The sequence below is a fragment of the Chaetodon auriga genome, chromosome 1, assembly GCF_051107435.1.
Source record: "Chaetodon auriga isolate fChaAug3 chromosome 1, fChaAug3.hap1, whole genome shotgun sequence".
NCBI classification, from domain to species: domain Eukaryota; kingdom Metazoa; phylum Chordata; class Actinopteri; order Chaetodontiformes; family Chaetodontidae; genus Chaetodon; species Chaetodon auriga.
Window position 1 is genome coordinate 11732405 of NC_135074.1, and position 144179 is coordinate 11876583.

Genomic DNA, 144179 nt, shown 5'->3' on the forward strand with positions numbered 1-144179 from the left:
CTTCTCCTCTGACATAAGCTTGGATTTAGAGATATAGAGGATTTAATATCAAGCAGGGTCCTCAGAGATTACAGAGTCAATACTACTCTCACCGTTGACAACATAAGGGACCTAAATATGGTATAATAACAGCATTTCTGTACCATATGTGTGATGGCATTTCACACACCATTGAGTGTCTCCATGACAACTTCACATGATTTCTCACAGTAAGTTGTGGAAAAGATGAAGAAAGCGGCAGTTGTCAAGCTTCTGATGTATTCTAGGAATAAAAACAGTAAACAGCGTTTTCATGGTGTAATACACTCCGCTTCTGACTACACAGCTTACCAGCAACAGAAGTACATAAAAACAAGAGTAAACGGAAATCAATGCAAAACTATTCAACATTAAGGGGTAATGCTTGCTTTAAAATCCCACTATTTCTTCTGGGAAAGCACAACCATCTCTTTTTTTTTAATTTGCCAGAAAGGCAAATGACAGTTTTATTCACTGCTGTTTTGTTGAAGCTATGACACCGTTTCCTTCAGCACAGTTGAAATGCTTTATTTTTAAAATACCCTTGGAGGCAGTTGGAGGTGGAAATTGCCCGCAGGTGTGCATGCATATAAAATGGTAATGGGGACAGACGGACACAAAGCGCTGTTTGGGTGCTGTGCTCATGAAAGGGCAATCCGCTGATTGAGCTGTCACATTCACAGATGCAGTAATAAAACTAAGCAGGGCAATTACTGTAGATGGAGAACGGTAGGTAGCGGAGGGGGGCGCACAATATGTCCTCCCAAAATACCCTGATGGGAGACAGTGAGACAAAGCAAACGTAGCCCTCTGTAATAAGGCTCGGTGGGGGAGAGGAGGGGGCTCAGCTAACGGTAACAATGCTCTGACAATCACAGCAACATCTCAGTGGACGTGAATAAAGCCATCACATCGTCTGGGCAACTTTCTTTTTATGTTTCTGACTGTCAAAGCATATTGCCTCCTGTGAAAAATGGAGCAGCGACAAATGGAACAACCATTTCTCAACAGAGGGCAGATCAAGAACGAGGTTTTAAATTTAGGAAAGGAGGGAAGAGCAAAATATCAAGCAGTTTGTCTGCAAGATGACAATCAGTCATGGCTGGATAGAAGTAAACTACTTTATTGCCATCTAGTGTGCAGATGTATGTATTACATAGGCTGAGTAAACCAAATACAGTAGGGTTTTTACAGCACATTTTAAAACCTCAATACTTCATGTATATGACCTTAAAGTTGCACAAAAGCATTTCAGTAGAGAGTTCAATAGAGAATTCAGACTACACCAATGTGATATATGTATAGTCAGTGTCACCTTTTACATAACAGGAAGAATAGGAAGGCTCAGGAGTTGATGATGTAAACAGGATTACATTTATTTAAAGTCTGATCACATCCGTAAGAAAAAGCTGTCGTGACTCTTGTGGAGCTCAGTTGAAGTGATACTGTACGGAAATGGGCTTCATTTATCATTTCTGCAGCATGATGTGCTTTTTCCTGCTCTCTCCTCGGTACAAGCCTTCGTCTGTGGGGTTTGGGCTCAGAGTCCTGGGCCTCCAGCAAATATGAGCTCCAGGGCAGCCTGGATGTCACCATCTGTGGCCTGCAGCGCCCTCAGCATCAGCTCCTCATCCTGGATCCCCATGTCCCTGAGCTGCTGCATCTGGGACTGCCATCGGCCCTGGCAAAACAAAAACATATTCACTGCATAAGTCTTTCAACAAAAGACTCTAGAGTCTAAAGCACCAATCGCTCTCACTCCTGCCTCGTTTTAGCTCTGCACAAACAATGTTACAGCTGCAGTGTTCAACTTACACCACAGAAAAATCAAGATAAACAGGCCAGTTATTATTTCTTATTATATATTTGATATTTCATCGTATGTTTACTCCTGTGAATTGAAAATGTGGGATTTAGTGTGTGAGTCTGCAGCCTCACCTGCAGAGCAGACATGTTGGAGGCTTGCAGGGCTTGCTGTAGAGCCTGGCTGAAGAGATCGTTGCTGACTGGGGTCCCTGCTGGCATTGGGGCTACACTACTGGAGGGGTCCGCCTAAATCAAAGACACAATGACAGAAAAGAAAAACAAAGGATCAGTGCATTCATCTGCAGTAATGGAGCCAAGTTTTGAGGCAGATATGTTTTTAATACATAGAAATGTCTTTAAAGTGTCACATTTGAATCTTAAATTTATTCTACATCAGTTCAGTAGTTTTTCCAGGTGTAAATAAATCTCACCTGGCTTGAAGTGGTTGGAGTGACCGCACTGCTGTCAGGAGTGCTGGCGAGGGCCAAAGCCGTCGCCAGCTCGCTCTGTGTTATTGGTCGAGGGCCTGTCGCTCCGCTGTGGCTCAGAGAGACTGGACGCATTCCCGTCGAGCCTCCTGCTCTGCTGGACGGACCTGCTGGGCTCCCCTGTTACGCACATGTAGACAAAGAAATATATTAAAGCCTGTCATCGGTTTTCCTGTCCATGATATCTGATGTTGAGCATCAAGCAGAGTGACTCACAGACTGGATATCATCCTCATCGTCAGACATGCCCTCAAACATGAAGCCACCTGTCAGATAAAAGTAATTATTTGTACATTTGTGATGAAAAAACAACAAAAGCCGATTCATAAAAATGGATCTAAAACACGAGAAAGAACACGGAACAAGAAGTAAACGACAATATAAGTGAAACAGTTCACAGCATATGAAAGACTTTCCACCCTCCTGGCTCACCTGGCATGTCACTGTAAGAACTGGTAGAGACGTTGCGAGAAGAGCTGGCGCTGGACTGCGTGGGCATACTGCCCGCCACAGAGTGCAGGACCAGGATGATGGCATTGACGAGGGCTGGGTGCGAACTGATCAACCTATGAAGCACAGCGGAAAAGCATAGGTGTGAACTGAAATGATCACGTCATTTAAACACTTGTTTGGAGAAGAAAAGCCACACTCACACATCCAGCATGTTCGGGTCTGTGAACTGCACGAAGAGGTCTTTGTCTTGGAGCACCCCTGAATGAGAAAGGGTGTTGGGGAAATGTTACTAGTTGTATATTTGCATTGCTCGATGAGACGGCATGACAGTATTTCTTAGACTCAGCAGGTCTTACCTAAGGCCACTGGGTCTGACCTGAGCCCTGGTGTGGCCACAATGATCTGATCCAGAGACTCTTTATTTGTCAGCATTTTATACACCTAAGTACAGGGAAAAGACAGAGTCCTATTTGTTGATGCATACACACATGAATCAAACCTGAACCCCCAAACCATCATGTTTGAATCTGCTGCGTCTGTCTAAACATTCGTACAGAGCAAAAACCCCCAATGCGCTCCTGCATTCTGCGACCTTGTGACCTTTTGAAAGTGCTTAAGGCACGAGAAAGTTAACAAAGCCTAATAGAAGCAGCTTATTGCCTTTGCAGAAAGCAGTGGATGAAGGTCTGAGCATTGTGCTACTCGACATCGACTGAAAAGAACTGCAACAGCACTACAAAGTGTGTGTCTTCTACTCACTGAGTCTCTGTAGGCAGAGTTGAGAGAGTGAAGAGCAGCATGAAATACCCTGAACTCCCTGGCTGCAGCCGATCTGTTCACAGGCTCTAAAGGAGGAGAAGAAGAAGAAGAAGAAGAAGAAGAAGAAGAAGAAGAAGAAGAAGAAGAAGACACATTCAGATTCAGACTTTCAGCTTCAGCTGCAGCGTGTCAGTGAACATCACACAGACCTGGACAGCTCTCTGGCTCTGCCCATGTCTTTTTCAGGATGTGAACGGTGGATCCCGGCTGAATCCCGCAGGCATCCAGTGTTAGGTCATCCTTCAGCTTCCGCCCACAGTGGACCAGCTCTGATAGGAAACATGAACAGAGAACAAAGAAACAACCACAGCCTTTATTTACCTGCAGGACAGTGGAGGACAGACAGAAACATTTCATTCACAGCTAATTGATCATGGTCAAACGCCACAGCCGGAGCAGACCTATGAGTTCAGGGTCTGGGATGGAGTCTGGAAACTGCGCTGCCACGAGCTGCTTTAAAGTGGCGACCCTGTATCCTCCCGGTGAAACGTCCCCCGGCATCATCTCTGGGAAGTGGAAGATGGATTTGGGCTGATCCACCAGCTTCAAAGACAGCTGCCAATCCGAAGAAGCCATCTCTACCTTTTACACAGACGAAAACGCAGCCTTAACAAGGTGTTTGTTCCGTTCCCCATACTACATAAAATAAACGTTTTAGACGAATAACACAATAATTTTTTAGAGGACGGGTTCGGGACAAAACGCTGTAGCTTCATATTTGTCTTACTGACATGTAAAGTTACGTTAGCAAACCTGGTAGCCGGTTAGCGTTTGCTTAAAAAAAAAATCCCGATTTGCTGAACTAAACGTGAGTTATTCATATAGTATTACTGATTTAGAACAATCCATTGATAATATTAAAGAAATGTCAAACAGAAACGCCAGGACAAGTGCACTCTTTATGAAAAATACCGCACACTCACCATTTTATTGTTGACATTCGACTCACTTCCTGGTTTTAGTCACGTGGTGTAAGAGACGTTTAAGTCCGTGGCCAAACAAAGGAGCTTTTACTTCTCTGTGCCGTGTATTTCTTACCATTGGAAATCTTACAATTTGTCCCTCCTCTCTCTCATATCTCAAGACAAGTAAAATTCAAATCACTGCCTCATGTCTACACCACAAGCCTGTGTCCATACGCCTCGTTTGTTTTAAAAGTAAAAAAAATCCACGTTTGTCACATACTGCACATCACAGGTCCCCAATTGATTTTCCTGCTGCACATTTTCCAAAGCCGTGTCATGTCTTGGCCAAACGTGATTCCAGACAGCAACTCTATGGTCTGCATGTCTCATTTTCGGCCACATCAGTCACACATCTAAAGAAAGGTGTAACTATCAGGCGAATTTATTCTTTCAAAGTGTAGCCTATAAAGCCCACAAATACATGCCAATAACAGGCAACGGCATGAAAAAAAAGTGTTCTAATTTGCACCGACCTGTCCTAAACAGAACTTGTAAAATAGCTGCAAATACTATTATTTGAATATAAAGGAGTCATATGCTTGTGTGTATATTACAGATAAATGTGTTATCTACTGCGCAGGCTGCAGTGAGACGTTTAAGGACCATATGATAAATCAGTGCGTTACATCGATGAAAGTAATTGGCGTGCCCACAGACCAGGGCAGAGTGAGTAACACAGTCTACAGAGGGTGGTAAGAAAACGTAGACTCCGGTGAGTTCACAAATGGTTAATCTGGGGGTCGGGACTCTCGAGGCTCTTTCCCCCCTCGGCATGACATCACTGCTGGACAAAGCAGCAGCAAGGAGTGGTTTTCTGGAAGAGACCCGTCCCAAACCAATGGAACAAACCCACACTGTCTGAAAACCATACTGTAGCTTTATCCACCAAAACAAAGTGTCACCGCGTCGGCAGCAGACCCGCCAGTGCTTTTGTCTGTTAGAGGAATGAACTCTGGAAAATAACATCGGCTGAGCTGCTCAGAGAAAACAGTCCCCGCCGCTGGATGGTTGGTGTGTTTTAAGTTTCGTCCTCCTGACATGGTAAGCTTTAAGAAACTGCGTATGCGAGCAGAGCGCGAGCGGACAGACGTATGATGATACGTAGGCTAATGATAGAAAAAGATGTCTGTTAACTTTTATTTGTTGAGACGAGCAACAGCTGGCGGGGAGAGGGAGAAGCCCAGGGAACCAGGGCAGGGCAGCTGGCTCTCAGAGTTGGCTCTCCTTACTGGCATGTGTTCGTTTCTTTCTTTCTTCTTCTTCTTCTTCTTTTTTTTTTTAGTTTTAAGACAAGGCAGAGGCCTGCTAAGCTACAGTTTACTCTTTCATACATTGAGCGAGGACCACTTATGAATGAAACGGACTGCGCCCCCATCTGACAGAAAGGCAATACTGCATCCCTGCTTTTAATCAGTGACGGCAACTTCCATGACCCCAAAATACAGACCTAAAAGTAACAGCGTTTATATTTACAGACAGTTTCTGTCACTGAGATCAGGTGTCAGTCATTTCCTCTATATATCCTCACTCAATGCTCTAACTTATTCTGTTGTCCGTACAACTATATGTACTGTGTGTGTATGTATATAACTGAGGAATTGTGTTTTCATGTAGGGAAGTGTTGTTTCCTTATTCTGTCTGTCCTCTTTTTGTGGATGGAGCGAACTGTACCAGGATAGGCCAGGTCACAGGGGTTCCCAGCCTGAGGTTCGAGACCCAACAAGGGGTCATAAGACAAATCTGAGAGGTCAGGATGACAGAAAAGTGGAGGGAAAAACACTGTACTGCTCCACGTTTTCATTCTTTCCACAAATGTTTGTTTCCTTTTCCTCATGGATTACTGGAAAATCTGACCTCTGAAAGTTACGGAGAAAAGGGACAGAACTCTTTGGCTGAACTAGTCACAGCCAGAGGACAAATGAAACCAAGAACAAGGGGTTGCATGTAGGCATTCCTTGGTTTTTAAGGGGTCACCAGAGAGAAATGTAAAGAACCCTCAGACGAGCAGCTGTACTTGGGGCTGCGGTGAGGATGTTGCCTGGCCTCATTCAGCCCTTATCACATGATAGTTCAGCTGTGCTCTGCTGGCAGGTACAGCTTCCTGTGGGATGTAGGAGGATATGCTATGTTCCATTCTGACAACTTGTCTAGGAAATGATTTCTGATATGGTGGCGAGATAATGATGTTATTCGACATTGTGCAGGATTCTCTACTACATTTTTTTAGCCATGGATGTGGTTGCAGTTTGTTACAGCAGGCAGTTCATAATATTATTTCATCCCCATATTAATGCATATATGTGTCAAGCTGCTAAGATAAAGGTTACACTAAATTGGCTTCTGTTACAAAGGCAGGATGTTGGAGTACCTGTCACGTTGCATACTGATCCGGTACACTCTTCTGGTCTTGAGAAGACTCACGCCCTGTAGTTGTCACTGCCTCACTTGCTAATTATCAGTCAGATAAAAATATACAGTCTAGTTCTCTTGCCTATTATTGGATTTCTGTATAAGTCTAATGTAGGGCCTAGTGTGAACTGTAAATGAGAGTTTCAGTAATTATAGAGACAGCTGGCAAGTAAAACTTTCATACAACGTCTGAGCCATAAAACGTTCTTGAAGTTTATGGAGCTCTTCTTTATTCAGTTTGGCGAGCTAATGTGTAATTTGACTGAGTAATGCATTAATTGACTTGACTACTACAGGGAGCATTTCCCCGCTTGAAGTGGATCCAGTCATCCCCGAAGACGGCTTGCTAAATTCTCACCGCTGCTGCCATATAGATTTGAAAGGCTCGCTTTCATCCCATGATGCGGTCCTCGGTGGGACCGGTGTCTTCCAGGTTGGAAACGTCCCTATCATCAAGGGTTGAGCGGTTCCCAATGGTTTGAGGAGCTTGGCGGTGATACCAGCCATATGCCAACGAGACATTTGAGCCCAGAAGGTCAGTTAGGTTGACAGTATGAGAAGTGTTTCAGACCGGCCTTGTCGTCCAGGAGAAGAGTGGACTCAGAGAGCGGCGGTGTCAGTAAAAAGACAAACTGTGAGAGGTGTCACAGATTCCTTGAAAGAATACCGCAATGGTACAATGACTGTGGCAAAATTGTAAATCTTAATGTCCTGTGATACTTCAAGAATCATTTCCCTTTCCTTTGACCTCAGTGAGAAGCCTAATAACCCTTAGCGCCGTGTCAAAATGAAATACACTGGTGATTATTGCTCAAAAGCTGCCGACCGTTAAAAGAAATTCAAGACATTTAGACTGTCAAACAGTCTTTCAGTGACCATTTCTTTTCCATTTTAATGGCCTTCCTTTTAGAGAGCACCATTATTAGTTAATTCCATGAACAGCATTGAAATCTGAATAAAGAGTTGGTCATAGTTTTGATTCATTGGTGTAATATTCTGATGGATAACACAGCTTTTTTTTTTTTTGTAATACAGCCTTCTACGGTTAAAGTTTATTGTGCCATTATGTTCCCCAGGTTGCTACTTTAAAGTGTGGTCAGCTTGTTTTGGTGCCTGACGTTGAGATGAATCATTAAAGTTAAATTGTGAAAAGAAAGGAGGAAAAAAAGCGTTTGCATGCTGGCATGGGGTCACTTTAGTGCTTGAGTCATTCAGTAAAAAAAGCCTTTGATGGCTTCCTGGTGTCTGCACAACACAGACAGAGTCAGACTGTGGTTTGGTGTGTTGGCACATCTCTGTTCATGCTGTCCTCAGGAAAGCTAACAGATATGTTGACAGAAATCTTGCCCTTTTGGAGAGGGTGGCTGTGATGTGTCTGCTCTTTTCTTCGGTGGATATACATTCCCATTTCTGAGAGTGTGTGAGTGCATATTCCCCACCTCTGAGGGAGATTCACACAGTGTTCCAAGCGTCTCTTTTGAGTTGGCCTGTGGCTGACGAGTGCCTTCTGAAGGTCCAGAGAGCGAGTGGTGAGTGTGCTGCTGTTATGGAAAATTTGTGATGAAGCTGCACTCCTGCCCACATCCTCTCTGCTGAAACCATAAATGGAGCCTCATGGGAAAAGTTTTGGTGAAGCCATGAGGTGGAGCTACAGCTGACGGCGATATCAAAATCATTCATAGCAGAACACCATGAATGATCTGCTACCTGCCTCCATCCAATTTAAATGTATGTCTGTATGTCCAAAAGTCTGCTGAGCTTATAATTGTAGGTTATTATTAGAGTTTTCTTTTTCTTCTCCTTTCTCTCTGATTTGAAAACCTTAGTAAAGGTGGATGAATATTAAAAAGAAAGAAATCTCATCTTTCCTGGTGCAGCAGCAATCTGAAGAAGCCAACCATCTCTAGCTTTGCTCACATAATACAGGTGTTAATGTGTTTTTCTATTTAGCTTGTGAGACAGCTATGTTTAACACTGTCCACGCTCATGAACGCAGACACAGAAATAAACCCAACACATGTATTGTGTGATCTGCAAAGCTTAGAGGAGTGAAAATGGAACGTTATGCTGCCAAACTAAACTGATTAACCCGACATGCTGCAACTCGTTCGGCTGCACTCTTTAGACAGTGGTGGTGGTAATTCACCGTTTTGTTGTTGAAGGAACTAAAGGAGAGAGAGAAGAGGAGATTTGATCATTATGATGCTTCACTGTGGATGGAGTGGACAGACAAGATTTTCACTCGTAAGCAGCAGTTACACTTTATGACACTTTATTAGGTACACCTGTACAATGTAATGCAATCCAATACAACTGCTCCACCATAATACCTATATGATGTCTGTAATGTTTTTTTTTTTAGGCTGTCAGAGGAGATTTAGTGTGACATTGTTTCTTAGCAGAATATTAGAAACACCTCTTAATATAATGCAGTGCAGTACATTACCACCTTCAACTATGACCTCAATAATAAACATATAATTGAATTTCCACATTTCTGACCATGTCAACAAAAAACTGAACATTGCAATCTTTGTAAAGAGACACGTTATGACAGAGTTGTTGTATTGAACTGCATTAGGTTGTGCAGGTGTACCTAATAAAGTGGCCACTGGGTGTCTATACAAGCGAGTGTGCGGATGACTCATAAAGCACGGCCAGTTCTTTAATTGAAAGTGTCGCACTATGGGGAGCTGTTACTTGCGTTTTGTCACGTGTGCTGCTCATCTTTAATGCCAGCCTTAAAATAAGTCTGTTTAGCTTCGCTTGACTTCCCCATATTTGGGTATTTGTGGGAAAAGAGGAATAGAGAGAATGGGCAGATACGAGGACGTGGATAAATCACCATGAGGAAGTGAGTGTGAAGAAACAGGAAGCAGACCTGTGTGTCCTTTCCCTTGTGTACTAAGACATAATGCAAATGAAGAATCAGGAAATGACAGGAAGCAAAATGTTGTTTTGATTGTTGCTGTGGTTTTGCATTCATACCTGAAGACCTGCAACAAGCAAACATGGACACCGTGAGTCTGATGTAGTGAATGGTGCTGCACTGTTCTTCACATCAGTGGAAAAAATCGTACCTCTGCTTTTTTTTTCTAAACCGCAAAAACAAGAAGTTTGTCTCAACAAATACACATACAAATAGTGACCTCTGCCGATCTCTCTCAGATGTATATCTCATAAATATTTCATGCATGGTAGAGTGGAAGTGGATGGGGAGGGGATAGTTTTGTCTGTCTCTGTTCACTCCAAAAGTAGTGTTTTCCCTCTGGAAAGTAGAGAGAATGACTTGGCTGTTTCCTGTCAACTTTGGAAGTCCCCATTTGTCATCAGAGCTCCACTCCCTCCTCAAAGAGAAAAGCCTTGAGCAGGCCAGAGAAAAGACTGCAATAGTCACCTTCAGACATACTTTCAGATAAGTTTGTAGGTCACAAAAATGATTCTAGACTTTCAAATGGCCTTTATTTCATGAAATATGTTGGCTTGTGTCGAACTCCATCCACCTGCGAGACCAAACAAGCTAAAACAAAGACAAAGAAAAGACTTTGTGTCACTTTATAATCACCCTTCTGTCCACACGTCTTCTTATTTTGCTGTACTGCTGTGTTCTGTGTCATCATCCTCCTCCTCAGACATCTTGTGTTCTTTCCCCTGCAGCGCTGTGTCTGAAGAAGTTGACCTGCAGTTTGAATCCACCCTGGAAGACCATGCTGTCCATCCTGCTGCCCGCAATGCTGGCCGTCCAAGCTATAGGTGGGTGTCTCCCCTGCCTCTGCCCTGCCATTAGATCCGAGTCACCGCAGTGGGAAATGCCACTTTCTGTTAAACAATACGCCCTGCAGGCCCTATTAGTCTTTCCCCTTCAAAGGCTTCACTGAGCAAAACAACAGTTCAAATGAGGCTACTCCCAAAAAGTGATGTGCCAATAGCTGCAAAGTTATAAACCCTCCCTGTTTAAACTCTCATCCATCCAGACGAGCTGACAGAGAACATATTCTTATTTATACAGACATCCTACCTCAGGGAATAAAAAGACATTTTTCACAGGAATTCCCATAAGTTTTTACAGGGTTACAACTCTATGCTATGGGGGTGTTTCTTTTATATTTCTCTTATTAGTCAGCTTGTAAAGCAGAATGGCTTTGACCTTTTACAGACAGGTGAGGAGCAGAACTCGGGGCGAGGGTGAGGCCCTCCATGAAAATTGCTACGAGTGCAGTTTGTCTGCTGTGACTCAGGGAGTGTGGTGTGGAAGTCATCCTCTGATATTTATAACACATGGAAGCAGGGTGGTGGTTGATGTTGCAACTGAGGATTCATAACTCACGCACTCAAAAGTTTTACTTCACTGGAAATGGCGCTCCAAGAAAAACTTGTGTCATCATAAAAAAAGAGACAAATAGCTGGTGCAGGCTTGATAATGTCTCACGACACGGTAAATAAAAGAAGGGAGGTGAGCGTGTCGGAAGGGGGATCGACGTGCGTGTATTTGAACGCATCCTTTTCCCGGTCGGCGTGTGCGGCTGACATATAATGTAAATGAAATTTGCTAGTTTATGATGTTCCTTTATATGAATGTATAGCCTGAAGAAGAGGGAGGAAGGCAGCTCTGAACGGTTCCTCTGCGTGCTCAAAATGGGCTCGGCGTGCTTTGGCGAACCCGCAAAGTTCACAGAGAACTTTCATCGTCCAAAACGGCGTCTTTTACTGAGAGTTATTTTTCACCTTTCTGCTCTCTGGTTGAGCTGACACAACCTCCTATCGGCCATCAGTGGCACATTTCAGTCTTGACTCAGTGGACCTAAGTGTCTTCAGTGGTTCATTAGGGACCTATTCTCTCCCAGCATAAATGGGCCTGCGGCCTGCTCATTACTGGCTGTGTGGCATCCACTGCCTAACTCGCTCCTCTCACCAGGAGGGAAGAGGAGGAGGAGGTGTCGGGGACTGATGGAGCTCTTTAACTCACGGGTAATGGGCTATTGTAGCTCACACAATGATTCCGTTTCTCTCTGCTAACTGGAGCGCTAAGTGAATTAGTTGGAGTCTAGTTTGATGCTATACTGTCCACATGTAAGAGCGCGTGATGAGACAAAAACACTGCATGCTCCCTTTGTGCAGCTTGTTTGATTTAGTGTCATGTAATTCCAGCGGCTTCAAAGAGAGTTTCAGGTGCATTTCAGAAACACACGGACAAATTCAATCTTACTTATTTTTAATTCTCTGTTAATTAGGATATTGAGTGCAGTGGCATGTAGTTGATAACATTGTGGGATGACAAATTAATGCTCAGTCTTTCTATTTTTTACCAGTGGAGGACAACAGTAATTATCTGAGTAACTAATTAAAGGTCAGCTTGGTTGCCTTTGATTTCCTATAAAGAGCCATGTTTTGCTTCTATTGCCCACACAAGCAGAAACCCTACAGACTTGTGTAATTATACGAGCGGCTGTGTATGCGTGTATCCGTGTGCGTGTCTGTGTTGATATGATACAGGGTCCCCTCAGTCTCCAGGTCCCTTGCTGGGATTACTGGCTGTAATCTTCCTTGTATTCAGCCGTGTCATTGCTCGATAACTTCAGCAAGTGGCCATATCAGTAGACGCGATTACACCTTGTGGTCCCTGCCAACACACTTCCTATCACGAGAACAATATTTGTGGAAGAAAAACACAAGGACAAGCACATGACAGCACTGTCATCTCAACGCAGTAACATTGCCTCTGTAGCTCCCAGCTGTATCCTGACTCAGTAGTCAGATGATGGATCATTCTCTGTGAAACCTTTCCCTGATGTTACTCATACAGCACTGCACAGCTGTTGTGTCACTGCAGCCGTGAAGAGGCTTGTCTGTGCGAGGTTGTTGTTTTTGTGCTTAAATGCGCTATTGAGGAAGCAGAAGTGGGCAAAATTTGCTACACCATCCCAGTCTGGCGTTGACCCTCGACCTTACTGGTTGCTTGTAGTCGCTAAGGCTTGTTTTTACTGCGCTCATTATAACCCATCCTGGTTCTAAATGTCAGCAAAATGCATAAAATGTCAATGTATATGTACAGTAATGACTGAGGCACAACAGTAGCCGCGTACAGTAACATCCTTGGCTCACTCCAGCACAGCACACAGCAGTGTCAGCCAGTGGCAGAGCTAACAGGAGGCTGTCTAACTAATTGCTTGTTGTTGTCATACTCTCTGTTCAGTTAGCACAGCCACTAAGCTGCCAGACCTCGGCGAGTGCAGCTCTTAGCACCCAAACAATGAAAGAGAATTTTATTCATGCAAATGCAGAAATGGAAAGCTGACCCGATTTCACTCTCAGTGATGGGAGCTCCAAGGTAATTCAAATTAATTAGCATAATTGGATAGATTGCATCTATCGTAGTCGGCAGGCGCACATTATGGCAGGGCTCAGGAGCGTGAAAATAGCCCGCTCATGCCTGCATCTCTGGTGTACTTTTTAAAGGTCTGCTAACTATGAATGCCCTCTTCCTGTCCTCCTTTTCTCTTCACAGCAATTGATTCTGCAGAGAGGGGACACTTTAGCCTGTGCAGAAATTCAATTTAGGGTTATTACCCCATATCAGTGATGTTCTTGCTAATTTGATTGCGTCCAGTGAAGTATCCTTTTAAAAACAATCGAGGACAGGCTCAACAAAGATTGGTTTCGCCGCAATGCATACATAATGACCAGTCTCCGTTGGCCTGCCTCCGTCTCACCATTTCCCAGCTCGTCTTTTCTCACAGTGAGCTCGTTCAAACAGAGTGCATTACAAGCACCTCATGATTATTTCAACAAGTCCTAAAAATGCTGCCTTGTGGGATCGTTAAAAAATTGATATGGTTAATACGCCGAGATTGCAGTTCTGGAGGGGAAGAGGGGGCCTGGAGCCATATGTGGGTCTTCTGTGTGCCTAGTGGGCTGTGATGAATGGGTTGAACGGATGCTGATCTGTGCTTGGAAAGCATCACGGCGACTGACTTGCTGAGGAAGCAAACCAGCAGCTGACACGGGGAGACACCTACATAACCCCAGGGTGTTGTCTCCGTGAAGTGGCGGTGGTGATGTCAGACACTGGGGAGGGGGGGGGGGCTCTGTCATCAAGACAACGCGCAGCTGGCGACACACTGACCCTTGCTTAACCTTGCGTCACTCCTGGTGCATGAAACCATGAATCAGCAGAGGATATGAAACCTGTGAAAGAGCCAAAAAAAATTCATTTCATTTCATTTCACAGCAGATATAAAACACCTGCCTCATCAGAGGGATCAGACAGAAAAGCCTTTGTCTTTCTCATCAAGCCTTTATGCCTCTTCTGTAATGATGGCCAGAGTGAATGTACGCATCAGTGTAGCCTGCCATTTTTAGAAATTACCTGCACTCAAGCCAGATCTGACCCCGCGAGCCTCCTGTTACCTTGGGGTGCTTCCTCTTCCACCAGCCCTCTCCTTTCCATCCCCAGCCTCCTGCTCATCAAAAGCTCTCTGTCTCTGAGGCTTGTAAGGCAGAAGCCTGCCCTTATCTGCCCGCTGTTCTTCAGCCGGCACTATTATCTGACTGCCAGAGCCCATTAACAGGTTATTGACGGGATATGAGATGGCATACATCTATGAAGGAAGCAAGACAGAGGGAGCGGAGATAGGGGGCAAGAAAGAGGGCGAAAGAAGAGAAAATAGCACAATAGTGACTCCCATCTTGATTTATGACATTGCTGAAAATAAGCAAGCTTGTCTTGCCTATCTGCCATCACCTGTATCTCTGCCTGACTGAGGGCACTCACACTCCATGATGAGTTCCTGGAGCAAAAATGGGAAAGGAAGAGATTATGCTCAGAGCTTAATGTTGAAAGTGACCCCTTTACACCGCAGACGGCTTTAAGTCTCGCTTAATCTTATCCATATTGTGGCTCTTTCACTGAGGGGCCATTTGAAAAGTGCTGCTCAAGACACACACTCTTTTTTTTTTTTTTTTTTTCAGATTGCTAATTTCCAACCAAATCATGCTATGCACATACTGCTGCCTTAATGTTTTTCCAGATGCTAATTTTTTTTGAATGGACATCTACATCTGCTCCTGACAGCGTGAAATCAAAAGCTAGCTTTCCCCTCAGACTTTTACAGGGATTGGTTATATCATAAGAATAATCGGTATGAAAGGGCTCACAGATCCTTTGAGCAAAATCCTTTGATGTTCAGGTGGTGCAAAATGTCCAGAATGAAAATGTGTTGAGCTGCAGTTATGTTCAACAACAGAGGGGGGCAGCGTTGTAAAAGCATATTTCTCCTGCTTGTCTTCTTGCCCGACTAAACCCCACTGTCATTGCAGTCTGTTAGTATTGCACCTGTTTACTTTGCTGTGTCAATATTGCCCCCTCCAGTGCTGGTGCTTGATTGTCTTTATTTATGGAATCGTATGAATATTTTCTCCCGTGTCATATGTTTCAGCAGGGTTTTCACACAGATTGTGAGGTCCTGCTAATCTTTGCGTGGCTGGAGTTTGTATTGAACTGAGTCAAGCTGCATGAAGTGGCATTGCTTATTGAACTGAAAGGCCCTGAATTGGTATCAGTGTGTGAGTGCACGAGTGCTGGACGTCAACATATGAACCACATCGGAAGTCAGTGAATTGCGAAAGAAATCCTTGCAGTTAGCTGCAGAAAATACTGTCGGGAACAATAAGGCAACTCTGTGTGTGTGTGTGTGTGTGTGTGTGTGGATATGTATTACTCATGTTGTTGGGACATAAATCTGTTTACATAGTACATTGTGGGGACTCGTCCTCCTTTTGGGGACAAAACACAAGCCACCATAACATAATGCATAACATAAGGTGAAGACTTGGATTAAGGTTAAGTTTAGGTTAAGTTAAAAGAGAGGTGGTGCACATCCCGAGGGTGTAGCTCGTGGTGCATAGGTAAAATTATATAAAACTCCTCTAAATGTAAAATATTCTTCTAAAACTCTTAAAACGTACCATTATCATCCCCTCATCCTCCTCCTGGTGAGAAGTTCAGCTCATATTCCTCCGCTAACAAAGGCACTTTCATACCTGTTGTAGAAATGTGAATGCCAACGTTTTATTCCAGCTGCCTTTATGGGTGGGGGGAATAAAACAGTGATCCTAGCCTCTCCTCTTCACCATGCTGCAGGTCTACCAAGGATGGTGTTGTTGTATTGTTGCTAATGAGCTATTGGCCCCCTGCAATGGAGAATTGGGTTTGTAGACAGTAGACAGAGGGATCAGGTTGATGTGGGGTTTGGTATTTGGTGTGGAGGTGTTTAAGTCTATACTGAAGTTGGGTTAGGGTAAATCTCCAGGATATTAATATAAGTCAATGCAATGTCCTCTGTGTGTGTGTGTGTGGGCCTGACCACCTGTGCACTCGCGCTGTGTGTTTGTGTATGTGACTGTTGCTGGTCATGCTGATGGGAACCTCTCTGCTCCAGAGCAGCTTTGTAACAGTGTCTCCATTGTAGTGTCTCGTGTCCAATTTCTCAGACAGTGTGTTGCTGTGGAGCTGTCAGGAGTCATACAGGTGTGGAATATCAATGTGTACTCTGGCCTTTGGGTGTCTGTTTCTGCATGAAATTGTGTGTAGGAGGATGTGTATATGTGTGCGTACATGGATGCAGTTTGGATTTTATTGATACTGAGACCACAGATGCTGCTTATTAATACCAGTGCTGACTAATGCTTGTACCTGTTTCCTTTTCTGACGGCACAGTGGAAGACGGGTCCATTGTATGACATGTCTTCTAATCACCTCAATTAATAAGCTTCTACAGAAGATGTTTTGGTGCAGAACCATTCCCCTCTAGCGTAAGTATAATTAGTTTTTTGAAATGCGGTGCATTTTTGTCCCAGAAGAGACAGGCTGATAGAATTCTGCAATGATCAACAGATTGATACAGCTCACTGCTACTGGAGCATGCCGTGGCTCTAGCTGGGCTTGTGTCTATGGATATAAATTAAGGATGATCAAAAGGATGATTTCAGCCTCTGAGAAAGATATAGTTTTGCTGTTTCACACTTTTTCTCAACTTCTCACAATTAAATTGGTTTCATTTGAGTATCACACCCACAGCCCCTTTTTTAGGCTTGAAATGTGGCTGCAGAAAGTTTGATTTCATGTCAGTTCTTGGGTTCCAATTGTGACCAGTTTTCACAGTGGGGAAAAGGCAGCAAATGACCATAAAAAGTCTTGCAGCATAATCCACTTCTCTGTCGTCCATCTGTGTCCTCAGTATGTTCCAAATAGGCAGATTTTTGCCAAAATCCTCCTAAATGCACGATTTCCATCTCAGTCCTAACAAGTTGTATTTCATGACAATAGTCAAATAGTCCCCCCCCCCCACTTAACGTGCTGTTAAGCTCAATGTCTATTGGAATTGTTGGTGTGTTAATGCTGCACTGTAAGGAAATGTGAGGGAAAATATGTGACAGGTATTTTACATCTGACCAATCAGCAGCCAGTAGCTAATTTGGCACTGCTTCTCCAATATCATCCCTAGCTCTGTGCACACATGTGTGTTTATTTGAAACTGTGTGTGTGCCAAGGTCAGCCATTTGGTGACTCACTTTTCAGGCTGCAGGATAAGAAGTTAAAAAAAGAAAAAAAAAAAAAGATCAGCGTAAAATGAGTGAACAGGATGACGATTTCTGCACAGGCGGCTGTGCCACACGTGCACGTTTGTGAGTGACGGGACAAGTTTGCAGTTAACGTTCCACACTTGGTGTTTAGAAAGTTTTATTTGCATTATTGCACATTCATTGTGGCTGTATCAGTATTACTTCTGTGAGTTACTTTGTGGTCTGTAAATTCAGATTTTAGCTGGATGCTTACTTCTGTAGGGCACTTCATGCCATATATGAGCCCATTTTGGCTAGTTTTGCAGCTTTTCTATGCATTCATTTTTGTCTTGGTTTAGTACCTTTCAACACATGCTCCAGATGAATGCGATTGACTTCATTAATTTAGTGTCCCAGTAAGTCATGCTGCAAAACCTGAGGCCTGGAACTAGCATACTGTAGTGACATGTATTGATGTTATTTTCACAGTTTCCTTGAGGATACATTGTAATGTCTTGCATGAGAAAGGCCTGTTATAGCTTTACTGTTCTAAGTGTACTTAAAAAGACAACCGTCTCTCTGAAATGAACCTCACTTCACATAATGACTATTCAGTTTACGCTGACATTATAATCCTATGCATTTATATAGTAATGTAGAGAAAATCTCAAGTGCATCGTAACCTCTAATATCATCTGTTCAAAATAAATGTAAGCTTATTTAATAGTAAAACCAACACAGGTATGATCTGTTTTCTTTAAGGTGTGCACATTATTTAATTATATCTATAGATAGATAACGAGATAATCCCATTCCAGTTATCTGATTTCATGCATACACATACATACAGTACATACTGTCTTTTGAAGTGCATGTGGGTGCATGTATGTGCACTCACCTGCCTGTATCTGACTTCACTGGATGTTATTTACCAATAGCCTTGCTGTCACTGTGCAAGCACCCTCCCCATAAAAGCTGTGATCCTCCTATTTGCTGTTTGCTCGCATCCCACGCTGTCTCCGTCTCACACTCAGCCGCCATGCTCACCTCATGTGCCTAGCTAGCATCAGCTCAGTATACGAATAACACAGTCGAAATCAGCAGCACCCATGCCGTGCACACCTGAGGACAGCATGATGGAAGGAGGTGTTGATAGTGACAAGGTGGTGGGTAGTCTTCAAAGTACAGTGGAGAGCAGTGTGAAGATCACTTGCAGCCTTCTCCAGCCATCCCTGTGCCTCGCTGCTAAGCAGGGCCCGTTGCCAGCGCCGGGGAAGGCTGTAATGAGTTTATTTCATGTCGGCTGTGAAAGTGCCCGTCTCTGTCTCGCAGGCACTCAAACAGAGCTGAGGCCCATAAACACAAAGTGCAGTGTGTAAATCCCCACAGCCTGACGTCTCCCAGCCTGCCCTCTATGGCTTCTGAGCATCTCTTTATCGGGAGGGAGAAGGGAGAGGCAAGATCCCCACTTACCCTCTGAGAAAACACCACAGCTCTGGCTACAAGGTGCAGCCCAGCCCCCTCACCAAAGACCGCTTGTGTTATGATCTTCAACCTCTACTACTTACACTTGTCTCTCCAGAGAATGCATGTGTTTTCATGTCGAGAGCAGATCTGACGATCAAACAGCTACTGCTACTGTACAGACCATGCTGGTTGTTGTGAACAGCAGCAGATCAAAAACGGCCCAGTGCGCGGTGATTCGCTTTGGCTGGTGGTATTTCACCTCTGACAAATAGGACATTAGATGTGTGCTTTCCGTGACGTCAGCCAGCCTGTCCAATCCCCTCCGCTCGTTGCAATGCAAAATGCTCCCCTTGTATTCTCTTTCCAAGTGCGGGTCGGTGTCCCTACACAAGGTCCCTGTGTAGATCCGCGTCCTCCCAGGGCCTTGGAGCGAGTGGTAGGTCGCCGGTTAAAGAAGCAGCGAGTGAAAGGGGAGGAGGATGTAGAATGAGAAAGGGGAGTTTCTATCTCTCTCTCTCTCCGCTCTGACATGGCTTTGGTCCATGTTGAGGGATTAGTGTGCGAGGCTCCACCACAGCCTCTTCCTTGGCTTGTTTCCAGATATTATCTATAAGTGTGAGCTTGACGCCGGCCCCTCTTTCTCTCTGTTTGCCTGCCCCCCCCCCCCCCCCCCCCCCCCTTCCTGTATGGACTCAGTGGTGTGAGTCATCCCAGGCTGCTTGGGGAGTGATTTAATTGCTCTCTCTCCTCCTCCTTCAGCATGCACGTCTCCGAGAGGGCTGTCACTGACCCTCCACTCCTACAAAAAACACCAGCGACCTATTCATTACTGCAAAGGTTGGGCCACCTCCAAAGACAGCAAAAATGCACACTCCAGTAATTTGCTCAGTTATCCCTATTGATGGCGGCACAATACCGCCTGCTCCTGCCATGCTTTGCCCTGATAACTCTCTCTCTATTGTTTGCTGTGCTGTAGCCCAGCCGAGTGAATGTGGGCACAATATGGGGCGATAGAAAACCCCCACAGCACCAGAAGAGCTTTTGTAATCACAGTAAAGGGAAAAACCCTCTGCCGCTTTCACCACAGGGTTCAGAGAATTGTTGTGTGACTGGCACTCGGATGGCATGGAGGCTTTGATTTGCTCCAAGTCAAAATTATGGAGCAGCGTTTTCATTCAAGTCACAGCAATTCCAATGCATGAACCCGTGACACAGGTATGGTGGGCTGTGATAGCAAAGCAGACATTTTTTGCTTTCCAGTTTTATGATGTTTTCTGTTTCCGTTCTTGGTACAACATTAGAGGAAACACATGAAAAATGTATGTTTTGCTTTTATTTTTTATATCGGAATTGTTTAATGATTTAGGTCGAAAATAACATCTCGCAATGTGAGACCCCAACAGCCAGGTTTGATGGGGCATTTTCCTGTCCCATGTCTCTGCACGTGTGAGGCTAGGCAGTAGGTGGCAGTGTTCCTACAGATGAGCAGGTTGGTGGGGGTGTGCTGTGGGGAGGCTACCTTGCTGGGAATGGCTGAATGTGATTGAAAATAGGTCTGCCTTGACTTAACAACACCCAGCCATATATGAATCCTCTCAGATGAAAGACTTGTTTGTTGTTAATAGGGAAGTAATTATTTCACCTCTGCAGCAGTCAAAACTCCTTCATGGCAAAGTTATTCCACACTGACGTTGGCTGTGTGATAGACAGAGCTCAAAAAGGGTGAGGAGGCTAAAATGCCACTGTGATTATAACAATTAGAGAGGATGAGCATAAAGTAGAGTGTATTGCTCCGGGGGCCGACTGCCTTTTTTTCTCCCCTGTGATGCTGATGAGTGTCTCAAAGCTGTATAAAAGCAGACAGGGATCAATGGAGAATGCTGACTACTATGGATGTGCTCTAGACTGCCTGAGATGGCTACTAATCCAGAATGATTATGCAGTGTACTCTTTGCTCTTGGCCTAGTCTAGACAAACAATGCACACAGGCACACACACACACACACACAAATGCACACACACAGCCGCACAGCAAAATCAGCAGCCTTTGAGCTGAGGCATTTGGTAAGAAGTGGAGTCACTTTTCATTCCCACAAAAACACACACTTGAGAGTTTTGCTGCAGTTATACCCCCCTCTCCCCCCAACAGATTTTTTTTAGATTTAACTAACGATTTAACTAAAGCTATACAGATGTTGTTGCTTCCATCGCTGACTTTCAGCGTGCTGAGCCATCGCCGGCAGGCAAAGCCTATAGGAACACAAACAAAATCCTAATGCTTACCTCCAGATCCCTCCTCTTCTTTCTGCTCACCTTCATCCCATCTCACCCGCTCCGTGCTACCATGCTGCACAAACAAAGTGGATGTTTCTGAAGCAGTCACAGAATATATTTCAAAATGCTGCATTGATTTTTTTTCAAAGACATTCAAATTTGAGTAGGTGTCAGTCTGTCACACTTGAACACAGCACACTGAATTAATGCTGTGATTCAGCGAATACTGTATATTTATACTAGAACAGGGCCAAGTAGTATTTACTAATACTGATTATTTTCTATTTTCGACTACCTAGATGACAAACGGATGATGTTTGGCATGTAAGATTGACACAGTGAAGGCTGCAGAGTTGAGATGATTTTGTGTATTTGATATATATTTCTGTGGTTTTCTAACATTCGGCAAAACACACCCTTCTCTAAGTAGGTAAAAACACAGTATTGTCTATATTTTTCTATTCAGGGAGTTTTTTTTTTTTTTTAAATTAACATCACCCATGTCTCCTACCTCCTGTCTTGTAGCTGTGATGGAAGTGCACGTCCCGGAGCAGCCAGTGGTGGCGCTGCATGGCAGGGATGCCACACTCAACTGCTCCTTCAGCGTCACTGCCCCCTTCAACCTGTCTGATCTGACCGTCTTCTGGCAGCTGACAGACACCAAACGCAGTGTGCACGGGTACAGGGAGGGACACGACCAGCTGGCGGACCAGGCCGAGAGCTTCGCCAACCGTACCAGCCTGTTCCCCGCCCAGCTGGGCCTGGGCAACACTTCGCTCCTGTTGAGCAGGGTGATGGTGGCTGATGAAGGCAGCTATACCTGCTTCGTCAGGGTACAGGACTACGGCAGTGCTGCTTTGCTGCTGCAGGTGGCCGGTGAGTCAAGCTGTGATGTCCATGACACGTGTAGAAACAGATGAACACACACATGGACACTTAACACTAGTGGCACACACAGAGTAGACAGTGACATACACAGAAAACACGCTGCCCTAATCAGGGACAGGGCTGCAGAGTAGCCTCAGCCTATATTTATCCTATATACACTCTTTATTTAATACATTACATCTGCTGCATTGTTTTAACATTTTTCCATTTCTCGATTAATCATTTCATGGAGCAAAAATGTCACCAAAAAACACAACCTTAAGCTCACCAGTCGAGACTTTGTAGATTAATGATTAATTAAATAACACAGAAAAATAAGTGGGAGATAAACTGACAACACAATCAATAGTTTGTTGCAGCCCTAAATGTATGTATTCCTTCAGTTATTTCCCCTTTATGCCAGAGTAGAACAAGCAATTTAGTAAAGCACTTCCAGAGAGTTTGGGAATTCACAAGAGACAGGTTTAAAAATTTAAGCAGTGTAAAGAAACATGGGAAGAAGTTTGGTTATTGCCTGCCAGAGAATCAATGTGCAACAGATATAGGGAGATGCAATATAATATTTTACATAATGTCTACATATCTCCACATAGTTAAAGCAAGTATACAAGAGGAGCTTCTCAAATTCTCCCAGAGGCAAAATAATTGCTGGAATCAGACTACATTGTCTTTTGGAGTACAAAAAAAATTCAAGTATTATGGGAGACAGTATGTAAAGAAATTGATGTGTGATGGGCATCAACTGCTCCCTGGCCCACTTTTCTGCTTACTATGAGGTAATGTGGATTCTTTGATGGTACACACAGAAACAGTTCAATTTCTCTTGATGTGGGCGAGAAAGGCTATAATGATGAAAAGGGTTGGACATGATGTTCAACTGTGGAAATCTGATGTTGCCACTTTAGAGAGACAACGCCAACTCATTTTTTGTAAGAAAATGAGAGAAACCACTAAATCCTGTTAATTTAAAAAAAAAAGAAAAAAAGAAAAAAAAAACAGCATTTAAAAAATAAATTAAAGCTTTGAGGCCGGGATATCTTGACTTTTAGTCCCTGATTTGGGCAGTGCTTGAAAAACACTCCTGGGATCCTACATCTCCCATGATGCAAAATGCCAATATCCTTAAAACTCTACGTCCCCAGTGTGTAATGCAGGCTTTCTATAATTTGTCTGTAAGCAAGTTTGGATGACCCTGATGACATCATCAGGGTTAGATTTCTCAGCCTGGACATAAGTCCCCCAGAGCCACATAAAAAATTACTCACAAACACACACACGCGCACACACAGGTTTATCTTGTTAGAGTGCAGGATAATTATAAAGGTCTCAAGAACTAAACAGATGAAAATGAAATGTTGCTTTAAGGATTCATTCTTTGCAGTGTGTTCAATACATCGACTAGATCATGGATAAATGCTGTTTCATTAGCTAATGTTTGAGCCTTTGTTTTACTTTACACTTTGAATTAATTGTATTGAAAGTGATTTGACCTCAACACTTACACACACATATACACTAATAGTATGTAATAAAATGTATTATACGGTTACCAGTGGAGAAGGTGATTCATGATAATTTCTTCTCACAAGACGTAAACAGGTGATAAACTGTTTCCTCAGGGCTGCTGAGCAGCGTTTTTGGTCAATAAGCGCTGATTGTGGTCTCTGTCATGGTCAATATGTGCAGACTTTGATTATTAGCTGTTGTTATGGTCAATCAGCCACCGCTAACATCTTCTCTGCTGTGCGACTATATCGCCCACCTTCACAGCTGAGAGCCTTTTATTTATTTATAATGATCCTGTGTGTCTTTCCTTCCTTTTCCCATATCTATATCTGTTGTGAGATTGTTCCTCTATTCTCCAAGGATGGATGTGCATTAGGCGGTGTTAATGAATAACATTTTTTTCTCCTGGCTCGGCAGAGGGAAAACAATGTCTCCAACAGTGACAAATTGGTTTCATTTTATGTATTAGATTTATAGATGTTCTATTTTTAGCCAGCATTTACAGTTAACATTGTAGACTTCCGTCATGCTGCGCTGGAAGAAAATGAAAGGAGCCCTCGATGGAATTCTGCCTGTCAGTCAAATGGACAGCTGGGGAAGTTAGTGTGCGCCACGCTAAATCTGCCTTTGTGTTGAGGGTCCAAACTTCTTTCATCTCACCCTCAGCACCGCCCCACTGTTTGCTGTGCAATGATTGGTTCTGGGAATACAGCAGCGTCTTTCTCCGCCACCTCTGTACCCCTGTTTTAGCTCAAGGGATTGGAGAAACGTGATTTCAGCTGAGGCTGACGATGCACCCCTCACCTCCACCCCTCCAGGCTCTTTTTCATGCCATAGGCTGAGTCGTCCCAAATCTCTGAGCCTGCCAGTTTTCTCCTGGTGGGCCTGCCCACCTTCGCCTCCCGCCTTGCACCGTATTTCCTTTCTGGGAGTGGCTCAGTGCTTTGGCTCTCCAGAGAGTGCGGCGTTAGAGTGGAGGGATGCAGCATCAGGATGTGCCACAGATGCTGTCTGTGTCTGTGGGATCTTAAGCACTGTGTTATGCTAAGCTCCCTAAATATAATTAAGAATTTAATGGGAATCATGTCAAACAGTTCCCAGGGTGACTCTCACAGCAGAGAATCTAGCTAAAGTCAGTATGTGTCTGCTGCTCCCTTATCCTCTCCCCATCCTCACCCGCCTATACTTACCCCATACCTATTTTTCTCCTCCCTCCCACCCTGAATCCTCACCCCTCCCCTCCGCTGTTGCCATTTTTTCAGCCTCCTACTCCAAGCCTGTAGTGACTTTGGAGACTGAATCCAATCTGCGGCCAGGTGATGAGGTGGCCCTGACTTGTGTGGCCTATGGTGGTTATCCTCAAGCTGACGTGATATGGCAGGATGGGGGCGGACGCAACCTGACGGATAACATCACCAATTCATTGGTGGCCAATGAGGAGGGACTGTTCACTATGACCAGTGTGCTGACAGTCGTTCTGGAGCCCAATAGCACGTACAGCTGCCGACTGATCAATCCACTATTGGGCGAGGAGGGCCACGCCTTTGTCACAATCACAGGTGAGTGTGGGTCTTCATCTCTCATTAAGTAGCTACAGTATAAGTAGCTTTTCTTTCTTTCAGTCAATGTTGTCACCTCCATTCGTAAATAATTATTTTTAGGGCTTTTTAGCCTTTATGATAGAGACAGCTGAAGGTGCGATAGGAAAGGGGGCAGAGAAAGCCGCAGGTGGCAGTCGAACCTGCGGCCACTGCAGAGGACTGACAGCCTCAATACATGGGGTGCACACCCTACCAACTGAGCTATAGGGGCGCCCCTGTCACCTTCATTCTGGTGCAATGTAAACAAGCTAATATTCACTGGCTTCCTGCAGTGTTTGAATGTTACTGGCAAAGACTAATCTTGTTTTCAGTCATGCATGCGTGGTTTCTTATTAAAGTCTTGAATGCTTTCGTGAATCAATCCATCAAATTTTATGCTGCGGAGACTGAACTTTTTACTTTCTAAGTCTCTCCTGCTAAGAGTAACAGTTCAGCTCCAACAAAATGAATGAGAAATAATGAAATGGCCAATTATGGTTCGATAAGCATAACCCATCAGTTCCCGTGCATCATTAAATTAGATCAGTGTGTGATCGTTTCCTTGAGGATAGTCAAATAGCGATTCATTGCATATTTCAAAAGCCAATACAGTGATAAAAGATTGTGCGAGATGGAGTGATTGGTCTCCTTCCAGCTGTTTGCTGGAAATGTTTGCCAACCAGGAAATAGATTGATATGTTTGCCTTTCTCTGATTTTGCGATGTGTTTTTGAGCTGGGTGTGTGACAGTCCCTTTGTGATAGGTCTGATGGTCTGCTCAACCCGCCCACCACCACCCACAGCCCATGCCCCCCTGGTCCTGCTGGTGTACTTTATGTGTTAAGTGCAAGGAGAGTGCCGTGTAAGGTGGGCCAAGGCTGGGTCTCTAATGGGAGCAGCACTGTGTGAAATGGCTCATAAATAAGTAGATGTGGCCCGAGTCTGCTCTCTAGGCTGGAGCTGGTGCTGGAGCTTGGGCTGTTGAGGCGGAGGTCGAGGCAGAGGTCAGGGAGTGCTGCTCCACTGGGCTGGGAAATGACTGTGCTGTCTGGAAACAGGATGGCCGATTGGCAGTGCAGGCTTGCTGGACGGCTGAGGGAGGGTGGCCTTTCTAACAGTTTGGTTGGCCTTTTTCAAAACAGCAGATAACCAGTCAGAGGGACCATTGAGGGAGCGGAAAGGTATTAAACACATGGTGAGAATGAAATACGACTGTAAGGGAGCAGTGTTAAAGTAGTCTGTGGCTGCTATTGCCCTTTCACCTTTGCTGGATTGATGCACTATTTCAGGCGTGGTTGAAATAGACATGATAGTTTTATTACCTTTGATGCCAGTTTTTTTTTTTGTCCTCTAGTTCCTCTCAAAAAAATAAAAAAAATTGACTCATTTTGAGAAATTGCTGATTGAGTCATCTGTACTAGTAATTTAGATGGTCATGAGTGTTTGTCTTTTTTCAGGTGAGGTGAGTCAATGTGAAACAGTGACAGTGACATTTCCTATTTTTCTTTTACTTTGCTACAGTCCCATGGAGTTTGAAACCATTCATTTTAAGCGAAACCTTTTAACTCTACAGGTTGGTTCCCTGAAGGTGGAAATTTTGACATTTCAACATCAATGGGGTGTCCAGAAACACTCAGTCATATACCAAAGTTAAGTCATCTTACTAATAGATGGCTTCAGAGTGCAAGTGTAATGGATGCTTGGTCATCAGGGATCCAATTATGTCATCCCAGCCCAATGTCTGTGTCATCTCTCTTTGGATGAAAGTAGCAATAAACAGTTAAGGCTGCTTGTCAGCATTGATGCCCATGCTAGTGAGAGTGTGATAATTACTGTTAGTGGTTGAATCACTCTGTGAATGATGGATTGGCAGCATTCTCCTCAATCCTGTCTATGCGTGCAATACTACGTCTTTGATATCAAGTTTCCCAAGGAAGAGTTTGGTGTGAGCTGGCTGTAATGTGTGCAGCCTCAAGAACAAGTTCATGAGAGTACCCGAATCTGTTCCTCAGACAATGCACGTGTTGTAGCACTGTCAGAAACACACCTGGAGACTGTTTTTGATGAATGTGAGCTTGCTGTGGGAGGGTTCTATACCTTTATATAGAATAGATAGAAACGGATATGGTGGAGGAGTTGCATTTTATGTCCAGGAACACATTTTATTATGGATATTACGAGTATAATACTGAAAGCCTCTTCTAGTTTGTTGTTGTGACAGGCCGCCCAGTTATAATGTGAAGTATTTAGATAGAAACTCAAGACATCATGACAGATGAAAGTAAGGATATCTTCCTTCTTGGTGACCTGAATATTGACTGGTTTAAAATTGTCCATTTACGTAAGGAGTTCATTTCTATGGAGGATTTTTTTCTTAGCCAGGTTGTGACTCAGCCTACCAAGAAGAACCATGGATGGTGTCAATACTTCAGCCTCTATTGATGCTATTTTTCTAACATACATGAGTCGTGTCCATAGGCAGCATTGGTGGCAGTGGGATGCAGTGACCACAGTTTGATTGCCTTAACAAGAAAGATTTTTTACTGCCAGTCATATGAAAGACTCATTTGTGAATGATGTTAAAGATTTACAGCGATCTGATTTACTGTATGTCAGGAAACTGATATAAACAGTTCTTTGAACAATTTCATAGACAAATTGGTGAAGCCAGTGGATGAGCATGTTCAAAGGAGGTCTGTAAAATGCATTATGTCTCAGGGAAGAGCTGAGATCTTTAATGCTTCAAAGGGACAATGCCATGGTGGCAGTTCATTAATAATGTGCTTTTTAGATAGAAGCCTTTATTGTAAGTTGAGAAATAAGGTTGTGGATTTAACATCAAAAGAAAGAATGTTTTAAATAAAAAATGTAGCTCTAAATGTTCTGAAAAAAATATGGAACACTATGATGGAGCTAATTAGCAACGTCTTCACCAACTTAACATGCAGCCACAGTATTATAAGAGATGAAACCTTTTGTATTGATCAGGTTGAACACATTTGAGGAGATGTTGCCCTCCCTCTGTCTGTTAGCTGTATTAGCTCAGTCAGCTGTAAGCTATATTTACCTCCATTGGCTGTTAGCGCTATTAGCTCCATTAGCCAAACACTCCGCAGGACTCTGCTGCCCGCCGGCTGCTCAAAGTTAACGCTCACTGGAAGATTTCAATACGGATTTGATGTTCACAATGTAGCGTTATCAGAAAAATAACATGATTTTAACATGTCAGAGATGCAGGACGTGCATCTGGCAACATTAAACCAAAACATCTCAAAAAAATAACCACCATGGTGTGTGATACTAACTATAGTAACAGCATGAGAAGACTCATTCCGTTGTAATCAGGGCTCGGTTAAGTTAGTCATTTGCTAAGCAATAGTTTAGCAAATATCTGAATGTCTTTGGATTTTGAACAGTAGGTCAGATAAAACAAGATAGATGAAGATGCCACTTTGGTCTGTGGACATTTTTCACCAGTTTCCAACATTTTATAGACACCACTTAATTAGTTACATGCAGCCTAATTCAGCATTAGGGCACTTTTTATAAGCTTTGATTGTCACTTCCTTTAGTCAGCCTGTCACAGTCCTGCTGTTCCCCGAACTAAAAAAATAAAGGAAACTGCTTGAGCAGACCCAGTCAAAGAAAGTGCCCAAGAGCAAAACAGACTGACAAAAGAGAGGTCCAGCCAAGGAGCGCTGGAGTCATCGAAGTGTGAGGAATAAAGATTGAAGGAGGGATGGCAAAAGGAGCAACTGCTGTCCACAAATAAACTGGGGAAAACCCATCATTAAAATAACGGTGATTGCCTTTTCCAGCAGTTGGATGTAGATGAATAAGAGTCATTTCTCTGTAGGAACGCCAGCACAGCTTGATGATGGCCCAGGTTGTTAGTAAACACACTGGAGATGTACAGTATTCTGTGTGCCGTGATACAAGGGGGCTTGTTTGAAATGAAAATGTCTTTGCATTTGTTTACAACAGCTGGTGTGTGCTCAACAGCTTCTGTAATTAATTTTGACCCAGCAGAACTCTTGTGGTGGAGTGGCAGAGTGTGGAGCGTGCCGAGCTCGAGTTGATAGAACGCACACACTTGCTTGCTGTATACACTTACAAACACAGCACACTGCTGCAGCACTCAGGAAGTGGAGAATCCTATTATAAGAATGGGTGAAATCTGCTTAAAATTCTAAATGGACTGTGAGGGTGACTAAAAAAAAAAAAAAAAAAAAAAAAACAGAGCAAGAGAGAGACAGATGGGCGGAGGTAGAGAGTGAACAAGCATGTTAAAATTTCACACTCTCCTCAATCTCTGATTGAAAAATTGCAATAGTAATACAAATGTCCCCCAGGCAGAACTGGAGTTTGACAAGGTTAATTTTGAGAAAATGAACCCTTTACCCACACTGAGCAGAACACTGTGTGTGCTGGCACCAGCTACACAGTGAGAGTCTGTGTTAAGTCGTCCATGTTAATCTTACCACTTTCATAGTCACCACCATTTAACTACCTGACACCCAGACTGCCGGTAACATGCACACGGCGCTTGCACACTATCATCGGGCATCTCAGAGACAGTTATTTTTGTGGGGCGCTGGTCAGTTTTTAGGCAGGGTTCTGGAATAAGTGGTGTTTTTGTGTTGCTGGGATATCGATAGATTCTGCAGAGTGCAGCAGGGCTTAGTCGCGGGGAGACCTATAGGAGCAGCTGGTATTAATGAACAGTCGAATGATGGAAGGGAGCAGCTTCAGTCCTTAAATGAACCGTGGCCTGTCTGCTTGCCTGGCCAGCAAGCTTGTGTACCAATCCCACTCCTCCCTTTCCCCCCCTCCTCCACCCGTCTTGATGGCTTGCACTGTCTCATATCCTGACCACTTTGTTCTCCTCAAAAAAGAATAATGTTTTGGGACTTTTGGGGGATCAAGAGTCTATATCCTATCATTTTTTCACTGATCCTTTTCTGAATGTGGAGCTTTAGCTATGTATCCCATCGACTGGAGCTGCGTGATTGCTGCAGTGTGTTGTCTGATGGCTAGGTTTCAGGGCCTGTCACCGAACACCCCCCTCCAGCACCACCCCCACTCCGTCTGCTTGCTCTCTCAATAAGGATGGTGCCGTTTCCCCGGCATCACTCTGCTGGCACAGCATTTACAGTGAACAGTGTGCGGATGGAGACATATAGAGTGGGGAAAGGAAGGAGACAGAGAGATGAGGCAGGGAGATAGAGCTCGGGAGCTCGGGAGACAGGGTTAGGAGGGGTGAGGAGTGGATGACAGAGAGCAAGATGGAGACGCAAACGTTTGCTGAGCTCAGAGTTGTGGCACTACGGTCTGACAGGCGGAAGATGGACTCGCTGACAAGGAGAGAGATCACGCCACGTGATGCAGAATACTTTTTGCTGAATTTTACTATCCAGCCGGCATTTTCACTGACCAACACAGTGGCTCAGGGGTTAGCGCTGGTGCGTCACAGAGAGAGGATCCCAGATTTCCTTCCCAGCCTCAGTCCTGTCTCTGTGGTGTTGGCTTGCTTTTCCTCACATTGGTTAGGGTGGGTTTCCTTCCATCCCCTGGTTTCCTCACACATTCCAAAATTCCTATAATTTTTTTTTTTTCTTTTTTTTTTTTTTACATTTTCAGGGATACAGCTCTCAGTGACAATTGCTGTTTTGAATCCGAAGTAGGTCATTTGTGTGATTTGTGTAGATCCAATTTGGATCCATTATCTTTATGCTAAGAAAACAATAACAAGGCTAAAACTGTCAACACCACAACGTAATTAAACAATTTGCTTTGCTTTTGTTTCGGAACATCAGACTAAATCATGACACATGAATGTTGTCTCTCTCTCTCTCTCTCTGTCTCAAAATATACCAAAATACAACAGTTGTTGTGCATTTTATGTCTTTTGTATCACCCCCCTTGGGCATCTTTGTCACCGATGCCCCTGATGAGTTTGCATCTCTGTATTTCGTAGCCCAGAAAACAAAATGTTAAGATTTTATGCATTAATTCATGACTGTTTTCTAAATGTGTAGCTGACAGTGATCGTGCCCCCTACATCACTGTTCCCCGGCATGTGTGACCTTTTTGGTACAAACTGACAGTGTTGATACTGGTAATTTGACTGGTGCAATACCTGCGTGTCAGCCAGCTGTGGGGCTGATGTACTTAGCTGTTGCTTGACATTAGCCCCACCTGTGATCGCAGTGGAGTGTATTACTCATAGAGACTGCAGGACTGCCTGTTGCTGTGAGTTTTGACACTGTGTATGAACACAGCTCTAAGTAAGCAGGTACCTGAACCAAGTGCAACGTCTAATGGGCCTCAGTGCTCCGTCTGTCTGTCTGTCATAGAGCCTTACCAGCACGGCTTCGCTGCTAGTATCAATCTCCCCTGAGTCCACACTCTCTGAAGGTCTCAGTCAACTTACTGAAAGCCCTTGTGCAGGAATAAACATGGAATACATATGGTTGCTGAGAATTACACCACTTTTTGCCCGTGTCTTTTGAGAGCTCATTCTAACATTTCCTCAGTTTTCTGTCAGATCCTTCCAGTTTCCTTCAGACCTTCCAGTTTCTTCCAGAGAGCCTCATCTAATCTAACCTATTCTACTCCTGTACACTGCTTTCGTGTGCCACATTTCCCGAAGGAGAACGTTTGGTACTGTATGATTGTGAAGCACACACATGTAAACCGACCTTCACTGAATAAATCAAGGTTAAAAAAACATCCTAATTGCTATATAAAGATTGACCTTTACTGTGGAGATGGAATCTAACACACGCCTGCGTGAGAGCATTCAGCTCGTCATTACTCGTAGTTTCTTTTCTTCGTTAGGTGTGTGCCAGCTTGCCTCTTGCCACTTTTTCCTAACTGTGTTATTATGTCTTCAGAGCTTGATCCTGACATCACGTTGCCATCTCAATTGCTACCTGCCACACGTACTTACACTTGCCACACACACACATTCGTCTATTGTTTTGAAGAAGTCCCTCAACAAGTGTTTTCTTGGAATATTGTCATATACATTATTCTTTTCCCTCTGAAAACATGGTGTGGCATTTCAAACATTTTTATGTCTTAAATTGGAGTCAAAGCATTGCTGTGCTAGCATTGCCACAGGGCCAAACAGAGTGTGCAGTGATCTGCTGGTTCAAAGCTTCTCTCATTTGAGTAACTGTTGTGGTGAAATTGCAGTAATTGCGATTGTTCATGAAATATTTGACAAGCATGTTTTCGCCTTTCTCTGATAGGATCTTTTATCAAAAGCCCCGTCAATCAACTTTGGGGTAATATGTTGCCCAGAATCATGTTTTTGCTTCCAGCTTCTGTAACAAACCCCTGTGCTGGTCCTTGTTCTCTACTGAACAAGTGCTAATTTAAATGCAATTAACAGAGCCTTTGGAGAAGCAGAAAACAGTAGTATAAATGAATCTGTTGTCAGTAGAGCAGCAAACAGGCAACTTTCCCGATGGAGCACTGTATTAATTAGTGTCCAGTGCACAAATAGGCCTTCTCTCTCTTGCTGAACACAAGCTCTGTGTTATCAGGAACCCAGCCAGGGAAAACAACCGAATAGACAGATGAAGTAATGTAAGCAATCTAAAATAAATTCAGGTAGGCAGCAATGGCACCATTGTAAGCACATTAATTTCTATCAGGATTATTAACTAGGGCCACTTGCTGCTGTCAGTGCTCAAAGACATTTGAACGTCCTCTTCTGGGCCTTCAGTATAGGACATTTTATCCCTGTATTATGGCCCAGGCAATGTTATTTGTCATGCTCCCAGCCTCTCTGTTAGCGGCTCTGAGGGATTGTTGAGTTGGATTCAGTTGTGGGCAGTTTCTGGTCTCTGCACTGCTCTTTTAGAACGGTACAATCAGAAAGATAAAATGAGCTCCTCTCTTTTGTGCTGGGATTTATTTCCCCTTTATTCTAGTTTCCTCTCTGCCTTCTTAGCATGAAAGGGTTTTTTTTTGCATTGATTGGATGTCAATATGCTGTTCTTCTCACAATTAAAAGATATGTTGCCGTAGTGTTTCATCCACTTTTTGTTTGGCATTTGTTCTGTAAGAAAAGGTCACACTTTGAGTATATTCCTGTCTTCATGTCATGCATGTGGTCAAAAACAGGGTTCGTCTTTGCTCCGCGATCATCATATCATGAGAGTGTGATCATCTCCACTGCCAGCTTCTCACAAACAGCAGTCTGACATCTTTATGCACATCCCCAGCCTGGTGGAAACATGCCCCTCTCTGTCCTCCCTCGCTTTCCTTTTCAGGACACTGTATTTATGACGACAGTAAACGTACAAAAGCCCTCTTTTGTTATTGATCGGGTTCATTTTGATTTGGACTCACAGCAAGGACTATCATTGGGACCGGTGGGGCCCTGCAGTGTACATTTCACACAGCTCTCGCTAAATCCTGTAAGAGGGATTGGTTTCGGGAGGTCTGGCATCAGTCTTGGCTTCACGATATGAAATCATATTAGTTTCAGCTTTTCAGAGTCACTGGGAGAATAGCCACCAACAAACGGCTGGGCACACCTTCAAAGTTTGCTTATTTAGTTATTCAGCCCGTTTATTTGATGTTTAAACTCTGCACCTGATAACACCATGAATTATTGTCCTGCAAAGGATGTTTGCAACCTCAGTAAATTGCTTTGTTCTGTGCATGCAAACAGTCCAAATTAGTGGCTGGCTACACACAAAGAGCATTGTCTAGCAATATAATGTGTTTTCAATTAGGAGGCGTTGAGAGATTTAGCTTATTCTCAGGATAGGTAGGTCTTTTCTTCGATAGCTCTAGAGACCAGTAATTGATTACTGAGTGTGAAATGGAAGTTAAGAATGGACTGAGTGTGGCTGTGTCCCAGAGGAGACGAGTTTCGAGCGGGTGTGGTGCTCGACTCGCTCAACTCCCCCCCGAACTGACAGATTGACTTGAAAATACGTAAGCACCCACTGACTCACTGTGAGATAAGAAACACACCTATTACAGAGCCCGTTATTTCAACCTCAGTGTCAAATATCACAGTAATGACTGTGATTAAGCCATGCTGCGGCCGTGCTCCTTATGATACCAGTTTGAATGGACAGCAGCTCGTGATGACTCACATCCCCTTCAGGTTGCATTAATATCTTCCCACTGGCTTGGACTCTGTAGCCACGCCTGTCTCCCCAGAGCCTGCCAACTTGCAGCTCATTACAGACAAACTGTCCACAAGGAAACAAACTTGCTCCTCTTACCTTATTAATATTGTCAACTGTGTTTAATTGCACTTGCCCTCCGTGTGTGTGTTGCCACAGAAAGTGCAAGTCTCTGTCAACGGCGGAGACAGCTCGGTGACCCACACCGCAGGAGTCTGTCATATCTATAATGTATCTGTCTCAACGCTTAACTCTGCCAGATGAAGAGTGATGCCATTTGTGCTGTTGAGTCGTTTTCCTGATGTGGTTGTTAGAGGGGTGAACCAATCCAAACAGGGTTAAACTGCTGAGAGTGTTTCCGAGTACTGTGGCTGGGCTGTGGAACCAAGACATTCAGTTCAACAAAGCTGAAGACTGATGGTTAGAAATATGATTTCAAGGAATAGTCCGACACTTATGTGCTTATTCACTTTCTGGCGGAGAGTTAGTTGAGAAGACCACTCTCATATCTGTCCATTAAATATGCAGTAAGGCCACAGACAGCAGCCAGTTAGCTTAGCTTAGCACAAAGACTGGAGATAGGGAAACAGCAAGCCTGGCCCTGTCCAAAAATAATCTGCCTACCAGCATGAAATGTAACTTGGTAATTAGTATAATCTTTGGACAGAGCCCGTCTAGCTGTTTCCCCTGTTTCTAATCTTTGTGCTAAGCTAAGCTAACGGCTGTTGGCTCTAGCTTTATTATTATTATTACTTTTTTTTTTTTTTACCAGAGTGGTATTGATTTTTTCTGCCTAACTTTTCTCTAAATTCTGACTCTCAGCAAAAAAAGCAAACAAGCCTATTTACCAAAATGTCAAACTGTTTCTTTTGACACATCATGAATCATTGTTTTACATCCATATTCAGTGAAAGCTTGTTATAGAAAATGGAGATGGAGAAAACAGTCTGAATTTAACAAATGAAGCACACATGTATTTCACATTTTTTGAGCTATGTACTGTATACTCTGAAATGGGGTGCCCCGTTTTCAATGATATATCTTGTTTGGCATCCCATAAATTGAATGTGCTGTTGCAGGATGTGTAGACACCTGCTCAATGACACACGAGGCAGACAGACAACTGATGTCCTTGGATTTCAATATTTCACTGCATCTCGGTAAAGCCACGTGTCATAATGTGATGACATTGCGGACATGATGATGTAACTGCTTATAAGTTTGAAATATGCTGCTTCAGCAGAGTGATAACTTACACCCAGAGACCAAAGTAAGTGTGTCCTGTTTTGTATTGTGTACCATGAGAAGAATTAGTGCCGGTACTCCAAAAGCAGGAAAAGAAGCTGTCAAGGTTACGGAGTAAAATAGGATTCAAGCTGTAATCCTGCACATTGTAAATCTGCCATTGATTTATAAGAATGTCTTAAATAATGTGTCCGCCAGTATTTTCCTGTTATTTATCATACATTTTAAAGCAAGGGGGCAGACAGCTTCAAAGAAGGCAGCAGTGTGCATCATAATGGTGTCAAAATATGATTAAAAAAAGAAGCAAGGATAAGAGAGCAAACTCTTTTTTACATTTGCTTCAAGGTCTTCCTGTCATTTTGGAGCAGTGGGCCTATAGAGGTCTATTGTGTAACTAAAAAGAGAACAATACAGAGTGTCAGGAACTAATTGCTGGGAGAAGTAATGATCACCCACTCTGTGGCTGCTTTTAAGTTGGGTGTATAATATGCACTGCACACATTTGGACAAATTGGCCATCACATACTGTATAGTAAATGTGACTTACTTAATCACTTCTCAGTGTTTTGAAGTAGTTTGGACGGTGAATATACTGTAAAGTGTACTAATACATCTGCAAGCTCCTTATAACAGCCTGTTGGTCTACCCATAATTATAATCAAGGCCTGTACCAATGATAATGGCCTGTTTAAAACCACAGGCCGCTGTTTGAAAACTCCTGACTATGACTATGCATGCAACCATTGTTCTGTTGGAAGAAATTTGTCTCATAGTCATGCCCCGAGTAAAAGAGTCACTTTTGTTTTTATTTACTCGGAAAATGCTTGCTTAGCATGCATGCTGTTTATAGCAGTGTCCTGGATCACACACTCACACCTGGGAACAACCACAAACTCGTTCTGCCAATCACTGCGCTGCTCCACAGGAGACTTTTAGGGGTTAAGTGTCTGTTCGAGGACAGCTGAACATATTTATTTAATGAAAGCTTGCAGCCAGAAGGGCATAACAAGAGAAAAAAAGATTGAATTTTTTTTTGTCGGTGTAAATAACTTTTATTTATTTGTTGACCTTTTGTTTGTCATGCTGCTTAATGCTTAAAGGTTGATCAATGTGAGGTTTAATCTTTTGTTTTGTTTCTCTCTTGGATTATTTGAGAACCTACTTAAATTGCTCTAAGCCCTCAGTGTAGATATCGTATGATAAATGAGAGCATGGGCGTCCTTATTTGTGCATAAGCTAGCCTTGTTTTAGTCGTAATATATTGGTTTTGGGGAAGGGGTTACCCTTGTGGGACAGTGGTATGAACATATTGTCCCTGACTCCTTTCTCAGCCAGCGGGTGAGCATTTTCTCAGGCTAAATAACTTAGCTACACACGAGTTGTGAGACCGTGATTAGCTATGTTCCACTGAGAGAGAGATTTACAGAGTCATTTTTTCAGTCTGTCCAAGATATCATATTTTAAAAGTGCTGGGAGGAGACAAAGTATATTTAAGCAATAAGCCATGAGAAGCTGTACTTGACAGAGATTTTGGAACAGCTTAGAGGCATTGTTAGGGACTCTTCTAAAAGAACTGTCAAAGCACAGCCCCGAGTAGCTTTTTGCTTTTGTAAAATGGCTGCAATAAAAAAAGAATGGAAATGTGCCATAAATGTTACATTTTAATGTAATTTCTGCTATAAATAATGTTACTTTTGCTAAGTTGAGCAGTGATTTGGGGTTACAATGTGTTTTATAAGAACTTCAAACACACTCAGTCAAAAATAAGAAAAGAAACTGTTTTATGATTTCAACTCAATAAATGGATGAACTAGATTTTGAAAAAGGAGCTACATGTTTTGATCCAGCTGAGCCCTTAAAGGGTGTTGTAAAATGTTTCAGCGATTAAAAGGTTAAAATCTTTGAAATGTCTGTTTTTAATCATTTCATATCACACTGGATCTCAGTGTTAACTTCGAGACTGCAGTCATTTATTTAAGATGGCAGTGAGTTATGCAAAATATATGAAACAAAGCTCAGTTAAATCCTTCCTTATCTGTGGTTTCGGGCTTTGCTTTGTTTGAGCAGGTCAGGTTTATACCTGGCATTAACATGCATCTGTGATTGGATCTTAAGTGGACAGCTGTCAGTGCGTCAGTTCACACATGGCATTACGTCAATGCGTCAACACATGCGTCTCAACTGACTTGTGATCAGATCTCACTTCCCCGCTCTTTAAAATATGTACTTTCTGTCTGTCTGTTAGCAACGGCCAGTGCATTGTTGTTTTTAATCACCGGCCTGCAGTGGTGACCAACTGACGTGCACATCACTATTTCTTTGCACAGAAGAGTGACGATATGGAAAGAGTTGACAAATTTCCTCAAGTAAGATACTGCATCCCTGCTGGCAGTAAGGATGTAAGGGGCGTTATTTAATAGCTTAGCCAGACCTCTGACCTCCCTGAAAGCAACAATTGTGTGGTCTCAGCAGTGTTTGTAATTATTTGCATTCAAACTAAGTAAATTATGGTGTAATCATGTGAAGAGGTTTGGCTTTGTTCTGGAGATGAACGACGAACAGGAACGAGCTGACCTGCTCCAGAGTCTGAGGTCGGCTTAGCTCAAGTGCTTTGAGAATATTCATCTGTCTCTCCAGTAGCCACCAAAGACTGCAGCAGAGGAAAATGAGAAATGCTGTTTTATAATGAGAGCCCTAGGCAAAGACATACAGAGACATGTCTTTTAAAAAAATCTGTCATTATATATTCTCCCAGTAATACTGCAGAGGGAGAAGCATACTAAGAACTTGCACTCTTTGAAGAGGTCCAGGCAGTTCTTTAATGTTTTGGATAGAACTTGCTTTGCTTTGTGATATAGGGTAAAGCTCACATCCTGTCATTTTGCATTCAGCGATGTTATCATGCGAGCAGCAGCTGTTCCTGTGGATTTGAACAATGGCTTTGTTTCTTCATGAACAAACATTGATCCTTTAAATCAGATAGAATCAACAATAACCGTAAAAGTTTTGCAAGAGATCCGGCAGTTTCAGAACTAGAGCAACATGAGATACAAGGACTAAGTGCTGATGCTCTTTAGCTGTCCCATTACAGATTCATGGCATCTAAAGAGACACAAAACAAATGCGAAAGCCTCTTACAAAAGCTAGTGCAACGACTGGGTGTGTTCCTGACTTAAATGAACACTGGAATGGATGGTTCAATAAGTGTCATGTTAAAGTTCATATCCTGGATGATATTTCTCACCCACCTCACACTATACTGATGTAACACAGGAGTTGTTTCAGCAATAGGTGTGCACTTCACCGACTGTCTGCAGAGACTTTCACGCTGCACTTTGTTCTTGGTGCAATGAGCCATTGGAATGAAAACTATGGCTCATCCACCGTGTTAGCGTGGCTTTCCAGTAGTACAGAGACTGGATATTATTTACTGTTTGTCTCTGCCTGTCATTGAAGTATTCTGTGTGTAATGAGCCCTGTTTATGCTTTCATCTGTGCACTTCATCACTTACATAAAGTCATTTCCCACTAGCAGCATGTGACTGTGCACTGATCAGGATCAGAATCACAGTTTAAAGCTGCGCCAATCAGTGTTTTTATTTTAACAGTGTGTTAAATGCGTAAATGTAATGTGAAAGAAGCTGCTTCAGTAAAAAAACCCAAACAATTATCACCTGACGGAGCAGTTCCCACCGTCTCTACAGAGTGTTTAGCATCTTTCAGCTCATTGTTTTTGTTTTGCAGCCGACAGCTTTGCTCACTGGTGTCATTTCAGGAAGCTGTTTTCAGCGAGAAAGCTCTGCTAAACTCAATGTTCACTGCTTAGCTAGCACCAAATGACAGACTGAAACATCTGTGGCTAACTGGTGGACATAGTGGAGCATTTACTTGCTAAATAGCAAGATATTTCATTATAGAAGGAGTTGGTGGAGACAAAAACAGAGCTAAAAGGCATTTAATATTGGACTTACATTAGTATGGGGTGCAACAACCATAACTGCAAATGAATGCTAATATTGCTTTCATTTTACTGGATGTGCAATTGTTTGCCAACATGTTTGCATTAACACCTTGTTTAGATAATTATATGTCAATGTTTTGTTCACAGCTTATTGAATTGCCTCAAGTGACAAAAAAAAAATAATGAATAGTGATTTAAGTGGAAGCAGATGCAGCCCAGGTGAATAATTAAGTTTGGGTTTGTTTAGTAGGATCAATGCAGACACTTTGTTTCAAATGGCTGTTTAGTCCTTTCATATCTTTTTGTCCTTGTCTTTGCTATTAGCTCCTCTACCTGGCATTATCAACTAGCCAGACAGTCTGTCTTGTTACTGATGGCTGTCACTAGTGATTCTCTCCTACACATCCTCAGCATCTCACAGACAGCTCCTGTTTTAAAGCTAATTAAAAATGTAGACAACACAGCATAGTAAACTGAGTGTTTCACCCAAGTTCCGCCTGCATTGCGAAGATGGCCTAGTGAAGAGATGGAGCAACCACACGAAAAAAAAAGAAGAAAATCAATAGTCCACTCTGCCTCCAACATCTTAATGCCACTCTCAGTGGAGAGGGATGTGTGGAAGTGATGGAGTCTCTGTCAGTTACTAGACATCAGAGGAGTTTTTAATTGAGGCCCCAGTGGGGCTGGGAGGGACATGGGAGATGCTGAGAGAGAGCTGGCCTGGCCGGTGTTAGATGAGGTGGGCAGACCAGTTGTGAGGCAGTGTTGTTGCTCATTTTCATCCGTCTACCAGACGAGGGCTGGGCAGTGTGACGTGAAATTTCTATCAAAATGTATGTTGAATGTTGATGGTAATGACATGCTTTCATAATTCCAATCAAATGTGATTCAAACGCTGAAGACTCTGGGATCGTAATAATGTGTGTGTGTGTGTGTGTGTGTGTGTGTGTGTGTGTGTGTGTGTGTGTGTGTGTGTGTGTGGGTGTGTGGGTGTGTGTTCAGGATTGTGTTTTGGGTGAAAGGTTTGTGATTTTTTTTTTTTTTTATCTAGCATGAATCCTGTGTTTTCACCATGTCCTTCCACAGCTGACTTGTCTGATCATTAGGACAGGGACTCTGGATTGTGGTCTTTCTCTTTACACCAGTGCCAGTGCTACTTGTGTCAGAGCTGGAGCACATTTTCAAACATTCCTCATACTTGCTGACATGTTTCCTCACGGTTCGCTCCTGTCTCCATTGAGCTGTCTGACTCGATTTCTTCACCCGCCCTTTTCTTAGCATGCAAATGTGCGTTTGTTTTAGTGTAAAAGGGAAGCGTATGCTCACTGGTTAACATGCAGTGAGCTGATGCTCGCGGTGCACTTTGACTTGACATTTAAAATCCATTCTGTAACAGAACAAATGGTGTAGCGGCCAAATCCACATCAAGGCACGTATCTCTACCGGTGTGGAGTTTATTCTGGTTATACTGCCCACTGCCACCTCAGGCCATTGTTTATGTATTCCAGCACAGACCCATTGCACATTCTCGCGCCCTTTCTGCCTGTAACGTAGCCCCTGCTTTGCTAACATGACAGCCATGCAGTTGGCTCTGAGCTGTGTGTTCAGTTAATTAGCAAGTCTACAGGGCATGAGATTACCTTCAACTGTAAAGATGAGAAAATTCACTCTAACCTTGCCCCTGGCATATCTGAGTAAGACTTGAAATCGTGCTGTTGAATGTACCTGTAACTCGCACTGCTTTCCTCCCAGACAAATCAGTGACTGTCATACTGTTGGTTTGGTTGCAGAGTGTGACACAAAAAGCTTCCTGGTGAAAGTTGAGATCACTTCAGTGATTCAGTTTTACTCATTCATTTTTTTTTTTTTTTTTTTTTTTTGACACTGGCATTTTTGGAAAAAGAAAAAAAAAAGTGCCATCAAGAGATGTCCCATAGCACAAATTATAATCCCAGCCACATAAATCTGCATGTTGTAATATATAATATAGTATTGCTAAGTCACTAGTCGTGTATCGCACACAAAACCGATATGTTGATATCAATACTTACCTCATATCAACCTAGTAAGACCCACATATTTTTTAGTTTGTTCCATTTCCTGTATTGTCTCTCAACTTCTTGTCGTTCTTGCTGGCTAAACACAAGCCAAAAGTCACAAGATCAGTTCACACAGGCTACTGTAATATGTAAATATAAATAAGCTTGAGATCACTTGGCCACATTTTTGATGAGGCCATATGACCTGGCATCACCACGTAGCCCACACATATCGCACTGAACAAACACTCTTTGGTGTGAAGCTATGTTTGGCGATAACTAGCTTACCATGTGCAGCATGATGTTTCTGTGGTGAGAGCTCTGATGCTAACCTATCAGTATGATGCTTATTTGCATTGTTCACACAGAAAGAAAACAGAGGCGCTTCCACTGGTCTGGAATCTGATTTATCAGATAATATATAATGTAATTTGAAATAATTAGCTTGTTACACAATAATAAGCACATAACATGGATATTGGGTTGTGTATAATAGTGTAGCTAACCAAATATGTCTTCACTGTGTTTTGGATGGAGAAATAACAACACACTCTGATCAGTCACCATGACTGTTACAACAGTAACATGACCAGCTGATCCCGGCGCAGTGCAGGAGAACTGATCTAATAAGCGCTGCTAAGTAGAAGCTGATGTTTGTCAGTCTGCAGTGGAAGAAAGTCTTTCATTTTCCTCCGGCTCTGTCAGACCTGCACGCTACATATCTTTGTCAATTTCTTGTTACTTTATTTGCAACAAGCTGAAAACCTTGCGACACATAAGCCATATTGTGACTTTCAATTGGAGATTTTTGTCACAGCCAAGCTCTGGAAAGGTTTGGAATTCCTGGCTGAAACAATCCTGAAATGATGTTCAACAACCAGCGTCTGTGAAGTTCAACATCTTTTCATGCCGTTTTTTTATTCCTAGAAGACAGTCATTTTCTAACAAGCCCCATCATCTTGTTTTGTATGAGTAAACGACAATGATCCAAATCCATATCCTGCATTGACCTGCCAACTGCATCTCAAGCTCGGTCCATGTCTATGTCTCATTGTTACCTTTCTCAGTCGTGTGTGTCTGTTAAGCGGCAGTGAATATTCACATGTGCATCAATCAGATTGAAGTGTGGCTCATCTTATGGAGGAGGTGCCCTTACCACACCAACTCATCATTCTGAATCCATAGCACTGCACTATAGGCAGAGTATCTGTGGACTGTGAGCAAAGCTTCCACTGGAGAAAGGTCAGTAGCAGCATGACATGTCTGAGAGACAGCTTACGAGTTGAGTGTGGACTAATGCCGCAAAACCTCATTGTAAGTCCAGGCCAGCCCGGCACTCACACAGTTACCAGCTCAGTGCTTTCTTGCTTACAAACCTGCAAACTCGCTCAGCCTCTTGTTTTTTCACCTACTCGGGTCGTTCACCCGCTTACCCCATCCGTCCAACCTTCACTGCCCCACTAACTCATCCACCTTACACTCCCACTCAGCCTCCACCACTTCCCTCACCACCACCAGATGGCTTTTATAGTTCCCCTGCTGAGAAAAAAAAAAATAGGGCTGTTAGAAACTTTATTCCTATAAATGCAGAGCCATTACTCTGCTTTAATGTGCACGTCTGCACATCATACACTCGTGTTTGCCACGAACCCATGGCGTCAAGGGAAGGGCAATAATGTCAGACAAATTGTGTAAGTAAATGGGCGCTAGGTCGTCCTAGAGACGAGCGCATTGCCTCCCTGCATGCCAATAAGACAGTGAGGTAGCATCTCGGTGAAAAGCAATTTATTGAAATGCAAAAAGAGGAGAGAAGGCTCAGAGCAAAGATGCTGACAGGACAAAAACCTGTCGCCATCCATCTCAGTTTGCCAAGTTTTCCCTCTACAAGTGAGCTTCTCGTCCTCTCCCACAGAGGAGAGGTGTTCCCTAGAAATATTACAAGAACAGCTGGTGTGCCTGTGCGCTCACAAGCTTTTCATGCTGGGGTGGAATTCAGGGGAGGGTTCAGAGGTTTTGATGGACACCTTCGAGGGTGACGATAAAGGCTGCTAATTGAAATTGAAGCTGAAACAAATTCAAAGTCATTCGTTCAGTGTAATCCTAATATTCATGCTCATGTTTTTCATTCCGGCTAATCCGTGTTCTCTGACACAGAGGCCATCTCCTTTCCATTAGCACTGTTGTTATTGTTTCTGCCAATCTTTTCCCTGTGAGATCAGTGGTGCTGTAGAGAAAGTGAATAAAGAAGTTTAAATCGCGAGCCTGTTTGCACCAGCTGAGGTAGCATGCATCAATCACCTCACCAGTGTTGGGTGAATGTGATTTAAGTGTGAGCTCCTGTTTTGTCTCACTGAGTTTTATATATCATTCACTTTACTGTTTCTCCCCTACCTTACTGTGTTGCCTGAATGAATGTCTTTATCTCTGCCATGTGACTCATTTTTAGAGAGATATATAAGCCTGTTTCGAGTCCTGGGCCTTGCTGTTCCTCTCTGGTCTCCAGGGCTTCACAGGCCCTCCAGCAGGGCTAGGCCCTGCTGTTGCTCAACCCCTGGGCTAGGCCCTAGTCCGCCTTGCTCTTCTGTGATCAGTACTCCAACTCTTTAGGTCCCCCCTCTCTCTTCCTCTGTTTTTACACCCAGGCAGAATAAGGCCAGGTTGTTCATCCAGACAATGAAAGAAAAACCTAATTGACTCTTCCTCTCCTCTTCCTCATCCCTCCAGCTTGTCTACAATGAGCCTTGAGGCTCTTTTTAGCCTGAAGCCATCCTTCTGTCAAGGGACATTATTCTCCTTTGGTCACAGCTTAAAGGGCTAGGTTTCTTCTAGGCAGGTAAAACTGGGCTGACAGTTGGAGAGAAAGCAGCTTTGATCTCCACTGTCTTCATGTTGCAGAACCAAGATGACAGGCAAGGGAGTCTTAGGAGCACTTTATTCCACCAAAGGTGCTGGAGAGAAAACACTCAGGCTTGTAAAAATGCCTGCAAATCTTGGCTCTCACATTCACTGAAGCCCAAACAATACCTAAGCTGGCCCCTTGCGAGCCCCCTATAGTGTCTTCCAGAGACTGAGGGAGCCTCATTTCTCACTGGTGATGTGCTCTGTGTTAGAGGCTCCATATGGAGGTGGTGTTTTATCATACTCTCGCCTGCCCCCATTAAACATCTATTTTTACCTTAGCAGCCTGCTGTGGCCTCCTATGATACACAAAACACCTACAATGAAGCTCCACCTATAAGAAGTAACAGTCAAGGATATGCTCCACCTGTGGTCGATATAACCTATAAAAAAATGACGCAAACATTAATTGAAGGTACATTGGTAGCTGCACTTTCATTGTATATCATTTCCCAAGATTTTTGAAAGCGCTCAACAACAAAAAAGCTGCAAGGGATGGATGGACACAGTGACACTGCATTATGTGTACTTACAGTATAATAGGATATAATAAGAACAGCACCATTTTATAGCCTCTAAAACTGCCTTTGTTTGGACTGTTTCAATAAAATCTGTACATTTTAAGTCAGTTGTTATGTTGGATTTGCATTATATCATGCAGGTGCTGCTGTAAATAGGTCCACCCTTGCATCTATCAGTAGTGCGTGAGGCAGATGTGACCTCGACATGTTCAGACAGCTGTGGATTGTGGGCCTTCTTAGGGCCACAGTGACTGAGACCAGGACGTAGCACAAGAAGCTAATTCTTCACCAAATTTCAAAATAAGGGAGAATGCAGATGGCGGTGATCTGCCCCAATTTACTTGCTTCACTTTTGGTGTTTGCAAAATAATTAATTTGACATTTTACGTGACCAAAATACATACGATACGTATATGTAAATAATCATTGGTGATGTCAGTAAATCAGTGGGGAAGGATCATGGTAAACGTTGGCAGCTAACTCGGAGCTCTGCATGTGGCTACAGATAATAGCATGATCCAAACGTTACCAAGTGCAGCTTTACTGAGACACATCAAACATATCCAATCAAATAAAAACAAAATTCATGAAGGCCGCTTGCAGTTTAATTGTGCTGAAATGTGCAGAATTTCATCACGACTATGGCTTTCACGTGGTGCTAAAATATATGACAAAAAAAAGGAAAGATCGACTCTATCTATAGCCTCATTTTATGCACACTGACAAGGAACATAGTTCAGCTCCTATCCAGTTAATGTTTAGTAGTCAACTGACATTGAGTGTTGACATCAGCAGAAGTGGAAGGATGTAAATACAGACAGGAACCCTGGTGAGTGTTTGGCATTTAGGTCTGTTATTATGATTTGCTTGTTTCATTCTCTATCATATCATGTCAGCTCATTATAGACACACATTTTCAACTTTTTTTTCTGCTTATTTTTATGTGTGCTACACATTCACAGTATCAAGAAAGCGTCTAGTCTGCGAAGTGAAGTTTGCCCTGTTTGGTGCAGCTCTGAAGTCTGCAGACTCTAGGTAATGTGACAGTGCAGCCCAAAGCACTCCATCCTTACCCATGCACAGTGGGAATAGGGAAAAGGGGAAAGGGAGGATAGGTAAACAGAGCCATTAGAGACAAATCTATTTCTGAAGAAAACAAAATCACATCATCAAACAAGAGAAAAGAAAAATATGATCCTGCAGCCCTTTGGGCCCCGGCGTAGCAATGATAGCCGACTATGGCATTTGTCTTTATCAGTCTGCCTTGAGGGAGGGAGAGCGTGGTGGGAAGGTGTGAGAATAAAAAGAGAATGAGAAAGACAATGGAAACAAAGATCACCACGTCTTCTTTACTCGTCACAAAGAGCTACAGACACATTTGTTCCTTTTCTGCCTTTATGAGACGCGAACAGCTCGTGTATGATTATTCCTCTTTCAGACATGTTTTGTGGTTTCGCTGTTAGTACAAAGTGGCTCTCAGATGGTCATTCTTTAAATATAACAGAGTGAAGGGCTCGGTGGACAGCGAGCCACAGCATCATCAGTCATGACTTGCCTGGGGAGGCGTACGCAGCTTCATCAAAATGACAAGATTGACTTTCCAGATTTTATCCTTTCTCTGTGACATTTGGTTGTTTATCCTGCTTTGCAGTAGCTGTACCAGAGAGTCTCCGTAGTGCTGTGTGTATTGAGAGCCTTTTGAAATATATGTGCTCAAACAGACTATGGTGACCTTAAAATTAGATTAGAAATATATAACAAAATCTACAGTAACATCTGCCTCGGTAACAATTGACTGTATTATGTTGGCAGGAATCTGTTACTGCCACTTAACCGTAGATGGGTGTTAAGCCAAGCTTTGGGCTAAACGCTGATGTCATCGTGTTGACATGCTCACAATGTTAACATGCTGATTTTAAATCTGTATCATTACCCTTCATAGTGAAGTGTTTTAGCATGCTAACATTTGCTAATTAGCACTAAACACAACCCATTGCTGAGCAGCACAGCTGAGGCTGATGGGCGTGTTAGTTTTGAAAGTATTTGGATTAGACAAATGCTGACATGGTGATGACACGGTGATGAAAAGTGAAGTGATCACCAAGTTATTATGATTCAGTGTTGAGATATTTCTCTCAAAATGACAGATTTGAGCCTCATGGTAGAGCGAAAGTCAGGGGATCAGAGAAGTCAGGCTTTATCCTCTGGGGACCATGAATGTCTGTACCAAATTCCATGGATTAGATGGAATTTTGCTGTTGAGATCGATACCCACGGACCAACATTCCCATCCCTCGAGCTGTGCCAAGCAAGACTGGCTAAAAATAACAGCAGAATAAAGGCTGAGCAGATTCTTTTAAATGATGCCTTTCTATCATTGGCGAGTCCATGTCCCATGTCCTCCCCCTCTCTGAGGCCCTCTGTGGCCTTTCATTAACTCTGTTTTGTGGGAGTATCAGGTACATCTGATTCTCAGCATCAAATGGACTGGATTTCCATCTGAGAATTCATCTTCTCCAAAAGGATGCCTCTATTTTCCCTCCATCTTGGCTGTGCTGTATTATAGCCTGTCTGCCTGTCTTCATAGCTGATGCCAAGTCCTTACAGATGCTTCATCATTTCCTCTTTCCAATGCCAGTCATTTTTCAGTCTTTTTATTTATTTATTTTTTGTATTATTATTATCTGCCCAGAGCGGGCAGTCTCTGAAGGAGGCCTGTTTGTGCCACAGCCAGGCTCACAGCTATTTAGTGGCTCTGCTGTTTTCTTTTCTTCTCCCTGTGTTCAGTTTGAATACCCCAGGGAAATTTGGTTGTGTCTCTGATATCTTTGCTCTGTCCTGCTGACCAGTTTTTATTTCTCCTCATCACTGTGCTGTTTGCCAAGATGCTGTCACTCATTTTGATGCCTAATTGTCTCCAAAGTGTCTTTTACTGCTGTGCTGTCTGAAAGATATCTATGGCTATCGCTGCACTCATCAAAAAAATGTCTTTATGTAGAAATATGTGTCGCACATGTTTGGGGTTTTCTTTTTAACTTGTTCCTATTTAGAATATATTGCTTAATATTGCATTTCATTCCCATTCGGAGTGATGATTATGATATCTTAGACATGTTATAGAATATTAAAGCAAACGCATGAGAACCTCAGACATCTGAGCAATGTGTAGCAGAAGGCAGGGGGAGGGACAGTTAGTGGCAACATCCTCTTAAAGCTGTGCCAATGCTGTTTGAGTGAAACGACAACACAGTCTTGTGCGACTGGTGAGCTATCTGCCATCTGGACTCAGCTGAAAGACTCGAGTGTCTTAATTGGACACTAGTAAAAGAAACTCAGACTCTGGTCACAGAAAGCAAAGGTTTTCACTCGTTTCTCTTCCCTCTGACAGCCCCACTGAAAGTCAAACCTGATACAGAGATGATGCGACAACAGCGACGATGATGACGGAGATGGCGATGATGGCAGTAATCATCATCAGAGTCATTATGTTGTGCTTTAGTCGCTCTGCAGTCTGGATAATTCCAGATTTTTATGACAACAAACTCCAACAGCCAAAATTGTCAAATGGCGAAATAATGGTGATGGATACAGCTTTGACAGTATGGCTTCTTATTTTAGCTCTGCAAGAGTGAATAATGAGGCTCTCCCCCCTCTGCCCTTTGCTTCAGGTCAGAACATCGCGTTCCCCCCGGTGGCTCTGTGGGTAACTGTTGGCCTGGCCGTGTGTCTGCTGGTGCTGCTCATTGCCCTGGCTGCTGTCTGCCGCAGGAAGATCAAGGAGAGCTGCGAGGAGGCCAGAAGAGAAGGTAAAGGGAGTGGAGGAGCGGGAGGGAGAGAGGTGGCTCTCAACACCAGTTTTATATTCTCACAGGGAGGACAATTCATTGGTGATAACTCCATGTTTATCCCTCAAAGTTAAGTAAAAGCGTGTTTTGGGGCTGTGGTGCCTTCATTAGGGCCAATATGAGAAGTTAATCTCAGAAAAATGTCAACGTTGGAGCTAAATGCACAAAAAGATATAGTAATGAAATTAAATTCTGTTTTTCATGGACTGTGTTGGCATAGTGCGTGCACAGTTCAAGGGCTTGCTGAATAATGGATGCTAACCTATGATGCTCTCAGGCCCTTTCAACCCTTCACAGGGCCTTCATTAAAATGCAGAAGGACCCCTTAAAGTCTTCACATAGCGGGCTAGTAGATGATGATATACATAATTGCGACGTGTTGCCTATATCATATGGGAGGAACAACGAGAGCGAGGCAGAGCAGAAAGCAGTGATGAGACGTGAAGTGCTCAAGGACTTTGAGAATCCAGAGGGAGTTCTGCTTAATGCGTATAGGCAGGATCTCAGATGGTGGGACACATATCTTCAGCAAAGAGGAACATCATTACTCGGGACCAGTAATTAGCGTTGCGGAATAGTTGAAGATCCCCGCAAGTGCAAAGAGAAAAAGTTTTGAAATGAGATAGATAGTGCAGAGCCACCAGCTCTGCTGTAATGAGATCTGCTCAGAGTGGAGGAGACATTTAAATAAAGGTCAGCCAGTGTCTGCACCAGGGCCCAGAGGTTTGAAAATAAATATGGAAGTGACACAGACTCAGAGGAAAGAGTAAATAGCTCCATGGAACATATGAAATCAAATGAAATGGAAAGAGAAAAATATAATGCAGTTCCTCCCATGGGCAAAAGGCTCCTCGGGTTGTAGGGCCTTTTTCTTCAGTGGAGTGGATGAGGAACTGCGTTTCCCGCCTGCAGCTCTAACACCAAAGGAGGGATTGATTATGTGGTCATCCACTGTCCGCCTTATTGAAATGTTAAGTCTTATTCTGTCCCCTGCCAGCAATGCTTTTGCAGTCTTTGGTGTTTTTCCAAGCACGAACCTGAAGGGTGGGAACACTGACTTACTCACATATCATGCAGACTCTTCTACTCCTGATAGAATGATACTGTATGAATACAGATGTGGAGGGGCTTAAAATAGGATTGCTATGCACATATCCAGAGCTGTGGGGAGGGCAGGAAGCAAGGAAGTGCAGCCTAATTGTGGTTGTCTTATCTTTTAATGGCGTTCCCGGGTATGGCCAGATTGAAGTTGACTCTCTCTTCACCGTGTCTGGGTAGCGAGGGTGGAAGGGTCAGTAAAAGTGGAGAAGTGAGTAAGTCATTTTTCTTCCCTGTCATAACGTATGTGGAGAACCCGAATGTGTATGGTAACAGAGCAGAGCAGGTTGTGGCACTGCAGTGGGAAGTGAAAGCTCGATTCCAGGGGCGGCGTTGTATCTCAACACCAGCACGGCTCTGTTCTCTCTGAAAGGTTTCTCTTTTTTCTTTCATCCCTTTCTTCTGTCCTTCCTTACATAATGACTGTGACTATTTATTTAATATATACTTTCAGTGACCTGTCCAGGGCTACTGTTCCATTTCTCCAAAGCTCATTTTACATTTAGATAAGCATATGATTTAATCAGACCGACGCTTGGAGATCATGTGTAGGTGACAGGGGACAGATCTCCCTGGTGTGACGGATGAAAGTCATAAGGGAAGCAGTGTTTCCCAAGGGGTTTGTACCACGGGGATGCACATGTTTCACGGGGGGTTAACGCTCATGTTTGCCATGGACCAAATGTTGTGATTGATCGACTTTCCGTGCATGAGACTCACATGGAATAACAGACTCATAAAATAAATTCACTCCAAGTTTGTAGTATGTACAAAACGCTTGTAAAACCAGACATTTACAAAATCCTTGGCAAAACATTGGCAAACGAAAGCTGTTTTCATTTTTTTTTTTAAACAAACAAAATTGTTTCATTTTTGTCATCAATGGTTGATATTCAAAGGGAGAGGAAATGAATTAAAACCCACGCAGCACAAACACTGCTGTCATTAAGCCTTATGTCCTAATATGCACAAAGGATTTAAAAAGAAGAAGCTCCTGCTGTTTCTAGGGTGCAAGCATGAATTAATTAGGCCCACTAATCAGTGTATTTATAGTACTATAGGTTTACTAACTGGGGCCATTTCCTTTTGCCTACATTTGAAACACTCATGAAGTCACAGCAGTGCGAGAAGAGATTCAGCAGCCGTGCCACACCACTTCTGTGCAGAGGAAACATAGAGGCAGAAGGGAGGATGATGAGGAACTGTAACACTCCCCTGGCTTCACTGGCTAGCCGTTACTGTCCCCTGACTCTGTCCTCTTTTATGTGGTTTGTCCAGCTTTTGCACTTAAGCCATAACCACCCTTATTGCTCCCACACATTTGGGATGCAGCCAATAGGGGCATAAAATTGTAACATTCTCAATGTACAAGGGAAGCAGTTCTCACTCCCTGCCCTGTGGATGCCCTCGCCCTCACCCTGACTTTAAGGTGCCTTTAAATGAGCCTCGCTCTCCTATCAAAGCCATGCTCCCCAAGGTATTCCCACTGCTGCCACAGTGGTGAGACCGGTAGTCGATTTGAAGGTATTGAATGAAGCGGTGAAGGCACACCACAATTCTGAAGATGTGAAGTAGTGTATGTTGCTTTTTCCAAGGTGCTTTTACTCTCAAAGTATACACATTATTAACAGGTTAACTATTACTACTCTAGACATTTATTTCAAAGCTGTCAACAAATTATCATCTTAGCACCAGTCTGCAGAGGAAGAAAATCACCAAGCTGTGTAACCAACGCCACTTCTTAGACTGACTAATGATAATGCGTCATAATAATATGTGGGCACAGACTGAGAATATTACGGTGTGCTAATATGTAATTTTATACAATTTGATTTTAAAACACAGGAAGAGAAAGAAAGAAAGAAAGGAAGAGCTGTGGGTAGACTAATACATATACAGGCTGTTTGAATCTGGAAACTCAGCATGTTCTGCTGCTGAAATAATAAGGATTTTTGCTTAATTTCCCCGGAGGATTATAGTCTCTGCTGTCAAAGTCAAGGAAAATCAGGCAAACGTACAAGAATATAAACAAATGAATTGTGTTGCCTTGACATTCAATTTTGTACAATTATCAATTTCAATTCATGTGTCTGACACTGAATAGGGGATCTCAAGCCCCGTTGCGGTGGAAATGGTGTCACAGAATTAATATCAGCCGCTTGGATACTCTGTCTCAGGTCTATTTTTAGCTTGTATGTGTGTGTGCACATGCATGCCACGTGTGTATGTAAGTGTGACAGCCATCACTGAGTTGCCTCCTAACTCTGTTGACAGTGGGTTTTCAGAGAGCCAGCAGCTAAAGCCTAATGTGATTACTGTCTTTGTGAAAGGGCTGGATAAGAGGTTAAGGGTGTGTGTGAGTGTGGGTCTGTGTGTCTGTGTGTGGATGATATGTTGAGGGTACCATTGTGTGGCGCTTCGCCGTCATATAGCTCTCTCACTGCAGCTCGTCCTTTTAGCTGCAAAGGATCAGCTCACCATAGGCTTGTGATGAAGTGACTACATTGTGTGTCTGCCTTTGTACTGTGGCGCCCGCTGATAATGACTCCTCTGTCTTCCCACAGCTGAGGAGGCCAAGGAGCTGGAAGAAGAGGAGTCAAAGACAGGTCAGCCAATCCACACCTGGTCAAGCCTTAGCCTCTGTGTGCATCAGGGACCAGCTGTATGTTTTAGCTAGAGCTGCAGCTGTGCAGGTGCTTGTGGCAAATGCTGGTCAGGAAACAGCAGCAATCGAACATCCACTTAATAAAGTTTCACATCCCTCAGCTACGGCAGATTTTTAAATATTTAAGGAGGTTTAATGTTTTGCATTCAACAATGTGAGCTGTTTAATCAGGCAAGGCTGTAAACACCATCAGGAACAGGCAATCGTACATTTTATCCACAAAAGACGACTTGAAAAAAGAATTTGTGCTGCATCAAGTGGGCAGACCGACCAGACTGAGCCTGCAAACAAGCCAATTCATTCTTTACATAATGCAAAAAACACTTCAATCAAGAATTGTATTTTAACGTGTTATTTACTGTCTGCAAAGCATTGAAATTACAAAAATATCCAATAACACAAAAATCACCCACAGGTTAGTCTGTCTTCTTTAAAAAGAAGTCCAGGTGGCAAGATGGCACAGACCGAGCAGAACAAGTAACTGAATGTTAAGTTTGTTTACCGAAGTGTGAGTGAACGCAGATGAAGCATGAGTGCATGTGAGAAATGAGACCAGCTCCAGGCACCGAATCCATTCAACACAGCAACCCAGTGGCATAACTCTTCCACTATGTGCATGTGTGTAAGTGTTTGAGGCAGAGAGAGGGAGACGGGCACACTAATTTAGTGATGCCAACAAGCTGTTGTACATTATACGTTCCCCCAAAGCTACAGCTATAACAGTGGAATCTATCTTGTCTATAAATTTAATGGTAACAAGTTCCACAAGTTCCAAGTTGCACAAAATGCCAACAATTGAACCGCCGTGTCCTGCACTCAAATGATCCTGTTTACCGAGCCGAATTGATTTTGAGTCCTTGCTGAAAAGTGTTATGCATATTGTTGTCGCTGGGAAGAAGTTGCTTTGAATTTATATGATGAATAATCCAGCAAAATGGACAGACATCACCTGTGACAGTCCTCGCACCACTTCGTGCTGCACAGAATTTGGCAAGTCACTGTTCTTTCAGATCTAACCAGTTTAATTCACTCAACAAAAGCAATGCCCAGAGGGAGCTGTAGTCCACATTTAGAAATGTCCCCCCTCGGTGGAGAGACATTTCACAACTGTTCAAAGCCGAGCATTTAAACAAGGAAATAAAGATGAGCGAGACGAAGAGGCTGCAGCCACGCTAGTGGCTCTGTGAGGCCGTTTAAGGTCGAGTGCTGCTTTAAGCTAATTGTTAATGTCAGCATGCTAACGCTCACAATGGCAATGCTAACATTCTGATGTTTAGCAGGTGTAATGTTTCAGAATGCTAACACCAACATGCTAACATGCTCACAATGACAGTATTAACATGCTGATGTTTAGCACACTCACCAGCTTAGTCAAGTGTGTTAGTATTTAATATTTGCTAATTAGCATTCATTTGAAAGACGTTACAGGCTTTGCTCGGTAGTCATCTTTTTCTTTACAATAATGCCAGTGAACCAAAACACTTCCATACGTGCTCCTATTTCAGCAATGAGAGTGATGTGATATTTTGCTTAGTATGACCTTACGAGTCCAGAATTAATTTCGCCATTAGCAAGCAGAGCAAGCTTCTTCTGCCTGCCCAGCCTCAGTGCCTACCCCTCACAGTCCCGAGCAGTTCTCCCTCAAGCGTTAATGTCATTAGAGTTATTCATTTGACTCCTTCTTTAGTCTGATTGAATTATTTAGCCTTTCTGTGAACGGCAAAGTTAATACCATGTGATTTTAATAAGCTGAGAGGTGAAGGAGAGTCTCTGAGTGAAGGGGGACAATGACTTTTATTCTCTAATGCCTCTCTCATGAATGTTTCAGAGAGATCTGTGCAGCCAGGAGCGGGGTCAGCCATCCCACAACCAGTGAGACTTAATAGTTCAGCTTTAGCTAAAGGGGCAGGGCAAAGAAGAACAGGGCTGGGAGACAGTAGTATGCCTATTACTCCCGTGACAAGACAGCAACTTGCAGCCACCCTTGCTCTCGCTGCCTCTCGCCGTCATCCGTGCACCTGGCTGATCCAGGTGGACGTTGTGGGCGGTGAGCTGGTGAAGTCAAGCTAATGGCTCTGCCTTCTGAGATCACTCTGTAAGCACTTCAGACAGGCAGCTTTGTTTTGCCATCTGGCTCCAATTGCGCTGACAAAGGCAGAGGTTCCTGCATGAGACAAAGGAGCTGAAATGAGCCCCACTTTAATAAACCCGGGATGATGGGGAGCCACGTTTGTGTGTTATCTTAATGAGCTGTCCAAAGGAGAGCGTACCTCCCCTTTCAAAGCTAGCCTGATTTGAACAATAACCAGTGATAACTAGGGACCTGGGCTCATTCATTTGCAGTGGGGTAGGATCCCTTTGTTGCCTTTACTGCAGAGGCAAATAATGTTTAACAAACAGTGGAGCTCAAATTCTGGATTTATTTGCGAGTGCTAATGCCAACAGCAACCCCTTCACACACATAAACACACTCTCCCAGGCCTACACATGCACGCATTTGCACAGGGACACACACACCGCACATAGAAAGAAGCACCGTTATACTGCTAATCTACATCCACATGCAGAGATGTGCAATGTGTACAGTTCTTGCTGGCTTCATCCCTCACTTCCCCACCTCCTCCCTGAAATGTGTTCAGTAATCTGAGCATGATGTGCTGTTTAGAGGGGGCTGCAGTCACGCAAGTGCAGCTCCTCCTGTCAGAAGTTGGCTTTAGTTTGTGTGCACTAGCCCCTGTCTCCCTAAATCCTGGACTCCAAGGAGTCAGGCCTTAGCAACAAGGCCCTGGAAGAAAGTGTTAGTCAGTGACCTAGTTCTTTCATAGACAAAGAATTGTCGGAAAGAACAATTTGACACGCCCTCTGAAAAGGGAGCTTCATGTGAGAAACGGTTTTATTAACCCTTCTTAACCGAGGCGAAGTCCCTTTAAGGTGGAGGGAATATCAGGCCTTGTAGCGGTGATAGCAAAAGGAAGCCCCAACCTTCACCGCCACCACTGAAAGATGGATGACAGTTGCTAAAATCATATTAGAGCCTCAAGTCCAGTAGCTCATCACCCTAAATGTGTTAATTTTATGAAGGCTGCGTAAAGGTGACTCTTGAGGAGACAGACAGAAACAAGGACAGCTGTACCAGAGTCAAAGTCACCTCTGTGCCAATTATACCCCCACCCCCGTTGAGTTATTCACATCCCAATGAAAATACAACACCTTCATGCACAAAGAACATAGCATTCACCCTATGCTGCTCATGGGAATCAAACTGAAGCGTGTTTAATGGACGAATGAAGTGAAAGAGTATGGCTGCATGTTCCTTGGAAATACATATTTTTATTGCCTCTGGGAGTATAGTATCCATTATACAGTACAGTCAATTTGCTGAGATTTAGGAAATTGTTTTTACATGTCCATTTAAAACTGAAAACTGTTTTGTATGGAATTGGATATCTGAGAATAAGAGAAGAAATTAATGTAGCAAATTTGGTTCTGTAAAATCATGTTGTTCCCTCGTCTTGACTGATTGACTTTAAAGGTGCAGTGTGGAGTTTTTGACCACTGGAAGCACTATGGAGAGGTGTGGGTCCTGTTGTTCATTTGCAGATGACACGACTCCCACCCTGCAGTTGATCTATTCCACTCTTCCACAGTTAGTGGCAGTGATGCACTTAGAAATTGAGGCGCCAACAAAATCAGTGAAGAAGAGTACTGCTGGCAGGCAAACATGTAAACAATGCACTATTTAAAATATTTTTAAAAATCAGCCTTGCAAATCTTGTATGAGGAGGGAAATACACCCCGCTCGTTTGTAGGACCTCAAGGACACACACGATGCATTTTGGTGAGTAACACTGAATGCAAACACAACTTTTGTGTGTTAACAAAAAACTCCATAGCGCATCTTTAATTTAGTTTTCTTCTTTACTGTATTGACATGAATTTAAGAGCCCAGTGAAAGCACAGAGCTCAAAGGCAGTTGAGTTGTAGTGATGTACTGGAAAAATATGGAATGCATGGCATTACCGGGGTTGAGGCTTTTTAAAATACAGTGTCGTTATAACACAACCCAGTTTGACAGACCTGCAGGTTGTGAACATACCGTTCCATATTGCCACAGATGGAATTGAGGGCCCTGTAAAGCAGCCCCAGGCAGCTGTGCTTGACATGTCCTCTCTTTTCACTGGCAACACATACTCATCCACTGGGCTCTCCCAACGGTCACACATTACTGACTAAAGATATGTAAATAGAACATTCATGTTGCTTTCATTATTAGATGTGGGTCACAGGATAACTTCAAGAGCACTAATTAAAAGAGCTCCCCGCACACCATTGCTTAGTAGTTGCACACACATTATTCAAGTGCTGCACTCATGTTCCTTGCTGGTTCAGCACCATACAGTAAGCTACATGTTTACTCCTGTGTTTTCTCCAAGGGTGAGCCCTGAGAGATGCTGTTTTGGTGTTGAAGGCCAAATAACATAGAAGAGTAATAATGGATAATAATGGTAATAATTATAAACCCCCTATCACATGAATTATACAGGGTTCATACAACACAGAATTGTCAAATTATGTACACATAGTTATGTACACATTCCTGTGGTTGCTTCTTTCTATTGTTATTTCCATACATGTGATGAAACTCACCGAGGATGTGCTGCACACAGAGTTACTTTTGTAACCTCTCAGAGGTTATATGCTGGTCCGTAAGGAAAAGGCAAACTGATCAGTGTCAGAAGAGATAGAAGAAAAATAGCAGCTCCTAAATCATTTGGAATAATGAGTGTTGTCACAGTTAATAAAAGCAGTCAAACTGCTCTGTGCTGTGCATCACAACAACAGGCCAGTCCCGCTGCTGGCTGGCCTGCGTATTAGACAAAAGTAACAGTGTAAAGAGTGCTTTTGTGAGAGGACAGGAGTACTTTAGGAGTGAAGGCAATCCTTTTCCTTGGATGAATCCCCATGTACAGATGCCATTTACATCCTCCCGCAATCCAACCCCCACCCCCCATTCCCCCTTCTGTCATGTAATCTACGCTCCTCTGACAGCACAGCCAAGGCCCGGTGGGAGAGTGCCTATCCATCTCACTACCCCAATCTGCCTCCCCTGTTTGGTTCCACATGAGCACTCAGCTGCTGTGACTAATTAAATAAAGCGCTGTGCCCTCTGCTTCCTGTTAGCCATGGCAAGGTTGGTGCTCAGAGATGGAGCAGAGAAGGGTTGCTGAAGGAGGAGGGGAGACGATAACAGCTACCAAGCCTGTAATGATGCTTTGCTCCATGACACAACAGACACGAAAGCTACATTGATGCTGACATGACCACTTTACTGTCGTTGTATTGCTGACAGATATTTAAATGATACAATTTTTTGAGCTCAAGTGTTCATTCTCGTTTGTTTTCTTTCCTTCAGCCATGACACTGCTGAAAAGCTAAGGCCAAGCGAATAAAGGTGAGTATGTGTCATTAAGTGTTTGCCTTTTTTTTTTTTTCCTCCTTATCACAATTGCCTGGTATTCTCAGCAGTAATGCTCTGGAGGACACAGTGTCTCTGGAGGCTATGGGTAAGTGCTGCTGTAATGAGGCTAGACTGCATTAATTCTGCAGACAGTCAGGAATATGAGGAGTCTTGACATTTTGATTTCAGGAATCACAGGGTCACTCGCTGATGTGACAAATCTATTTCACTTTCACTCTGCCATGTAAACATAAATTTGCTGGCCTGCTCAAAGCCACTGTAAGAGTCTGATTAACGGTAAACATTAAAGGTGCCAGTCACACAGTCGGTCTTTCTTTTTCATTCCATCTGAAACTGTGCGTGTTCACCGTCATCCTCATGAAGTTCTGAATCTGCCAACTTGTTGTGAGGAGCCGCAGCAGACCTTTTTAGTCTTTGCAATAAGCTTTTTATGCTCACGATGGAATTATGTACAAGTGCTATGCTTGTTTTTTTTGTTTATTTTTATATTCCTCAGAGTAATAAGACAATGTATACTCTTTGCATCTATTGTGAGCAGACCTTCAGTACCAAGGACAGTTCTGCCTTTCACACAGTAGAAGATGGTGGTTGAGGGGCTTGATTTGAACTGTGGCCTGTTCAGGATTAGACGATGCCCCAGATGAACAACCGGGCAGGAAGAAGAGTGTTGATAAGTGGGAACACAAACAGATTAGTAACTGTAGGACATGTAAAGAATTTTTATGCAATCTGGGAAATGGTGTGACCAGACTGAGAGGAAATTCGTCGGTGCGGCTGCATTGCATGGAATCATAAAAGAATACACTGTGTACGGAAACATCTCTGGAATACCCGACCAGAGATGCCTCCATGTTTTCTCCAAACTCCTCTCCTCCTCCAAGACTGCATCTTGTTCTGCTGCATCTTACCATCTGCTGGTGCATGATTAGGTGGAGGTGGACCACTTTGCTGCGGTGGGGATCGACTCTAGCGTAGTGCAGACTGGTCAGTCCTCCTTCTTTTAGCTGCTGTTCGTCCAGATGTTCTTTTGAGACCAGGATATTTACTTTATACTTTATGCTTGAGCTTAATTCATTTATGCTCTCTTTCTGTCCTTGCAGGCATCGTAGTGCACCCAGTTGTGTTTGAGTATCATGAACAGCTGTGAGGTATCATTCTTGTGTTGACCTTCCTTTAGTGCTTCTTCAGTCTCCAGTTGTGAAAACAGCTTCTTGTGACTATGTTTGAATATTGGATAGCTAGCTGTATAAGGCTGAGTAATGGCTGTATTCCCTCTTTGGTAATGTCTCCTCTCTCGGAGCAGGCTGACCTGGAGCAGCGGTAATACAGTGGCAGGCAGGCAGGTATTACTGATAGTGATTGGAGCCAGGGTGCTGGCAGTGTTGGACCCTGTGGCCCTTGGGGAGAGAAATAGGACACTCCCAACAGCGGCCCCATGTTCACTCAACCATGGCCGGCCTGTGTTAGCCACTATATCCCTCCCTGGATACAGCACATAGACGTCTATAGGCCAGGAAAGCCCCAGACCTTGGAGCTATTTTGGTAAAGCTACAGGATTGTCACCAACAGAGGACAGGAGCTGTGAGGGTAGAAGATATTTTTGTGTTCAGAGCTTGCTTTTTTTTTTTTCTGAGGAAAACAATATTTTTTCATTTTGTTGAGACATAGATGTTTTGATATTAGATGCTGATATTTATAGAGGCAATCCATCAATTTTCATTTGACAGACGTTTGTTTTTTCCATGATGGTGCTGGAGTGATAACATGATGATGAAGCTGGTCTGTCTGATAAGCTTAGCCGTTAGTTGGTGAATGTTTCCTGCTGTTAAAGACAATTTAAAATAGATTCTGCTGAAATGGGAACATGTACTAGAAGCTCTCACATGCTTGGACTTCACAGCATCTTAGAAGCAGAACGCACTGTACTGTGGTTATTTGGTGTCCATGTCTGTGCATGTGCATCCACAGTATGGACATTTGTCTATTGCGAAGGAGGTCGAGAAAAATAACCTGGATGATACCGTTCAGACGCACCGCTGTCTATGAGTCACACTTACCCACATTAGCATACAGTGTGGACCTTCACTGTGCCTCGACTTTAATAACCAGCAGTTTGGTGTCAGTTGTGTGAATATTTTTTATTACAAGGTTGGACAGTTACAGCTTGTTTTTATTATACCCTGATTGGTCATTGCCATAAAGCCGCAGCATGCAGAGTGAGTCGAAGATGATGGAAGGTGCAGAAAGTAATTTCCTGTAACTAGCCAAAATAAAGTCTGGCCAGTAGGAGTCAAAGAGAGGACATTTGTCATTACTGTAGTATCCACTGACCTTCACCAAGACTGTTAATGCTGGGTAATATCCTACAAGCCCCTGGACCTCCGCGCTGCTGAATCATCCTGGATCAATTATTCTAATATTTGTGTGGCAGTTTTGCTATTGATTAATGCATTTATGCAGAGTTTGGCATACCTTATTTAATAAAGCAAGCATCTGCATTTAATTAAGTCATTTTTGGAGTCAGGCGGCACTTTGTTTTCATAAACCTTTGCCTTATCGATACGTGTGTTCATTCTTGACTTATGTTTATCTACTCAAACTTTTATTGTTTCATTACTAGCAGCCCAGCACACATAAGATAGTAAATGACTATCTGCAGCACACTCAATATTCTTTAGATTGTACTCACCACTTTGTTGCCATTTTTAGTGGCTGGGACTTGGTCTGTCATAAATACTACATACTGACCATTATGGCACCTTAGTACCCCTGGAAACACAGACAAAAGTAGAAGCAGCAGTGTTCAGTGTTTGGAATTGGCATTTTAGGCAAAGAAATGTTCTAAATCACTCAATACTGGTTGTCTTCTCCTTTTATTATTTATTTGTTCATAAATTATTTGTAAGTGACAATGCAAAAAACGTTGTGACAGGTTACAATAATATGACACGAATATGTTGCATGTAGAACTTTTAGCTCAATTTGCGATCCCTGTCCCTGGTTAGACTGTTCTACTTACAAGATACCAGACCAACAACAACATCTCTAAGCAGGCTTTAAAGGACATTCAACTGTTCCATAAATGTGGGTCAAAATCCACAATCGTCTGTAGTGCACACTCCAGCCATTTGCTGAAGCTAATGTGATGCTTCAGAAGACTGAGTGAGGCAACTGCTTATTTTCCAAAGTTATTGTCTTTTCAGTTTGAAATGCCTCCTTTGAATTTGCAAGTGGAAGGATACTCACTCATAGTTTCACAGTGTCTGAGTAATGCTGGTTCTGGCAACACTAGAAAAAACAATGCTGAATATCAGTGTTATTGTGCTTTGGGGACCGGAGTTAATGCATCACACTACACAACTGACTCATCTGACACCCAAAACAAAATATCTTAGAAGTAACATTGTCAAGAGAAACCTGTGAACTTTCCACTTTTTATGTGTAAAGTAAGAAATGGTATTGTGAGGAACATAGGCCGAGCCAGAGATAGCTGCAAATGAGGAGAATAAATATTCAAAGGCACACATGAAGGGAATAAAGAAAACTGAAATGAGGATCAGCGTGGCCGGTCCCAGTCATCTGCCTTTCGATGAATTCCAATGAGAGTGAAGATTACATTTTGATTACAGATTGGCCCTATAGGTGCAATTAGTGCTACATAATGGCCCTTCCCCTGTTCCTTCAGCAGAGTTGTGAAATATTGATTTAATTCACCCTTATATATTCACTTAAAACTCTGGACTGCCATACAAAGAATATATTTCATTGTTATACTTGTTATAGCTCAGGGTTTACTCTGCCATAGTTTTATAAGCACAGTCAGCGTATACAAGGCCCTTTTTCAAAGGATGGGGAAGAGATAAAAGGGGGTAAAATAGAGTGAAATTTGAAAGGAAAAATCCAGTCTAAATGCATTTTAAAAGCCCGGTGCAGCCAGGTGTATGAGATAGGATGTGAGCTCTCTGATGATCTGATTTTTTTAGTTGCTGAGAACAAGACTGAAGCAGTAAGAGAGACAGAGGGGAGCTCCTGCAGTTCCTCTCTGCTGTATGTGGCAGGTGAGGCCCGGCAGACACTGATGATGTCAGACAGGACACTTACGTTGGACTCTCTCCAGGGAGGTGTCTTGAAGTAGAGTTTGACTCACTATTCCAGTATCTCTGATCTCTGCATTATTTATGCTTTTGTCTCAGCCATTTATCAGCAATTTTATACCTCGTAGCCTCATTCTCCAGTACATCTCCTGTGATGGAATAGGCTGCAGCGATGATAGCCTCTGAGGGAAGCCAATAACCGAATATAGTAGCTCATATTGATATCAGAAAACTGTGGAATGGACAAGTGTGCTGTGTAGCAGTCTCTGCATACTTTTGAAAACCTTGGCAAACATCCATTCACATCAAAATGGTGCATTGAAAAATAAAATATAACGAGGAAAATGCTGTGCTGGCTCCACTTTCTTACCTTTATATTAATTTTTAGGACATGAAACTGGTAAAATGTGAGCTGTGGTTGGAGTTGCACAGCAACTGAATCACTGATCAATGACAGCTAATGAACGCGGCAGGAGTTCTGCTCTGTTTGCCTCTCGACAGAGAGCTGCCTTCTCCAGAGAGCTCTGTCTCTCCTGTTTTTGCCAGAAAAGCACAGGAGCCTTCATTGAAACCAACTGCCTCTGGGCTCAATTAACTACCATAGATTACTCATAATGCTGATGAGAGACTATGAGAGACTGTGTACAGGATCAGCGGTGTGGTGATGTTGAAGTGCATGCATGGATACAGACAACTGGGACCATGTGATGCTGAGATATGCCATGAAGGTATAGCTCCATAAAAAAGGGCCATAACAAGCAAAAAAATGTATTGGATCTCCTTCAGTAGACGTCATTATTCCAATAATGAAAATGAAAAGTATCTCCATACACAAACATTAATTCTGAGGCTATAAGGCTCTATACACCAAAGGTAGGACATCACATGGAGCAATGAAAACAATGATATATAAAAACAAAAGGCTGCACTGGATCTATAGTGTCCATGACGATCTATAAGGCTGTTAAATGTTGCATACATGCAGACTGAAGCACTGCCAGCAGCACCTGTGACCCCACAGCACAGAGTTAATGCAGCACATGTATGTCCTGTGTTGTCTAGAGCAACTGAGAGCTCCATGGTGATGATATGGTTTGCTTTGTGTGTGTTCACCAGGCCATGGCCTTTGTCATAATCTATTAGCATCGCTTGGTATCCCTCACTGAGGCCCTACCTACCCAACATGTCTGAGGAACCAACATATTCTGCATGAACAGTTGTCAGATTCAGCAACCTCTGTTATTTTGGCAACGTGATATTTGAGACGTAGGAACTTTTGCACCTTTGAAATCTTGTGTTCACTGCAGCCAATAGCAAAATAGTTTCTAAACCTGAATGAGTCTTGTCACACGTAGGAGCTGGTGTTTTTAAATGGATCCCAGTCTATTGTTTAAAACAGATACAACAATCTAAGACAATGTTCAGCACCGCAGAATCTACAGATGGCAAGGACCTAAATACTGAACAGTCCCCTCCCGCTGTGATGAGAATATGCTAAACATGTTGCTTATTGAATGGTAAGATGCCTCTTAAGTGTAGCTTTCTAAAGTGTGCACACATTATCTTGAAAGTGCAGGAGGAGCTGCACATGCTCAGACAGAGGGAACCTAAACGTGCTCATTTCTGCACACTAACTGCTCTTTTTACTGCACATGTAGATTAACTAATGAGATAAGGAGGACCACGATAAAACACTTGGAACAAATCTTTCAAATTCAAGTGCACAGAAGTGATGCTGTTTGAACAAACTTCATGGCACTGACTTGAGAATGTCTTTCTTTAGACTAATAACATAAGAACTGATTGTTTTATTGCATCTCATGCAGCTGATTAATGGTGTATTGGTGAATATTCAACCTGTCAATCAGCTATTCCTCTCATTTGCTATGGTTGGATATTCTTTCAAATTGCCTGTGTATTCAGGCCACTGTTCATCATGACTTTTTCAATTATTGTCTCCAGGCTGTGGTAATTTTTTTAAGCAGTTACCCGACTGTCTGTGTCATTTCCATCCCTCGATTTTACAGTCTGTGACATTGGCAACAACAAGGTGTACGGATGCAGCAGAGTATCAGCAATTGTGCATCAGGCAGCAATGCTTATTGCTATAATAATGGGTAATAAAACAAACAGCATCATATTCCACAGTATTAAAAATATTGATAGAAAAAACCCATAAAAAACATTGCAATTGAGGTTTGCGGTGTCACTGCAGCACTGACCTCTGTGCATGACCACGATGGACTGAAGTGTGCAACGAAATGGGGTTGAATGTAAATTCACTGACATGTCACAGTCCTTCAGCCGTCGCTCAGCTCAGCTCAGCTCAGCCTATAGGGTAACAGGCATCGTCATGCTGCATCAGGAAACAGCACAGGTGGAGGACGGTAGCTTGGCTTGTCCTCCTGGCTGACTCTTTATTATTCCCCCAGATTAACATACTGAGAATATAAGCCGTATAGGGTAAATGATTGACTTGCCTTTCGAGGTGCCCGGTGTGAGTGCAGAATAAACTGTGACGCTTTCTTTCCCCTCCTTCTACCTTTCTCCTGCTACCGAGTCACCTCGCCTTTGGGGCTTACCACCGGAGTCTCTTCAAACGATCCTTTACTGAAGTGAAGAATCAAGATTAATGCACTTCCACGTTGCACCCAGGCTCCGGGGGAAAAAGTCTTATAATTAACACCAGGGGGGCTGCAGGCTGCTTTTGGAGAGAGGTCGAGGGTGCGGTACCTCGACCGTAGAAAAAGAGCTGGTAAAGGTGGAAGATTTTTACTGGTGATGTATGCTGCTGCTTTGGAATAACAGTGGAGTGGTGACAGAATGACCTGTCACACACCTCACTCCGGCAAATTGTCATCGGGACTAAGTGGAGGGGCCTGTAGCAAGAGCTGCTGCATTACTGCATCATTCAGAGTGATCATTGTTATACATTATGATCTATGGAAATTATCAGACGTCTGCATTTATTTTTCCCAGTCCCACACTGGCCTGCTGCTGCGGAGACTTCTGCACATTTCTGTTCTCAGTTAAGTGACTGCCTGCCCCATCCTGCAGGGAAAAGGAGACACGTGTAATTCTAATTAAATGTGTTAATCTAAAGAAATGCGCGAGCTAACATTTAACAGAACAGTTTGGCATTTTCACAAATACAATTAGAGAGCTAGATGAGAAGATTGAGCGCATTCCCACGTCTGTGTGATAAATATGAAGCTAGAGGTCGAGCAACTGTTAGCTCACCTTAGCACAAAGCCTGGAAACTTATCTTATAATAATAGCTTTAGAGGACATGAGGTGAAAGTAAACAGTAATTGCCTTTTGAAGGTTTCTCTGATAGTAGTATAACTGTATGTCAGACATTAGCCTCAGCAACATCATACAAATCAAATTGTATTTATTGATCAGCTGTAAATTAGGATTGGCAATTTCTAATGACGCTGATGTTCATGTAACTGCCAACTTGGGGGAGCTGGAGAAAGGGAGAAACAGTGCAATACTTCAACTATTTGGAGGCATACACCACACAGTTTACTTGAAGGCTGTGTATTTACACGCACGGTTAAACCTACTAATAATAGCCTCTTATATTTCTTCCCACGCTGATGAAACTAACCGCTATTTAAGTATACATCACACCCCACCATTTGCGTCCTGCAGTTCCCAAGAGATTCTGTTTCCATTGAAGCCCTCGACTGGAAGGCATTTGTTGAAATGTAAATTTAGCTATTAAAGCAGATCTGTGTGTGAGTAGTATACATTATGCTTCATAATTATCCATTCTTGCGTGAAGAAATGGTCACGGTGTGTTTGATCATATGGTAATGATCTTTAAGTATGACCAAGGTTCAGCTGCTTCCTTGTTATCCCAAATACTTCTCCAAGGTTATTCCCAAACATTTACTTTCATAGTCCCGTGCTTGGTGTTCGTCTTTGATAGCTCCTCTGGTTGCTGTTTCTGTCGGTGTCCAAAAGCAGCAGGCTTGCTGTTTTTTAGGTGTGATGCTCCACAAGTATTGAAATAAAAAGGCAGGACCTTACAGAGGGGGAGAATGGAATATGGCACTTACATTTCAGTGTAAATGAGGAAAGAAATGGGCACAGTGTGGATTTACAATGGTTCATTAGATTGGATCCACCGTGCCGCTGTATCTTTCACGTGAACAATCTCCTATAGCTCGAGTAAATTAGTGTGCAATCTCGTGTACCTGCTGTAAATGAACCTGTCCATCAGCTCGTGTCTCAGGTGTTGGAGTGGAGGAATGGTTCTGCCCTGCCATAGCTGCTCTGGATTCTCAGGCAGAGAGAAGCTGTCCATTAAACACTTAAGTCCGAATTTACTTTTTGATTGCCAGAGTAAAGAAAAAAAAAATCTTTTCAAGGTGGTCGTTCCTGTTATTCTAAATTACTGTGCTGTAGATGTTCACCCAGTGTCTTTCATTTCACCTCTGACCTGTGGACTCAACGGCTAGCAGGCCTCCTCTTCCAGCGGCACGAAGAGGTAAATTTGAATCTGATGAGAAAATGGATGTGTGAAAATTGTGCTGTGTTCATTTGGGTGATGGATAAGTTGGCAAGTCGGATTACCCTCTGACACAGAGCAAATGGAAGCCAGCCTGCGTTTTCAAATGCAGCGCTGCTCTGTAAAACAGATTCCTCTGCGAGCTTTGCAATTTGCAAAGATTCCTGTCATTTGGAATGACAGACTGTATTACTATTTCAGTTTTTGCTTTGACATTTTGAAGCTGTTAGCGATGCCCTGAGGGTTTCATTTAGGTTTTATCCACATCACACCAACCTGTCATGTGGAAAATGTAATAAAGGGATGATAATGAGTGTCAATTAGGAGGTAGGAGAAGCTCACCAACAGAACTATTTTTGTATTTCCTGTGATGAAATATTAGGATAGACACAGTGAGTGCTTCAAACATGAGATTACACGTCCACAGAGTCAAAGCTGTTCAAGTTCCAGTATATCTAAATCAAAAGCAGCTTCGTGACAGGTTCAGACAACTGGAGCTAAGGTCTTAATGGAACACAGAGCATGAGCAGAATGAATGCCCTCCGCCATGAGAGTTTATTTGCTCCTCTCAGGGTATTTATGTTGGATAGCTCACCAGGAAACAGAAATTAAAAGATCCGTCCTGATGGGCAAGTCCGCTGTTTTCATTTCGAAGTCCAGTTGCATGCAGATACAGCTGACTGACTTGAATAATGTATCTAAAAACTGAACCTCCAAGCATGTAGGCAACTATATTGCTTTTAAAAGCTTCAAGTGGGAGAGCTTCATGTGTGACATAATTAAATTCCACCCAAGTTAATTCAAACTGTTTAATGATGCAGGGAGAACAATTTCTTTCGCTGTGCTAGCAGTGGGGTGGTCCACAGGGGCTACGAGTGAGGAGAGGCATTAGAGGTTCAGCACTTGTGATACAGAGAGGAGGATGTCTACATGGAGAGAGACATGAAGGTTGGAGCATCCCTGGAAACACAGCTTCCTTACGGTGTCATTATTTATTTGACGATGCCAAGCTCACTTGTTTTTTCATTTAGTTTTTCTCCATTTTTTTTTTTTTTTTTCTCACCACGTATTACTTTACTATTCCGAATAATAATGACGGTCCTGTGGCCAGCCTGTTTCATTATTTTGGAAAGCTAATAACCTCTCCCACGATGAACAGCCTGACATTATACACATGGTATTTTTGTGTCTTTTTTTAGGAGTCCAGGCCAGACGGCAGGTAGCAGATGAGTCTGGCGGGTAATCCCACTCCACCTATCCATCAACCTGGAGACTATTTCCAGCGTCCCCCTACAGAATGTCAAAGCCTCGCTGAGCAGAAGATGAGTCCATCAAATTCTTTCCAAGTCTTTCCCTCGAGTTTCCATCAAAACACAAAAACGTATCATGTGCCGTTATTTTCTATTGCGGCGGCGGTGGTGAGCGAGTGCAGTTCAGCGGGTTGTGTTGTAGGCTGTATGCAAAAGAGGAGCTCTGTTTGAAAACTACATGATGTGACAGGATCCTTTCTCTGTCGCTGACATCACTCCGTATGGGTTGTGATGGGGCATGTGCCAGAGATCTCCTGTCTAATAGGAAGTGAGACACTTAAAGAGATGACCCTGCCTCAGTTGCCATTACTGTCTCTCTGCCAGAGAGAGAGCTTGGCTCTCCTATTACTCTTGCACTTGCTAATTAGCGTCTGTCGCTGGAGTAACTTGTACCTGTCAGAGTGTGCCGCTCTCCTATATTCAGTAACTTGAGGGAATTGAAATTGAATGCCAGCTGAGCTCCAACAAACTGCAAATGGTGCATGGGATACACCCTGATTTTCTCACTGACCTGACAGCCTTATATGTAAGAAATTGTTTTTAATGAACACTCTCTCTCGGCTCCTTTCTACTCCTTGTGTGAAATGTTGTATCTCTTCCAGGCTCGGGGCTGTACAGGTTGTTTTACTGCATTTTTTTAGGTACTCGAGCAAGTCCCTGTGCCATATGTCCATGTATGAATGCCAAAGCCATTTGTGTCAGATAACCCAGTGCCTGTTTATATTAAAGAGACATGGTGAAACTGCCTGGTCATTGGTAATTATTGGTCCCATTCCCGGGGCCACTTTGTGCTCGTTCAAGCAGAACAAGGTCGAGTTTATTACAGACATTTCTTCACCCACAGGATTAGCCATGCTGCTCAAATTCATCCTTCCACTTTTCCATTAGTTGATTTATCTGCCGACTAGACTGTTCTACATAATGAGTAAAACATGAATTATGGTCAAAGTAATACAAATATTTCATTTACATGCAGATCAACAGTGACATGTTGAATTGTTCCCAGTTAGACGCAGTCCTATTTTAGGGCTAATCCCTCTCTGTTTGCAGATGCTCAGTCATCCCAAACATTTTACTTGTTTTGAATAATGGATTTTCTCTGTGATTGTTTGTTGCTGTCATATGCGAAATAGCTACCTTGCATCAAGTGTGACTTGTATAAGTAGTACAGAAATACCTCCCCAACGCAGCCACACACACACACACACAGGAGCACGAACACATACTGTGTCCTCTTCCTAAGCTGGATGAGAATGTTGATCAAACCCCAGGCTGTGCCCAAATGCGCAGATCTCTCTGTACAGTAGCCCTTGACCTTGCTGTGTGTCCTCATGGCCCAGACACCCGCCTGAAATTAAATTACAGATTAGTGGCTCCAGGCCCAAAGAGGGGTTTATTTGGTTGGCCCCTCTCTGAGAAGCGCTCATTCTCTCATTCAGGGACTGGGAAAAAAAAATGTCACGGGATTTAAGGAAGAAAATGCCAGTCTTGAAGACATTTTCTTTCTTCTGACTGTGAGCACTGGAGCCAGTGGTCCCCTCAAACTGAAATGTCTACAAAGACTTCTAAATCTTATATTTAGAAGATATAGGAATGTCGGACGAGGGGCCGGTGGGAATAGGTTTTGGGAGTTGTGAAAAATGGATGTTTGGAAGCTAAAATTCAAAACAAAAAAATCATGAAAGGGAAAGAAAAGTGGGACTGAAGGAACGCTGATGAAACCGCAGCTCAGTGCTTCTTTAAACCCTGCTGAATGTACACCGTGGAAATTAAAAAATCATTCTTGTGAGACAAAAGAAGCAAATGCCAAGCCCTCATTAATTTGGAAGTCTGTCAAGCCTTTCGCCATGCTTAAGCCCAAATTACATTCACTTCAACAACATTCAAATATGTGACCATCAAGTGTCAATCAAAAAGAAAAAAAATGAAAACTTCAATTACAGTTACTTAATAAGTTGATAAATACAACAATTTGTCACTATAAAGACTGACTTTGGCAGACAGCCACTCGATCCTGCTTAATCAGAATAATCAGAATACTGAGGCGTCATATTGGCTGAACTGTGGTTTACATTAAGACAGACTTGACTTATAAATTAGAAACACTGTCTGTAGAAGGCAACAGCTCACACTCAGATGTTGTTACATACTTAATACTAAAAAGATAAATTCAGTCTAAATTTGTCCAAATACATGGCAGCAGGAAGCACAAGCCTGCACCTGCTAACCACAGTTATTCACTTGCTTCACATGTGCAATTGATCACACTTAATGTCACCTTTCACAGACCCAGGCACAAGAGGATAAATGTTTAAGACACCAATGTCACATTTTCATTTATCTATCAAAATAAAGCACTTCTCCTCATAGCCAAGCCTCCGACGACACACTCACAGGAGGAAAGATTTAATGGATTATATTGTCTCAAATTCAAACTTGGACTGCAAGATTAGAAAATAATGGTGCATCACACAAAAAACGTTGGGTTCCCTGAGGGTCTCTGAGGTACAACCATAAACCAGCTCAACTCCTTTTGCCTTGAAAGCTAAATGGTAAGAGCCAAATCAGTTTTTTCTGGTACTTGGCCTTATTAACATGTATTGGTTGTTAATATTCTGTCTTTACCTCTGAAATTGGAATTTGCGATAAATTGTCCCTGAAAACTGAATGTGATTAGAGCAGCATAGCATATTGAATGTTGATCACAGTTCTGTTAATAAAATCGCTGTTTATTTTGATTCACGTGATTTCAGTCCTCTGTTTCAGTTGCTGAGACCAGTTTATGTGAGCGTCAGACGTTTCCAGTCCTGTTCCAAGCATTCTGTAATCACTGTGCTCTCAGGCTCTCTGGGTTTTCCACTTGCGGCCCCTCCCCCTTGCTCTCCACTCATGGTAAGAGAAAACAGTTTGTGCCACAGCAAATGAGGTGAGAGTTGTGTTATGTGGTGCCTGCATGTACAGGTACAACGCTCACTGAAAGCTAGAGGTGACACAAGTGCATGTGTGGAGAGACACACAGATAGAGGCAAACAAACAGAGATTTGTCCTCGGCAGCACAAACTCAGGCAAAGACGTGTGTGTGCTCGCGTTGGCAAAAAATTTGCAGATCTCCCAAATTGTGCGTTTCCACTCAAACAACTCAAGCTTCTGGTGAGTTTTGATCAGTTTAAACTGCCACACACACACATACACATAGGCACACTTCACACACTGAGTTAGCGAATGTTCTTATTGGAAACACATCTGTTGGCTATTTGTAGCTCAAAACACAGACTGAACAAACACTCCTGCAGTCAAATTCACTCAAATAAAGCGAGGCCAAAAATCTGCCATCAATGCAGATGGTATGAAATGGTGTCTTGGAGCGAGAGAGAACACCAGTGCTCTCATATTTCAAAAAGCTCACCGCACTCCAAGTCCTCACAGCTCACATTGCCTGGATCAGACTGTGGTCCAAACACGCAGAAGATTTATATTAGCACTTCTGCTACTGCGCATTTAACTTGATTTGAACATGAGGTCCTAGTAAAGTAGTCACTCAAATAGGGCCAGATGTGCTCCTTAAATTTTAGTACACAGTAATTGCTTAGTGTGCTCCTTAGTAAATATCCTCCTTTATTCTTTCCCCCTTTTGTTTAGCACATACTTCAATGTAAGCGTGTACCCTTCTCCTATCCTTTCACTACTACTTGAACAATTTCTTTCCCCTCTATTAAAAGTAATGAATAGGCAGCTGGCAGCTTGTCCCTTTCATACATGCTAGTGGTCCATATTCTGTTTGGTATGGGACACCTGAGGTCAGTGGCTCTCAGTCTAAGTACTCTGCACCCAGAGCTGTGCTGCTTTCATTCAGTCTAATCAGGGCTTGATTCACACCAGGGGCCCAAAATGAATGCAATTAAGTAGAGGGTAGTAAAGAAAACCAGCTACAGGACCAGGATTGAAGACCACTCTGTAATTGGTTCATTCATAGGATCGTGGGGTACTCTATCACAAGTTATCAAGGTGCATGGAAATAGCTTGGGCTATGGCCAGCAGTCAGTTACTCTGGATGTAAGCATAGTATGTAAACACTTGCTAAGAATTCTGCTCACTGTGAGCTTCCTTGCATCATTTTTACGAGCTGCTGGGTTTGTTCACCGCTTAAGGAGAAAACACTGCCAGCATTTTACGCTGTGTTTTATTTCTCCTGAGGAGGCTCGATAATGTATTTAGTATGCAGAGGCTGGAGCAAAACATAAAACAGGCAAATCAACTGCGATAGTGATCTACCAACGCGGGGCTCTGAAAGGCAATAGCGAGACTATTGTTGTTGGGAATATTTTTGGGCTGCGAAAAATCATACTGTTTTATGATGCTCAGTTCTTGTGTCTATTGAAATCCACAACAACAGCCTGCATATCAGCAACACACTTGTGGAATAAAATGAGCTTTCAGGTTAAGTGCTGTTTATGTTAATTCCCAGAAAATGTTTGATGTTACATACTTTATATATGAATTCCCACATAATTAAAATTCCAATTTCATTCTAAACATTGGGAAGCAATCAGCTATTGGCCTGTTTGCCTCTTTTCACACTGCATCTGCTGTTTTAGCTATGAAATAACTTGTATAATAAGCATGGGATTATTATGTGGTTTCTATAAAGGTTGTTAAAGGACTTCATAACCTCATTGACGAATACATCTGACCCTCTGAAAGACAGATTCTTCCCCTATCAACCTCTGAATTAATTGAACATGATTGTATAGATTTTAGGTTATTATATTAAAGTAATAGTGAGACATTTTGGGGAATTTGCTTTTTAAGTTTCTCAGTACCTTTCTGAGATTTAGATGAAAAAACTGATAGCACTCTCATATAGTCGCTGTTCATTAAATATGAAGGGACAGCTAGCTAACCTGGATTTGCTTTGTATAAAGATTGGAAACAGGGAGAAACAGCTAAGCTGTCCAACAGTAAAAGACAAATCTTTCAACCAACATCTCTAAAGCTCACTAATTATGATGATGACTAGACTCCAGGATATTTTTAGCTTTGGACAAAGCCATGCTAGCTATTTGCCGCCTGCTTCTAGTCTTTCAGAGCTGTGGGAGGTAGTAACATGAATAAATTATACACAGGGGACAAGAACATACAAATAGCCAAAGCATAATTGAACACATCCAAAAGGCTGTCAAGTATGCACACAGGAACGTATCTAAATATGCACCGCATGCAGTATTTGAAACGCACAAATACATTACATTACATTATTTAAAGCTCTTACCCTGTGACAGAACAAAGACATCAGGTGTGTATGGCATATGCACACACACACACACACACACACACACACACATACATACACATCATCATCAGCAAACTCAGTGAAGGCAGGAGAAGAAAGTATGCCAGCCTTGCAACGACCAGGCCGTATTGCTCACAGTGGACAAGAACAGCAATATTTTAACCAGACCAAAAGTCCAATTTGCTCAGGACACAACCAGATAACCAAATCCATTTTTTGCTGCAAGAGTATCAGCGTGATGATAATTTTAAACTGCTCGGCAACAGCTCATAATAAACCAAATGCTTTAATCTGAGCTGCGCTCTCCACCAACATTCCACTCAGGGGTTGAGAGGTAACGTCTGTCGACCGTGCTGCTCGCTGTTATTTTAATAATAAATAATTATTCACTATTCACGCTTTTTATTTCTCAAAATGCCCTCAAGCATCCGATTCTCAGGTGAATAAGAACAGAATATGTTTATTTTTTTCCATCTAGTAGAAAGTGCAGTGCGTGCCTACAGCTTGACCCTTTTCCAGCAGGGGGTGCTGCAGTATCCCCACTTTATGTTAGGCGAGTCTTTGTGCTAATCTACGCCTACTGGCAATTAGCAAATATAGAATAAAGAATATAGAATAAAGTGTAGGTCTTGTGTAGCACTGGTTCTTGAGTGAGAAAGCTTAATGTGTGACAGCAGCCCTGTGTGCACAAATTGGTCTAACACAAGCAGAACGTGTATTTGTTCTAATCCAACGTGGAGTATTGTGAGTTACCGTAGTATCAGTGTGAAAACCAGAGCAAATTCAGACAAATACACCTCCATGTTTCCTTAATCAGTGGTGAGATACAACATTTGAGCTGGAAATACTGCCCTTTAATTACACTGCCTTATTAGGCCAGTAAGTATTATTTGTAAGGGTAGCTGGAAAGAAAAGATGGTAAGATCTTTGAAAAAGCTTGTTTACATTGCACGTCTTTTAAAAAGCTGTACATCCACACTAGTGTATCTTCAAGGACAAAAGAGTTGGTTTCGAGGTGAGATCAAAATTCCTTGAGTGAATCATGATGTGAAAGTAAGAGAAGAAACAAAAAAAACTTGAAAGCACCTGAATTCATAACACGCCCATCCTCCGCTCTGAATAGCAAGCAGCCTTACTGGGCATGAGATGTTGATGTATGGATTTAAGAGAGTCAGAAAATGAAGGTTTCTGTTGGGAGGGCAGACATGCCAAGCTACAATAAAGAAAAAAGGACAATTGAGGTGCAAAGAAGTAAAGCCTCAATCCAGAATACCAGCTGTGAATAAATACACAGAATTCCTTGAAGGGATTTGTATAGCGTTCAGGTTGCACCGTCACGTCAGTCCTTTTGATATCTCTGCCGCTGGATGACTAATATTTACAGGAGCGAGATAGAGAAGAAGATCATGGATTGGTAGGGCAGTGATAATATGGTGGGCATTGTACCAGACTGTCGTGTTGAAGAGGGAGCTGAGCCTGGAAGAAAACCTCCATATTGAATGCTGTGTCCACGATGAACACATCTAGTGCTCCGGTGTCCACCATGAGCTCAGAGCTGCGACTGTACATCAAAGGTTGAGGTGATGTGGTCTGATCACGATGCTTCCTGGGTTCCTTCCTGTGGAGGTGTTCAGGGCCCATCCAGCTGGGAGGAGAACCCCTCAGCAGAGCAAGAGCACACTGGGCCGGGAAGCTCTTATGATCCTCCAGGCGCTGGAGAAAGTGAGTGGAGAGAAATCCACCTGGGGAAGCAGATCCAGGTGAGCATTGGAAAATGGATGAATGGAAAACTCACTTTTGGTTGTCCTGTAATTCCAGTTATTTTGTTACATAGTGAAAATATTACACAGCGGTAAACAGGGCAGTGCAAGTTTTTTGTTTTTTTTTTCCTGTTAATATCAACAGTAGTGATGCTAGGATTGACCTGAATTTTGCGTTGCAGCTGGATATGAACGATTTGTTTCCACCATCAGCAACTGCCGTCTGCACTCAAAAATGAAACAAACATGCATTCAGTGCGCATGAGCTCACAGATTTGCACAGATTGCCTGCATATTTAACAGGTACAAACTGTACCTGGCCTTATTTCATGTATGGTGCTTATTCTGCTGAAACCTTGGACACTGAAATAGGCACTGATCCAGCTTTTGGCTCCTGCAGAATGAAATAAAGTGGCTAAATCCCCCCTGCTAAACAGACTTGGCAAAACAGTTCATCAAAATAGCATGATTTGCCAAATGAATGAGTCACAGCAACATGCCCTCTATACCACCATGAGCCTGTGCTTTTTCAGCACAACGCCGTTTCAGCTAGCATTTATGTTCTCTGATCAGTGTCCTGTGAAAAATGCTAAGTGAAATGGTGCCATAGTTCCTGCTATATATGTTAGTTTCTCAAGAAACCAGGAGAAAAAAGGAAGAAAAGGTCAGCTGGTTGTGGTTTATTATTGAGAATCAACATCAAAGCCATGAAGGTGCCATGCGTACAAAAGGTAGTGGAGCTGCCCCCAGTGAGCACAGTGGGGTGAGCTCGTGTCGTGGTATATTGTATAATATGTTGGAAACTGTTGGCTGGAAATCCTTTGATACTCCAATAAACATCAAAGGAAATACCTTAATGATCAATGTCCGTGAAGTCAGAGATCCAACAAAGAGGGAAAGACCATGTGATGCAGATTCAACAGAGCCATGAGGTTATGTAAATTACAGAAATGTGAATGTCTTTTGTTCCAAACTACGAGATCCACTTTACAGTAGGCTCACAGTGAGTCTGCTGGTTTCTGGGGAATCTTTTTCAGTCTTTTCAGTTGCCATTTTTGTGCATATAGATCAAATTCAAAGCATTCACAATGTGTTTTTGACTTACACTTTTTCACTTCATTTGCAGACAATGACACTGCTATCACATGCCGGCCGCACACAGAACACACACATATTCTTCCAGAAGGATACTATGTGAATGAGTGCACACTGTCAGCTTTAAACGGCAGATACAGTGTAACCCTTCACAGCACTGAATGCATAGAAAAGCATGAGAGCGTGTGACACATGCTGTACCAGGAGTCCACTCCAAAGGTTTTATAGCTCAAATATGTGAACCTGAACTCTTTTGCACATTCAATGGTCAATATTTTGCACATTTCTTAACAAAACTGTGCAGCTCATTTATTTAAATAATAGTTACAGTGTACATATGGCTTTTGTTGTTTTTATAATGGTTTTTTATGTAATTGTCATTTTTCTATTCATGCTTCTTGACTTGCAGTACTGCCTTCATCTTTTTCATCTTCTGTTTAGTTTTCTTGGACTATGTTTATTATTATGCAGCAATCCAATAAGACAAATTACCTGTATGTGGAAACATACTCAGCAAAAAAACCTGATTCTGATACTCTGACTTCTGATACCAAATCCTAATCAATAAAAACTCAGCTCTATTCATGATTCAGTATTTTCCTACACCTACAACTTCTCATTGATATTTGAGATGGACATAAATGTGTTGGTTTAATTTACACCCATTATACATTCTACATCTTTGAATTCTAATTACATAAAAGCATTTTCCTGTAACGGCATTAAAGTTTAATCATCATGTGCCACATTGTGTTGGTTCATCTTCTCTTAATTTTTAACCCCGTCGATGTATATTACAGGGAGTAAATCTGAGGAAGGTATGCAGAGCCGCTGAGAGCAATATATAGTGGAGACAGTTAGCATTAGGAGCCCAAGGCTGAAGATTTTCCTCAGTTGCACAGAAAACAGAGGAGCTGCTGCTGCTTCATGTAAGCCTCAATTATTCCAGCATGTAGCCACATGTCTACTGTAAAATACTGTGTAAAGTTGGATCAGTACTCTACCACAGGGTGACCACCCAGATTGTTTTTCAATGCATCAGCTGTTTGTTGTGGTCATGCAAATAATGTCTGTTCTCTCTCAAAGGCATGACCTCACACCACCACCAAAAAAAACTCTGAAGGATGAAGATGAGGTGGAAGGTTGATCATATGAATTGTCTGACACTGGAAACTGTGGTTTTATTCCTCCTCCCACAACAGTAAGTATTGGTTTCTCATTAAATAGTTTTAGCAGCCTGACAGGTACCCGCCCTTCAACATGGAGGTCATAGATCAGAGTACGTGTGTGGATTGTTGTACACTCTGAAATTTCTGAGTATGAGGACTTTTTTAAATGAACAGTCTGCAACTGAGCAAAGAAAATGACAAAATCCATCTCTAAAACAATTTACACACATCTCAACATCCCACAGCCATGGGTTTGCTTAGCCACTGTGGACATTTGTGTGTGTTGTTTACTGTCCAACTAAAAATAAAAATAAAAATATTAAATAAAGTGCTAATAATAATAACAACAACAATAATAAAAATAAAACAGCCAATGCCATGAAACTCCACATATAAAGTGTGGCTCAGTTCATTTATTCCACAGTTAAAAAAAGCAAAGCTTCGCAATCCCTGCAATAACATATCAAATGCAAATGTTTTATCACAATAGTTTATTACTCTAAATTGCTGGGACTGATGCATTATGCCTCATTTTCGTTGATAAACCATGTTTGTTTTTTTTGGCATCTTTATCTAAAAACCTTTTGTTAATATTTTAGAATAAATGTACTTGGAGCAGAATTTTCCCTCCTGCATGTCCATGTACAGATTATTGAATATACGCAACTGCATCTCCAAACTGTGCTCTGTCTGCTACGAGTTTAAATATTTCATAAATAATGATCAATCACCAAGCGCACTGAAGAGCAAATAAGTAATGACATTCCTGGTTGGCCAATGAAAGCTGCAGCTTTTTTTTTTTCGACTCTGTGATTGCATATTTGATTTTTCTCCTAAATTCTATTTAGAATCTGGTTATCTTTAATCAGGATGAAGTGATCTCATGCTCGATTCTATTCCCCTCTCAGAACAACTTCTTCAGATGCGCTGAAGTAAATCACTGGCCCAAACTTGGGAAAACAAAAGACACTGCATAGGCAGAGGCTTATTTTAGCAACTGAAACATGTGCTTTGTCAGACTCATTCAGTTGTGCTGGGCTAGGCCGTCCCTAATTAAAGTGTTCTGCTCTACAGAGTCTGGTCCTGAGCATGCAGAAGCTGTCTTATTCTTTCCATCCATCACATCTACTGTAATTACTTTTGTTTACAGTGGAGGAAACGGCAGCTGTCTGATTAGAAGTTATTGAGGAGATAACTCATCGGTAATTTAGAAATGGCGCTCAGCTTCTCTCCTGGATGCAGATGAATCATTTCCTGTATGAAGTGTGGGGACGATGTAGAGACGCTCATGGAGAGCGACCCTGACAAATTACCACAGGGCTGTCAAATCTCCAAACCATTTTCCTCTACAGCAGTACGTTGTTGTTTTCTTCCAGTGTGATGATGGTTCCTCTTTTCCAGAGGCAGAATATAAAAAGTTTGGAAAACAGTGTAATTAGTTGCACACGTTTTTTTTCCTCATAAAGTGAAGGCATGTTTTTTTTATTATTTTGAAGGGCAATCTCAGTTCCTGAGTGTTTTATGATTTTAGTGAAGTAGATATGGTAATAGAGGATAACAATCTCTTCAAATTGTGGATCCAATGCAACAATCTGAGAGCCAACTAGTGTCGTGATTGGTCCTCGCTGCTCTATGACTCATGCACCACATTACTATGTATCATCACAGGATTATTTTCATTAAAAAAAAATACTTTTGTGGGAAATAGATACTGAGATGTTCATTACTGATATAGAAAATGGATGTGCAATATCAAAATGGCAAATCGATACTGCAATATCAACTTCCAATATGGGAAATGGATCCTGCAGCAGCAATGTGATATTGGATTTTTTTTTTTTGAGATCCACAGAAGATTTAGAAAATACTGCCGATATTGCCCCAGCAGTTACCTGTATTTCTATTGCTTTGGGTTTAATGGGTTGCACGTGTCACATAATTTCTATATGTGGTTCATCACAGTCAGTGTTATTATCCCAAAATAACAACTCAGTGATGTTATATAATGAATCAGCATGTTTTTTAACTTTCTGTCCCACTTTTTGTCCCACTGGGATCATAGATCTCTTTTGTGAAGGAGACCTGGCCAAGAACAGCAGCAACACAGATTTGACTGTATATATACGCATATCACCACAATGTATGAAAACTGCTCCTACCAGCATGGAAACTTTTTAGATGACATCACTGTATTCCATGATTATTCAATATATTCATGTTAATTAAACACATGCAGTGTCATTTATTTTGATATTCCTTAAAACACAATTTTGCCATAGTTTCTGTCATCTATCTCACCTACAAGCAACAGTCTCTGGGCTTTTCTCTCTGAGCTGTTGCAAACTGGCATCAGTTATCATAAGGGACAGTACCATCTGATATAATTTCAATCACTATAGACACAAATCATTTTGTTAAAGCTGCATGATTTTGGTTTTCTGGCCACTTGGATGGAAGAACTCCCCAGCAAGCTGAAACCACATAGCTTCTTCTGCAAAATTAGCATTCATCTGCTCACATTTCTGGCCATTTAATATTCACTTTTTGCTCTTCTTTACTGGTCTCCAACAGTTTGCAAGAAAAATGTTTGGGGCTGTGACATGTTTTGCTGCTGAGGCGGTAGCAGCAGGTTTATCAGCACCTTTTTGTTATTACAAACAGCTTGCTGCTGCTGGAAACAGGGCTTATGACGGTGGAATCTGCAGATTGTACAACCAGAACAAGGAGCTTAAATACGCTTAAAAGCTCTGCAAAGTTGGGTGACATTTCTGTATAAAAACTGCCATTTGATTGAATTGTTATTTCTATAAACCACACCAAAGCTGGCAGTGGTTAAAGACAGTGAATTCAGATCTTTGTGGTCGTCGAGAGTCTCCTATTGTCCTTGAGAGCTGAGTGGGTTCACTCAATTAATGGCTGTAATTGGACTGTTTGGAATATCAGCACAGCTAATGTTACTTTGACAGTGATTTAATTTGACATGTTAATCAATCATCAACATAGCTAGAGCACACACTAATATGTTAACAAGGGATATAAATAGCATTTATATTGTACGCAGACAAAGGTGCCGCATGCCAGGCATTGTGTATGATCATAATATATTTGCACTTTGTTTATTGATTTATTTTGCTCTTTCATCTTTAGCCATTGTGCCAGGGGTGTTTTGCACGGCAATGGACCCAGAAAATAAAAGTAAACGTCAAAAAAATAAATAGTATCTGATAAACTATTATGTGGTGAATGTGTCATGAGTCCTTTCAGTTCTTTATACTGCCTCACTTTAGTCCTTGCTTGCACCATTAATTTGTTATTCAGTGCCTCTTCATGTGTAAATATTATAGTTCAAAACCAGTTTCAATGAACTTGCTGTTTGTACAACAGATCCCCTCCCTTGCCAAAGTGTTAGATTAATTACTTTGCTTTAATGGGCCCCACTACTGGGTACTAGTAATTAAAAGATAATGATTGGCCCCTTTGAATGTTACAAATAAAGATGCACGAACTCATTTGTGTTATTCAGGTTGTTCAATAAAAGATTAGGCCCTGTGTGGGGGTGGGGTTAGGGGTGGGGTGTTGGGGCTACTTTCTGCCAAATTATCCATGCTTGTGTCTCTGCTCTCAGAAATCCATATCAGATCAACTTTGGATTATCACACTGGATAAGAATGATTAATAAACACAGTTGTTCATTGTCATTCACCTCCATGACCTCCCTCCTCCATGAATAGCTGAAGAAAAATAAAGTGAAGCCATTTAAGTTTTATACTGAGGACTGTATCTCGGCTCCCTACTTTTTATTGGATATTGACAGCTGTGTTTGAGGATGAAATTAGTCCAGTCCCTCTCTGTGGGGGCTGGTGAAACACCTCATGAGCCCCCTTCACATATACTTTAGATATACATATATATAAATGCTAAATGAAAGGCTATGGTGTACCTCTGTTCACCTTCCATAAAACAAATTTCTATTGATGTCAAACTAAAACAAACCTCTTTTTAACAGATATAAGTGCAGCAGACAAACACTCCAGCTACAATAGTGTTGGGATTTGGGGAGGTCTCTGTAATTCAGTAAGTAGTCCTTAGTTTGTGATCCCTCAACACAGCTGCATTTATCAGGGAATCCTTTATTTTGAGAGATGTACCCCAGTGGCCGTCCTGATGAACTTGTTGTACTGTAGCACCGCTACAGGAGAAGCTCTACGTCCAGTGGCTGTTCTGCAAAACAAAAAAGCCTGTAAAACAATTACCTTGTGCTGTTGCCTCAGTCACACAGCATGGCATCCTTTTACACACCAGTTAGTATGACAAACTCATTTGATTATACCTGGTATCTTGAGCAGGAGGCGCTTTTCTGTGAGCACTGTTCTTCCAACAGAAAATCCACAATTTAACTTCAACAGATCCAACAGAGTGTGGATTAGAGGTGGATAGCCAACTTTTTTTTTTTATGACTTTAGGAATGAGCCAGGCTAGCTGCTTCCCACTGTTTGTCTTTATGCTAAGATAATCTTACCAGCTGCTGAATTTAGCTTCATATTAAAGATGAAGGCATAAGAGTTACATTGATCTTCTCATCTAAATCACAGCAAGAAGCAAAAAAGCATATTTCCAAAATGTTGAGCTATTCTTTTAAAGGTCTATAGCATGCCAGTATTACAACACAGTATACAGTGGATGACAGAGGCTGTTACATCAGATGCATCATTTTCCACTGAGCCACTGTAGGACATTCAATAGCCAGACACTAGCACAATGGCCAGTGCTTTAATTATGCCTATAATAATCCTGAATTACCCTCCAGAACTATTTGGATGATTTAATACCACAGGTCTGCTCTTGTCATCCACAGTTATTATGGTGAAGTTAGATCATGCAGTCAGCCGAGCTGTGGTTTGCCCTCCGGTCATAAAAGGCAACCTATTTACTCCTAATTGACATGCATGTTGACTGAATTAGATCTGGCATGTCAGCTAGTAATCAAGTGAAAAAAAGTCACATTTGATTTTCAAATCACATTTGATTTGCAGCATTTTAATGCAATATGTATGATGTTGTGTACTTCAAATGACAAAAGCGGGAAATGTGATTTCTTGCCCATGGAGCTCATGTGTTACTCCCATTATGCTGACTGCAACAAACCACTGACAGATGGCCAAATATGCCATTTGTGATCAGGTCAGGTCACGTGACCTGCAGCTTCTTGGCAACCGACTGGGGAATTCTGAAAAAGGAAGGAAGTATCGCTCACATCTGATCGGGCCTCATTCACTGTCAGGAGAAACAAAAAGCAAGAAGCTTTGCAGGGATTCAGTAGCAAAACAAATAATTAACGCGTGGCAGTTGATGCACATGACAGACAATGTGTTACGGGAAATCTCAGCACCCACACACGCAGTTGCATCTCTGCAGGAGAAGAGGCACGAGGCAAAGGAAAGCACTGCTGCATTCAATCCTTCTTCCTACTGTTTGCAATCACTGGACACACTAGGGGCCTAAAAGAAATGCTTCTCAGCCATATGACAGCCTCCAGCTCTGTGATGTAGAAATATGTTCATGAATCCTAATTTTTCCTCCAATAGATCTAGCCAAATCATTTTATTATTTATTTTAACTTCAACAGAAATGTTTTCCTTACAGCCAAATGTAAGGATAAAGTCAAAGAAGATTTTTAATGAGGCTTCTGACATTAAAAGAAACTTCTATCCTTGGGTACGTTTATACAGCTAAATCATCAGTCTGTGATGTTGCTGATGTTCCACATACTTGTGATGAATCATGCTGTTCAGTGAAGGTAGCACTGCAGATGCGAGCACACAGTAAACTTGACATTTAAGTGTTTTAAGTGTCCATATAGGCAGTTGTAAGATCACTTGTTTGTTTTTAAATAATGGTTAATGCTTTTGATTTTCAATATCATGCTGAGGAACAGAAAAAGAAAAAAAAAACAGCATTTTGTAAAACAAACGTATCTCAGTATAACTTGAGAAACTTCGAATGGTTAGAAAAAATTGGGCAGTTGTGATATTGAGAAAACCACACTGGGTTATTCACATTGACTCCTTTCTATTATAGTAATACATACATTTTCATAAAGGGATTACAAAATATGTTAACAGTAAGCCTAACCCGCATTTGTACTTTTTATGCACAAATACACACTCTTGAAGGGTTTATCTCAAGTGCAAAGCCTCTTGTGATGAAGAATAAGAAAAGTTATTTTTGCACTGATAATACATGTTGGAGAACAAAAAACCTCATAATGATTGTATGTCCGCACAAAAGGACATGTATAAGTCTCACATATTCATATAACTTATCTATCAGTCTCCTCTTGTATTGACAAACTCTCATTAAAACAGTATTTTGCACTTCTCAAGATGAGTAGGCTTAAAATCCATACCTTAAACCACTAATTAAACTGACGTTTATGGCAAATCAAAGACAGAGGTTGTGGTAACCCATGAGTGGGCAGTGTCAATTGACCTTTGACCTTTAAATGCAAAAGAGAAACATGCAGGTTCCAGAAGACATTAATAAACATCATGTCTAATAATGACTGACTGAAGCATTCCTAACTGGTTCAGTTAAAGGTACAATAATTAAGAATATGATCCATTTACATCTATCAATCACATGTATATCAATTGCATAACCAACATGTGAGTGGACTTGAAAAAATGAGACCCTCCCCAACTTTCTTGGTTGCCCAAAACAAGCCGTGGATTGATTTCTATGTTAAGGACTGGCAATGGTATGTAGGTAAAGTAACTTAAGTATGTTCAAAAAGTTTACTTGGATACACAAGTAAAAATAAGTCAGTGTTGACTTTTGGTTTCAAGCGAGACATGAACCCCCAGTCTCCTGAGTGAAGAGATGCTGAGGGGTGTGACAAAACGGCAGTATTTGACAACCTGCAGATGAGAGTCTGCAGCAACAGTGTGCAACACTGTTAGCTTAGAACTGTCATCTATTTTCCAGCATCCATTGCTCACTTGTGCATTCAGCGGTCTCGTGTATGTCACATCACTGTTTTGGCTGATGCTCACCATGATGCCTGCTCACGCCTTTGGTGTCTAAGCACAAGTAATTGGATGGTTGTTCAACAGTGTTGCCTTACAATAAGCTCTATATTTACAGGGGGAGCAAGTCTTCTTCCATGGAGTCTGCCATATTTCTACAAGAGCTCAGACCAGACAAACCAAACACTGCCTTTAAAAAGTACCTTTTGGATTTTTTGCAAGGTTCACAGTCACCATAGGTTCTACTACACACTTGGAAAAGGAAGCAGTGGCATAAGGACTATTCGGTTAGAGCATTAATTTGCCCCTACTTTATATATATATATATTTTATTACATATTTCTTATTTTTCTACTTTTTTCCCAGATACATTGTATATATTCTTCTCCTGATTGTGAGCAATTGTTGCATGACACAGTTTCTTCTAGGAGATCAATAAAGTATTCTTGATTCTGAAAAGCTTATTTTCTATCGCACACAGATAAAACATGGGTTACCAGCAAGGACATTCTGTCAGGATTTGGCAGCATCTTTCTGCCTGTTTCCCTGTGTTTCCCCTGTGTCCCTTCCTTAATGTGTCACATGTGTTTTCTCTCTCTCTCCCACTGTTGTCTTTGTCTGAGCTGAGCTGGGTGTGGTCACCTGAGGCCTTTCTCAATATGCGTTCTTCTCTGTACTTGTGTTCTTGTGTACTTGAGAAACGTCATCAGTCTGAGCCCAAGAACTGTTCCAATTAAAAAGTCCGCATCTCGCCAAGTACAGTCAAATACCCGGATGTGTTCTTGCCCCTCCCATTTTATCGAGGATGCATCGGGTGGTGACTTGTGTGGACTTGGGGCAGCCACGTATCCCAGAATGCATTTCGTAGCAACGATCGCGGAGGAGAGGACTCACAACTGTAAAGTTACAAGTTTCAAAATACTACTGTATTAGTAGTACGGAATGTGGTTTTAAGATTATTTTATGTGAGAAAGTGGATGTTAAAACTTAAAATCTGTGGTCTATTCATCACGATAGCGCGTAGTTTAAAATTTGCTCCAAAGTTTTCGGAGATAACCGGCAGACGAGCCGCGATGGTGACGTCATCAGGTACGCTGCCGTCCCTATTGCAGAATGACCATCCTGCGTCCTCCCGTCCTGGAGAGACTGTACTCCCAGGTCGAACTTGCTAAGTCCGAGCTGCCAAGTTCGTAAGTCCGAACTTGGCGTACTTGGTATTGAGAAACGACCCTGGCCTTCCTGCTGCCAACCCACCTGCACACCTGTCGCTCATCACTAATCACCTGCACAATATAAAAACCCTGGTTCTTCACTCCAGTCCACTAGATCATCAGTTGTCCTCTGTGGTATTTCAGCCAGTATTTTGACTCATGCGCTTTCTTGCCCTGTCTTGGAAAACCCAGAGGCAGACAGTTGTTATGCTTTTGGGTCCTGCAAAACTCTCCATTATGACAGAACATGGTGGCCACATGGATCTAGTACTTCCAGGACAGGAATTGGTTCAACACGCAATTTCCATTCAAGGAAAACTCCTGGGACAACATGACCAGATGCTCAAGGGGTGCGTTTGATCATCCAGACAATGTGTGAACGGCGTCCAGGCGTTTACCTAATCTGAGACAGGGATCACACAGTGTAGCAGAGTTTTCCGTGGAGTTCTGCACTTTAGTGGTGGAATGAGGCTGTTTTTTGTAAAATTTTCTGTAATCCGTCATCTGACTCACTTAAAGATGGATTAGCTACTTGTGATGACCCAGCTGACTTAGATACCTTGATCTTCACAGTCATCCAAATACTGGAGCGACACTCGGTGAAGGTGGGTCCGTCTTCCTCAGTCACCAGTGCTCATGCCTGTACTTCTCCACTATTCCGGACTCACAGCATTTTGCTGAACACACACCATCTCTGCTTGACACCTCACCTGGAACCCATGCAGCTGGGGAGGAAGCGCCTGACACCAACAGAACGACAACGCAGACTTTGGGTTGGTGAGTGCTTATATTGTGGGGGAACAGGACATATCAGCTACAGCAAAAAGACTGGGCTCACCAGTAGCAGTGGGGATTTTGGCGAGCTGGTCAACACCCCCAGTTCTTTAGCCTCTCAGCCTTAACTCCCAGCCATCTTGCTTTTCCAACAGGTATCATGTCCATTCCAAGGACTTCAGAAGAACTTTATTGGCGAGGAATTAGCAAAAAACAAGTTAACACTGAACTCATGTTCAGCTACTTCACTCACTGCCAGTCCTCTGGATGGCCGGCTATTAGTACAAATCACTCATCAAACTACCCCCTTGACACTGATCCTGTCCAGAACTCACTGCGAAATCATAGGTTTCCATGCTATCATCTGACCCAGTATGCCCATTATTTTCCGTCACCTGTGGTTAACGCTACATAACCCAGGTATCGACTGGGCTGCGTAGAAATTGATTAGCTGGAGCTGTTAATGCCATGACAACTGCCTTGGAATACCACAAATTAGAAGTTTTCCTGAAAGATTTAGCCCTGTTTTGTTTTTGTCTATGTCAACCATATCTTGATATTCTCCTCTCTCTCTGAGCTTATCTCCCATGCACGCCAGGTGCTGCAAAGACTACTAACAAACAAACTGTTTGTCAAGCAGAAAAACGTCCGGTCCATGTCCAGTCAGTCAACTTTCTGGGCTACATCATTGAGCTGGGCCAGGTGAAGGCAGACCAAAACAAGGCAAAAGCAGTAGCAGAGTGGCCAAGACCAGAGACCAAGAAGTAGTTGCAGTGGTTTTGGGGTTTCAAAATTACAGTAACCTAGAAAAAGCATCACATGCTTGTACACATTTGGCTTGCAACTCCCAGAGGTGACATTCATGCAAACCATCCCATGTGAATAGCTAACATCTGGCATTGTAGCTTACACGCATTTACACCTGGTATTAAAATGGGATCTGTCTCGAGATATGGTATCTGTTTAATCGGCCTAAATTATCTCATCTTGCCTTTGTGGTTACACGTATTTTGAGTGCATTCTTGTTATTCTCATCAGATCGGTTCTCTGTCCTCCAGAGCAGACTCCCTTAAAAAAACATAGGCTTTTGTGAGTTGTTGAGTTAGGGATAACTTTATAAAACCTTGTGATATACTGTCTACAACAAATTCATATTATTTGTTTCATCTTATAAATTCACCAAATGGAATACATTAAGGTATTCCTTTGTATGAAAAAGCATGGTGTCAGCTTGTCCGGACATGTTGTAGTAGGCTGCTGTGGCTAGATGAATTATATGCCTTGTTAACAGCAGATCAGCTGCACAGATTAGTGCAAGGCACACTGTCACACACAGTGTATTTCTTACTGTATATCATTCATTTCCCACCTGTATTGCATTCATTTTTCACACAGTACTGTTGAATAGCACATCTCTTGACACTTTCTTGGCACAGAATAGGTGTGTAGTCAGTAATTAGAGGTGTTTTTCTTCTGCTGTGTATGGATGCCAGCACATTGTATGGATCGGCTGTGTTTACACCTACCCAAGATCTGAACACAATGGGAGCCAGACTACCACCACACGTGGTCAGTCTGATCAAATCACATTCCAACGGCGACACATTTACACCTTGCATCAACGTGCGTTTTTCTTTGTCCAAATAATGGATACAAATGTATGCCTTTTTTGTTTTATAGCTGGGGGTAAGTTTATTGCCTAGCAAAATAAAAGGAAGAGAAGGAATAAAGAAATGCAGATTTTAGTTAACAGTACTTATATATCCTAAATGTAATATGTTCAAATGGACACTTCACTTTCACTTCAACATTTCATTCTATTTATTTGCCATGGAGAGCACTTAATTTGACTGGCCATGAGCGCTGTAAGTACGCCCGTAATCATCTTTGGATATCACAGTTATTGTAGACCAACAGCAAATACAGGATGGAGGGTCATTTGGTAGATAGTATTTCATCAAAGGTCATACAACCTAGATATGGTGGGTGTTTCGCCATGGATCTCCCATAGGCTTCAACTGAAATGGCACCAAAGTATGGCAGTTAGCAGAGCATGAGAACGCTGGAATTATGACAGAATGACCATTCCCTCTTTTATACTTTCCTTGGCACTATTATGTATATTTTGAAGTAACATTGATTCTGTCATGAGTGAGATACGTAGAACCATGGTGGATGCTAGAAAAATGTATTTTTGTAGTATATATGTGAGGATACTAGATCTCCAAGCATCGGGATATCATCAACATACTTTTAATTTAAAATACTGTGTGATGAAAATATGGTAGGAGAGCAGTTTTTATGTGAACCACAGGAACAGCTAATTGTAGAAAGCACTCCCAAGAGTCTCTATAAGTGCTTTTTGATTTCAATACCAGGCAAAATAACAGGAGCTATCCATTAACAGCATTTGCCAAATCAACATCTTGAGGTGATTATGAACATGTTTGCAAAAGCAAATGCTGTCATGGTGGCTAGACGGAGTGTGTTGATAATTACATAGTGGATAATGGATGGAGGGTAGTGGCACATTGCAGGAGGTGCTGGACCCAATGGGCCATGATAATTAACCAAAGTCTTAATGACACTGGGCAAAATGATTCCCCCCCTGACTCATATATGATAAATATTTAATGTTTCATTATAATAATGATGGGAATGCAAAATGCCAAACCACTAACTGTCAAACTTTTGCTGCTGTTGTTTTGTAATTAGAGGAAGCCTGAACTGTCTCTCACTGTCTAATTTCCCAGTGCAGCCTCTGCCAGCATTTAGCACTCTCATGAAAGAGTGGTGATGGGGGAGGGGGGGTTATTGAAGTTTACCAGTAGGTTAATTCAGCACTTGATATACGTTGAACCATCGAGTGTGAATGTTTTATCCTTTTGACTTTTTTTTCCCCAATAAATCATCTATGTGTAAAACAATGAAATGTTTCCTCTGTTTGGAAGTTATTTGAACACGATATTACCCCAAAGAAAAAAGACAAAAATTTAAAAAAGGGCCAGATTATACTTAAATGTAATTTAATAATAATAATAATAATAATAATAATAATAATAAGTTATTATTATTATTATTATTATTATTATTATTATTATTATTATTATTATTATTATTTATTTATTTTTTCCTTTTCCTAAAAATATTGAAACAACCGCAACAAGAGGACAACAGCACAGGGAAGCATTTTACTTTATTTAAAAATACAGTTTTTCCTTCTTCAATTCCATTACAAAAAGTGGAACACCCTTTTCAGCGCAGGTTACTGATCAGAGATCCACGTGTGGAGGGGATTCAAGTCTGTAACTTAAACTAGTATTGATCACACTTACAGCCACTATAAAATTATGTAAAAGTGTTATTTAAAAGATTTAAAGAGAAATTAAAAAAAGGAGCAGGAAAATAAAACAACAAAGCTATTTCTGCTCTAACCCTAGGTTACTGACTCATACATTGATGTGAATAATGGGAAAAACTTTGCAGCGACAATGAGAGTGTATTTCAGAAATGTATATTGTCTATCCTTGTATCTCTTTGATTTCTTTTACCTGTCCCTCGTTAGTCTTCCCTCCCAGTGTATTTAAGTCTTTGGCAGTTTGGCCTTGTACGTGTTGTGTCAAGAGTTCCAGCCTTTTCCAGAGTTTCCCAGTGTTTTCTGTGTTTCCTATACGTTTGGACTTTAGTCCATTTTGTCCCCTGGACATTGCTTGTTTTTGTATTTTTGGGCTTTTCCTTTATCTTTGGATTTTGTTTACTTGTTGGACTGATTACTCTGGTTTTGACCCTCACTGGCCTTACCCTCCCATAAGTCTTTTTTAGTTGCCATTGTATTTTAATACATTTATTCAGCTGCTCTTGCTCTACCGTTTTATTTGGTCTGCATTTGGGTTCTATTCCTTGTTTCTTGCGGGACACATGAGAACATAAACTTGCTGGGAATACTGAGACAATGAGGCTTTGGCAAAAAGCACTGTCACATGTTCTGCTCAGAGGAGTGTTGTCTTTTTCTTTTGTCACTTCTTGTCTTGTTTTTGGACAAAGGAAAGGTGTGTAAACATTAAAACATCAGTTGTCCAGATGCCTGATCCCCCTCTCACAGTGCATTGCTCCTATGGCAATCAAAGGGGTTGTAATCACTTCATTCAGTCTCACAATGTGGATGTCTATAGACTAACTAGTGCATCTCAAAAAAGCCCTCATGTAGGCTTTTTTTTTTTTTTTTTTTTTTTTGCAAAATCATAGATAAATCAGAAGGATAAGACTGATTCATGAAGGGTTTTAAAATATTCAGCTTTCACCTGGTGTCTAATTTATTTTACTGAAATTGTGACAGTACTGTACACTATACAAATGCAATGTACTGCATTAGACAGGTTTATGATTGGTTTCTGGATAGAGACTTCTTGCGGAACACCATTAATATTATGTTAGTCAGAGGCTGTTTCATTGTAATAAATCTAAGAGCAAGTGTAAGAATACGCAGGAAATCTGCTTCATCTCAGTGAGGCGCAGGTCTTCAGACCAGGACTCAAAGCCTGTGGCCACCATGTAGTCTACCCATGTCAGGATCTGCATTATCTCCAGCTGCTTGTCAAATTCGTTGAGGGCATTGCAGAGCACTTGGACAAACCAGGAGTTTTATCCAGGGTTCCTCTGTGAGTACTACCCAGACACAGTGAGGGTAGGCAAATATGAAAATTGCCTCTACAGGCATCTTATATCTTGGATTAGCAACTGTCACCAGGGTATTGTTTAGCAGACCTGAACCTGTGTGTATATCATTATCAAACTGAGAACCCTGAACCCTGAAGTCCAAATGAAGAAAAGTTTTGGCTTTCCGACAAAGTTTTTGCACTCCCAAACAGTAGAAACCTTCTCTGTGGTCAGGTTTGTCTGCAGTCAGCTTCCCTTCATTTCCAAGTTCATTTGGCTCAGCAGGTTCTCCAGCCATACTCTGTTATTTCTGTATGACTGTATGCTACGTCATCTTAGCTGTTGCACAACAGTTGACTTTAGGATTGGATTTGGGTTGTATTTTTTTCTCTCTCTCTGAAGTTTTCAGGGACTTTCTGTTCTGTAAAGTCAGAATACAATAAAGCTAAATTACATCTGCATACCAATTTAATTATAGCGTCAGTTAATTTAAGTTAAATTCAGTTCCATTCAAATTTCAAATAATTGAGTTACAAATTCATTTCAGTTTAAGAGTTGCAAATCATAGATCTAGTTACTAGTCCCTAGTACTTATGTTTCCAGAAAAGTTGTCTTCTCCAAGCCAAAGGTAGCTTTTCCCCTGGAAAGAAAACACTTTTATGTAACAAGAACAATCTATTACCAAAAACTCCATACGATTGACTTTGTTCTTGCAGCTGTGGCCAGATAGACAAATGAGTGGGCATCTTGTAGAAATGACAAAGTGAACCACAGTGGTCTTACACACAAACATATTAGTCTAGTTATTTTGACCATGTCACCTCTGTGTAAGCTTGCTCTCCACAGTTTAGAAATCCCAGTTCACTTTCTTTCCTGGCTGCTTTAACCCACATAGACACCTGAGGGAGCAGTGATCAATATACTGTATTTGGGCATCATTATCAAGACTTATATCCCCTTCAGCTCAGAGCCCATTAAATCAGAAGACCACAGTCTTCCTGCCCAGTGTCTAAAACAAGACTCTTGAGTCACATTAAGGTCTGATTTACGTGTCTTTGATGATAGGCCACCCTTAATTAGCTGATGGTGCAAAAACACAGCTACTGCTGAAAAGGATGACCAACCAAAGCTCAGGATGATGTTTGCTTCAGGCCATTCTCAATCTGTCATCCATATCAGGCTGCGCTCACATTGCAAAATAGCTTCCTCTCATGGCTATGGCAGTACCTCATATGTTGAAAGATGCCAGAGGCAATAATAAATCCTTGTTGAGATGCCTGATACCTTGCATAAATTCAGGGCAGCAGTTACATGAAGCTTTTGGTCTGTGCCAAGGTCTGTAACTTCTCTCATTTTCACACATGCACTGCAACCCTGAACTTATCTAGATATTACCAGGAGGAGCTGTACGTGAGAACACAAATGTCCAAATCAGCTGGACAGGACATCAACTGGACTTTACCCTGCCAGCTCCCTAATACAAAGTCCATGTAGTGTCTGACTGAGCCCCTTTTTCTGTATACCTGTATATTGCTTTCCACTCTTTCATTGATATTGCAGATACATCAAAATACATGTAGTGTTGATATCAACACACTATCCTTGAAGCTTTTTGTGTCATGTCACGTCTCCTGCATGCTCAACCCAGACGCTATCCCTAGCCTAAACCAAACAGAGAATTTCCAGTAGGTGAGACTACATTTGACATGGACAATTCTGCTGTTGTGTGCTGCATGTGTGAAAGGGCAACTCCGGACAATGCCGGGAACCTGATTCATATGAGTTCATAAACGGCTCTGAAGTATTCGCTGTCAAACAATGTGCTCCGATGACACCTTCCTCCCTTGTTTTGGTCACAGTCCATTGGTTCCAGCCTGAGAGACTTGCTATATCATTAGCAAAAAAAATAATTTGGTTAGTTTAATGGAGTGACTTAGACTAACAAGTTGTTGCAACAAGAATACCCTGAAGTGACTTGAGATGTATTACCACAGTAGTAGCGGCTGCTCATTAGCTCCTTGCAGTGTTATTGCAGTTAGGCTCATAAGAAACCTGCATAATATCCATGCACGGCTGTAAAAGAGAGACGGCTGATAAATTGCATAATAACCAGATTAGCAATATGTCACACTAAGCCTCTGGCAAACGGCAAGGGAATTGGGAAGATTCTGCCCTCCCTGTGAGATGAGAAAGATATAAATAGAAACCTTGAAGCACAATTTGTCAAGTTACATGAGCAGAAATACATTCCCTCTCTCCACCCCACCCCACATATGTAAGGGTCTTTTGAAGCAGATTTCATCGAGTCATTATGAAGATGGTGATGCAACTGTGAAAGCATTGACAAACATCCAGTTTAAATGTCACATTAATTTGAAAACCTCTAGTTTAGGATCTTCATTTCATAGTGTGCGATTGCAAATATAGAGCAGAGCATGACAGTCAGACAAATTTTGACAATTGCAACTTTATGACGTATTCTATTAGGACAAAATTAAATCTGGCTGTTTAAAATGACCATGTTGACTGTTCGGAAGTTAGAATTGAAATTGAATTGTGCACTTTTGTCAAGGTCAATGTCCAGGCTGAACACTTTGGGCAGCAAAAAGTTGCAACAGTCATGACAATCCCACCAAACACATCATTTTACTTATTTCCTATTTATGACACATTATTCCTTGAACACAATATGTTTGCTGATTGAAAATGTATAAAATGAATCCCATTTTTTTCACATTACAATGCTGACACATCATGTGTTTTGGCAGCAACTCCCCAAACCAGTCCGTCCTCACCAGAAAAAAAGACTGCATAGGTCGTCCGTCCAAGACGGTAATCATGGCTTACATGTACATTTATTGTTTGGCGGCATCCTTTTGTGTGACAGGAACAAAGAAGGAAGTCAGGTGACGTAGCATAAAGAGCAAAAATGTCTGGATATGGAGGAAGGTGGGGTCGATGCATGGGACAGCAAACAAAAGAGCTTCACCCAGGAAATCGCAGTTTGTGTCCCATGTGAAACCAAAAATCATCATTGACCTAGTTTAACATACCTGTGATGTTCTCCTTCTCCTAACCAAGTCCTTTTGGAAACTAAATTTAAATTCAAATTTGACATTCACAGAGCTGCTAACACACTAGTAAAAATCTTTAAATAAGATAGTCAACAGGGTAATAACTTTTCTGTTCTCTTCTGTCATTTAGTCTCTTTTACATATATATATATATATATACACACACGCACATACCTACACTTGTTCTATGTTCTACAGTGGAGAAAGAATGGTAGATGGTAGGCTAGCTGTGGTCGTTTTCACTGTTGGTTGTGTAATTTGGTAATGAAGCTCACTGCAGGTTGGTTCTCAGAGGAGGCCATGAAATGTTTTTATTTGTAAATCACTGTTTTCTTAGTACGCTTCCAGTATTCTTCACCTGTTTACTCTGTCGTAGTGGCAAAGATTGTTTGGTCCTCTTCCTGGTGTCAGTGGAGCTACAGCGTCTCTGTTCTCTACAGGGCAGCAAATGAAAAAACGTGTGTGTTCCAGTGACGTTGCAAACAAGCCAAGCCATGAATTTAGAACAGGATATTGGCTTGAGGGGAGCTGTTTGGAAAGTAATTACATCAAAGGCTGTTGTGGGAATATTTGCCACACAAAAATTGCTGCTGATGATAAGCAAGGCCCCACAAGGCAGTAATTAGGGACTCCTGCCTTATGGCATGGCATTGTGGCTCTTTTTCATGCTAAATAATTCTTCTTACATTGATGAACCTGCCAATGTATAGGAGCTACAGTGAGTGCTGAAATCTGCCTGCCTGCCACACCTCTGACTGCATACATCTCACTCACTGATGCTCTGCAACACAAGTTTTGTCGACTTAAATTTTCAGAGAAGCAGGGTGACATTCCATCATCACCATTTTTCAGCATCCTCTGTTTGCCCATACACATCATTCATGTGATTATGTGCTGAGGCAGCACACTCCTGGCAGGAAGTGATGACATTTAAAAAATTTAGCTAAGACAAATACCCAGCATGCAAGTTGTATTTTATTCCACAAAAGAAAAATGTGGATGAAGACTGTCAGATTTGCATGAATTTTGCAACAGTTAGCAATTGCACTGCAGCACTGAGGGCTTCAGCAATGGCCAATCTCCTGTTCTCCAAGGAGAAAACTGTTGTTGTGTGGGAGATACCAAAGTCTCAAAGCACAAATACTGTGTTTTGCAGCACTTAAAATATAAATGAGCAGCACCTCAAACATGTTACACAGGACAATGATGTCCCTTTTTGTTCATTTATGCTTTAGGCAACACTGAAATTTAAGTAGTGATGCACAGGAGACAATGATATCTGTGCACCATCTGAAAGTAAAATGTCTATATTTTTGTTTAAAGTCAAAACATATGCTAATTAATTGGTCATATTTGGGTATGTTCACCTTAATACTGTAAGAAAACGAGCCCTTTTGTTCAAGGCATTTATATTCCATTATTACATTAACTGAAAGGCCTCCATAAAAATCCCATTTGCACAACATATAGTATGTTTTGACAATCCAGAGAAAATGGTGTTTTGAGTTTTTCTTCAGTGCTGTGAGATATTTTAGGGGGCTCAGTGTGCATTGATCCTTATATAATCTGACTGAGAGTGATTTCAGTGTATAAACTTGAAATCTGAATGGAATAGCCAAACAGTTCAACGTGCAGAAAAGCACAGGGGGTCATTTAGTTATTCTAGCAGAACTTTTTGCAGGCTGAAGATTTAATTGAGGCTCCTATGCTGTCTGAGTTGTGATTGGGAAATGAGCAGGACAACCTTCAAATTAGACAGTGGAGATGCAGTGCACATATTATACCTGCTTTAACCAATTGAAAATGACGACCGTTAATACATCTTCCAGGAAGTTGTGAAGAAGTGATTATCAGTATCCCTGGCTGGGACACCCGAGGCACCTGAGGTATGAAGATGTCTTCAAAACCAATAACTGAATTAGCAAGCATATCTGTGAAAAATATCAAGTATGTGACAAATCAGAAGGAAGGCAAAACGTATTTTTGTGAGATCACCATATTAAGCAGGACAGTGATAATGGTTTACTCAGTCAAACTGACAAACAGTTATCTGAATTTATGCAGATATGATAGAATACATAGACAAAATGTGTCCATTTGTGTCATTTTAAAACTGTTGGTGAGAACCAGCAGATAAGTATAAGCCAGTACAGACTCTTTGATGTATTTGAAAATTTATATCAAAGTGAAGTGCTTTATGTAATCTTAGAGAGGTCTTTTTATGCCTATTTCAGCTAAAGACTCTACAGAAAATTTGCTCTGTGCAGAGCTTTTCTAGAAAGAGAATATGTGCATGGACAGTAACACAAGCACCAGTTCACTGCAAAGTTGGTACCCAAACACCATGGTGTCACCTTAGACCAAACCTGCACTGCAAACTCCACCCACCTTAGCTGAGAAATGACGTCCTCTGAAGAAACCACTGAGGTGGCCTTCATGGCGATACAGGCTGTGCAAGATTCAACTCTTTCTGTATTTATTGGTGATTACACATGTGGCTTTGGGCTTGCACAAAAATAGACCCCATTATGTCCACCTATGGTAGCAGCCTGTTTTCTCAGGTACAACTTTTTATACGTTTAAGTTGGAAGCTAAATTTGATCTGTAAATTATTGTTAAGATGGGAAGGTTAAGGGATTTTAAGGCTTGTTCTGTTCATTGCTTCATCAGTGTTTTAACATGATGAAATTTGACCAAACTATTCTGAACAACCCCTCGATGAGAAGCCAACCAGATCTAACAATGTGTGTCTAACTTTTCTTATTCAGGGTCTGAATTAGAATTGCTGCAGCACATCTTTAGATATAGACCTTGGGCGTAACCTGTGATCCTCACAGTGTTCATGCCAGTTGTCCATCTGCGTGCAAATTGGCTTATTTTGTCTGTCTGTGTTGCAGTGGCAGTTTAGGTCATTAGCTTAACCATTAGGCTAGATAATAGTTTATGGAGTGGGCAACAGGACATGGAGAATATGAATACATTTTGATATGTAAAGATGGGTGATTATCCAATCCAACATTCATTAATTAAAATATTTATCTATTTATTATTTTATTTACATATAAGCCAACTTTGGAAAAATGACTTATTCCCACATCTCTAAGAGCATCTGTAAACAGATAAGCAGTAGGTGGAAGGTGCCTTATGTGTTGTAATTATTGCCATTGTGATGATTAATTGTATTCAATATTTAAAATTTTCTTCAACATGAAGCTTAATGTAGCATGATTTTACTAAGACTCACTCACACATCAAAGTCAAAATTACATTGAATTTTATTGTTTCATTGTCAATTTGTATGAAAATAGAAAGAAAAGCGAGATTAAATTACAGTTATTGTTTTGGGTCTTTTTGAAGTAAATTTTAATTTCATGGTTGGTGAGCATAAGGAAAACAGCAACAGAGATATGCATGACAGTAATATTTTGATGTGAAAGAAGGAAATTAAGATGTGCTATATTATTTAACAAAAACACGTCTTTTATTTTTTTTTTGTGCATTACTCTGTGTGTTTATAGGGTATGTCTGTGTGTGTGTGTGTGTGTGTGTGTGTGTGTGTGTGTGTGTATGTGTATGTGTGCGTGTGTGTGTGTATGTGTGCGTGTGTGTACCAGAATAATACACATGTACACAGTATGTGGGAGTAGAATTGGGATCTGTGTACAAAAGCAGATGTTTTCTCAGGGGGTGTGTGGCGCGCTCAGCAGTGTTTGGAAAAGGACGCATGCTGTGCTCATTGTAATTGGTGCATGTGTTAAAGCCAATCCTTGCTGAGGTCCCTTGTGCAGTTTGTTATCCTGCGTCCCCACTTTCTTCCCAGTGGATTGGAATCCAGGTCGTTGCACTGCAGACACTGAAATTTGCCTACAGTGACTGATACAGAGAGATAGATTACACTCAAAGACAGTGATTTCACCAAAGGAATCGCTCCTTTTGAGTTCACCATCTACTGCCTCTGCTTATGTTGATCACATTGGTGTTTGATTGTTGAGCCCTTGAGCTAAGTCGTGGAAATGATCTAGCGAGAGCTTCATGACTGTTTTTCTTGAACAAACTAAAGTGAGTACACATTCACTCACTGCCTCTGACTTCGACCTTCACAGCTGACTTGGACTCAGTTTGGTGACTCTGGAACAGAGGAGCTGCGAAATTATCGCTGGTTAAAGCTCGTTACATCGCACATTACTGTAATGCATCAAGTTATCAAACATCACGTTGGTATGTGGACAAATGTTTCTGTTACATTTACTTTTCCTCATGTAAAAACCGTTGGCTATTTTTGGCCCATAAAAGAACAGCAGTTTATGCTTGATTGACAATGTCAATCTTTAACATGCTTGTATAGATGATTGATAGAGTGAGTACAGCTTAGGGCCTCAGCATTTAACTTGCAGATCGGAAAATGTGTTTCCAGACCAGCTGCAGTTGCTAACTTAAAATAGTGTAATAATTTAAATTCAGATTCATGAACAGGCTGTGCAGAATTCACAAAAACAGTCTCTTAGCCAAAGAGCTATCTATGAATGGTGATTGGATGAAAATATCGCATATTGACAGTTGGTTTTTGATTTTGTTTCTTTTTGTGTGTGTGTGTGTGTGTGTGTGTGTGTATGTAGGGGATTTTTGAAGACTGAAGACTAACCAAGATGATTTTGGTGAGTTTTATTTTGTTTTTGTTGAGTATGAATGATGTGTTATAGTGCATTAACAAAGCAATTAAGCTAATCTCAGTTCAGTTAAAGAGAGAAACTTGGATTCAGAAGATGTAAGTTGTATTTTTCTGTTAAATAAGGAAAATATTTCTGACCAGAAGAGTTGCTAATGAGTAAGTTGCCTTGTGGCAAGTGAAAGAAAAAAGCCAAGTTACTTAAAAGAACGGGTCTACTCATCGCTAGTGTAGCGAGTGGAGACCCCTGTGTGTGCTGCCCACACACCTGCATCGATATATTGGCCATCACCATTTGGGCTGATGGTAGCTGGTTGGAAAATTTTAAGCTATCTTTATTTGCCTATTTGGACCTTCCACCTGTGTGCACTCCTGCAATTCAAAGATCCATGTTAGGTGGACAGAAGGCTGTAAAATTGGCCCCTTGAGATGGAAACGAGAGTGTGACTGTGTCAATAGAGTGGTGATCTGTCCAGGATGAATGGATGGACTGTTTCAACTTCAGAATTGTATTATTGATAACACTACTTGACCTTAACACAAACTCTGAAAAACCATCTTTTTGAAAACCTCACAGTAATAAGATTGTTATCAGTGACAATAAACACACACACACACACACACACACACACACACACACACTTAAACAGACTATAATGAGCAGATGTACAGTAGATAAAGTCCTTGCAGTTGCTTTACAAAGTGCATTATTGTATAGGCTGCAGATCTACTAATGAATATGACTATGGACAATGTAATGACAAAGAAAGAGATTTGAACAAAGAATGGGGCCATAGTGTGAATATAATTGAACAAAGCATAAAACATTGTATACTGCAAAGTCCAACAGGCAAAAACAGCCTTCTTACTGAAAATCAACAGCAATGGGAACTCAAAAAATTCTGCCTTTTTGTTCAGATCCCAAAACTCTTCTATTCTCACTGCATGAATGTACCACACTAAACACCCAATTAATGTGAATGAAACCTTCTTCTTGGGTGAAAAAGGATGAAACAATCAACACCATGTGCAGTCATATATGGTACAGCATGTACAATATGTTTTATGTTTTAAGTGCTTATGATCAACAAGAAATCTTTCATAACAGCGACTGATATTTCACAGGAGACATAAGTGGAGGGACGTGAGGGGTTTGAGAGATCATTCCAGTGAGGATAATTTGAAAAACGGAAATGGTTGAATCACGTTAAAGGAACGGACTCTGTTCTTTGCTTTATCTGCAGTGACAGTTTGCTTGTTAAGGGAGGACTTTGCAACTGGGAGAAGCAAAAGAAAAATTAGCTCAACACGAGTTAATAGACCTGCATTCTGATTCACTGCATGCCTGAACTATGTTCGAAGCACCTCCAATAAGTGCCATGCTCTCAGAAGTATCAGCTCGGCATCAAAATACTGCCAGGATAGGTTGGAATGTTTATTTAGATCTATTAAATTCCTGGGCAGACAAGGGATGCCAGTCAGAGGACACAGTCATCGTGATGGCGTCCTTTGGCATTCATGTTGGAGAGAACACCCTCACTACCAAAAGCTGGGGAATGGCTTTTACTAAGAGACAATTGGATGTCAGATACAATCCAAAACAAAATACTTGAAATGTTCGCTCATGCTATACAGCAAGAGATAGCTCTGAAACTCAACACTGCTCTTTCTTGGAATCAGCAGATGGAATGACAGACATTAGTGCATGTGAGCAATTGTCATGCTGTCTGCAGTTTGTGGATTCAAATTTGACAGAACACGACATGTTTCTTGGATTTTACAATGTATGTGACTCATCAGTAGAAACTCTGTTTTCATGCATCAAGGACATTTTTCTCTGTTTAAACTTACCTCTAGAATGGCTGCAAGGATTTTGACAGCACATCAAACATGTCTGGATGTTTGAATGGTATCCAAGCGAAACTAAAAGCAGAGTGTCAAGACTCTCTTCACATCTGTCGCAGTAACCATGCATTGGATCTTGTTCTGCAAGAGGTAGGGAAGGAAGTGAGACTGATTGCAGACACATTACATTTTGTTCATTAAGTTTCGCTTGTCATCAGAGAATCGTCCAAATGCAAAACATTGTTCTAGTCCATTTTTGGCTCAGAAGAGGATGCGTGCAGCTTGCTGGGGCTACGCCTGACTCGATTGTGCATGAGTCATTGCTGCACGTGGCACTTCTGGAGACCTTGAAAACACTGGAGCAAGATAAGACAATTCAGGGTGAGAGGAAGGCCAAGACTTCTAGGTTGTATATGTAAGCCAAACAAATGAGGACATATTTTGGCCTGGTGTTCAGAGAGACTCTTTTCAGGCCTTCCGAAGCAGTGGGTCCAACCCTGCAAAGGAAAATCATCACTGTTCGCGCAGCCCTTGGAGTCCTTCAGCAATGCATGTAAATACTAAGGGATAATAATTTGGTAATGCAGTTTGTGGACAAAGTCAATACTTGTGTAGCCCACAACAGTCTTGGTATGTCCATTCCCTCTAGGATGAGCAGAACCCCAGCTCTGCAGCACCACAAAACCTGAACCTCTGCTGTCGGGGGGGGGGGGGGGGGGGGGGGTGCTGTTTGAAGCCCCGGAGTCCTTAGTTGAAACAGAGCTAAGTGGAAGATTTGGTTGAGAGGGAATGAGAGTGGCTGTCAAAAGAGAAAGCACTCTCATTAATGCTGCCAACCAAAACTTGTTGGGACTGAATAACATTGAACTCCCCCCAAACATGGCCATTTCATGCCTACAAATGCAGCTGACTTTACGGAATGACTTGTCAAAGGACAGAACCTTCAGCTCTGCCTAAGAGGTTGCTCAGTTTCTTTCAGGGTTGCAGCCACAAACCAGGAGACTGCTGAAGGAGACTGAGACATTTGCTGAGCTTTGTTTGTCTATCTGTGTCAGCTGCCTCATCAGAAAGATCATTCTCTACCCTCAGATGACTGAAAATCTGGCTGCAAAGCACCATGAGCCAGAAGAGGCTGACACATCTGGCAACTGGCATGTAGCAATATTCTGTACAACTGGATATACCAGCCCTTGTTAGGAGTTTTATATGCAACACATCTGAGTGCAAGGCCATATTTGGTGCCCTGTAAATCCAAGTAAGATATGATTTTATGAATAACACTGCCTAACAGCACTGCTGCTGTGCATTTACTCAAGCATTTATTTATTTAAGTCGCTTGTGTGTGAGTGTGTGCGTGCTCACCTTGCATAATGTACACCAGGCTGTAAAATAGATTCTCATCAAAGCTATAATGGAGTGGAAAATGTTTAATTTTTTATTTATTTATTTATTTATTTTAAATCAGTTGTCAGTTGTTGAGAAGGCTTTGTGTTGGGGAATTACAGGTTATAGGCACAAAATAATTGTTGCTTAGTTTGAGCTGTGATAGTTGTTGTAGGAGTAGCTGCAGTAGTTTGTCATAAAGCTATCTTGTATTTTTTAAATTCAGATATGTAAAGACCCATGATGATCTATCAGCGGACCTGAAAAATAACATTGACCTTAGAGCCTTGACGTTCTTTGTTTGAACGTTTACTTAAATGAGTAAGGGGAACATTTTCAGCACCAAGGACGGTGCAGAAGCTATTTTCACTCTTACCACAGGCTGTTAACGGATCTTTTAATGTACACCACAGAAGTATCTTCTCAGGCAATGAGTTTGTGTGTATAAAATGTGGTAATTAAATTCGGATTTGTTAGTGCTGCTTCATGTGTTGTTTAAGTTGGTTGGTTGTTGCAATGGTCAGTAGTGGTCAGCTTATGTGGCACAGGGCGGCTGGGTTGCGGGGCATTAATCAGTTCAACCCAGGAAAATTCAACAATGCCACCCTGAGAACCTCACCCAAAGAATATTATTTGCTTCAGACCAGTACCAATAACCCAGAAAAAGCATTCAGGTTTGTTACTCCAACAAAGCAGGAAATGTGACTCCATTCAACAATACCATATTTATCAATTGTCATACTAAATAAAAGAACCAATAATTAACACACGCATATGCACCAAAACTTACCAGTGGAGAGGTGGGCTAGTGGGGACAGTGAGAGCAACGCTCTTGTTCATTTCAATAATGAATCATGCTGATGAAAGCAAAGTTAGGCATACTATCCCATCTTTACACTTGTTAGTGAACAATCTTTTATCTTATTTCTAAGCTTACTTGTTAGCATAACCTACCAAGTTAGTAAAATAAGTCATTGCAGTAGCTCATATAGCTACAGCTCTAGGTAGGTTCCAGACTTTAAAGATGAAAAATATGTGACTTAAAGACATGCAGTTAAGGATTTTGTTCAGTTTTACAGAGGATTTTGTTCCATTGTCCTGACTTCAGTTTGAAAGATCTAGTTTACCTCTGGCAAAGCACAGGGGGATTTTTAAAGAAGCACAGGAGCAGCACACTGCCAATGTCAGAGGGCTGTGATTGGTTGATTCCTGACCAATATTGGTCCAGGAATGCAATGTGGGATGTTGATCCAGGAACACCTCCTACCTGGCCAAATCATGTTGTGCACTGTGCTACAGTAATAACATTACAGTAACATCACTGTAATATAATTTCCATGGAAACTTCAGATTTAACTATAGAAAATGTATATAACATCTGTCAGTGATTAATTCGAAACATTAATATTCATGTGCGTAAGCTGTTGCATGCATGCGTGTATCCAGGGCAGGCCCCCACTGAAAATATGTTCTCGAATGCATGACAGCAGATTTATGATATAATGCCCATATTCCGTACGTTTTTCAGTGAGGCTCTGGCAGCTTACTGGTCATGATGCTTCCTCTGTGCTTGTCAGATTACAGGCAGCCTAGACCCTGAAACCAGACTATTTTTAGATGGCTAATAAGAATTCATTTAAGGCGGCGCCTTCAGTTGAAACAATATGTTCAGGGAACAACACTGTCAAGCCAGAGAAAAGTGAACAAAATGATTAATTACCCACAAGTCTTTGTTGACTAAGTATATAAATATTACGAGAATGATAAAAAAAAAAAGTGCCCAGTTCATCTTTTACTCGTAACCACATGTGAAACATTAATTGCTTGCTGTGGTTTTCAATCACACTTGAACTCCAGCAACTGTTTCTATTGCATTAAATAAATATTTCAAGCTTTAACATGATAAGTCCCTCTTCCTCTGTGTCGCTTCTCCACGGCACCTCTTTGATTCTAGATTCCTCTTTGCTTGGAGACGTCGTGAGCTGTTTCCAACCTAAAAGCTCCATAGATGGACGGCAGTTTCACACACTGTGGCCAGCTGTCATATGTCTTCCAATAAAACACATGAAACATGCAAGATTTTTCACAATACCCACAAAGGTGCTTCCACAGACACAACTCTTGAAAACTGCTCTCCTGCTTTCACAATAAACTGCCAACATTTGTAACAGACCTTGCTATACATTGATGAAGAACTTCTTCTTCAGCTAATTCAACTAGTATTTAATTCTACCTAAACAGATTCAGTCTGAAGTAGGTAAGAAAGCAACATTTTCGTGATTGACATGAAGTGAAGTAGCTTTAGCATTGTAGCTAGAGCACAGAGCCAACAAAAATGACAAAATGCACTATTCTTGCATATTTATTTTGCTTTAAACTGACTTTCTATGCTTGAAAGCCTAAATATCAAACCATAACTGTAACTGTTTAATCTGCAGTGATTATTACTCCCTTTAAAACAGCTTTGTCTGTGACTACATGAAGAAATCAGAATCAGTAAAGGATGACTCAAATGAAATTGTAAGTACCATCCCTGCTTCAATATTGCATTGTAGATTGGGACATAATTTGTTTAATGAAAATCCCTGTGGAGCATTTTCTCTTTGCGGTAGGAAATGTACCAGGTGGTGCGAGCATTCAGTTCCCTCTACATTGTAAATGAAAACTATGAGAACAACAGTACAATTTAAAATGACCATAAATATAGGCTTATGATAGTCAACTGTAAAACAGCCAGTGAGAAGTAGTATTTAATTGCCTCAAAGCAATGGTTGTGCAGTATCACCTGTGAAAGTAGAAAATGTTTGTTCCTTTCGTATATCTCATCTACGTCATTGTTCAAATGGCACAGTGAACCCTGCACAATAAACATGCTGGACTACAACACTAGGTCAGGGAGCCAGCGCCCCTCAAAATGTCAGTTAGCATGTCTCTGTATGGTAACACCCAGGGAAATTAGCCTACTGACTCAGTTATGTCCTCTTCCTTTTGACATTATTATTCCTGAAAAAGAGTCCTCATACCTGATGAGAAAATAGGTTGTTTGTCCAGCACCCATATGAGCATTTTGCTGATCTAGCACCCATATTACTAGGGCAAAGGCAAACAAGCAGTGCTGTTGAAAGGCCCTGAAAACCATATCTTAATCACCTTCTTACAGTCAGAGATGAGGCCTTACAAGAACACAACTATGTTCAACAAGTTCAAACAGTTTTGATAAACTCACAGAAAGATTTCTCTATTTGTGCTTCTCCGTGTGCTGTTCTCACTGCTGATGTTACCATTTTCTGTTGGATAAAGGTTCCATCACGTGTTTTTATGCACCAATTAGAATTTAGAAACTTTAGAATCCGAGTTTGAGACAGTAGTTGGATGTTTGCTCATGTTGCTAACCACTGTCAGTCAGTACTGTAATATCCCACCTACACAGTCCTGATGAAACAGATAAGCTCTGTTTTTGAGAGTTTAACTCTCACTAAAGTGTGAGAGAACGACTCCTCCCATAGTCCCAGAGTTGAATCCACTCAGTAAAGAGTCTGTTATGTTTCCCCCAAAACAGTTCAGTCCAATCCAGTTCATAAGAAAGATAACTCAAAAGTCCACTCTGGGTTTCACCGTGAATCCACTAAGTCCAGCAATACCTTGAAAAACTCCAACTGGAAAATGGGCTCCACACATCCACCAAATTATTCCTCTTGATCTTGACAAAGGTTGTATATTGTATATCGCAATGTATATCACAATAATAATCTGTGCTTGTCACAAAATCCCACAGCACACCTAGTTTTGTCTCACAGCACATCAGTGTGCCATGGCAAGCCGTTTAGGAAGTGCCGTTCTAGAGAAACATTTGAGATTTTCAGATTATTAAATAAAATGTACTACTTTGGTTAACAAAAGCTGGTGTTGACTGTTGGATCCACAGCGCTGTTTGAATAAATGACCAATGCTGTCAAAACAATGAATGCTTGCCTGCGGTTTTTAGAATACTGAAGTTAACACAGTTGTCATTGTTGGTTATTTTAATATTAAAGGTTACAAGGGCTGAGGTGTCAGCAGCTGTTAAGTTACAAGTTCAAAGCTTGTCATCATGTCAGTTTAACTGTCATGTGTGGCTTGATCAGGGAGTGCCAGATATAGCAACACTAAGGCACTCAGACCATGAAAAGAAGAAAATTCATTAACTGAGTCAAGGAGATACAGTAGATGAGTCAAAAAGGATGTGGATATGAAGAATAAGGTAGTGAGAAGAATAAGATAGTGATTGCCATAAAAATGTGGTATGGTACATACCTCATCATGGTGTATACAGAGACAATGATACTGAAATAAAGAGGCACTTGAGCTATTAGACAAGAACATTGACTGTATATAGGAAACATATGGACAACATGCTTCCACTTCCTCCCACTGTAAATAAATGAAACCAAAATATCCCAGATACAGGCTCAGCCATCCTGCACTGGTAACATCAAAGTCTGTGCAGTAATGATTTGGGGGGGGGGGGGGGGGATTAAAGTTACATCTCCATCTCCTCTTGACGTTCTTACTCTACATACAATTCCTGAAAAGAAGTCTGCAGGAACCTCGGTGACTGCTTTGCACAGAGCAGCTGTCAATCATGATATCATAACCCCTTATTATAGCAGCGAATACCTAATTAAAACCAGACTGATCGGGGAAATGTAATATTAATATAATATTTGGGGAAAATGCATTTCTTTTTTGTTTTGTTTTTTTGTTTTTTAGTTTGGCCCATGATTCAGCCACTTATATGGAGGGGCCAATATTTATTACTAAAACTGCAAGCAGTCACCATGGGGAGATCGAAGGATTTTGGGTAGCTATCATATTGCCCATCTTTATTTGCAGCCAGTAAGTTTAAGTTTAAGTTCTACTTAAGTGTATTAAAATGAATATACTCATTAGCATTATTATATTACTATCCATATGCTCATGAATCATGATTTTCACTGGTTTACTTAAAGTTTGCAAAAAGCTGTGCCAATTTAATATTTACAATGTACATTTCAATTATACTCAAGTATTATTCAATTGGTACTCAAGGACACTTAAGTATACTTGAAGGCAACAAAAATAGGACAAGGTGCACTTAGTACATTCTTCAAAAAGTATAATTTAAGTATAATTTTTTTTTTTTTTTTTTACCAGTTTTTTTTTAAGTGCAGTGCTAGTGTGGGAGCCCAAAGAGGACAACCATGTGGCTTGCTGACACAATGCCCAACAGATGCATCACAGACAGCACCATCACCACTCTGTGGGTCTCTGCTCTGTGACAGCAGAATTTAGTGCATCCAACCTGGCTGGGGACAACTTTGTTCTCACGACGGAGCTGTTCATTTCCATTTTAATGATTGGGTGAGAAGCACAGAGCTCTTTTGCCAGTTTATGGAGAAACAAAGTGTTTGCAATGTACGACTTCCAATGTGTAGAGTACAGCTTTCTCTTGGGAAGGTGCCTTAATGATCAGGTCGTTCCTGATGGGAGACTGGCCAACTGGAGCATGCAGCCCCTTGAAAGTAGCAGTGACATGCTTTGCCACACTGGGCAGTGCTCTGTAAGCAGGTGCATGCAGGTCTGTGGAGAATCTGTTGGTATAATTTGCAGCCAGCTCAAAGCCTTCTCTGTTGCTATGTGAAACGATTGTTCATTCTACATGTGTTCAAACCCTGAGATTGAAACAGGTCATGGTGAGATATCGCCACAAACTCGCCCTGAATGGTAGGGGATTGGTGATAATTCTTTATGGTCAGTAATACACATTGCAAGAGAGGATTTATTACTCATGGATATGTAACAATGTTAACGGGCTATGCCTGGCACATTGTGTATATGGTGGTGACCCTCTGTAGTGTATGGGTACTGTGTGTCTGTGTGATTGAAGCTGCAAAATGCTCAGTAGGAGAATAAGCAGACTAGACTTTTATTTCCTTTGCTCAGCTGGGTTGAGATACACATTCCTCACATCATTTCCACTGATGCCGACTTTTTGCTGGGGCAGTGCAGAGCCTGCTGAGCTGTGGCCACCAATGGCCACTATGGCGTGGGAGGACATAAAGCTGTAGCAGGGCATCTCTTCCTGGAGTGAGTTCCTCAGCACTGTTGACAAGATTGAGGTGCGGCTCTGTCCCATTGAGGTATGCCTCCTCACCGTCTCCTTAACTTTTCCTCAGCTACTTCATGCACTTGAGGTGCTTTGAAAGAGTGTTCCAACAACCCACCATAGGGTATGGGACCATCTTGCAGCCCCTGTCTGATGAGTGAGGGAAGCTGAGACATGTGCAGCCAAATATTTTTCTGCATCATAGTCTGCCTTGCAATAAGTCAGGATGCAGCAATCATTGCCACTGTAGTGATAGTCAGGACAGTCATCGTAGCCCTCCTGATGTCAGTAGCTAGCTCTGGGGATGTCACAGTGCCTTTCAGTCTCTTACCTGCTGCCATTTCCTTTCACCTGTTCACCTGCTCAGCTCTCCCACACTCACTCATTGCCAGATTGTTCTTAGTATCCACGCAAGACTCCCCAGCATTCACTATTGGACTGACCTCTTGTTACTGAACTAGTCTTTGACTATGTCTGATGTCCTGTTCCCTGGTAAATACTTCAGCCTTCTGTCTCTGACTACGAGTCTTGAACTGCCCTTCCTGGTTTATTGTCTGCCAGTCTCTTTCAGTGTTTTACCAAACACTGAACGAGACTCTAAAATTTGGTGTTTTGCACTTCCTGGATCTTTGTCTGCCTGTGACTATTTGGTGTTTGGTTCACCAGTAAGTTTCCTCTGCCTCTTCTGTCCTTCTTTTGTGCTTTGCCGCATCAAATATATTGAGAGACTGTAGTTCAGAAATGAACACTGTACTACATTGCTGCTTATCTGCCTCTGCCAAGCCTAAGATTGAAGTCAGTAAAAGCTATCTCCTTGTACTGGTGGTAGTGTCCTAATCACCCCTGTTAGAGGGGAAAGAGACCCATCTGGTTTTGTGGCCATACCGAAGACAGCTAGAGACAATAGAGCTATGTTGTTCTGAGCTGCAGCAATCTGAGCAGCACACTGGTGTGCAGTCAGAGGAGCGTGCGTAATCTTCATCTTGAGGACTCTGTGGTGATGACTTGTGCTTGTCGAAGACGGTTGCCTTGGGAAGAAAATAATACCATGAAGGCGTCCATTTGCAGCTGAAGCTCCTCCTCAGCACCAAGGCAAGCCTTGCCCTGGGGGTAAAGGTCTGCCATCACAATGTAGCTGGTGAGACAGGCGGGGGACAAGTGGAAAGCTTTGAAATGGCTGAACATCTTCATCTCATCACTTCTCCTCTTTTCGTGTTGGCTGCTCAACTGCCTCAGTAAGATTCCTTTCAGTTCCAGCATCAGCATGGAGGCATTTCATGGAGTATTGTAAATTCTTTAATTCCTTGTCTGAAATTATGCTACATATAGATGTTAGCATGCGATAGATCATGTTATCGCTATGAGGATGGAGGTGGAATAATTATATCATTATAATATATTCATGATTTAAAACCACAACAATATAATCTGATTAGTTTCACTCCTTTGTTCTTAATATAATGACAATCTGGGATGCTGAGGTTGAGTGCTAAGGCTGTTGGCATATCTCATAAATAAACAGCAGCTACTGAAAACAATGACGAAGATACAATGACCATTACCACATCTCAGAAAATAGCTTCAGTGCATTGTGGTAATTCACTAATGAGATCGATTTTAAAATGATCAGAACACAGCTGTCCTGAGTCTTGTTTTTGATGTTGGATGGCTTAATGTCATGCTTGGAAACAGGAAATGTAGCTGAGGAGAAAAAATATCTATGAGGGGTTGTGAGGAGTTGTGAGCGGTTGCCATGGTGATGTAGTGGGGGCTGGATGTTGGTTTCTATGAGCCACGGGAGGTCAGACTGGGTGTGTAGTAGCCAGGCCTGTAATGAGCATTGTAAGGTGTGTCAATGTGCCACCTGATGGGCCTTGGTACTACACCTGAGCCTGGGAATTTATACGGAACTTCCATCCCTTAACACCCTTACATACAGTAGGCCTGTTCAAAATGCACTCCACAGGATTGCAGTCACAGAGTACAGATTCTGCTGGCTGCTCTTCATATGCAGATGAGTGTGTTTAATTGTTGCAGCGCCTAATTCCTAATGTATGAGAGGAAAGAGGAAATGCATCTGAAGATGTGTATTCAAATGAAATATTCAGCGATTCTAATGAAATATTCTGTCAGTTTGGAGTTTCTATGGGCGACTCTGCCAGTGGAGCTGCTTTTAAGAAAAGAGGCAGGCTGCTTTAATGAGGCTCTGGGCAGCCTCAGCCAACCTTTTACACTCTGCCTGTTTATTTAGTCGCCTTTATGCTTTGTGTGGTGTGGACTTTTCATTGCAGGATGATGGACCAGAAATTGCATTAATAGCTTGATGAAATCCTTTGTGCCCCATTTCTGTCCGGACAATACGCAGGTATTATCTGACATTTTTAGAATCAGCATCCCAGTCTTGTTCTGTGTACCTGGTGCTCAATCATGAGGATCTCTTGTGGCCATAGAATGTGTTGCATTTTATCTCTGAAACATATTTTGAATTAACAAGCAGATAGAAATTGATACCACATCAAATTTGCTGGAAAAAAAAGGCTTATGATATTCGTGCAGTATTTAATTTTTTTACATGTTACTAATGGGCATATCCAGATTGCTTAATTAGAGAGACACTGGATATGTTAATTATGCTGAGAGGAAAGGAGCTGAAGTGTTAAATTACTTCACAATGCAGTGGCTCATCCACTAAAAACAAGAGGCATTTTAAGGGTTTGATATGTAATTACAAGGGTACAAACAGAATTTAAATAAAATTGGCCTTGATTATGTCCTGAGGTGAAACTGCAGAGAGGCAGTCAGCTATTTTATTATGGTGTCCAGGGCCCCTTTGGTTCCCCTTCGTGGCGCCCCTGGCCATACTGAATTACTGAACACAAAAATTACACTAACCTCTGTGATGGCTGGAACTGCTTCTCTCTGGCGAGGCGTCTGATCAAATTGTAACGATGATGATGAAGCTACTCACAGCTGGTTTTCCAGGTTTGGCTCTGTCAGTCTTGAGCAGAAATGAATCTTTGCAAGGGTCAGTTTTGAAAACAGCTGCTCTCAGTAGGAGCTTGTTGCTTTGCAGCTCAATGATTTTGTCATGTAGGTTGTTGGGAATATCAGCTGGTTCCACATTAAATAGCAAATATGCTCAGTTCCTTTCATTTACCTTTCATGTCTTGACTCGTCTTTCCAAATGCAAATGTTTTCACACTCACCAGCATATTCAGATGTCATAGCAGGCTTTAGTTCTTGTGGAACAGGAAAATGCACATTGGTTCCTCTTTCCAGTTGCCACAGTTTTAATTTAGCTTCAGATTATTTCACATTTGAAAGCAGAGAGCTGTTAAGATGGCTGGAACTTGAGGTTCAACTCTCCTACAAAGCAGTGTTTGTCCTGCTTGCTCCCTGCTTTGCTTTGATATTCTTATTTTTCTCTGCCAAAAGTTTTAGAAAACTGATCCTGGATACATGACAGAGACTTAAATTAATGAAAGAAACAGAAGGCTGTCACCGTATTTTTTATCACTTTTTGTCTCTGTGACTGGAAACCTGCTATCAGGACGGAGAGAATATGGCAAAACCTGTGAGCTGCACAGACTGTGAGCGACTGACTGGACTGACAGAGAGAATTGCACAGCTTGAAAAGAAGATTGAAACACTCCATCAAAGAGCAGCCTTTATACCTGTCACTGCAAACAGACAGACTTCTTTACATGGGATTACTTCAGCTGTGGAGCATCCTGGCACAGATTTGGCTAACGCACTGCCCTGGACGTGTCCTAATGCCACTGGATCAGCTGTTGAGGCTCCTCCTCTAGCCTCACCTAATGACGCTTCTTACTGACACAGCACTGGTGCCAGACTGAGAGCATCCACTCCAGCCAGGACTTGGTCTGACGTCATCTACCGCAAAGGCAAACCCAGCAAGAAATGAAATAAGAGGGCACCAATGCTCACTCCACCACTTGGCAGGTGAAAAGCTCATCTAGTTTAGCATGTTTCAAACTGTAATGATGCTCGAGGTTAGCCTTTTTCATCACTGTGAGCGTGTTCCCACAAACTAACTTAAACATACTGGCTGGCTGTCTACTTCAACAAAATATAATCATTTGTCCATTTCTCTTGGAAAGCACAACACTCTGCATCTACTTAACATTTTGTTGATGGTCGGCATGATGCATTGACGTGATATCAACAATACAACATCTCTTGTTGACATTTAAAATTATTTTTAATAGATGTACTCATGAAGAAACTGAACTTTTGATCAGGCAATGCAATCAAAACTAAAAAATAAACTCATACTCTGAGCAATTACATACAGTAAATCAGCACCTAATCACCGATTTACTCGTTTTTACTCTGTTAAATTATCAGCACTTTTTTTCTGAACATCACATGTGCCAATGAGGCTGCAGGAATCTCAACTTTTGTCCCTGTGAGTTCTGCAGGGGGTTAATCAGAAAACAAAAATGCATGTTGCATTCATAGCCACTAAATACTTAATATAGGTTTTAAAAATCTTAGAGAAGAGTTTGGGTTGGAGCTGAGAATAATGCGTAACTGTGGGTGAATAACTTAAAATTTGACACCCTCTGACAATTTCAGCTGTGATTTGCTGTTGTTGCTTACGGTGTTGCTTTTTAAAAACAGTAAATAGTATAGAGAGGGTATTTGTTTTTAATACTTAAGTTCCTGAAACATCGCACACAATCTTGAATTAGTATGGGCAGGCATCACAAAACTGACAAATGAACAGTCACATATGAGATGAGTGCTGGAGATGGGCAGTCGAAAGAGCTAAAGAAAGGTGAGACAGAAACTTCCTCAGTCCTGTGTGTTTGTTCCTGTCTGGAGCTCAACGCCAATGGCTACTGACAGTTTGTATTAAATATTAGTGCTGCTGCATGGTGTCATACTGAACCACAGGAGTTTATCCAGACAGGTTCAGTCTGGGAATTTAAAACAGTTTTGAAATGTTGTTGGATTGTTGACCCTCACTATTGCTGACAGTAAAAAGGATATCTGTGGAAATAACAGTCAGTAAATTTAGCAAAAAGTCTTGCAACAAGATTTCATTGTGATTTGCATGACATCAGGTGTTCTAGTTGTGAACTAGCAGTACTGTCAAACTAGCCATGCAAAATTAATAGAATTAAATTATCATTGATTGCTTATTGAAAGCAAGAGGTACCTTCATCATCTTACTACATTAGAAGAGGTAATTTAACAGATTTTGTGCAGCTCCCTTTGCTGCCACAAAAGGCTGTATGCGACTTTTTATGCCCTGCACCACCAACAGCTGCAGCCAGAGTCAATAGGTTTTCAGGTTGTTGTTCTCTCCATCCATCCATCCATCCCTCTGTCCACCCCATTCTCAAGAATGCCAATCTCAGAAATACCTTGAGGGATTTTTTTTCAAATTTGGCTTAAATGTCCACTTGGACTCAAGGATGATCTGATCTGATTAGAATATGGTGGTCAAAGTTCAAAATCACTGTGACCACATGTCCATCCCATTCATGTGGAGTGGTACCTCAGTCACACCTGGAGGAAATTTCATTACATCTGGAACAAACGTCCATTTGGACTCATGGGTGATCTGATTAGCATCGTCAAAAAGGTCATTCTGTCAAAGGTCATTCAAACGTCAAGGTCATGCTAATGCTATGCTAATTATGATAGAATTTCACACAAATGTCTCAGAGGATAAAATTATGAAGTGATGACATTTTCTATATTAAAGTTCAAAGGCCATCTTCTCTGGGACGTGGTCATTATTCAACACCATCACTCAGGAACAGAAGGATTATCACTGTCTAGGTTGAATTTTTGAACAATATCCATGATTGCTGGTGTGTTTTGAGGAGACAGTTGACACCTAGAAAATACATGGAAGGATGAATAGAAAAACATTTAGACTCCCTTCAGTGACCATACTCCAGATCTCACAATCCTTTGCTCAAAGTTCTCTGGCCTAATTTTTCTTAGTTTGCTTGAAAAAACAAACAAATAAACCATACAATTCAACAGTAATCTGCTATGTGGTTTCTTTCATGTTCACTTGTTTGGAGTCTAAACATGTCTGAATCTGTAATACAATATTGTTTCTATGGAGCAACACAGAACCTAATTAATCACTGTAGAAAATAATCTATTTCTATTTATAATGCACTGTAATTAGTCTGCATGCATAGAATGAAATTAGGGATACTTAACATTGGCTGTTTAGTGATTAAAATGATTTATTGGAACTACTGAAAGAATGAAAATTAAACCAATAACTAATGCAATGCACACTCTCCTTTAATCCTAAGAATGTTGAAAGTTATCCCAAAGACGGTTGAATTTCACAACTAAGGAAAAGGGGGAAAAGTTTAAATGTGACATGCAGTCAAACTTCTCTCACAGAAAGCAAACATAGGCAGTTGTAATAAGATTTTAACTGGAATACTTATCATTTTGTCCCACAGAGCTACCAGCTCAAGTATAAAAATCACATATCAACGTCACTATGCCATGTGTCTTGTTTCATTGTACTGCTGTGTCCTTGCCAATGTAAGACAACACTGGGAGCTCAGATGTTGCAATAGTTGTTTGAGACTGATGCACAATGTTGCCTTATTTATTTGTGGATATAGAGTCTCTCCCTTGTGTTCTTCTCCATCTTTGAGGTTTAACTGTTCCGCTCCAATATTCAAGCCCTCCTTCTTTGCCTTAATAGGACCAGTGGTGTAGCAGATGGAGCTTTACAATAAAGCGTGTGTGGAAAATTAATAGTCCTGTGGTGCAGAGTGTTGCATGATGCTTTAATAAGTTAACAAATATTTAATGTGTCCTTCTGAGGAGAGAAAAGGCATGAATAATGCATATATCCAAACTAGTGTGTTATGCTAGCTGGATAGTTAAAGTATAACTGCTGTCAGTTACAATGTCAAACCTTCTCCCATCAGACTTACATCTGTTTGTGTGAAAATAAGTGAGGTTATCAACAACATGCTGAGTAATGTGTGTGTGTGTGTGTGTGTGTGTGTGTGTGTGTGTGTGTGTGTGTGTGTGTCCTGCATATGTATGTGTGTGTAGAGTCTGCATGAAGATCAAATCTCTGAGATAGGCTGAGATGGTAAGTGCGCTTAAGGTGGTGTTACAAACTATAATTATGCTACTTCTGTGACCACTAGTATTACTGTATTGTTTGAGTAATTTTGTTACTGCACACTCAAATTTTAGCACCTCATCAGTGTAACCACAATAATATTTTATTTTCTTAAAATTCAAGAATCATAAGTCAAGTAAGTTGTTGTTGTGTAACCAAGCCACACAAAGCTGTCGAAGTCATAGCAGTAGTTAAAATCTGTAGTAGTTCAAAGTTATTCCGTATTTCCATATTTTAAGGACTAGGTTGGTTATACTGGGCAATTTCTGATAACCAAATCATAAAGGTGTTCCCTGTCACATAACTATCAGAATAGAGAAAAATGAATAACATAGACAAAAAAAAAAAAAAAAAGTAAAATATGAGTTACCTGAGTCCTTCCTTGTGAAAGTATTGTGATTGGAGAGCGATTTCAGTTACTGCTCTGTGTACCTCCCCATTCCTCTGCCTTGGTGGACATTGATTTCAACTGGAATTTGCCTGAATCCTTAACTCACTTTCTGAGATAGAGCTCAGTCCACAGTTATGAACTTGCAGATCTAAAAAAGAAACATGAATATGTGAAATTCAGCATGATTACTATATCTCTAAATATAACACACAATCCTCTACAATTTTGTCGAGATAGTAGGAATGTTTTATTTCTTGCATGACCCCCTATTCTTTCATTTTACTCAGTGCTTTGTGTATCTCGGGTGCACCTACTTCAGCATCCCAGCAGAGAAGACATAGATGCTGCATTGGAATGAAGACTTCTATTTGACATTGATGCACTTTTGTGGTATTATATGCAAATTGCCTGGGATGAAGGCGGAGGCTGTTTGATGTGCAAATGATGATTTTGGGGCACTGCAAATGTGCACACCACTGCTTTTCTGTTAATTGCCTTCCCTGTGGAGTCAAGAAACTTTATTAGACAAAGAATGAATGTGAGCCTAAAGAGAACGGCTTTCAGCTTACATGGTTTGAATCAACGGAGTACGTAGTGGTTTCAGCATCACAATACTGTATAAAATCATAGGCTATGATTTTCCTGCTCTACATTTGTATGGCAAGCAGAGTCTAAGTCTTGCTGTGACAGAGGGATTGGCACTCAAATGGAAACAGAAGTGCAAATTGCACGGGCCTCTCTGAAAGAAGAAGGAAACAGTTACAATGAATAAAGCCAGGGTTAAAAGAAATGCAACACGTCTGTGGCAGTAATCTTCATTGCACTGCTCTGTGCTGCAATCTGTGTGTCAGGATCAGATACAGGCTACCTCACTTTTATTGATTCTGTGTGTGCACCCACTAAAACTGTAATAACTGGATGTTATTACACTCTATGGCCTTATCAAACATCACCGTGGCCTAGTATCTTACACCACACCAAAAAAAAGGTCAGCCAGGACAGAAAGTTTACAGTAACTACATGTCAGTGTAAGCTGCTACCTTGCATTAGCCGGCATCACTCTGAGTTCTTTACTACTTCATAACTGCAACCTAGCATCATGTCAATGAGCAAGTAAGCTGGGTGAAAATGGATTACTTTGTCAAATGTATTCACTTTGAATTTGTGAATGACCCTTTGATCAGCTTCAGATGGTGTCTAATTAAAGACAGAGTTTATATCTCTTGTATTATGCATTACTTGTTGTAGGCATCTAGCTGTCAAAGACCTTGCATTGCAAAGAGGCCGACACATCCCAAGTGTGCACCAAGCTCAGCTTTACAGGCAAGCATTCAGAGTAGGGATGGGCATTTCAAGCAAAAGTAGTATTCGATACTCACTGGGAACTATTCGACCGGACAACTTGTCAGGCTCAGTGATGTTGGAGCTCAGGGGGGTAAAATTAGTTGAGGCATGTATGAAAATGCTGGCAATGGTAACGGTTGACAGCATTGTCATCCAAAATAACCAGACCGAGGAGTTTTGTTGCCTAAACCTAAACCCAAACACAGGCAGTTCGCAATGTTAACCTTATGTTTGTTATTGTTCTCAGCAAGCTTTATTTTGAAAGTCTGACTAGATGTTGCTCACCTGATGTTGTATAGTTTTTATTGCTAACTTGAGCTACACATTGAAAGATCATACTAAAAGGGTACACGGTGCCTGAAAAAGTGATTCCAAGGGGTCCTGACCAAGCATCCATGTGCGACAAGTTGGGAGTGAGAATATGTTTTTGGTCAAGTTATGTCTTAACTTGCAGGTCATTGCAACAGACATTTTTCAAACAGGAGAAAATCATGTGCTTGTCAGGGGGCTATTTTCACAAGTCAATGAATGAACATTTAATCGTCCCACTTATCTTACAATCTTAAAACTCAGGATCAGCGTTAACTACATTGTGGCATCTTTTTCTGTTTTGTGCACAACATTGGAAGTCTGTGTCACAGAAAATAAGATATATCAGCCTTTTGCTACACACCACTTCAATAGAATACATTTCTAGCCATTCTTGTCATTTCAGGAATTGCATGTTAGCATTTTTTAAATACTTGTGAGTTGTATATGAAAAGAGCACCATGACTTTACGTTCAGCAAGAGTAGTCATGTTGTATCCATTGTGCAATATAGTAGTCCTCAAAAGGCCATGATGTGTTTTGACTGTGACTGCACCAGCAGCAGATTGTCTAATAGGAACACAGCCAACTTGTGAATTCTCAGTGGCTTGTTGTGTTCTCGCAATGTGCTGCTGGTCAGACGCTCCCCCACCACCACAGCCTTCCACTTTCTCACTGTAGGCTGACTGTTGTTTGCTTGCTTCTTCAAAAACATTTGCATGTTGCTTATTAGTCAGAACTGGTGACAAATTCAGGGATTGTCTCTACATGAAAAACAAACTTATTGATCTGCAACAACAGGGTTTATTGTAGTTAACTTCAATGACAGGGTTTCCACCAGTGTACTGCAAGTCTGGCGGCCACTTGGTTTGAAACATAGATGGGCCAGCAGCATCTGTTGATTAAAACATGAATCTATTACAGGAAAACAGAAGGTCTGAGATCAGTGTGCGAAGAGAGGTGGTCAGCACTAGACACTACAAACTATCACAAGCTAACATTACCTAGCAACCTTAACTAGCTCGCTAAATGTACTTCCTTTGCCAAAATTAGGGATAATGTCAAGGAGGAAAGGTAAAAGCCAAACAAATGTAGACAGTTTTTTTTTTTTAGGCAGCCAAATAGTGGAGTTGAACAACATTAGCCCAGCCTTAGGTCGACAGAGCGCAGGTGGCAAGCACCTCGTCCTTGGTGCAGCCGAGCACACAGCAGACACTTGCCACAGGGCGTAACAACTTTTCGGGGTAAACCCTGAATGAGCTTTCAGTCTGTCAGTCTGTTAATATTCTAGATATAATTTGCATTATGGTGGAATAATTTGAATATGGCTATTCTCAAAATGAGAGTCGACCGTTTCCTGAATACTGAGAAATCCAATGCATCACTGGCCAAGTTGTGCTGTACTGAGAAACAAAATCATTTGCTCTCTTAGCACGCTCACAGTTGCCTGTAGATAAGGCTTTGTCTTGTGTTTAAGCAGATATTTGACGCAAAGATGGGTGTTTTCTGTGCCTTGGAGGAGTGAGCAGTAAAAGGAGTGCAGTAAAAATTGCCAAGGTTGACTAAGGACAGATAAGAGCCACAAATTTATTATAATTAAGCAAGCTGCCCCTGCCTCTCAAGCTGTTGTACTATCTTCTTCCATTAAAAAAACAGACCAGAAGAGCAAAGGAAGGCAGGGAATAATAAATAAATATTGGTCAATTATTCAGAGTTAATTTAAGGTAGGGAAGTTAGAAACATATCAGGGATAAGCATCACAGTTGCCATCACATTAATAACTTTAGAAATTACCTTGTAATATCATGGAAAGATTTGAGGATGCTTCATATGACTGGACTTTTCTATCACTTTGTTTTCTGGCCTGATTTCTTTGTCAAATGTTAATTTACTGTTCATTGGTCACAGGTCATGCAATGTCTTTTTAGTTTGTTCCTCCAAATCAGGGCATACTTCTTTTCTTAGGGCTTTTCCAGTTGGCAGAGAAAGAAACAGTTACAGTCTTCCTCAACTGACCATTTGCAAAGTGATGCCCTGCATAGTTACAGTTGTTATCCTGAAGAATATGAAATTGTCTCAGCTTAACACTGATGGCCCCTTCACAGGCTGTCAGAGTCCCACTGTATTTTCCAGTTTATAAGACCCAGATAAAGTCATCTGCAGGCATCTATTGCAGAAAAAAAAAAAAAAAAAAAAAGTTCAGGCAGAAATAAAAACCTTCTACTTCAGTGTACTCAGACTTCTATTACTCTTTGTCAGTAACACTCACAGTGATTCTGACTGCTGAGGATGAAACATAAGAGCAATATGTCTCAAACCGTGCATGTGCATCAAATGGTTTGAGAACAGCTTTCAGTTTACTTTGGGTATGACTTGAATCGACATTGTAGGCTAATTTTACACAAATTGACAGGAATCGGAATGCATCAGAAAATGACACATCACCTACTTTAATGAATTTTGTTTGTCTAAGAATTGTCAAATATCACTTCCATGAGGCTGCTCTCAGCTGACAGACAGGCACTGACCCGGCGTTTCATATTCTGTGCTGCCGGAGCGAAGTTCATATCATGTTCGTTCTAATGTTGTTTAACATAAGTGCCATTTTGCTTTAATACTTATAAATACCTCAAATAATACACTGGTGCAGGCAGAATGGGATTATACAATGTCAGTAGTTTATTCCGGCGACTGGGCCAAAAGTTTGCTGCTTAACTAGCAGATTAAAAACACTGTTAATCCATTCCTTCTTTACATTTTTGTTCTATTTTTGGTTTTATAAAGGCTAAAAAAAGATACTGAACTCTTAGATAGTGATAATGCTCTCATTAGAACCACATACACATTGTTTTGGCATGTGGAAAAATCCAAAGATTGACAGGCCTGCCATGCTTTTGTACAGTTGCTAAGCTATGACTGAACCATCATGCTACATGCTTGATGTAGGAGAAACTATTCTCTGTTCATGTTTCCTGAGATACATTTTTTCCATGAGACTGCTTGTAGACTTCCTTAATGTATGCTCTGTATGTGTGATAAATTGTTTATTATGACTTCAGTTTGAGCAGGCTATCCACGGTAAACAAGGGAGACCCTGAAACAAGCCCAACTCCCATCACCTAAAATAGATAAAGGTGCAAGAATGGCCCTCCAAGTTGTGTGTGCACACTTGCAACTGTGTTTAGGCGAGTGCATTTGGGGTGTAGGTATGTATACACATGCAGTGACAACCCAACCACTCCCACAAAGAGAGGTTTCTGAGGCCTGGCCCTGCAGTATCGTGGGCTTGGTGATTAATGGGGGGGCAGTACGGGAGGGCTGCAGAATGATTAATTGAGCTCAGGACCTCATCTGCAATGTTTTGATGAAAATGAAGGGTTGTGCTGGAGTGGTCGGGGTATGTGTGTGTGTGTGCGTGTGTGTGTGTGTGTGTGTGTGTGTGTGTGTGTGTGTGTGTGCGTGTGTGTGCGTGTGTGTGTGTGTGTGTGTGTGTGTGTGTGTGTTATGGGAAAGGGAAGACAGCAAGGTGCCTTAATGAAGCTTTTGTGTTGGTTTACAGCAGGTGTGCCTGTGTGGACGTTTTGTGTGGTTATGTGTGACGACTCTCTCTCTCTCTCTCCTCGCTGCGCCTACCTCTCCTTTCTTTCTAGAATTAAAGCTCAACATTGACAAAACCCAGACGGATCCAAACGTCTTCTCTTCACAAATGCACAAATCATTTAACCTTGCCGAGCACAAAACTACAGTTTACAGTTGGGCTTTTGATGAAGTTTAATTTAACCTTGCCTGAGGGGAATGACATTGTGCTCCAGTAACTTTATCTTATTCTGTTCAACTACTTCCTCAAGTCATCAAGTCATGCACAGTTAAGAAACAGATCCAAAATTTGGAGGGTGGGGTGGGGTGGGGGGGGTGGGGGGATTTGGAAGATACACCTTGAGAGGGAGCATGAAGACAGCCTTTTCAGATGAGCTGCAATTATCCCTCAGCATGTGAAGGGCTGAATTGTGCTCAAGAGGAAAGTCACTCTACTGTGTTTGCCTGATTGAAAATCAGTTCTCATAAACACCGCAATCACCTTTATAGTCTCCCCCAGACAGTTTGATCCTCGGGGGCTGTAATAAACACCCAGGGGAACACGAGGTGACATGCAGTTGGCGTTTTTGTGATAAGAGAGAAGTGAAAGCCTACTTGTCATGAAATGTATTTCCTTCAAATGACATTAAAGACTGAAGGATCTAATTAGTATGGAAGGTGCAGTGTGTAGGTTGGTCTACAGCATATCAAAACAGATTTTTCAAACAGGCAGAATTTTCTGCTCCTTCAACCACTAAATTGGTCTTTTAAACAGCGGTCAGTGCATGTTACATACTTTTATTAGCACTGAGTTTGCAGCAAAATGAGATGTGCTGTGCACTAATTTCTTCCTTCTTTTTCAGAAATTACTGCCTGTTTCCGACTCATCTCAATCATTTTCTCCACCCCAGTTCTGAGCTGGAGCTCAACCTGAGATCTTCAGGCAGTGCTCAGTTGAGCTAGGTCCACTGCAGTCCCGACAGGCTCTGGGGAACCTTTTCCCATGAATTCGGTAGGCCATTTCCATTATCTTTATGCAATTACAGACTTTTTATTCTGCTTTTAAAGGCCTATCTTCTTCTTTCACTCCTGCAATAGTTGATAGCATAATCTGCTGTTTTATCCTACTGCAAACCAACCAACTGCAAAAAGTGAGATCAGGAAATCTGCAGCTGCACACCAGGGTCAACAGCTACTTTGTGATATTCCATTCAGTTGATTATTAGTGGCCATCGCATAAAACACCAGGGCCATGGCATTGGAAGAGCTGAATGAAATGTAGCCATTATTGATGTTATTAGCTACACCTTAATTACAAGGATTTGTATTGAAATGTATTTGCTTGAAAAGCAACCAAAACAAAACATTTGCGCTCTATCAGGGGACAACACTTCAAGATGCTTTGCTGAAAAATAACATGCTGGCATGCTAACAAATTAGCCTCAATATCAATGATACATACAATGTATTCCCTGTGGGTTTTCACACTCCAGGCGACAGCATGATTCCCCATGTGGACTCTTTTAACTTGAAGCAGCAGCATTAGTAAATTATGGGTTTGAATTAGCAATAAAAAAATCCTACTCTGGTACAGAGAAGTGGAGGGTGGTCAGCACACAGGGAGGCTCCTGTCTAATGCGATAAAATTACAGTAACATGGAGTATGTGGATGCATTTTTTTATTCTTTGTATCTTCTCTATAGAGAGGTCATCACAGAATCCATATACGATGATGAAAATCTAAACATCATAACATAAAGATGCTTCAGTTTATGCTTTCATCAGTTGAGTCACTTCTTTTCAGGAATTGAAAGCAGTTGCGTGCACTTCATTTTATTCATTGATGAAGAGTTAAATACAGTATAAGGCTTCACTTAAACTTCCCACTTATCAGGCTTGGCTGAAAGCATAGCTTACCATTGTAATTCGACCTCCATCTATGCAGACTTTTTTTTGTAAAACACTTGAAATACCTCTCCGGAGAAGCAATTAATGCTGAAAATAGAACTCGCGCAGTATATGCAGTGCCTTGTATTATGCTGTCATATCCGTCAACATTCTTTAGGTCTGCTCACGACAGAGGTGTGTTTCCTTTCTGGTAAAAAAAGAGAGAAAGAATTAAACAAAAAGAAAAATAGACGCTGATATAATTATTCAGATTTCGAGTGACATGTTGCATCTGCTCAGTCCAACTGAATGTGACAGGACCAACTTCAATGCTGTTTTTCCTTGGGCCAGTCTTGCAAAAGAGATGTAGAGTGAGAGGGAAGGATGAATTCTGTTCCTAGGGTTGTTCTGACTGTATATCTCAAAGAAGCGGACTTTAAACCCCCTAAAATGGATCCAATTATGAAGAGGGCTTTTTGGTGACGCTTGCAGAACTGTGTGTAATTGTGTAACCCTAATTTTCCTGGCACGGAGGCTCTGACAGAGGCCTGTCATCTCCCCTAAGCCTCTTCTCTCAGGCACGATGCTGAAATGAGATCTCGTCTTAGCCGCAGAAATGCTGAAAGTAATATAACGGACACCAAGAGAACAAAATCACCTTCTCGCAGAGAAATCCCTTAGAAAAAGGCTTTAGCTTCCATATCTACGCTGGCCTCACAGCTGACATGATGCAGTGAAGAGGGCTGTGTGATATCTACTCACGGTACGTTGTGGCAGATGAGAGTAAGCAGAGAAAGCGTTTCATGTCTCAGGATATTGTGTAATTCAATCTCAGTGTATGATTTTTATTTAACCGGATACTTGTTAATTCACATGTAGGCTTATATGTGTAAATATTCCTTTGAGAAAAAAAGGCTGGAATAACACTGAAAACAGGCGCTTCTGTGACTAGCTAAATTGACCCGGTGTGCATCCCTGCCCCCCCCCCCCACCCACCCCTCCCCGGTCCCTCTCAGACCTCATCAGCAGCAGCCGCATCCTCTGGCATGACAGTCTAATGGCTCATAAATGTTCTATAGCAGTGCATGATAGTGCAGTGACATCTAGCTATTCCGTGTCTACCTTGACTATCGCCTCAGAGGAGCTCACACTGCAATGAAAAGATGTATGTTGTCCTTTTGGCTTCAGTCAAATCGCTGAAAAAAGAAGAGAATTAATATGAAGACTGTTCTGCCGTATAATGTGAAATACGACATTAAACTGCCCGTTTATTTTTTCCTATCACCTCAGTGGAAAAAAGGAGCCATGAAGTCATTTATGTGAACTTTAGCAATGGGATTTTTTTGACGTGAACGTGAAACGTTTTGAATGTTTGCTGTAAGAAAAATAGATTAAGGGGGGGGTGAGTGTATATACAAGCCCTGAAATTACTGCAGATAGTAGCAAATCTTTAGCCTTTGATCTTTGCAACCATCAAAGAGATCCGTCCTCCCAGAATCAGACACTCAGCTACATACGCTGCTTTGAGCACCTCATATGCATTTCATATGCTTTGAGAGAACGTCAAACTGCATCTCTTCATTTCTCTCTCACTGGCTGTGATCTCCACACAGAGAGATTGTTGCTGCCTCGATCACATCCTGCCATCCACTAGCACATAGTTAGCACAATAGCAAACGTAAAAAGTAAAGCACTGCCTGTAGCTCTCAGTGTATGAATGACAAAAGACAGGAAATAGAAGCATTGTTTGGCTTTTTCTGGTACGTCTGACAATCAATCAAATGGTAAATTTAACAGCATTAGCATGAACAGCATTAAACAGAAATGGACCGCTCACTCCAGACTTTGTGCTTTGAGGCTCTACGCTCATTCTACGGCTCTTCATGCTTTTCTCATGAGTTCCTGCGCATTGCAGACTTTACATAAGGGTGATATCATGTAAATGAAAATAGCTTTTATAAGCTCTGGGAAAGTTTAAAAAATTATGAAACCGACATGGATGAAGAATTCTAAATATGAAGAATAATAATTTACACTGATTGCAGCTGGAGGTGTCCTGTCACCATGCTTTGTGGACATGGGGGATTTTTTTTTCATTGTGGTACCATGAGTGGTGTGCAGCAAAGCAGCACCCTATCCATCTCAACACTTTATGACAAATTCCAGTTGGATTTGTTTTTTGACCGTATTTTTTAATCAATTCAGTTCCACTGTGTGAAGATTTTGACCAGTGGGTCAGTGTTTTGTCAGGCCTGAACCACACACACACAATGCATTTTGGTCAGTTTGTTTCAAAGAAAACTCCACAAGGCTTCTTTTTTTTCATAAATAAAAACACACCAAACCTTGCAGAATGGCAATGCCTCCATTACAACTACCTATCTTTACTGTAGCCTGATGGTGCCTGCAGCAATAATAAAGCTAAAGTATATACAATTATTCTTGTTGTGTCACAGTGGCAACAGCATTTAAACCTCTTTCTTTTTCTGTTTTTTTTCTGTACCTTAGCAGATTTTTTTTTCTTACATGTTCATTTCAGGGTCTGAGCAGTATTTACAGTTGTGTCATCAGGGTGGTGTTAATCTGTAGCTTTCACTCCCTGCTGCTGAAATGACTCCCTCTTTCCTACAATCACTCCAGGAAATTATGCATATTTAAATGTTTCCCATACTGTGATTTACTCAGAGGAAAAAACTGTAAACCTAAATGACATTATACCGCAAATACTGTGGGTGTGATTTTTCTGACTTCTTCTCAAATTGTCTCCACAGTACGCAGCTTATTTGACGTGACGTTGAAATTCTCGATAAGTGAAGGTTTCACGAGGACCTTGAAGAGGCAGCGTGAAATTAATCTTCGCCTGCCACGTTCCATCCCTTATGTCACTCTTCATCTAGGTGAATCCAGCCATTTCTGCCAATCACTGAAATTTTAATGACAAAAAGCCACTCATCAGCCCGACCAGTATACAGTGATTTGTTATTTACCACCGTGAAGTTCAGCATCAACAATATAGTCTCACTGCACCCACGACAACCATCGAACCATGTTCCATTTGTGGGATTTATGCAGATGTTGTTTTGCAGCTTTCTCGAGATATCGGCCAAAGCCTGCTAGTAGTGGTCCACTGTACGAGGTGCAGACAGTGATTGCTTGTTTTTTCCATAATGGAGGAGACGACTAAGTGAAGAGACATTTAAAATTGATCTGTTTGCTGAGCAATGGAAATCCAATCTACTGCAGGATTCAATTGGTGGACCTCTTTAAGGTGATGATAGCTCAAGCCAAACGTTTCCGTGGAGCTTCTGTGTAAACAAACCAAAGTTATGTTCGCCTTCGGTGTTGCTCACCAAAACACATTGTGTGTGTCCTTGACGTTTAACAAATGCACTGAAAGCATTTCCTACCCATAATTTCTTTTTTTAATATTTAAATGTATTCCTTATTGCCATGTTTACAAGCTTGCAGGCTTCTTCTTCTTGCCTTTCTTGCTGTATTTCAACATTTTCTTTTGTGTGTTGCTGCCGCCAACCATCAATAAGCGAAAAGCATGAAACTGGAGGCAGGACTGTGCCGTGTGTGCGAGATACAAACAAAGCAGGGACCCACTTGTCCAGACATTGCTGCTAGAGGTCAGAAAATGACACGACTTTGCTTGAGTTGTTGGGGTTTCCTTCTGCTTTTGCTTTTTTTTGTGTCCACTGAAAATTATTAACTTAGATTTTACTTATAGATACATGTATCACCTTCAGATCTTTCTAATGATAACAATAATAATGTTGTACAGCACATTTCAGACAGGAATTACATCTTGAGGTGCTTAGGTGTTGATTAAGTTATTTTAGAATTGCAGATCCCTATGTGAAACAATATAAAGAACAAAAATCCCACCTTACTGCAATTTATTTATTCATTTTCCTGCAGTCTTTGTGTTTTGATACCCCTCTCTATGTCATTCAGAAAAAAACAAGCTCTGATGATGTTAAAGGCCTTCAGCTCTATCTGCAATCAAGTCTTACCCTGCTGAGGGTAAACTTAGTCCATCTTGTAGGTGTAAGGTGGCCATCCTCCTGTGAGGAAAAGTGACAGATATCTACCAGTAATGACTAAATCACTTGATGAAGGAGAATAAATAACAGTAAATTCAATTACCTCCTGTGCTTTCACCGGCATTCACGCGACATTGGGAGTGTGCATGTGGGAATTTGTCGTTCAGAAGACATTGATTAATTATGCCACACATAATTAGCCCATCAAATCGAGTGTGTCCTCCTCTCCTGTGGAAAGGTGATGTCAGAATTTTATGGGGCATTAGGCAGTAGTGCTCATTCTATTTTCTTAGAGATCACCAGAGAGTAAGAGCACCAGGGGAGAAGTGTGTTTGCAGGCTGTTTTTGTATGGGAGTCGTGAGGCCTGCAGGGTAAAGCGACAGCTAACTGATCCTTTTAGACCAATGTCAATATTGATACCCATCACTGTTTGCACTCCCAGCAGGGTCCATGGCCTGCCTGTAATGTCTGTGGCATCTCAGTGATTGATAGAAGAAATGACAGTGAGACAAATTAAGAGAGCAGGCAGAGACGGCTGCCCCTATAGCTCCTCATTCCCCAGTGCAAATTGTCTCCTAATACTTTGCTTGTAGATTCAGACCAAACATAAAATAGAAAGAATCACCCTGAAAATGCTAAATTATTATCATTCCTTCTACTAATGCTTTGCCATGGGATCATCAGGATTTTGTTGTATACTCTCCATGTTTAATCAGCTCTCTCCATATCCAGTACAATATACAATCTACCATCCCTATGTAACACATTCCTACACTAAGATCCAAGGTTGCAACATGTTGCCTCATCAGTTTGACAAAGTCTTATGGAAGTTGTAATCTACATGACTTAGAAAAATGTCTTCTTTGATGATAAGCAGCAATTGTTGCACTCTGGAGAGATCAGTTGTCAGTTAAACATTGGAGTGAGTGCATTCTTGCTTTTTTTTCCCTCGTGGCTTTGGTGGCTTTCCTCTGATGGCTGCCTCCTGCTAAATTCCCTGATCTTTTATTTATTCAAAAACCCATTGTTTCCTCGGCATGAAATGTAAAACTCATTAGTTACTATGCACAAGAGGATGTTTCCCCAGTTCCCACACCAGATGTGTAGAATAGTGTTGCAAATGCAAATGAGTTAATGTACTGGGTAGACATTCAGTCTGATTTTGATATACAATGAGTAGGATAATGGACATTTTCTCTTGTGGAAGTGTTGGACCATTGCAGTTTTTATTTCAGATCTAATCTTGAAGGGTTTTTTGCTTTTTCACCCTTAAGATTCTTTTTGCATTCCTAATTCATGCATGTTGCTGTAAATGACCAGTGTAAGCAACATTTATGTGCCACATTTATACATGCCGTGAAAGAACATCATAAAGTATCAAACACATTTCTCGGGGAGCTCATAACAAAACTCCCTCAGGCAGCTTTTGTCTTTGATTTTGCAACACGGGACATTATGATTCCCTGTCCAAACAATGTGCTGCAACTTCACGGTGGTGTGAAAAAGCCTCGGTTAACCTTGTCATCCTTTATTTCTTTCATACTTCACAGCCATTTTCAAGACGACAAACTCATATGTGAGGGTCTTACAGATAGCCATCAGTTTCTGAGGCTTTTCCCGGAACTTAACTGAAATGACTGCACTTTTCTGGAGGGGCATTGCTGTTGTTGTTCATTCACCAGTTCCCCTTTCATCTGATTGTCATTTTTGAAGGTTAATGTACAGGTAGTCGGTACAGGCCATGGTCTGGAAAAGCATTTTTATGACAACCGTTTGCTAAGGAACTGTCTATGAACGCCAAAGATAACTCAGCAATCCGCACACATTGGTTCTGCATGAAAGAGAGCTGCTGGTAGGTAAAGGAAGTCATAGCACTTTCAGCCAGTAAAGAAAACGCTTCCAGAAACATCCAGGACGATCAGTCAAGCAGTTAAGCTGTCTCAGAATGAGCTTTAGCTTTTCAACCCACTTTACTGTGATCAATTTGAAAAAAAAAAAAAAAAAAAGCACACCATGTATAGTATTGGTGTGATAGTGTGTAATGAGGGGAACACCTTTGCCCTGAAATCAAAGTGGGCAGAAAGTGTGCTTTTCAGTATCAAATTCTAAACTGGTGTATATGTATCTTTAATGCAGGCCACACCATGCAGACTTTTTTAGCATCGTAACATAAAATTTCAGCCCTGGTATAAGAAAGCTAAGATGTAAACTGGACCTACAGCACCATTAGAGCCTGTAACCTTCTTGTGGGAACCTATTGATCCCCCCTTTAATGTGAAACATGGATCTACAACTTTCTGTGTGGTCAAGGATAATGGCTTGATGAGGTGTATATAATATTTCCCGAGCTGCCTTTTTGAGAGCTGTAAAAGTCCATGCGTCTATGCAGCAGGCTCCTGCATGAGCTGGCCAACATGGGTAATCTTTACAATGGTATTATATTACATGCTCAGATGAACGTTGGATTTTATGGTCACTCAGTGCATGGTACTCCCTCTTGTGCAGATGGTTTGCAGGGATACAGTCTGCACTAGTGTCACAGAGGAATAGTTATTTCGTGTGATAAATACTACTCTCCTGCCATTATTATGCTGCCTCTTTTCAGGGTAAAACCATAACTCCCTGAAGTTCATGCATGTGTGCACACGTGCCTTTACACAGATGCACACAAGCATACAACACACTACTAATACAACACCATACCTTCATCCTGATGAGACTAAAGTGACACAGTCAGATCATTATTTTAATTTGAGCAGGCACTCATTGTGGCGATGCTTGATATTTTAACACCAGAAGGAAGCTTATTCCTCTTGGGAGAAGTATTGATTATATTTAGAATATAGTACCGTAAGGAAATAATTTTAATGTATGCTTTGTGTCGAGAGCCAAAGACACATGTTCATATTTAATGAGATTTTGAAGCAGAAGATTCACTCTATGGCTTTTGAATGGGATGCTGCATTCACCTGGGCTTTGCTATGGGAGACCAGTGATACCAGATGAAGGTCTATTGTGCTTATTTATTTATCTAGTCTCAGAGGAGGTAAAAGCCATGCCTAAAGATACATGTGTATGGTATGGAGAAGCACAGTCCTGTTTAATCCCCATCTGTGCCTGCAGTCAACTCCTTCTTCAAATCACACAGAAGCTCTTCTCGATTAATCCCTGCATCTAGAACGTGTCATTATTGAATGTCAGCGACATTGCATTTTGAGCTTAAAGTGTGGTGCTGCTGAGCTGATTGTCTGAAACCTTTCTGGAATACTGTCATAGAATTAAAAAAATATATACATCATTATCATTGGCATGACTGTACATGATGGAGGGTGTAGTGCAAATACTGTACTCTCTCTAAATTGGTGTGTATGAGCATGGACACATCGTCTTGTTGTGTCTTCTCTTGCTTCCTTTCTGAGGAGCAATAAATGTGTCACATCGAGATCGAGGCATGGCTCTAAGGGAAATCTCAGATCCCTCTCAAATCATCCGTTCGAGAGAAAGAGAGACAGAGAGGTCACTGAATTCACACTTTGTTTTTTTTTTTTTTTTATTTTGGTCTGTCCCCCACTTACCTACAACCATCTGCCCAATGGCCCTGCCCACTCAACCAAACTAAAAGCCTGTTGGAGATGGAGTGGGTCTCCAGTGGTAAGGGTCAAGCTGAGGCCTTTAGTCCCATATTATCAAGAGTCCTTCAGTTTAAAGCCCAAATGGTAGCTCCATGCTCAGCTGAGGGATGTGTTCAGATTCTCATTTATGACATTCCCTTCATGCTGAAAGAGTACTCCACAGTTTAGCATAGTACTCCTGTAACATTGTCAGACAGTTTAAACAAAAAAAAAGTGTGCAGCAGAGCCAGAGATATTACCTGTTATATTCCAAAGCCTGGATCATGCATTACCCATTACGCAACTCGACTACCAAGAGTTTGTTTGGAGATTCCCCTGTGTTATGCTAGTAGCAGCTAGCGTAGTGTTGAGCTGCTGCCCTCAAGCAGAGATTGGGAGCAGGCTGCAGAGGTCTGCTAAAGGTCATTTCTTTCCAACTCCACACGTTCAGATTGACATTTTCTCTTTAAACTTAACCTTCAGAAATGGAAGCCTTAGATTGACCACCTAGCGCTAACAAACACAACATCAGTGTGATCTTTTACCAACAATAAAAACACAAATTATGAATTTACTTTAAAAAATTATGTTTGGAAGTTTTAGTCTACAGCTGGATCTGTACCAACACACAGTAATACTCTGTAACAGTAATAACCAACATGTCTGTAATGGCAATGACAAATTTAAAAACATCAAATCGTGGCATTTGTGAAGCGGAACCATCAAATCATTGCTATTTTTTCTTAAAGAATTACTAAAATTGTTAATTGGTAGTTGAGATTAACTGTTGCACCTCTAATACGTGGGAGGGGTTCGTTCATTCATTCACTCATTCATCTTCTGTACCGCCTATCCCTTTCGGGGTTGCAGGGGGGGCTGGAGCCTATCCCAGCTGTCAACGGGGTACACCCTGAACCAGTCGCCAGTCAATTGCAAGGCAACATTTAGAGACAAACAACCATTCACACTCACACTCACACCTAAGGACAATTTAGAGTTACCAATTAACCTAATGAGCATGTTTTTGGTCTGTGGGAGGAAGCCGGAGTGCCCGGAGAGAACCCACGCATGCACGGGAAGAACGTGCAAACTTCACACAGAAAGGCCCTGCCCGGCTCGGGGGTGGGAGGGGTTGTGACTGAAAAATCAGTCGACTCATTGAGCGTACGGGAAATGAAATCTCACTGCTGTCTTTTTACAAACTAAGTCTAAGTGCTGGCTTTGGGCGCTTGGCTTGATTAAATCAATACTCGTACTAACACATTACAGATAGCATTCACCTGACATTTCTCGCATTTCCAACCAATACGAGGCAGCTCAGTAAGCATCAATTACTGGCTGTAGCTTTTATTTGATTGTAATCACCTCCGCTTTCATTACAGGCACCTTTATGTTTGCCACCTAACATTTGCACAACAAGGTAATCAAATGCATTAAGAGAGAAGTATAGAAACGTCTCTGACTTTTTTTTTTCAAAGCTTTACTTGTCAGGATGCTGGAGAATTGGTGGCACTAAGGTCGCTCTCAGGTCTCCCGTCAAATGGCACCTGGTCTCTGAGATCCCAGTCTGTTTGCAGGATGTTGGGCCATGTGGGTCATGACAAATGCACCCTTCTGGAACACACTGAAATAGCAGCACATATGTCAAACAAGGCTCCCGCTACATTGTAGCTTGTCTGGCTCAGGCCCAGTCCTGTCAGCCCATACGACTCAAATGTATTTCCTACATTTCCCACCGTTTTGATCTGGTTCCATCTGTTCTCACTCAGCGAGGGTCTCGAGATATTACCGGGCAGCCAAGGATGAAGAGGCACGCAGGCTGGCGACCTTTGTGAAGTGCTGGATGTGTGTCTTCCAAATATCAATCGCTAAAATGCAGGAAATTTACATACATAATACAAGCAGACTACAGACTGAGCTTTTTATAGAAACAGTAGAAGGGTTAGAAGAAAGCTTGTAACTTTAAATATGAATTTAATGATATACATTTCCAAAGACAACATTCCAGATAATGTTGCATTTCTTTGTATTGTTACATGTTATTACTGGCATGCAGGCCCATTATATCAAAGATCTGGGATGATCAAATGGCTCTTTCAAGATAACAACCTGTAATGCTTCACAAACAAGATAATTATTGGAGTTTCACTGAAAACACATCAAAGTGAACGCAGTCCCTTGATGAGTTGGAGTTGGAGTTCAGAATGCCAAGGAAGGGCATAGCACTTAGTAAATATATCAGTGGGTGCACAATGCCTGCAATCTGTTCATCTCTTTTCACCAGGTTGCTGGGAAAGTAATTAGGGTTGATGATACAAGTGAAATGTGCCACTTACTGGACTTCTGTGTCAGTGTGGTGTCCAATCAGACGGGATAATGAGCAGCACGATTCCAGAGGGACCCTCCCCATGCTGTGCTGATGTGTGTTCGAATGAAACATCTGGCCTTTATCAGCGCTCAGGCCCCCGTGAGACTGTCACTTCTCAAACCCTCATGTCACTAAGCACAGGGGGGAATATTACTGCAGGAATCAAAGCCCTCTCAGAATTCATTGTACACTTGTAAACACGCATCAAGAAAACCTGGAGGAGCAATATTTTAACTTTGTTTACTAAAGTGAGTGGGCGGATGATTCTCTAATATCAAAAGCTCTCAAAAGCTCAGTACAAAAGTGAGAAGTGTTGTAAATCCGGCGAACTGAGAAGAAATCATAAAATAAACTAAGCTGGGAGTGGGGTGACTGTTACTACTGCATTTAGAGTCTAAGGGTTTAAGTCCTGGAAGAATTAAGAGATAAAAGTTTCCATTTGACAGCAGAAGGATGCTTTTGGCCTCTCATGCCATTCTGCGCATTAGCTCTGCTGTGATACAATGAAATCAAAACGGTGTCTTCACTGTGAAGGCATGACTTGGGATTCTATAATCATTTTTTTCCCCTCTCTCTCTCCCTCTCTATGGCTCCCAGTCTTCAACAAAATACGTGTTGACAAACAAAAATGGAGCTGCTACACTGGGACACTGGGAAGAAGCATGATGCATGATGAAGACCTTGAAGAGAAGTAAATATCTACTTAAGTATTTCCTCCTTGTGTGCCGGGCTCTCGTCGGCGGGGTCGCTCAGGTGCCGCAAGCAGTTAGTGATGCGCCGAACAAAGGGAGAAGTATGTGGGAGAGCCTCTGTGAAAGGCTGGTGGATTCATTTTTCTCCATTTCTCCTGGATCTCAGCCAGAAAGAGTCCTGTCTGTAATTCCAGTACCGGTCTTTAGTGCATCTATTTATTTAGTGACATCAGCACCGGAGTGTACTCACTGTGCAAGCGAGAGACGTCGGCACTAACTGTGATTTTTAATAAGATGTGTACTTAGTTCCTGTTCTAATTAGCATCATGCAGACTCCAACTAATGCACATTTGAGTTGACATTGCTTATATAATTTAACATTACAGGTTTTAATAAAACACCCTGGTCATGCTTCATTTCCACTGATCACCAGCTGCTGGGTCAATTGAATAATTAAGAATTTAATTAAGCTTCAGTTTGGATCACAATCTTCTTACACAGTCGAGCCTTGTACTCTAAGCATCAGTAGCAGAGATCAAATAGGGAAGGGATGATGTGCCAAGCAAGAATTTAGAGATGTGAGCTCTATCATGCGCTGAAATGGAAAGGTCTGAAGTGGCTTATCTATTTGATCTCTGAATCCTCCCGTTCCACTCCACAGAGTGGGGCTGTTATTTTTCTCCTTGCTCATATTATACTGCAGATTCCAGTGCACCCCTCTAAGGTATGCAGCATTTCAGTCTGTATTATCCCTTTGGACTGCTCCCCTCATCATTGCCAGCATGTAATACAATACATTCAATTGACTTCTTGGGAAGCAGCTCTCATGGTGATTGACTCTGTTGCTATGGCCTAAAGTTGGCTAATTTCACTCAAAGGTACATGAGTAAATTTTAAATGAAGCTACCGAATCCTGCATGAGAATATTGATGCACTTGCATATTTCTTTTTTTTTTTTTTTTTTGTTATCACATGTTTTAATGTTTGCTGTGCGTGTGTGCATGTGTGTACACAACTGCCTGTCTATTGGGATGCTAACTATTGTAATTGACTTTACCGTTAGGGTGAGTGTCCCAGCACAGATCTACTGTAAGTTCTACTAAAACACTAAATCATATATCATCCTATATAAAAAAAAATGAATAAATAAAAAATATATTTAAAAAAATCACTACATCTTGCAGTTCTATGGTATTTGAATACATAAAGAAATAGCCACGCACACAGTGACATTGGACCTCACAGGAGTCATTCAACATAACACTGAAATGTTAAATTTGAAGTGTCGGACTTCAGATTTATTCGATTATGCCACTGTGCTACAGTAACTTTGGAGGCCTGATATTTGATACCATCAAGAACTGTGTGGACTGATGGATCAGCATCTCAGCATCTGCACTGCTGACACTTAGATTTGAATTAATCACTCGTTTCCATCAACACAAGACTGCTGTGAAACACATCGAGGGCTCAAGCACTTCATCATCACTATTCCAAAGCCTCTTAATTCAGTATAAGATCACTATAAAGTTACATTAAAAACATATTAGAGAGCCGAGCATTATTATGGCCGTAATGTGAGAAGCATGTTGATAAGATTTAGCAAGTGTACACAGCAATAAATGCAATCTCTGCTGATGACCGGTCTATTTACAACAGGGTTGGGTGTAATCTGTCCTCCGAGACCGTTTGATTTCATAAATAAATACAAAAAATCAATTACTTTAATCATTTTTTCAACAATTGAGAAATTAACGTTTTTCCGGGCATTCCCTGAAGGCAACAGAGACGGAGCAGTTGAAATCAGGTCAATACTTCATGGCGCACGACAACAAAACGTAAGTGGTTGCTGAGTGTCGCGCTTTCTAAAAGAAACGGACAAACGATTTTTATTTTTGTTTTTATTTTTTGTTGAAATTAAGGCCAGCAAGTGTGCCTAATTTAGTTCGCGTGGACACGCTCACAGTGATGAAAACGGATAATCTTATGCGTCATTATAGCTTGAAACATGCTAAACTGGATAAAGTTAAGGCTCTTCTGCGAGTTTGCGTGGCCAACAAGCAGCTTTCAGCAGACCACACTGACAGAGACGGCGTGATGAAGGAAAGTTTTGTGGTGAGCGAGCTAATAGCTAAGAAGCTGAAAGCATTGTGAAGGAGTGCCTTGCTGCTGCTGTGGAGCTGCTAGAACCGGACAAAGTAAAACTGTTGCAAAGTGTCAGTTTTTCCTCGAAGAATTCATGGAGATGAAGGAAAACGTGACATGGAAAGTCAGTGATACCGGGTGTGTGTGTGTGATTTGGCCTTCATGGTGGACATTACCAAGAACCTCTCAGAGCTCTAAACCTCAAGCTCCAGCCAGCTTCTCAGCCCTGCTCTCTAATGTGAAATCATTTGAAGTGAAGTTAAAGCTGTGGAAAGTGGAACTGAAAAGAGGAACCACTGTGCATTTTCCTGCTCTGCAAGAATTAAACCTGCTGTGACATCTGAATATAGTGCTGAGGTTTGAGGACATGAAAAGTAAACGAAAGGAAGTGAACATATTTGCTGTTTAATGTGGAACCAGCTGATGTTCCTGACAGACTGCGACATGAAGCCATTGAGCTGCAAAGCAACAAGCTGCTACTGTGAGCAGCTCTTTTCTAAACGGACTCTTGCAACGTGTCAGTTCTGCTCAAGCCTGACTGACTCATGCCTGGAAAACCAGCTGCGAGCATCATCATCATCATCATCATCATCATCATCATCACCACCATCTGACATCAGACGCCTCACCAGAGAGACGCAGTACCAGCCATCGCAGAGGTTAGTGTGATATATGTGTTCAATAATTCAGTGTGGCTGGGAGGGCCAGGGGGCCAGGAGGGTCCCAATTCTCTAAAAAGCTTCTCGGGTGCTGCCCAAATTTCTGGCGGTGTCACTGAGTATGGCCCTAGAAGGACATTTTGAAATGTAAATAACCCTTCAGGGGTTATTGATACTAAAGTGAATTAAGAAATGGTCACATACCCTTCAGACAAGCTCATCAAGACAGAACGAATGTTGTAGAATGTGACTGTTCCAAACCCCACAAAACAAACACATCAGTTAATTCATGCGGCCCCTCCCAGTTGATTTGTTTACTTAGCAATGTTTTTTGAAGTGCACTCTCTTCCTAACCAAATAGCATCAACACTCGCCAGAGAAGGAAACAACAAAGCAGCGTTTAATCAGTTGTAATCGCATTGCCTCTTTCAACTTAATGTCAGCCATGGCTCCTGTTGCAGGGTACGAATATACTCTTCAAACACACACACAGACACACACACACACACACGCACGCTCTCTCACACACATACATAAAACCTATGTGATTTACTCCTTTGTACACATTGTGCTGACACTGAAAATCACACTAGGCATCACAGCACCTGATGAATAGACCCAGTGTGAAGTTATAGTTGGGTTGTAATCCTATGATATATGCAGGTTGCAAAGCTGCATGAAGACTGCTTACGCATAAAGTAGTATTTCTGGAGCATTGATAAAACTTTACTTTCCAGAGGCCTTAGCCTACATAGTGTGTTAACCAGTGCACAGTGTGCAGCTCCAGTGGCTGGACTTTAGACTAAAGGTGGCCGTGATCCTAATTACCTCAAAGGTAAAAATGTTTTCAGCTGTGAATCATAATATTTGTGCATCTCTAAATTAGATGTATAACAACTTCAACAGCCTGTTTTTAGATGAAACTTGTTAATTTGATATTAGGCCTGCCTAAGAACTGCTGTATATATATTGCTTATTTCCATATCATAAATAGCAAGAAGTTTTGACATCGTAACGTACCTTAAAGTTATTAGGAGTTAAGTGTTTTTGCTTTGCTTCATTATGCTAGTACTGTATCTAGAAAAACAAACGAAAGCATATTAAAAGTGAAACTGTTTTGACGCAGAATTAAAATTTTTGATTTATTAATTTTGAAACCAAAAAACATTTGATGAAGGGATTCATTAGTTTAGTATTTAAAATATCAAACCTAAACGGAACTTAAAGGACCTCTCTGAGCCTTTTCTTTGATCATATATTCACAAAGCTGTTAAAGGCAACTTTTAAAGCTGTGCTCGGATTACAGGAGGTTTAAAATCCAACCTGATTTGGGTTTCACCATGCGCATAAAGAGAAATTTCGATTATCTGTTCTCGAATCATGACCACACTCAAACTACAAGATTAGAAAGTGGCAGAGCATCATGGACTACAGGATATTATAAAGATTATCTTTCCAGCAGGAGGTACGCATCACCTAACTTTGTCGCACAAACATACTCATCTCTGTCTGTCTTTCTGTACCCCTGGCACACACACACACATGCACACACATACTAGCTGTTGTTATTTCACTCTCTCTTGCACACATGTTCTGTCTCAGCTGCAGGTATCCATCTCCTCTTTATCTGTACACTAAAGACACACTGAAGCCCATACAGTTTTGGCCTTTCTCCCGCCGTGCAGGTCTAGCCCACCGTGCAGCCATCTGATCTAATATTCTCTCTTGTCCTTCTTAATTTAACTCTGTTGCTGGTCCACTTAAGCCTGCTAAGTGATGTTAAGCCCAGATTTGTGTAAATCTGAAACAAGTATTATCTTAGTGGCTGATTGTATGTTGAAGCAGTTCACGAGGTGAAAGTTGTACAAAGTGTCCTGTCAGCAGAGCCCAGTTTAATAAATAAGGGATATTATTTAGCTAAGAGGAAGGACAGTTAGCCAGTTCTACAGTAACCATACCTGATTTTAGGGGGGTGTCAGTGCTGGAGAAAGGTCTGGAAAAAAATGAGGTGGCTTGTTTGTGTTTCTCTAAACTAGGGATGCACATGGTTAACCGTTTAACCGTTAACCGATAACAGTAACTCTAACCGATTAATACTAACGGTCAATTTTGTTTTTAAGCTACGTAATTCAATCAACTCATGGGGGCGTGTCGACAGGTGCAACACATGCCATCACGTGCTTTCCATCACAGCCCACTTTACAGCGAAGATGAAGAGAGCAAAAAGGAGTTCTGTGTGGGACAATTTCGACCGGAAAGGGGAGGAGGTCATTTGCAAATTATGCGGTACAGCACTGAAATACTCCAGCAGTACGAGTACAATGCAGTACCACTTAAGAAACAAGCATCCAGCATCAGACGATGGAGGACCATCGCAGCGAACTTTGCCCTCCATGATGGCCGGGAGAAAGTGTGACACGTGGCGGTCTGAGAAGATTTTTTTTTTATCTCCAAACACGTCGCGGGTCGTCCAGGTTTACAGTAAAATTGTTCGGAATGAAGCCGCATCATCCAGATAAACATTGAGCTCCATCAGAACTGTTTAAAAATCAGATTTCAGAAGCTCAAACTTTATTTTGGAAATGAAGCAGAACACACAATTAAAGAAATCACCAGCGCGCTCGCTCTCGACATAATTTAAAAAGCAATAGCAGACGATTGAAGCCTACAGTACTGTTAATTATATCTAAAGCTTGTAGCTTTTTTTTTTTTTTTTTTACATTTTAGATGAGTAATCTAACTGTTTGCCGTCATTGTAAATCTGCAGTTCAGCACCGGACAGCGCCGAGTCAGTGACTCTCTGATTCCAACCTTTCCTTACATGGAAAGCCTTGTCGGAATGGTGGGACGTTTGTGTGTCGGAATAGCGGTATTTCGGGATGGTGATATGTCTAAATGGTGGTATGTCGGAATGGCAGCATGTCGGAATGACGGAATGTCGGAATGGCAGCATGGAAGGGCATTTAAATCTTATCGGTTAACGGTTATTACTCGTTAAAGGGCGTCGGTTAACGGTCATAAAAAAAATCCAAAATGTGCATCCCTACTCTAAACCAATCACATTTGTCTTTGGTGGCAGTAAGTGCAGGATGCAGTGATGGTGCCCTTGCAAAGTAGTAACATGCAGATAGTGGAAAGGGGAGAAAATGCCGACTGGAATAGTTAATGGCAGGCTCACACCAACAGCCAACATCCTGAGTCAGACTAGGACAGGTGAGATCTTATTGGTATGGGTGACACTGTTTTCAAAGCTGTGCTTACTTTATGTCCAGAGTGATTGGTTAATAGGGGGCCAAATTGTTTGTACATTTTTATTAAAAATTGAGGGAAGGTATTATTACTGCTGTTTATCCAGAATTAAGGTCTTTGTGTGAGCAGTCTGACTATAGTTCAAAAAGACAAACCAAAGTGAAACTAATTAAATTTGTGTATGTAGCCAGCTAGAATAAACAGGCCACACACTCTTTTAGCCCCAAAATGTCGGTTTTATTCTAATAAATTATGTATTAGAGCTAAAAGAGTGTGTGGCTTCACTTCCTATTTGATTCAAGAGGTTTTTTTTTTTTTTTTTTTGGAAGCTGGCACCTCACCAACCTGATTTCGCTTCACTTTTTCAGCCCTCGCAGTGCAGCAGCTCTGGAAATACAGATCACTGAATGTAGCATTCATGAGCCGTTTTCAAAGCGTATGACTTGGGTTCAGCTGTTTGATTGAACAAACAGAAAAAATGTGTTAAGGGCAACAATTACATGGTGTGTCTGACTAGACTGAAACAATTTAGTGAGGGAGGAAGAACAGTAGTGGTCTTCCACTTCTTACGAATGCAAAATTGTGTTGTTCCCCATCAGAAAGAGGGGAAAGAAGAAGAGATTCATCTGTTTTCCTGTTGTTTAGAGGGACTGACATCACAGTGTAACAATACAATACAATTAATGATGGCTTGTTTTTAAAGATAACACATCTATGAGATGTAAGTGGCACACAGATAAGGACTGAAAATAGATTTCAATTTTACCTATTTATTATTATTTCATCTTAAATCGATGCTAACGCTAGACGAGTGCAGCTATTTAATATTTTTTTAACAGCAGATTCATGCCTGTCTGTGCAGTACAGTAGATACATTTACAGATGTTACATACCACATTTTTGCTTTAGCTGTACTCTCTTGTTTTTAATCATGTGTACAGTTGGAAGATCCTGAAGATTATTCACCACAAGCCTCCTCAGTGCTTGTTGACATGCCAATCAAATGCTCTTATTTCCAGATCATCCAGACTGTGCATGCATGGTTTTCGGATCAATGTGACACTGCTGGAAACGCTAAGGATAGCTCAGCAGCTGTCTTTAATCCTGAAGGAGATGTGTCATTTAAAAATGATTTCACTCACATGTCTGAAAGCAAGAACAAATATGCGTCACTGTGAGAATTTTGGGCCAGTTAGGACTAATTTTCCTACTCTGCGATGCTGTATAAATATGAGCCCTGTTTTAGTTTATTTAACTGCAGCGGCAAGTTGGAAAACAAGCTGAAATAACACATATCACAACCCATTTCCTCACGATTAGGCATGCTTCTCAGCTGCTAAAGGGATTTAAGACACGATAATAAAGATAAAAAGGAGACATTAATAATTTTGTTATGTTAATTAAAGGCAAGAGGATTAACAACAACACAGGAGCCTTGTAACGCAATAAACAGACAGGGGCTCTGACATTTTTCCAAAACCATTAATAATTAATGAATTCTGTCCCTGCTGCAATCAAACGAATCATATGGGAAGGAAAAAAATATTCTCACTTCTCTTGAGAGACACTTTGATTTTGAATTCCAGGGTCTTAAACATCTACAGCAGTGGCAGTATATACACTCAGTCAGCTTTTGTTGTTAAACTTGAGTCTTCTTTGCCAGTTGACTTTGGGTATTCAGCCTTAATGCAGTATATGCAGTATATTTGTCAGTGTAACCACAGTCTGTAACTGGAGCTGTGCCATTGAACTCCATTTTAAAAGCACATTACTGAGCCATATTCCTTCATTACAATAAGGACAAACAACCAGTGTAAATACAGAACTGCAGCCCGAGCATTTGCAGTGACATCTGCATGACGTGAAGCTGAGTTGACTTGAGTTGTTTTACATGAAACGACTCTAGCCATGTTAGATAGCAAGCAAATCATTACAGCCTATTAATGAAGCTGCTAATCAGCCTTATAACCTGCAGCTGTGCCTGTCTGAATGAGCCGCTCTTTATGCTTCTTCACCCTCTGCCAATGCTGAAACTACACCTCTCTGCGCCTTATGCCTCTGGATGCACTCAAGTTAACAATTCAAGACCAGTAAAATATTAACCTGACCAGATAGTAGCCTGGACAACTTGTTAATCAGGTTATTACTGGGAATATATTTACTGTTAACCTGGCATGTTTTAATCAAGCATGTTTTTAAGTAAAGTATCACAGCTCACACTGTAAACATTTTTTTTTTAGCAGTTATGGTATTTACACTTTGTTGTCATTTGAGAGCTGCAGCCTGGTGATTAACTTGGTTACTTCAGTTATTGAAGTGCCTGAACACACCACTCCTTTTGGTCTGTGAATAGACGGGTTGAATTTGTGGAGGAGGTGCAGGTTCAGCCCGGCCTCTGAAGATCCCTCTTTCATGGACTGTGTCATTTGAAATTCCTGCTCATGACTTGGGGAAAAGTACAGTGTAATGCCTGACATGGGCCCTGGAAGTAAAGGAGTTTCACTGTGGCCAACTGGGATATTGATTTCTTCTTCTTATCTCTGTGCCACTGGAAATGAGCACCTTTTCACTCTGAACATACAAACTGTACATGATTACCATAACTCTCTCAGATTACTCTTACCCTGCTCCTCTTTGTAACAGTCATCTTTCATCTCATCAAGTCTTTTGTCTCTATTTGTCATATTGTGTTTTGAGTTCTGCTGTCTGTCATTTAGTGTCATCTTGTTTTGCTCAAACAGAAACCTATTTGACATTGGGGTCAATGTGTTAATGACGCCCTTGTTCTAAATGCACTCGGTCAATTTACACATGGTTAGTTTAGTAATGTGGGTTAATTTTTGCTGTCCATTTTGGGGTGCCAGTGACATGTTCTTGGTGTTCACTGGCATGGCTTTAATGTAAAGGAGCCATCAGGAATGTTGTTAGTTACACCTGTGCTCTTCCTGCAGGTCCAAATGTCGGCCATGAGGAAAGGTCTGTTGGGTGTTGAAAGGTTAATGGTGAGGGTTGAGTAATAGATGCATTTGTAGTCACATCACCTGTGGCTCTTGCACGCTGCTGGTCATAGTCACTGATTTGTAGACAGATATCATAGAGAGCTGCAGACAAATTGAAATGGTGGCTGGATTACATATTGTGTAAAAATGACAGAGCTGTGAGGAATGAACAGTGTTAGTGGAAGTGCTGCAGTCACTCCAGGCAGCACATTGAAATGTGACATTAGCACCAGTGACATGAGCTTGGGGAGGTTCAGCCTGTTTGATGCATGAGACCGTGTCATATGATCGGCTCAGAGATGACCTCAGCGTTCTCAGGGTTAATGGCTGAGGATCCAGGTCGAAGCTTTGGCTTGTTTAAAATTGATTGATATGTTGAGATTGATTTTGCAATAGTTGGCATAATGAAATGGCTCGGTTGAAATGATCTTTGGCAGTTTGGCTACTGACACTGAAACACTTAAGAAAATCTCTCATGTCTACCTCCTGAGCTACAGCTACCCCTACCCGTTCCTCTGTTTGGTCCAGCCAAATACCCCCACACTGCTTTCCACCACCATCTCATTTTTCTAGGTCCAGCCTGAGCACGTAACAGATGTTTTTCATGAATATAGAGTACTTAGCTGATTTTAATTCTCAAACGGATGTTGGAGTTGGCTGTGAAGATGTGCACTTTTGTTTAATTGATTTTATCTTTAGCCTCTGCTTCTGTGGGCGGTTAAAGCTTATTACCAGGCCAGGATAAAAGCTATCACTGGTGTGTTCAGCTATTTTAGTCTATATTCTCAAAAAGAATGACATGTCCTGCAGCATGTTTTGAATTCAGAGTCCTGGCTGTGTGTCTGAACAGCTGTGCTTACTTAGAGAACAGAAAGCATTATTGAAATCATATTTACACCTGGGCAGTGGGCGGCTCTCACCATTTAAATGATTCTAATTTCCAAACCGTTTGAATAAATGTCACAAACGCTGTATTCAGCTTTTGGATTGGCTGCTTTCAACAGCTGGCACAAGATGCTAGTCAGTGTGCCATAGCTGATTGTGCCCAGGCTCCCACTCTCATTCTGTTTTTTCTCTTCATATTGGAGAAAATGGTTTCTACATCACACCACGCTGCCTCTAGCTGTCCAGCATTGAGAAAATCCAAGTGTGTCTCCAATGCCATCAGAAGCAGGTGGTTGGATCTGGAGGTAAGGACTTCTAAGGTGTGGGTATCTGATCACAGAGCATGACATGTTTAATGACAAACTGTCTGAGAAGAAAGGAAATGACTTAATTCTGCGTGAAGGTAGGGAAAAGGGCGGGGAATAAGCAACATGGCTAGTGGGATGACCCTCCAGGGAGCACACCCCGCCCTGGACATACCCATAAAATGTATGAAAAATGATTAGGCTGTGACTAATTACCCGTTTAGTGTCGCCGAAAGTTGTTAAACAGACCATTGCCTTTTAATACCCAAAGTAAGGAATGGGATTAATTAAGCAGAAATGTATTCTTCTACTCTGCCAAGTCTCTTTCTCACAGTCTCTAAAAACACTGTGTGATGGGGTTTGCACCTCAGGGAAATAGTTGGTAATGGCCTGAGAAAGGGATCTCCTTTTCTCAACTCACTACTTCTTT

At 41.6% G+C, this 144179-nt stretch overlaps 2 protein-coding genes across 2 annotated transcripts; one reads left to right on the forward strand and one right to left on the reverse strand.

Moving 5' to 3' along the window:
• Nucleotides 1–1121: 1121 nt before the first annotated feature.
• ubl7b (ubiquitin-like 7b (bone marrow stromal cell-derived)) lies at nt 1122–4613 on the reverse strand. The gene is made up of 11 exons (XM_076754715.1): nt 4508–4613; nt 3986–4166; nt 3734–3853; nt 3525–3610; nt 3122–3206; nt 2966–3023; nt 2745–2878; nt 2529–2578; nt 2256–2432; nt 1957–2070; nt 1122–1699 (listed from the first exon to the last, which is right to left on the reverse strand). The coding sequence occupies exons 1-11, from the start codon at nt 4508–4510 to the stop codon at nt 1559–1561; spliced, it is 1149 nt and encodes a 382-aa protein (XP_076610830.1). The 5' UTR covers nt 4511–4613; the 3' UTR covers nt 1122–1558.
• Nucleotides 4614–5300: 687 nt separating this feature from the next.
• On the forward strand, nt 5301–68720 carry cd276 (CD276 molecule). The gene is made up of 8 exons (XM_076754841.1): nt 5301–5590; nt 10616–10711; nt 21785–22135; nt 24916–25212; nt 48720–48857; nt 52559–52600; nt 58073–58111; nt 67951–68720. The coding sequence occupies exons 2-7, from the start codon at nt 10666–10668 to the stop codon at nt 58093–58095; spliced, it is 897 nt and encodes a 298-aa protein (XP_076610956.1). The 5' UTR covers nt 5301–5590; nt 10616–10665; the 3' UTR covers nt 58096–58111; nt 67951–68720.
• The last annotated feature ends 75459 nt before the right edge of the window (nt 68721–144179 follow it).

What these genes read in the sequence shown, in the direction of transcription:
- cd276 (XM_076754841.1), top strand. Translation starts at nt 10,666, where the DNA reads ATGCTGTCCATCCTGCTGCCCGCAATGCTGGCCGTCCAAGCTATAG. An exon ending in CGCCTTTGTCACAATCACAG is followed by an intron (nt 25,213 to 48,719) that starts GTGAGTGTGGGT and finishes CCTTTGCTTCAG; the next exon opens with GTCAGAACATCGCGTTCCCC. An exon ending in CGAGGAGGCCAGAAGAGAAG is followed by an intron (nt 48,858 to 52,558) that starts GTAAAGGGAGTG and finishes GTCTTCCCACAG; the next exon opens with CTGAGGAGGCCAAGGAGCTG.
- ubl7b (XM_076754715.1), bottom strand. An exon ending in ATGAGGATGATATCCAGTCT is followed by an intron (nt 2,433 to 2,528) that starts GTGAGTCACTCT and finishes TGTGCGTAACAG; the next exon opens with GGGAGCCCAGCAGGTCCGTC. An exon ending in CCAACATGTCTGCTCTGCAG is followed by an intron (nt 1,700 to 1,956) that starts GTGAGGCTGCAG and finishes TTGTTTTGCCAG; the next exon opens with GGCCGATGGCAGTCCCAGAT.